This window comes from Dermacentor albipictus, chromosome 2, assembly GCF_038994185.2.
Source record: "Dermacentor albipictus isolate Rhodes 1998 colony chromosome 2, USDA_Dalb.pri_finalv2, whole genome shotgun sequence".
Classification (NCBI taxonomy): domain Eukaryota; kingdom Metazoa; phylum Arthropoda; class Arachnida; order Ixodida; family Ixodidae; genus Dermacentor; species Dermacentor albipictus.
The window spans coordinates 195,783,272-195,927,450 of NC_091822.1; the positions used below are offsets into that span (position 1 = coordinate 195,783,272).

The window sequence follows — 144,179 nt, forward strand, 5'->3', positions numbered from 1 at the left end:
AACACAGCAGAATTCACCTACTCATTGTGGTCTATTTAACTTCGAAGTATGGCCTTCTCTTTGCAAAAAGGGACTGACATGCCAGCCACACATACACACGCACACGCGCGTGCACACACACATGCTTGCCTCATAACTTCTACAACCTTTACCTTCATTGTAAACCATTAAAACTTGCCCAGATTTCGCATGTGCACACTGGAACATCCGACACTAGCACGCGGATTGAACTAACACTGAAACTGAGAATCTGTTCGCGCCGTTCGCTCTGTAAACTGTTTACGTGAAACGATTTCATACTGTAAGTTTTGTTAGTATATGGAAAGGGTATGGTCAGTGCTTATTCCCTTTTAACACTACACTTTCAGCTCAGGTCAGTGATTTACAGATTTATATTGCTTCAGGAAGAGTTTATGGCCGGTTCGTTTTGCAAAGCTGACACAGTTTCTCGGCCGAATTTGCTCACTGTGCGATGTGGGCCAGTATTATTAGAACGGACTTGTGTGACGAAATAAATTTAAGACGGGTATAATTCGAATGAGAGAGATAAATATATAAAAAAATGTAACAAACAATCAGACAAAGGGAGAAAAGAGATATACGCAGATAGATAGCGATATTTAGTCGGGAAATTTTCTATTGCAGTGCAAGTACGTATATTCCTGTGATTGTGACCAACCACAGAAAGGCTTTATTAAAACTCGAATGATATGCTCACACAGTTAGCATATCAATAAAGCAGAATTTGTAAATCCGTCGTCTTAGACAGAAAAGTTACTTATCGGTTCGGGTTCTTAGTAGGAGCACAAAGGGGACATCTTCAGATCAGATCTGTGCTCATAATAGTGGGAACACGACTACAAAGCATCATGAATGTGATTTCTACATGTTGTATCCCGCAGAATATGTTGCCTCAAGGGAATAATGCACGTTGGTAGTCGACCAAAGACGTTAGTTAAGATTTTGGCTACTCTTTCGCAACAGCAACACTTTGAAACCTCTGTCCAACCACTGATCTCATGCCTTCCTTCGAGGGAAGATTGTACGGCGAGAACACCTGCTCTTTTATCGTGATCGTTTTTGTTGTATCATCAATACATGGTCCTCTGTCGCTTCCTCTTTCTTCATTGGTACTGACACAGAGCTTCGTCCTGTGTCATGCACTGAGAGAGAGAGAGAGAGAGAAAGAGAAAGAGAGAGAGAGAGAGAGAGAGAGAAAGAGATATATTACTTTTCACTTGAAAACATACATTTGCTGGCGTAAAAGTATTCGTCTAAATGCTACTCTGCAAGGAAGGGGTAGATGGGACAGAGAGGCCTTAGATATAGGAGGGCAGAAGAAATGTAGAAAAAAGAAATAAAAGAAGAGAAAAGAACACTGCGAGTTTTACAGCCATCCGTAGCTAGTCTGAAAGCATTCAGGATCTGATGACCTCGCAGCGTCTGCGCTGTTCCACTACAATGCTCCTTTGGAGTGAGATCCACGAAGCGTGGTCCGGCGTTTGAGATCGCGCTCGAGATTGGGCTCGAGAGTGAGACAGAATTAGCTTTAATCAGGAAAACGGTTCGGTGGCCTAAGCAGGGGACGGTGATTGTGATGACGGCCATAAAATAAATCGACAAACAAACATACACCAAATTCTAACGTGGTAGACAGCACGAGCAAAACAAAAGGACCAAGAAAAAAAATACGACACGTGCCTCAGCCATTAAGATGTTAGGGCTGCAGACCGTGTTCGAAATAAATCTTACCCCGCCCAACCTCGCCATTTTGCGAGACATACACTCGAGCTGGCCTCGCCTGAGAACTCCATTAGAGTGTTCGCTGTTCGTAGGGCAAGAGGACGAGAGGTGGTGTACTCCATGCGTCACTGGAGGTAATGCCGCGTCCTTTCACCTTAAAGGGACATCAGCCTAGAACATTACGTTGAACTGAGTTAGTAAAGTGTGCTTCCCAAATAGCAAAACGGTCACATTTATGGCCACGGGAAGCTCGGTAAGACAGGAAATGCACACAAGAAGGCTACAGAAAATATGACAATTGTCAACTAATGCGTAAGCATTCTTTGGCTCGGATGTTGCTCTGCTTTCGCTTACCTATGTTTCCAGCTTATGCATGTCTGCCCATCGCTTTTTGGAGAGCCAAAGAATGCTGGCGCATGAGAAAACAATTCTGAGAATTTCTGTAGTATTTTTCTGTCTTTTTTTATCTATCGTCTGCTTTATCTATTTATCTATCTGCTTCACATATTAATTATTGCAGTTTGGTACGGTTGACTACAACACACAGAAATATTACAAATATTTATGTAATACAAAAGAAGGATATTCGCAACGTTGCAATTATTGATTATTTATATTCGACAGAACATTATTTCTAGTCACACAACATAATGAAAATGCAGTATATGTACGAATTTCGAGTCTTGCGCTCATTCTATGTATCTTCACCAAATTTGAAGCATTTCACTACTTCAATTGTACTGTTTCAATAGTATATCGATACTCGCAAAGTAGTACTGACTTATGGCTAGCATCACGTTTCCGTACTTTTTTATAAATTGTAGCCCTTGAAACATAACCTTCCGTTGATCCCTAATGGATGCAAATATATATATATCGACGCCCACACTAAATTTATTACGTCAACTATCTTTTTAATTAAATTGTTTTTGCGTGCGTTCAATTATGTTCTCATTCCGTTATGTTCTTGAAACATGGACAAACTTATGCTGCTATTATTTGTGCTTCACGTTGTAGCGTTTTATACAGTGAATAATTTCCCGTTGAATTGTTTAATGTTTATCGAATATATTTATGTTGATCTGTTATTTCGATGCTATTTGCCTACTGATACGTTTGCTGTAATCTCTCTGTTACCATTTTCCCTGGATACTTTAGTACTGTAAGACGTTCACTCTATTGTTTTGTTAACATATCAGGTTGTGGCACTGCAGATCACCGAGCTACTTTCACGCGCTCAAGAAAAACACCACCGCATAGTGTTCCAATGGATCCCAGGACACTGTGGGCTCAATGGTAATGAGATGGCCGATGCTGCAGCAAGGCGCGCCCTCAGCAATGGGCTGCGAACTGCAGTTCCATTCTCCAGACCGACCATCACATGCCTCTTGTCGGAATCAATGAGGAGTGCGACGGGAAGATACTGGGCCCAGCCAGACGCTCGTCACGTCCGCCTTAAAAGGCTGGATCCCGATATGAAATTTCCTGTTCTGCGTGGAATTCCACACCCCCACAGATGCCTGATACACAGACTGCGATTAGGCGTCGCCTTCACACGCAAATACTTGCACATCATTGGACGTACAGACTCCCCGGAATGTTGAGTGTGTGGCGTTGTAGACTATAGACCGTGTGCTAGTGGTGTGCCCTGAGTATGCGCGCGAAAGACTGACAATGGTAGCTACCTTTTATACAATAGACCAGGTGTGCCCTGAGTATGCGCGCGAAAGACTGACAATGGCAGCTACCATTTATACAATAGACCACTGTCGGAGGACCTCTTGCTAGGCGCGTGGCTACAGACTTGGCACACGATAGAGACAATGCGCGCTCTTTCACGTTTCTTAGGCGACACGGGCCTGGACTCGCGCTTGTGATAACATTTATGCCATGTGTCCTTCACTTTGTTCCTCCCATTATCATCCCCCATTGTGACCCTTCTTTTTCCCCTCTTCTCCTTCCCTTACGTAGAGTTGCAGGCCAGATGCTCCATTTTCCGGCCGACCTCTCTACATTTCCCAATCATTAAACCACTTCCGCTTCTTGTGGTATAATTTCGTACAACTCATTACGCTATTCGGTATTTGTAATGGCCCGTTACACACACACACACACACACACACACACACACACACACACACACACACACACACACACACACACACACACACACACACATATATATATATATATATATATATATATATATATATATATATATATATATATATATATATATATATATATATATATATATATATATATATATATATATATATATATACATATATACGTATACGTATATATATATATATATATATCCGTTCACGGTTTGGCGTGGAGATCAAGGTCGGGCATCACGTGCGCATGAAGTAAAGCCCTGCCTTGTAGCCGGTTTCTGGGCCTCTGTCAAGCTGCTCACCGCAGCTTCTAGTTCTGGAAACCATATTCCACGCACGTTTGGAAAAAATAAAGAATTTGAACGTCGTTTCCGATCCGCTTCCGAACGCCTCCTTCCCTCTCCTTGCTGTCGACTATCTCTCAGTTCCCATTGCTGTTCCTGCTGTTCCCCCTTCTGGCGACTGCGATTTCCCGCTGTCGTTCAGCGTTTCTGTGCCGCTTCTCCGTTGCACGTAGCTTACGTTTCTTTGGTGGCATCGCAAAAACTCGCCTCGGCACATGCGACCCTTTCAAGGCGGTCGTATAAACTGAGACTACCACAACGCGTTTCTTGCCTAACCACATATCTCCATATCAGTTATTCTTATCACTTTATACTTTTTTTATTGCATCAAAGGACTACGTCGAGGCATCGGTGACATGGCAGCTTTTTTAATCGGTTCTAAAGGTTCCAATCAGCTACAGTTACTCTATTATAATGATTGAATGTTTTGACCAATTAAGCACTTATTTCCCAGGTACGAGGCGTTACGAGACAGACACGGTTTCTGCGGGGCACTCGTCAAAGAACGCTTACGCAGTGACGTGGCCAGTTTTTCTTTATCGATTCTAAAGCTACCAATCATCAACAGTTACGCCATTATAACGATTAAATTTCTTAACTTGGCCAATTGCGCACTTACTCCCCTGTTAGAAGGCGTTACGAGACAGATACACTTTCTCCGGGGTAATTGCCAAAAAACGCTTACGCATTAATAGATGAGAAAACGAAAGACGGGTGGCGAGTGTCACGACGTTGCTCTGCAGTTCCCGCACTACGTCGCCATGACGTCGTCGATTTTGACAGCGTCTATTCGGCTTGAAGGAAAAAAAACAGTCAAAAAACACAAAGGACAAGAGGAGAAGTTCACACCACAACGACTGGACTATCAACTGAGCTTTATTAGAATCGGTGCATTCTCTGCAAGGCCAGCAGAGCATGCGCAACCGCATCATCGCTAATCACAGATCATGAAAAGACAAGATATCGCTTCTATCGTGACAGACCTAGAAATGCAAATTCTTTTTCAAGTAAGCGCACCAAGGTTGTACTAATGCAGTCGTCATCGAATAAACTGATGTAGTACGCTTCCAGGATTTCTCGTTCTTCTTTGCCCTTGCCCCTACCAAGAATCGTTACATTGCTGAACAATCGGTGTAGTGCCTTGGTGGGACTACACCGATTCTAATAAAGCTCAGTTGATAGTCCAGTCGTTGTGGTGTAAACCTCTCCTATTGTCCTTTGTGTTTTTTGACTAGTGTTTTCCTTCAAGTATGTACCAATTTGCCCGGATTTCAACCCTTCTTCTCTATTCGGCTCTCGTTATCGTTTGTCGGCTGAAAAGGACTACACAACATTTACCGGAACCAAAGAATAAATCTAGCAAGTTTCAATGGTTTTTATGGCATCAAAATTTATCTAAGTACGAGAGAATATTTTGCACGAAAGAGAAAACTGTCGTACACCCGAGATTAGCCCAACCCTACAAAGGAAACCCACGCGGGTTTCACATGTAGATTCGTGGTATATACTCTCTGGTGGATGACATTTTTGCATTTCGTCAAACTACGTCTACCCTTGCTAATTACCGCAGAATTGAGTCCGTGACCTAATATGGACTCGTGGTGCCGAGGTAGCTAGGCTACCAGACGATAAAAGCAACCAGATGGTCGGTTCTTTTTGATTCGCGATAGAGTTCGTCTTGTTTTCCTAGCTTGTCTTCTTGGTCTCTTCAGGATTTGTGACCAAAGTTCTCACTAAACTTAATACTTTATTTTCGTGATGTCTACCCGTATATGCTACATATCGCGGCCTACGAAATTTTAAGGAGACCCTTCTCTACTCTACTACTAGTTCACTGCAAGGAGATGATGCTCTTAATTTTCGGCGATTCGGATGGTGTCTCCCAAAGCGTTCTTATTTTTTCAGTATGTCTAAAAGCGCTTGCATATAGCCAACGAATAAATTAACGTTTGCTCTTCAGATTACTGCAGCAGAAAGCGAAAAAATAAACCCGCTGGAGTTTCAAAAAGTTAAAGTTCATACTTGAAGAATAATTAGCCCTGGTACGGAAGTCGAGCCCTATACCAGTCACAGCTATGTCGCAATACCAGCTGAGGCTAGCGGACGGCAGCGTGAGTTAGAATTAATGGCCAGTGCAGGCTGCTGGAATGCACTGAGGTGCACCGATCGGGAGCTCGATTGGATCGCAATCTCACTAAGGCGCATCTCGTAGCATGGGAGTCGCTCTGCGGCTGTCAGCAACATGAATGATTAGGAAGTGCCCTTATTATCCTTTTCTGCAGTGCGGAACAACCCGACGACAAACTTGCATTGAGTGCAGCAATTTAGCAAAAAGCGAACTCGTAGCTGGCGATGTTGCAGCAGACAGGGTTTGTCTGGCGTTCTTGACACGGCTCCGTCGCACGCGGCAGTGTGCACGCGCAAAACGCCAGTCACCTGCGCCATGGCAGCTTCACCACGAAACACCTCGTGTGATGTTTCGAGGGCAGACACGAAGCGCCATACACTCAGCGGACCGAAGACCCGAGCGCGAGGACTAGGTGCTTACGTGCACACCCGCCCCGTTTTCTCGTAGCTGACTCGCCGTTCCCGACATCCACAGCCATGCCAGCGCATGCTCGGCCGTATACATTGCGCCGGTCGGCTTTCACGGGAAAGCCCGCCTGCGGTGCCCTTCGCGTCGGCTCCTCGGGGCTCATCCGACGACGAGCGAACACGCCTCCGAGGCAAAGTTATCGCGCTGACCCCGACATTACCACACGATTACGAGCTTATTTCGTGCATGACGCTCCCGAGTCATCTGGCGCGAACGCTGAAGTAACTCTCTCTTTCTTCTTCTTTTTTTTTTGCCTTTGTGCCGATTTCTTCATCGACGTTTCCGCCACCGCGCACTTGCGCTTGCTGGCAACATCTTGCTTCAATCCCGCCTTTTTCGATCAAGGCGTACTCTTGGAATCGACTCTTTAACACTGCTGGTTTGATGCAATCCTTCGGAATATGCGTTGTTGCTAAACGAACTGCTCGTACGAGCCTATCTGCTTTCGCACGTGCTATCGTTCCTTATACCCTCGTTTGTTGCAGGTCTTAGTATGCCTCCTGCTCGGATGCTCAAAATTTTATTGAGAATGGTGGTGCGCCATTAGACGGACAGAGGGCCGTATAAATTTATCCGCTGTTGTAAGCGATGTGACCTTCAGTTTCATCCTAATTACACTTCTAAATTCCAATTAGCATAGCTCCAGTAGTAAGGAACTGAGAGCAATCCCTTAAGATTGCATGCAATTCTATTTGTGTCATTTTCTCTCTATATCGACAGAAAATTACTGCCAGCACAGCCTATTGAGTATCGTACCCCCCTGATAAACATTCAGACATATAAAATTGATACGATAGAAAAATGATGAAGTTCGCACCCACACTGGCGTTAAATTGCGGCAAAGAAAACGTTTGTGTGAGACAGGCTCTCCGCATAGAAACTGTCAAGCGGCCTTACGAGCCAAGCGGCTAACTCGTAATAGCCAGCATAAGCATATGAACTTTCACTTAACTGCAGTACTTGTCAATACAAGCCAGATAATTCGGAGATATACAAGAGCACACCTGTTCAGCTTCGGGTCAGACAAATTTGTGTTTAGAAGAGGCGGCATTAGAATTACGTTCTGCTTGGAACAAGGCTGATCACGTAATGCAGTAGCTTAGCACGATGCGCTGTTTAAAGAAGTAGATGATTTCATGATGCGGAATTTTTACCTCTTACCTCCCTGTTACTAATTCTTTCTTTATTTACACATCTTACCTAGTTAAGGTCTGCATGTACGGATTTATTGGTTATTACACATTGTTTGTGATGAGGAAGACACTTAGGAGAAAACGCTGTCTTATCAGTAATCCCGCAAGGTTCTAGCGTTTTTAGCAAGATCGCGTGATATACCGTCAATTATTTTATATATTTATTTCAGGCAAAAAAAGAATACAAATTTAATATATTTCAAAGCTCCTCTATTTAACTTGAACAAATGCTGCTGGAATTGACCTCCATGTAAAAAGTCGTGCAGTTAAGGACAATATATGCGAAAATTATGGAGATATTTGCTGATGATGGTCCTAATTATATTTTCTAAACACTTAATGTCGACACTGCGCAGTAAGTGCTTCAACTAAACCGACGACGTTGCTTGCCTAATTTGTGCGCGAGTAAAACTTCAACCATCTCCCCCATATCGGGGCAAGGCCCAAGGGCAAATGCATGAAATGTGATAGTCATCGGCAGGAAAGGTCGTGTTTTTTTTTACAACTTTGGTACGAATAACATTGTCGTGACCAACCGCATTATTAGATACGCGATCCCAATTATTTCTGACATACTATCACTTCTTTCAAGCATGTGAAAGGTGTTATTTCTGTCGATCTCGAGTTTTTACTTGATCTGACTGCTGAGTGTTTGTAAGCGATTCAGAATTGTTCGGGCTCAATTTCCAAGAGACGGCATCCGGATGTGGCGTCTTAGCCCGTAAGCGGAGTTTGTACGTGCGGTGTCGACGTTCCGTGCGCCGAAGGAAAGTGCGCGCGCGATCCCCGCCGCGCCGCGCCGACCTGTGGCGGGAGGCGCGGGAGGAGGATGCTCGCGCGTCCTCCTCCGGAGCGCGGCCGCGCCGCGGCGTCTCCGGCGTCGCGGTCGGCGGCGCGCAGGCGCTGCGCCCTGCGCCAGTCGGGGCAGCGCGCATGGCGCGGGTCGTGCTGCCGGTGCTGCTGCTGCTGCTGCTGCTGGTGCGGCCGCCGCCTCCCGCAGGCTGCGCGGTGGCGGCGGCTGCTTCGGCGGCTTCGGCGGCGGGCGTACCCGTGTGGCCCGTGAAGCGCGCCGTGGTCATCGAGGGCGACGTGATGCTCGGCGGCCTCATGATGGTGCACGAGCGCGAGGACCGGCTCACGTGCGGACCCATCATGCCGCAGGGCGGCATTCAGGCGCTCGAGTGCATGCTCTTCACCCTGGACTGGGTGAACCGGCAAGGGTACCCGTTCTCGCTGGGCGCCTACGTGCTCGACGACTGCGACAAGGACACCTACGGGCTCGAGCAGGCCGTCGACTTCATCAAGGGTGAGCCGCCGACGTCGGGCGAGTGGGCTTCGCCGGCCACCGCCTCCTCCTCTTCCTCGAGTGCTCAGCGGGCCGCGCTCTCGCTTGGGCTAGGTTTGCCTTCGTGGCATCTGCGCCGCGGCCGCACGAAGGCGCACCTCGTCCGGGCGAGCGCCGGCCGCCGCCATCGATCGATACGACGCCCGCCTCCTCGCTTCCCGCGTGCACGCCGGACCAAGCGCGCGTGCGAGCGACCGGCCGGCGGATCGCGGCTCGGGCCCGCCTCTGCGCAAAGCCCGCATTGCTGCCTTTCCCGCCGCCGCACCGCTCATCACGGCGATGGCGCTATCACGGCAATTAAATGTGCCCGACAAAAGAGACAAAAGACGGCTTGCCTCCCCCCCCCTCCTCCTCCTCCTCCTCGCCCCGCGAATGGCGCGCGAATCAGCGAATGTAGTACAGCAGCCTGTACCGTGTCATGAACGCTGTGCTTTCAGAGCGGACGCGCAGACCTACAGTCGAAACCATCGACTCAGCGAGACCCATACGCCGGCTCAGCAGAGCGCGTATGGGCGCGATTAAGTTGGCTGCCTCGCAACAGGTGTGCGTTCCGTGCGCTACGAGTCTGCGCGCACGTTAAATGGACACTCCGTATGTCAACAAGGCGTACCAAACGATAAAACAGAAATGAAAAAAAAAGCGAGTGAGGAAAGGGATGAACTGGAGAGTGCATGTGCTTCGCATGGCCAAAGTAACGCGGTTCGGAATGGTTAATAACGGCGAATATCGATGTACCAATCCCTTTGGAACATCGTCTTTCAAGGTATTGCCAACTGCGCAGAGAGGTATCGTGATAAATTTCGTGCGCAATTACGCCCCTGTTACCCGGTGAAAGGGAGCGCGGACAGGTCCTGGAGTAAAGAAGAACGGCAGATTGGGCGCGTTGTTGGTTTTACATAATGTTTAAAAACAGCGCTAAAAACGTACACCGGACAACAGAAAAGAGGATTGGGCACACACACAGCTGTAAGTCAGCGCCGTGTGTGTCCTATCTTCTTTCCTGTTGCCCGGTGTACGTTTTTAGCGCTGTTTTTAAACATTAAGGTACTGGAGACCCGGGAAAGAGATGCAGCATATAGGAACCCAATATCGTGGTTCATTTTCTCTTCTCTTTCCTGCGCCAAAGCTACAGAGCGGATCACAGTCAAATTGATAATAATGAGGCGGGAAAAAGCTCTGAGAATTGCTATATAGCAAAACTTCAGGCGCTGTAGCAGTATAGAGACAAGACATCAGCCCCTGCTGAAGTACACATAGGCTGGTTCACAGCGATTATGAGATGTCTGCAAGCACGATAAGTTATACCGAGCGTGCCGTATTTATAATTGTATGGCACCGTGAAACCTGTGCAAACCTGTGCAAACCGCAGCTCGCTTTGTGTATGAGGTCATAACTGATAATTAGAGTGCGCCTAGCTCGCAAAGGCGTGTGCTAGAATCAATTCAGCGGGCTCCAATGCGCCATTTCTTCTTTATTTTTCATTCGAGCCTTGCAATGAAATAAAGTCACTTCGTTCAGCGCGCAATCGAGTGGCATGGTCCCCCTGCGATGCTGGCGTAGCTGGAGTGCACGGACTGCGCGGCGCGCATTGCGTCACTGTGCCAGAGAGTGTTTGGGGCGAGCGTGTGCTGGTGTGCGGTGCAGGCTCGATAAGCAACATCGATGACGGCACCTACCGCTGCCCGGATGGCTCGAGCCCCGACCGCATCAAACAGACCGTCATCTCCGGCGTGCTCGGCGCCGCCTCCTCGGTCACGTCCATACAGGTGGCCAACCTGCTGCGCCTTTTCAAGATACCACAGGTGCGTGCATCGGACGCCGCTGCGGCGTTGCCGCGAATCTCGGGGGAAACGCACAATAAGACACCGTCGCCTTTTTGAAAGAAGTCCGAGGAACTCGAGTCTTTGCATCCCTTCTGTATTACACATCTCGCTTTGCCGCATTTACTGGAGAAAACGGGCACTTCGGCCTCTGCTGTCGTTGACAAGTGCCGTCGTTTTCAGCCGCGTAAACACGGGCAGAGTGGGCACTCCACAATGCATACTGCTGCATATTGCATCAAACGCGTGCGAATTCTCCCAAGGCGAGGCTACAGGTCGACGATCGCCCTTTACCCGATGATTGAGACTAGATGCACGCGATCCGCTTCTGAGGTTTTGTGTTCGACATTTTGACGTTTATTTCAAGAACCGCACAGCAAAAAAAAATTATATAAACAGTCGAAAGCTTATGCGCAATTTGTAATTATGAAATATTTAGCACAGTTTAGCACTATAGCACTGTTTCTCTGTAGGCAGGGAAGAGGCATAGCGAGGACGACAATGTGGGCTGGTTTTGGTGGAGGACTGCGCTCAAATCACAAGAAGACGTACCGCCAGTGATATTTGCCTCATGGCTTGATGAATACATGTCAAGCGCCGGATCTGATGAGAGTGTCGCTTTACACTCGAATAATTGCTCCAGTAAGGTTTCCTATAGAAAAATTTTTGTTCCGAGGATAGTATGGCGAATAACTGCTATAACAGTATGGCCATGTTGAGGACTAAGGGGCCTAAATAAACCCGTGCCCATCTGACGTCGAACCTCGGCCTTCGAAGATGGCCTTGGTTCTCTGCAACAGCTTTCAATCTGTTCTTGTCAGAAAGGATTTTGCGGATTTCGATGATGGGTTCCAGGTAGAATATCTTCGAGACACCGAAATAATGTTCCTCTCGGTTGAGAGTGACCCTATAGCGTAGCGGATGCGTTCAATAGCAGGGCGGAGTCACTCATATAGCGTTGCGTCTTTGTGAATTCCCGAATAGAAATGGTCAGCAGAGTTCTTCTCGTGGCGCGTGACGCACAGGTGGCGCTTCGCCGTGGGCCGAGAATGTGCCGCAATTCCAAGCTCGATTCCTCTTGCAGGTGTCAATGCCGCCTTCAAAGACTGTCTCTCTGATGCGTAGCGGCAGCAGTCGTACAAAGCACGGTGCAGGTCTTCAGGTTCATTACATTCAGCGTACATTGGCGAGTCCGCCAGTTGAATCTTGCACTTGAAGCAGTTCGTGTAGGTCGCGTTGAGTCTTATGAGGTGTGCGCATGTTTGGTGTTGTCTAACTAAACTCGCAAGCAACAAAACCAGCACGCTGACGGGGGAACACTTGCCAAGGAGCGTAATATGTAGGGGAGGAAATGTGTAGACGTATTCAACACTCTTTCGGCCGTTAAGCTTAAAGGTGAGTTTGGCTATTCTGGAGATGTGGGCCGCCTTCCTGACAGGCCCTCGGAGTGACCGATTAGTTGGTTTTCAACGGACTCACTCGAACAGCTGCTGCTACGGTCACTTTGGGATGATAGCCTCGCCAGCACCCACGTGACTCTGCATGTGGACAAACTTCCCATCCTTAGCAAGCCCATAAGTACGGTCAGTTTGCTGCGTGGTATGTAGCACTTACGTCGTCCGCTGGACGCTCGTTTATGCCTCTTTTTACACTTGTTGCATGCAGACTGGAAGCCCTGGAGTGACGCTCATTGCCACACTAATTGTGTAGAGGAGCTTCTTTTACAGCGAAGCTTCGCAGGCCTCGTGCTCGGTGTCAAATAACAAAGAACAGGCAGTAATAAAACCTGCGTCAGACTCCCCATTCTAGAGCGAAGCTTTCTTTTACCTTCCTGGGTTTCGCGTAGCTGCTGTGTGCTGTTGGGTCTGTCGTTACCTTGGTGTGTGTATATATATATATATATATATATATATATATATATATACCACCGATGTGCTAATAGAATGGGGAATTATATTCAACAGATTCGTTGATTTATTTTATTTTATTTAACCACTCAGCATGTGTCACTGTGTGGTTGCCCAATCCTCCAGAATACGCGGGTCCCAACATGATGCAAGAGATACAGAATCATTAAGTGTTGCTCGATACGTGTCGTACTTTTCCGTAGTACACTCCGGTCATCCACACTGCTCCCTCGACAAGCATCATCACGCATCGCCTTAGCCCTCGTGGCATCGCAGCGTATACGCGTCTCACACTGTGCATCCGCGTAAATTGGAGTTTACGTTTCGGCAGAGCTTGTGAACGAGGCAGTGCATAAAGATAAAATTGGATGACGATAAGTTCCTGACCTTTATGGTGGATAAATAAAAACATTCCATGAGATTACTCGTAGCATAGTATGAAGGTAAACTGAAGTGCGCACATCACCGTTAGTTTTCAAACTCGAGATTGCAAAGCACGCGTGATTGGCCTCTCGTCTCCAAACGGAGCTCTTCCTGCCGCTACGTTTATGAGTGTAAACTCAGAACTTTGTTGACTGGTGAGCGACGACGCCTGCTGGTTTCTGAGGCCAACGGCAATCCTGTCGCGCGGATTAGATCGCCGCGATTTACCGTTTGTCAGGAAGCGCGTGCAGGCCGGATGGTGGTGGTAAAAATGTTGACAGGTCCCGTCCGGATCCTCGTGTCAGATTTCGGCTTCTCGCAGTTTACGCTGCGCCGCAGAATGAAACACTCCTCACAACTCTATCTCAGTCATCTGCGTCGTCCACACCGCGATAGTACAACTTACAGTAGGGACACAGCATGTTTCCCATGTTCTATGCTCGCCCCTCTTGTAAGTGGTGCTCTCGCAGTGTGGATCGTTACCAGCTTTCCCATTTTGATATCTTGATAACATATTTCTCGTCGTCATCTTGATTGAAAGCGCTGGAAACATATTCTGCCTGCACGTGAATCGGTGATTCCCGTACGCCTGCAAAAGCACCAGGTCCGTCAATAGGCAGGCGTAAGTGTAAGTTCCAAACATCACTTACAGCGCATACAGGGACAAGGGACCAAAAGAACGACGAAGACAAGCGCTGTCTTCCAATTGATTTTTATTTTGAGTGACACGCATATATACTGAGACAAAAAGACAAAAAGCGCGCCCCCCACAAAGTGTCATGCCTTCGTCGTGCTTTTGGTCCCTTGTCTTTGTATGCGCTGTAAGTGATGTATGAAACTATGGAACACCAACTAGCCCGTAACCAAAACATTGTTTCAGTTTAAGAGTGAGTGATCGATTAGAGCGAAATTAGAAATCTTTGCAACCACTGCATCACTGGTTTCTTCACAAACAATAAATTGTTTAATGGTGAAATGATGATAACATCAGGTGATATTAAGAACGTTGTGGAAATAAATCACATTTTGGAAGCGTGCTCAAGCAGCCGATTATTTTTTTTCCCGGGGGGGGGGGAGGGGGGGAGGTATGCAACCAAACGGCACATTCTGCAGTTTCTGCTCCGCCTCCCCCAATATAATAATTGAACAAATAAATACACACAAGAACAAACTTAGAGCAGCCTATGTTCTACGTTCTCCACTGAATGGCCGCAAGCACAAGACATAGCTAAACGATGTATACTGTAAAAAGCTACCTGTGTACGCCACTTTGAACCTGCAGGTAGTGCTCTAAGCTTCTAAACTTCGCTAAGCGCGAGAAGACGTCCACTACCAACATTATGCACTTTATACGGTACACACTGCTAGAATAATGAAAAAGAATCACAAAACACTAGTACACAAATTCAATTTACATAAAGATAACTTAATGAAGAGAAGTGATGAATAAAATACACAAATAATGAACCACAATGCTGGGCGCATGTGCAGTGTACGAGTGCCCAACCAATGGTACAAGTCACACGGGTGCCCTATATGGTCTGTTCTCACTGGCGCGAACGCGAAGCTGATACCCAGTTTCGCCGACGCCACCGGAGAGCGACTAACGAGATCGGGCGAAACGGTGACAATCTTGTCGCATCTCTTTCTACTTACGTGCAGAGCCTTTTAGATAAATTGTTTCTTTAATTATACCGTAGTAGCGCTATCACTCCCTCATGCAAACCTTTTGGTTGGAAAATAGCATCATTTTATATATATATATATATATATATATATATATATATATATATATATATATTCTTTCCTGTTTAAACCAACGTTGAATACAAAGTTTGCGCGGAGTCCATATGAAAAAGATAAACCACGCTTATTACATTGACGCCCATGTATGTCACCATTCCGAATTACATGTATCGACAACTCAGGAGCTTGTAAACGCTAAACTGCTTCCATTATTTGGGACATCATGGTAATGACCGCAGTGAAACAAGCGTATATTACCAAGCGAATGTACAGTGTTGTGTTCACTATCCTACATCGTTTTAAAGAGATGCAAACGTGGTGATACTCGTCAAATAATTAATCAGCACAGATTCGTGTATACGCTAGCTAAGAGCGAGCCATTTTTATTGAATGATTGGAAATTACTAAGAAAAAATGATCTCTCCCATGCGTAAACTCCGAAACTGCTGCACCTTCACAAAGATCGCAGCTATCCAGCTGGAGAGCCATTCGGGACACTCCTCACGTCCACTTTTTTTTCTTCATTGGGACTTCATCAAGTGTTTTTATTCATTGTATATTCGAAAGGAACGAATATTTCATAACTTCGAATAGTGACTTGTCGAAACGAAAACGGATTGAATAGCAAGGACTATTCGCTTTGCATTTGAAATTTCAAATATTCGTACACCCATATTGTTGCGATATTTAAGGATATTTAAGTACTGTTTGTCGTTGGTACGTAGTACAGACGGGGCTACAAATGAGCCGATTCGTGATATGAGTGCTGTCCTGTGTGCGATCTATTCAGCCACACAGCAGCAGCCACGGTCAGGAAAGTCCGGGAAGGTTGGCCTCAAGAGCTTTGCTAAAAAGAGAAAAAGAAAGCGGCGACGCTGCGTTTCCAGCCCCACTCCGTGTTCGCGTCCGCAGTGAGAACTGGGCGACAACGCGGCACGTCTGAACGCGGCTCTGCGCAGGTGAGCTTCTTCTCGACGAGCCCTGAGCTGAGCAACAAGAAACGGTTCGAGTACTTTCTGCGCACGGTGCCTTCGGACGAGAGCCAGGTGAAAGCCATGGTCGGCATCGTCACGCTGCTCAAGTGGACGTACGTGTCCATCCTCTACGAGGAATCCACCTACGGAAATTCGGTGCGTGTTTCCGTCAAGCACGCCGGCGAGCCGCATTTTCAGCAGCGTCTACGCTCCGCAGGCCTTCGACGTGCTGGAGAAGGAGCTGACCGATCATAACGTCTGCATCGCCACCAAGGAGAAATTGACCAAGGACTCTGGCGTGGCTTCCGAACGCATGTACGACGGCATCATCGGGAGACTGCTCAGCAAACCTCGGGCCCGAGGTACGACGCCAGCCGCTGCAGCGCGAGGGCGGTGCTGATAAGTATTGAGCCTCACGCAGAACAAAATTGAGCAAGGAGGCTGTATCTCGACAAAGTATTTTTGCATATTCACCAAGCAAGTCATTTGTGACATTTGCCCTACAGCTTGTTAAGTACCTGCAAATACGTTTCTGCCGGATGCTGGTCTAACCACTCATTGCAGCGTTAGTTGCCTCCAGATTACTCCAGATTGAGATTGTGGAAAGGTGATTGTCTGAAGGAGCCATAAGGGCATCCCTTCGAAGCCTGAGGGGGTCAAGTGTTGCCTTGTTTCATCTGCAGTGTGTAATGAGGCATTGTCATGCAGCAGGATGAGAACTTCGGAGAGCTTTTATCGACTGCTGCCACTTGCTTCTGCAGTTACTTTTGCACGCGGTGCTTTCTTGCTCTGGAGTAACCACTGTGTTTCCATCCCTTAGACGGTTACTTTGTTTCGCGATTAAAACATTAGATACACGTCTCATAACCAGTTACCGGTTCCTTTAGGAGATCTAGCTCATTCTTTATTTTATTTTTATTTATTTATTATTTTTGCAGACTATTCCAAAACAGCCGCCAATGTCTCCGCACGTTTCTTCTTTTTTTCAGTTGTCAAATGTTTTGGAATCAACTTTGCTTTAAGATTGTTCATTTTGAAGTCATTGAGTACGACGCAATTAACTTTATGCAGTGATATTTTTGGATATGCAGCGATAGTTTTGGCTTATATTCAGCGGTCCTCCTTTATCATGTTGTGAAATAAATTTACGTGCCAAAACTACAGTATGGTTACGATGGAGAACTCCAGATTATTTTGACCACCTCGGGTTCATTAACGTGCATCCAATGCACGGTACACAACCGTTTCGGAATTCCCATTGAAAGGAAGCCACCAGGGCCAGTAATCGAACCCGCAACCTTGTGCTTTGCAGCGCAACACCATAGCCACCAAGCCACCGCGGCGGGTTATCATGCCATAGATGACTTGGATATTTTCAAGCATAGAGAGAAACATGCCTTCCACTGGGTTCCTCACTTTCAACACCGAAGTTGCCAGTTTTAAGATTGACAGCTTAACATTTACATGTAGTATCTGAAGTGTAACTGTCGCGCAAAGTTTGTGACATTTCATAGTGGATATAGTTCGCACGTTTCCCGTACAGATACAGGAATGTGTGGTCATACGCTCTTCCACACTGAATTTTTCTGGAGGTACTGCCACGTTCTCTATGAACCTGAAAAACATAATCAGCTTAAACCATAGGTAGCTGATTCTGCCCCAACTGAACGCAGACTAACACTTCCTGCAATTTACAGCTACCTAGCAGCTCAATTTTCTTCTGCGTAGCGCTCAATACTCATCAGCATATCTTCGTATATTTAACTGCACCAGTTGGATATTACATCTGCGAAAAGCCAGCTTTCGTAGGGCGCTAATAATAAATGTGTGAAACACTGTAAGGCGCGCTTTCCTGCTCGTCTAGTCTTGGCATACACAAGATGGCGAACGTCGCCGTAAATGTGAAAATAAAGCCCGATCTGGTTCCGCCATACTAGCCACCATCTCTTCCTTACTTCCGGTTAGCAAGCTTACGCTCTGCTCAATGGTGCCGTCAGCGATCGGTAGGCCATATTATGTAGGGCGAAGAAAAGTATTTGGCAAATCCACTATTTTACTGTTTAGCGGAGTTTGTACTGCTTATGAAGCCCCCCACCCCTTTATACTTTGCATAATAACAACATCACTCAGGAAAGCCAATGATGTCGTTCAACGCACTTAACTTTCTTTAGACCTACGTTATCACGAACGCTCAAAGCTTGGAAAGCCGGTTGGAGTACGAAGGACCGGAACTTTTATTCCTCCAAGAGAAGCCCGGAATACCGAAAAATCAAATGTGGAACTTTGCACTGTGGCAAAGCTTTGTGCATCTACGCGAAATATGTGGAACATAATTACACCGGACAGCACCCACTGTGTCCAGGAAGGACGTTGTTCGGCACACTTAGCAACGAGTCCAGTCGTTGGCGCTGAACTTCCGACAGCTTGCCATGATGCGCCTGCAGTAGTGTCTGAGGGGCCATGAGATTGTATAGTTGAACTGGAGGTTGCAGGTTCAATTGCCACTTACGATGGGTGCGTAACACAAGAAGCCACGATTCCACTGTGTGAAGGTGGATGACCAGCGAAGCTGTTTAGAACACGACACAGAGGTGACACAGAATTTTGAACAAAGGTACGAACACATTTATTGTCCAGATCGGTGGTCATCGTGACGATAGGTACGCACACAAATTCTCGTATCATGTGTTAGTAAATGCGTAAGCATTTCTATGCCTAGACAACGAGAAATTTGCACGTCACTTAAGACAATAAATGGCTCCTACTCCCTTAAGCAATGACTCATACCCCCGTAAGCAAGCAAGCCAAAAAAAATAAATAATGATGTCTACCTGAGAGTCTACTGATTTGAAAATGGCGCCTATTGATAACTCATCTACTGAACCAGCATATTCAGTTGATAATACGTATAAGTTCTTGCAGAGAATGAAGCGATTTTGTATCGAATTCGGGAGCTGAGCTTTTGCACATGCATATGTTGACGGACACGAAAAATCCACGGAACCCTATAGCCATCAACAGCTTCTCTGTAAAACGCCCGTGTATTTAGCCTCGTGAGGAATCCTACAGGGCAAGAATCTGGAGTCTCCTCGTAAATCAGGTGTAACCTCGGGGAGCAGAGAAACATTTTTTTTAGAGCAACAAGGTACGCTTAGAGTCCACTGGTGTCCCGGCGCAAACCACAGATATTAACGGCCGTAAGAGCAGCGGAAATGTGAAACGAACGACCTCGGTGGCCACGATCAGCGGTGTACGCGTTTCCGGAAGGGCGGCCGCGCCCCTCACAGTTGAACGACGCGTGCTGCAGGCGTCATCATCTTCGGCTCGGACCAGGAGGTGGCGGGCGTGATGCGCGCCGTGCGGAGGAACAACGCCACGTCCCACTTCGCCTGGATCGGCAGCGACGGCTGGAGCGCCAGGGAGCTCGTGTCCCACGGCAACGAGCTGCAGGTCGAAGGCACGCTATCCGTGCAGCCCACGGCCAATGCGGTCAGGGGCTTCGACGAGTACTTCCGCGCGCTCACGCCGTCCGCCAACTACCGGAACCCGTGGTTCATCGAGTTCTGGGAGCACTTCTTCCAGTACGTAAGGCCTGCATCCCTTGAACGCTCGCTTTGTTCTTTCTTTTTTGTTTTGTTTTCCTTTCCCTCAGTGCGCGCTGGAGTGGGAGTCCCGCAGCGGAGGCGCGTTCGGAGAACCTGTTTTTGATGGTGGCGTTGAGAATGCGGCACCATTTTAGCGTTTCTCGATGCTTCCTTCCAGGCTTTGTTTTTCTATGCGTTATTCTATTCTGTCATAAGACTCTCATTCCCATAAATTTACCAACATCGCGCTTTGTTTATTCTTTATTGGAGTTTAAAAAAATGTAATCATTTAGTTATTGCCTAGTCAAAAATTCTTGGCATAAAATAGTGCTAATCTGTGTACGTTCTTTCCCCTACTGGAGAGGGAAGAGGTAGGCAAGATATCTCAGGGCTTTTTTTTCTCTCTCTCCCCATCACTGCGTGGATGAAAGTAAAGGCTTCTTCTTCTTCTTCTTCTTCTTCTTCTTCTTCTTCTTCTTCTTCTTCTTATTATTATTATTATTATTATTATTATTATTATTATTATTATTATTATTATTATTATTATTATTATTATTATTATTATTATTATTATTATTATTATTATTATTATTATTATTATTCGTATAGTTTAGTTTGATGTCTAAATTCGAGCGTAAGACGTACGTCATATAGGCCTAAATCATGTGCACTGCCAAGCGCACCATTTACAATTGCAATATAAGTACGTTTCTCTTACGGAATTACGGAACTCTAGATATGCTGTTCTAAGATATGAGGATTTATTTATTTATTTATTTATTTATTTATTTATTTATTTATTTATTTATTTATTTGTTTGTTTGTTTATTTATTTATTACTACTGGCATATAATTTATATCAAATTTTCGTGCGCATGAATAAAATTTATACGACCATAAATAACAAGAACATGACACCTTTAAACACAGCCAACATTTTAATTTATTCACGCTAAGAACGTTGTCCGCGGTACGTGTAAAGCAGTGCGCGGGTTATGTCTCATTGTGCTTTATCTGAAAGCCTGTACTCGTTGGGAAAACTGCTTGGACCACGGATAGACATTGCGAACAACGTGAATAATGCGGATGTAATCAAGGGTTCTACGGAATACCGTCAGGTCAGGTAAAATCACTATTAGTAGAACAGGCGACTGGCCAGCGTCAATGTCGATGACCAACATCACTCACATTGAGCAAGGACCTGTTCTACCAACGAAACGTGTACTCTAGAGACCACAAATGCTTACCGAATAGAGGTAGAAAAACATTGCCTGCTTGTAAGCAATAGTAGCTAAAGTGCATAAGGCACCGCATGCTTAAAGTATAAACCCCATGCAAGCGATCTTGCACGCGACAGCGACAAGCAAGGCGATGGAGATGGCTGTCGCGTTCGCTCGTCGCCTACAAGTTGTACCCCATGCAAGCGATGACTTCCAGCGACGTCTCCCTAGTGTTGCCGGTATGAGAGCAGCAATATAGGCGCCGAAACTAGCGTGACGCGTGCTTTATTAACTTAAGTTGATGTGTTTTACTGTAAAAAGCAGCATAAGATATTTCTGAAAGTCTTGCAGTAAGTTCTTATCCTTTGGCGTAAAAAAATTCAATCGTTTGCTCGTTCCGTGCGACAATCGAAAGTACTTGAGTTATGTACATCCAGTTCCGGGTTCGCGCTATTGGCTAGTCGCTCATGGCACTTTCGGGCGACGAGCGACGATTTCTATATTTCCAGAACCGAGCGATCTGTTCACGCGACGGATCGATCCGTCGCTCGAAGCCGTCGCTCGTCGCTGTCGCGCACAAAATCGCGCTCATGGGGTTTAGCCTTAAGGCGATATGCCGTCCTAGCCTTACGAGGGTATGTGTGTGCACTTGTGCACAAACCCTAGCATTCCGGTGTTGTAGGCTGCATGCGCATCTTCGCGTGATTTTGGCTTGTCTTAACGCATCGCATCTATTCTATTTAGCTTCCCTGCCTCATGAAAAGAAAGAACGAAAGTATTAGACAAAAGCACTTATACACGGGTTATTTGCCGTGAAAGTTTCGAAATGTTTGCCGATGCAAAATGCACCAAAAGTTGCGAAACGTATTCACACGTTGCGCGAATTTGGTAGGGTAGCTAATCGAATAAATCGGCGCTTTGCGTATAGAGTGCCGGCGTTATCCGGACGTTTTCCCGAGTCCCTCAGGTGGCACTGGACTTTTCTAAATGTTATTCGAGTGAACTAGGGCTGGGGCGCCTAAAACGTAAACCTATTCCAAACTTTTCTATTCCAATTCTGCAATTCCAATTCTATTCCAATTCTGCAATAAGCCGTCCACGATTGGTCAAAACATTTTGGAGCCACTAACCATGCGCCTGTCCGTCACGCGATGTCATGAAAACTGTGAAAACACCCCATCTAATATTATATGCGCACGCTGATTATGCATGATTACACCAAACTAAAGAAAAATAGTAATTTCTGGTTCGATGCCTTTCTCGTCATTAGCGAAAAAGGCATTGTTTCATCGACTCCTACTGGCTAAAAATTTTCGGGTTGCACCCACCTCGCCTGTCTGCGAGGCGGCATGACAAGAACGTGAAAACTCACCGCGTCAAAGTGACGTGTACGCGTTAAAGATGCATTAACATGCCGATCAAAATTGACAGTTTTTCTGAATAGCGGGCCACTGCCCCGTTCCGGAAGGAATAGAAGATGGCTGCCCGCTGATGGCTGTGGCACTGGCTACTCGGAGCTGCCGGGGAGTATGTATTTATTTGCGTATATTAAAAGATTTTGCGTAGCCGTATAACGTGACTGAGACCTTTCAGCACGTATACGACATTGCTCTGTCAACTCTACTTTGCTGAGTGTCCGTTTCAGCGTCATTTTTAACCTTCCGTTGCACGCCGCCGCGATTTTCGACTAGCCACAGCAAGCTAAGTAAGGGGAAGCAGACCAATCGCAGACGCCGGAACCACCCTCCTCAACCGGTTATCTCTTTTCACTGTGCTGGTTCAGCCCCGTCGAACTCTCCACTTGAGCGGGCTCCTCGCCTCTTCTCAACCCATTAGATAAGAAAAGCTGCTCAATGTAGGCTATGCTATTCGCTTTGAAAGCAAAAGAAAGTGTCACCCTATAAACGAGGAGGGCATTTGATTAAGCGTTTGAAACAACGCTGCTGGTTACCGCCCGATGCTTGCATCAGTGGTTAGGTAAATTTGACGTCCGGAGATTGGAATAAAAACAGATTGGAATAGTTTTACTTTAAAGGGCCCTGTTCGCAATTTAATGTCGGAGTTTCTAAACGTTATCTAGAACTCGCGGGAGCTCACAAGGGCCGTTCGCAGAAATTAATTAAGTTAAGGTAATCAGAGAGTCACTGGTGTCCGGGGATATTTTGCCTCCTTTTAGTGCGTAAAACGTCAACGTCCTTAGAACTGTTCTTGAGCAAAACTTTGTAGCGCGCGTTCCGAAGAGCACGATTTAAATCGTTCTCCGAAGCAGAATAAAAGAAACTCGGAGATACAATTTGACATAGCGGAAGTCGAAAAACTTAAGAAAAAATATGTGAAATAACAACCTCACCAGGTAACTTCCTAAAGAAAGAAACAGTTATGCTACACATGGCGCCGTCAATAATCATTTCGCCGACTGTTTCTTTCGCGCTGTTTTTTGTGTACAATGTTGGCCTACAAACAACCCGGCTCGCTGTTTTGAAGGTCCTGGGATAATCAGCATGGGTAAAATTGATTGGTACGTATGAGCTAATTCAAAGCCACGTGAATCTCTCGTTCACCACTCAGCCTTCAGCACTGCATTTATTTTTGTGTTTCCCGATCACAAGGTCTTTGCAAATTTATATATCAGTCATCTAGGTGTCATTTTCGTGCCGTCGTCGTTGTTGCTTTGTCATGTCACGGCCATCACTGTCGTGTCAGCGTTGTCATCGGGCCACCGCTTTCGCCATCATCGTCGCATCGCCTTTGTCATAGTGGCGCCATCTTTTAAATATTTATGTTTTAACGGTCAATCTGATCACGGAGTGACCTGAAAAAAAAAAGACAAGCAGAAAAAAGACGGTTATTTTTTCAAAGTATGAAAAGCGTTTTATTAAATGTACTACATAGTGTACTTGTACCCTAAATCTCCTGCGACGTCTGGACTAAGCTTACGATTCATGACCACAAGCATTAGCTGGAAACTCTCTTTAATGCCATTCACTTGTGCAGTGAGTTTGCCAACCAAAAACATAATCTCGTGTTCTGATAAGTACACCCTCTCTTTTACAGGCTTTCTTTGCATTTTGCCTGCAAGGCACAATTTTAATTTTTCGCCCGATTTAGCGTTACCGCCAAGGAACGCAACCAGCTCGTGTCGATGTGTGGGGCCTGGAGTGTGCAAACAACTTCACTGAATTGTTTACCTTCCTCGTTGAGCCGGCATTTAGCGAACACGGCGCCCTTGTTTTCCCAAGGCTGTTCTTTTTCCCAGGCTTTAGCTATCCGCAGGCGCCGTCTTTGAAGTTTGATTTTTCATAGCTTAATTTTACAGCCTCAACCGCCGCAGCGCTGTTGAAATTATCCGCGGATATCGAGCTAGCAGACATGTTTGCCGTCTTGGTGGGGATTGTGTCAATTTTGTGGCAGGTTGCCGTTCTGCTACCACGTTATCGTGCAATATTTCTTTTGCTTTCCTCTGCTGCAGTACACGGTACTTTCCAGTCTATTCGGCGGCCATGTATAACGTCCAACGAGGATCAGATCATCCTTCTCCTCTTCTTTAATAGCCTCGCCAGAGTTCTTCCTTCTACGGAGAGTGGAGAGCGATCTGAAGATTCTTCTAGGATTTCCCGACAGATATTTAGCGCTAAATGTACGGAACAATATGTTTTTGGCGTCATCGTGATATAAAAACGCCATATGTTGGGCACCGCTACTGACAAAATGGTACGTGGGCCTCGGTAATAACTGCTTCCATTTGAGCCCATCCGCAACAGCACCCAGCGATAATAGGAAATTCTGAGACACACAATTTCACAAAATTCGGCGTGTTCACGTTTTTTTTTTGTAGGAAGTGGTGATAGAGAAAGTTTTGTCTGCTGTCCCATCAGCAAGCTATAGCAGAAATATGAAAATTAAACAGCTGCGGTATTTCAGAATCGCCCATACTGTTCTAACTGTGATGACAGTGTTTACGGAAGTAGATTTCACGCACCCTGCTGTACCATTCATTCAATGCTTTCGTGCACATTGTATTTCCATGTTATCGTTGTAATCTTCCACACCTGCTTGTTCGCCGCATTCAAAATCATTGCTGCGCTAAGGCGGTGCATAAGCGGGGAGGAAAAAAGTTTGCATGGTCAGAACATGCGTAAAAGCGTAGTCTCCGTTTTATTCTGGAAGACCCAAACGGTGAACAGGGAATATTTCTTTCTCATTAGATCTAGTCATATTGAAAAGCAATCAACCACCTGTGCGAATTATTCACGCGTATTTATAAAATAATTCTTCTTTCTGCGTAGAGCACATTCCTTTCCACTCAATAAACATAGCCAATTGTATGAGCCTCTCGTAAAATGCGTTCAGAGCTGGATGACTCGTCGAATTCTCCTAGTCAAGGGAAAAATGATCGGTCACTTTTAAAAGAAATGTCAGTGGACATCTACTTCGACTTCAAAATTTATTTTATTACGCAAGCTCCTGTAGGGGTTGGAGGACGGGACGTCGGGATGAAGACCCAAACTTGGGAGTATTTATTCTACATTATGTAAAGGGAGGTGAGTGACAAGTAACAGACGTACAGTCATTACGGGCCGGCAGCAACTCGGACGCTGCGGCCCGCGGCAAGAAGTTCGAGAGAGGTGAATCAGGGAATCAGGGCATGTCGCAGAATGCTCAGGTCTCTCTGGAAGGCTTCTTATAAACCCTTCGAGCACTGGAAGTCACGTCATGTTTGACCAATGGGAGAGTCCGCTGCGATGACGCCACTTTCAGCCAATGGTAGGCGCCCGTGTCGCGGTGTCACACCTGGCGGCTCTCTGCGGTCTTGCCTCGCAGACTGGCAATGCACTTCTTCTAACGAGGAGAAGGGGAGGGTTGCTCATGCTCCATTGTCCGAGGCCCACCTGCTAATCCCGGCGGCGTACGAACTTGTTGGCACGTGAACTTGTTGCCTTCAACTTGTTTGCTCGGCCGCTCCTCTGGAATGTGCTTTCCTGCTTCGGCATTCCTCAATTAGCTGTGCTGCGATTCGAAGTGGTTTGGGGAACTCGAAGTAATCGCAGGAAACAGCTCCATATCTAACAGCTCGTCCTCGCCCCGGTAGTTCTGAGTGGCCGGTGAACTCAATTCGCTGGCCATGAGGAACGCTGATAGAAGCTGCAGGGTACTGGGGTCGAGCCTCGTTTGACAACCCTCGGGATCCTGGGCCCCGGAGAACATACGTCAAACAAACCAAACAACACAGCGCTGCACCACGCGTAAGCGCAGGCTCTTCACCCCTGACTCGCCAGGCTATTACTGAGTCAAAATCAACCCTGATCTTTTAGTTCCCCAATTTTGACAACAGTTCCAACCACCCTTCCAAACAGCTATCCATTTCTCCTCGATTGCGGACAAGACCGGACCACTATTGTTGTTGCAAAACAAAAAGGTCGCCGACGATGCGAAAAACAAATGAAAACAGCCGAACATAACTTAAGTGGCCTAACTACACGAACAGCATGTTTCCAATCTATCGCAGTGGCGTACTTATCGCACGTAATGGTGCCACTGAACAATCTGGTCAACCTCACAAGTACGTAATCACAAGCGCACTAGCCTTGTGGTCACTAAACAAAACGCGTACTTGCGTTGTAGGCAACTTTTCACTTACGCTTACTCACGTTTCTTCCCTGAAAGTCCTACAGGACACGTGACATAAACGAACCATTAAACTTGCGGGACTTACACACTCCGCAGAACTCTTAAAATAATGCGTCTTTTAATAACTCGTTCCACGCACGCTCACTAAAGAAGTCAGAATACGGCTGCCCTCCACACACACTAGCAACCCAGTCATAAATCTGCTTCCTTCCGTCCACACAGGACACGCGCTAACGAAACTAAGAACGCTTCTCCGTGCAAATCATGCACTCACTGAAAGTCTACACGCTTAACCTTAGAAAATTCAACACTTAAAAAGAAAGAAGGTTAAATAACACTCGCGCTTTACCATAGGCCTTTCGACGATAACCTTGACCTTCAGGTTACTCTCACACACAAAAAAAGCCCATCTACTTATTAATGAACATCTCGCGAGACTACAGGTTTACCTAAAACGCATCTTTCAAATCTCGAGCTTCTCGAACGAAAACATAAACAAAGCTCAAACCTTACATATTGAAAGAAATCTCAGTCTCAAATCGCGAAAACTTTCTGATGCTCAAAAATAAAAAAACAACACACTTCATTTCTACGGAAGCTCTCTTGGCTTCCCGTTCCCGATTGCTTACGACTGACTCATACTTTCAGCCTGACCCGTCCTCGCGGTGGTCGCGGCTTGAAAGCTACTCTGGCTGCCGAGAGACAACAAAAGGGCTGACTAACTATCAGCTCCCCCAAGACGTTACGGTCTCCTGCCAATTTGCGTCCTGGCGCCCCGCTTTCAACACGAACTCGATTGACCGCGTCGCTACTCCCCACCTGGTCTCGTCCTGCCACCTTGCGTTTCTTCGAACTGCACGCTGAGCTATGAAAAGAACTGCGGAACGACGAGGAGTTTAACAGCCTCGTGCCCTCTGTCCGCGTCCGTGCAGAACATTCTTCGCGGTCCCCCTTTGACCGGTGGCTCGAACGTTCTGGATGCGTCAACATCGTCCTAGACGACCGCACCTTCTTCCTCGCGCCCTGCCCTTTTGGGTTTCTCGCCATTTTTGGCGGCGCTACATTAATTACCGACTTTCGGTCTTTACCGCGCTTCTTTTTACGGCGCTTTCTCTTTGCATTCGCCTTCATGTCGCCTTCTCGTGCCTCGTGCTGGCCGGTACACATTTCGTCGGCCCGGATCAGTCTCTTACCCGCACAGTCTGAGTGATTCTCACTTAAATCAACACTCTCTCTGCCTCGACTGGCGGACAGCTCAACCGACTCTGGCACAATGCAGCAGGCTTTACTCGAGTTAGACAACTCGCACTCTTGCGAACTGCCCTCTACTACATTGCCCAGCGCACGCTGTGCATCGACACACAGCCCGTCGGTATCCATCGCTGTCTCACGCGCACAGTCCGAATGATTAACAACGGAATCATCCCTATCTAGGCTATCTAGACTGGCGGAGAGCCGCACCGATCCCTGAACAATGCAGTTGTATTCTCTTGAGCTACGCAGCTCGCAATCCTGAGAATTACCCTCAACTACATCACTCAGCTCGCACTTCACTTCTGCACGCAGATCTGACCTGACATGGGTGTTCGCGTCTGTCGCGTCAGCAGTACCCTTTTCCTCGCTAGCAACCTCGCTAACCTTACCAGCGACGCACACGCTCGGTAACTGTGCCAATTTGTTCGCAGCTGGCCTAGCTGTCTCTACAGTCATCTGTTGGCACAGCACCTCGTCGCTCTCCTTGCGGCCTTTAACGGCCTCTGTTGCCACTAAGGCATCGTTAGCAGCTAGCCTTTTCCCTTCACTTATGAATCTGCAGCCAATCTCACAGGCACTACTCTTTTCGTCGGCTTCTGGCGAAAATCTGCTAGACGTTTCCTCATTCTTTCGCTCTGTACTACCTACAGAATTCTCAGACAGCCGTTGTCTCTGTGCCATCAACTGATCACAATGCTGTATCTCTTTGATCAGTGCTGCCTTCTCTCTCTCATACTTTTGCTCTCGCTCACGTTCGCGTTCATTCTCACGTCCGTGAAGCTCACACCTAAGAGTAAGTTCTTGAAGCTCATGCTTCCGTTCATTCTCGCCTTCTTCACGCTTATGCTTACTCCTAAGTTCACGACGCTCTCGCAAACGTACACGACGCACACGCTCCCGTGGCTCCTGTATCACCTCCCAAGCAAGCTCAATGCTTTTCTCATCATTGCCACTATCGTTAATCGCCTTTATGATAGCTGGCGTTTCCATCCGTTCGTCCGCCTCAACTCCCAAATCGTCGCACACCAACAACAAGTCTAACCTCGTCAACCTTCTAAGATCCATGGCAGCTGCCCCGACAGGTGGTTAAAACTGTTTTCCTTAATTAATTTGTGCAAACACACAATGCATCAAACTCCCGATTCCCAGAACTATCAAAATTGAACACACAACCTTTGAGTCTGGCGAATCATAAGGAAAAAAACCACGCGCTCACTTACGGTTGCAGCACCCTGCCATCCGGTTCATTCGTCCGCTGTTCCCGGTTCCTCCGGACTCCCTGGGTCGAAGGCTCGCTCCTTCTTCGCTACTCCCAGTTTCTTCGGACCTCTTTCGACGAAGGCTCTCTCTTCTTCGCTCTTCCCGGTTCCTTAGGATCTCTCTTGACGAAGGTTTATCCGTAGCGCTGCCACCAGCTGATGCATTCGGAGGCGATCCTACCGCTGCCAACCAGATGTAGGGGTTGGAGTACGGAACGTCGGGATGAAAACCCAAACTTGGGAGGTTTTATTCTACATTATGTACAGGGAGGTGAGCGACAAGTAACAGACGTACAGTCATTACGGGCCGGCAGCAACTCGGACGCTGCGGCCCGCGGCAAGAAGTTCGAGAGAGGTGAATCAGGGAATCAGGGCATGTCGCAGAATGCTCAGGTCTCTCTGGAAGGCTTCTTATAAACCTTTCGAGCACTGGAAGTCACGTCATGTTTGACCAATGGGAGAGTCCGCTGCGATGACGCCACTTTCAGCCAATGGTAGGCGCCCGTGTCGCGGTGTCACACCTGGCGGCTCTCTGCGGTCTTGCCTCGCAGACTGGCAATGCACTTCTTCTAACGAGGAGAAGGGGAGGGTTGCTCATGCTCCATTGTCCGAGGCCCACCTGCTAATCCCGGCGGCGTACGAACTTGTTGGCACGTGAACTTGTTGCCTTCAACTTGTTTGCTCGGCCGCTCCTCTGGAATGTGCTTTCCTGCTTCGGCATTCCTCAATTAGCTGTGCTGCGATTCGAAGTGGTTTGGGGAACTCGAAGTAATCGCAGGAAACAGCTCCATATCTAACACTCCTAAGCGAGCGTTTTGTACAGAGTCGCCCTTCACAGTTTTCGTTACAGACCGATTTCAGTACTCTTGTACGCTCTAACGTTTATGATTTTCACCAATCCGACGCTTGTGTCCTTTTACGAAAGTTGTTACCGCAAACGTTACTTTCTTTCTCGCCCTAGTCAGAACTGCTAACAGAACCGAAGCGTTCGCGCTTGCTCTTTCTTATGATTTTCTTCTTAGCTGCACCAAATGAACAATGGCGAGAACATTGCCGGTAATTTCTCGTTGCCAGATCCCGCGCACTCAGTTACTCCTGTAAAGGGTGCACCGCCGTAAATATAGGCATGCTGAGGCAAAGCCGCCGTACGCACACTTTTGCGAAACGGAGCGAGTTCGCTTGGGCTAAGCATGGCTGGCGCGCACGAGGCCACGGTGTCTGCAAGGAGGCTTCGCTGGTGCCCAAGGCAGGAGCGACGATGCCCTGCAGTGCAGCACAGGACTAACAAGCAGACGCAAACTCAAGCAATCGTTCCCCAGAAGCGGGCAGCCGCGTCTGGAAGGTCGAGCCATCGAGCAGCCGGGGGTCTTGCAAAATATGCTAATGCCACCTTCGGGGTAAATTGCGCCTGGTCGTCTGTATACCGCACAGGGGGTGAAAAGGGTTAGGTGCCGCTGTACTCGGACCGGAGCGGCGTCATACGATATCCCGGCTCAAGTTCTTCCCCTTTGCGTAGTTTCATGGTTGCGCCATTATCATTTAGTGGGCTAACATTTCGCGCTGTGCCTCGTCAACACCCAAGTACTGAGCTGCTGAGATTATTTTCTTTACATTTCACAGTTCATTCAGCTTCTAGATGAGATAACTGACGCGTAATAAATAGATGGAGCGCGAGTAGTAAGCGAATTAGCGCTGACTGAATATTTATTTATTTATTTATTTATTTATTTATTTATTTATTTATTTATTTATTTATTTATTTATTTATTTATTCTATACTGTCAATCCTGGCAGGGATCGTAACAGAAAGGGCATTCAGAAAAGTAGATTGACATACAAACATGACAATCATAAACGGTTCAGAAATGCACATTATTACATTGAATGAACTTATACATCAGCAGGAGTAAAAAATATACAATGAGGTTCGTGCTGCAAGATTTGGGTTGGACGGATAAATGTGCCACAAAATGCAAAACAAAGGTAGTAACAAAGTGATACTGACAATAAACAAAATAATTGCTTAGATGTGATTTATTCGTTTTCAACAAGCGTGATAAAGGCAGTTAGTGATGAACTATTAACAGAGCTCACGTTCAAAGTGTTCCAATCCCGTATACTCTGCGTAAAGAATGAATACCTGAAAATGTCAGTACGGAATAGAAACTCCCTTAGTGTGTGGGGGGGTTTATGACGTGTTTTCCTAGTTTGAGATTTCGTTATGTATCGTGAGGTATCCAGATGTAATTGATTGTTTATAAGTTGGTAAATGGTATTAAGGCGCGCTAGTTTTGCTCTGTTTTGAAGGGTTAGCATCCCGGATTGTTTGAGTATTTCTGTCGATGAGTCTTCTAGCCTATGTTTGTTAAAAACTTATCCGAGCGCCTTTCCCTGAACACCTTCAAGTTTTTATGCGAAGCATATTACGAGGGCTCAACCCAGCTCCTCAGGCGCGGCGGTGACCATGAAATCACGTGACACCGTGACGTCACGACAGAGGAGAAGTGGCTTTGGCTCAACTCTTGCAAGACGGGCTGGGTGGGAATCGAACCAGGGTCTCCGGAGTGTGGGACGGAGACGCTACCACTGAGCCACGAGTACAACGCTTCAAAGCGGTACAAAAGCGCCTCTAGTGAATGCGGTGTTGCCTTAGAAACGCGCTGTTTCTAAGGCGTGCGTCTCTTGCTCAGGCGCACATTTCGTTGCCGCGCCGAACGCTGCTTTGCTCGACGCTCACCGCGTCCAATGCGGGGCGCGTAGTCGCTGCCCTGTAGCCCATTGTCTTACACCCCTTGGCGGGTCGACGGGAACGCTGTCGCGTTCCACTCTTGAAGGCGAAGAAGTAATGCATGAGTTGTTTCTTCGTCTAGCCGAACCAAATATAGCCAAGCAACAGCAGTTCACCAGGCTAAACAGTGGTTCAACAACTAAAATAAAGGCTAGTATGCTTCGCATCCTGGGCTTAACCTTACCTAAGCCACAGCCATTTTTTTAATCAGCTTGTTAGTGAAAGCAAACCAAACGACATTTGCATACTCTAGTACCGGTTTGACAAATGTTTTATATGCTAGTAGCTTTATATCAGATGGTGCTAGTCTGAGGCATCTATTAATGAAAAATAACTGTTTTAGTGCGGTTTCCGTGACTTTGTTAACGTGAGCATACCATCTGAGGTCAGAGGTTAGTAATATTCCTAAGTATTTGTATTCACAGACCGAAGCAAGAGGGATGTTGTTTTAGTGTGTACTGAAAGATTGATCTCTGTTTCTTCCTGGTTACAGATAATAGAACAGATTTTATAAGGTTAATAGTCATCTGCCAATCTTCGCACCACTTGGTTACTGCTGCTATGGCGTTATTTAAAGCTATATCATCGATGAGAGAGTTAATTTTTTGATATAGTACGTAGTTCTGGGCAAACAGTCTAATGTTGTTTAAAATGCTAGCAGGAAGGTCGTTTATAAAACTTAGGAATAACACTGGGGCTAAGACGCTTACTTGTGGTGCACCTGATGTGACATCAGCTGTGAAGGATTTCTCGTTGTTAATTTCGACTAACTGAGTACGGTTAGTGAGGTAATCAATAATCCAGTCTAAAATTGGGCCAGTTCCTAAAGTTAGTTCAAGCTTCCTAATAAGTTTTGGGTGTGACACACAGTCGAAGGCTTTCGAAAAGTATAAGAAAATGAGGTCGACTTGTTCGTGGTGATCAATAGAGGTGGTTAAGTCATGCACGAGTTCTGTTAGTTGAGTAACAACAGAAAGTTTCTTACGAAAGCCATGCTGTAAAGGTGTTAGAATTTGGTTATCTTCTAGATAGGTTGTTATGTGCTTTAAGATGATGTGCTCAAGTAGCTTGCATATTGTGCTGGGTAGTGAGATTGGTCTGAAGTTTAAGGGATCTGATTTGCTTCCTGATTTATGTATTGGTGTTGTTTTAGCTATTTTCCATTATTTAGGAAAGGTGCAGGATGAGAGGGATTTGTTAAAAAGTATTACTAAGGACTTCGCAATCCACTCGGCATATCTGCGCAGGAATGTGTTAGAAATATTATCAGGCCTCGGTCCTTCTTTAGTGTCTAAATTTAGTAGAAGGTTTAAGACTCCAGATCGGTAACAGTAAGGGGCCCTAGTTCCTTGCCGGTGCAGGGGCTATTGCGAGGTGCATTTCCATCGTCTGTAGTGAAAATGGAACAAAAGTAGTTATTTAGTGTGGTTGCAGTATTTCGGTTTTCCTTCGAGAACGGATGGCTTTCATTATGTACTTTAGGATATAAGTAACACCAGAACCTTTGGGGAGAATCTTTTAGGAAATTTGTTAGCGTGTTTGAAAAATAGAAAGTTTTAGCTATTTTGATTTCAGATTTTAAATCGTTAATGACCAATGTTAATTTTTCGGCTGTTCCTTTTGATGGGTGGCGTCGTTGCGTTTTTTTCAGTCGTCGGGCCTGCCGCTTGGCATGAATTACCGTTCGAGTAATCCATGGATTATTCTTTCGCGTTATTTTAGTCTTGGTAGGAACGAAATTAGTAATGCAGTACGATAGAATATTTTTAAACGTACGCCATAGGGTTTCCATATAGGTATTAGTGTCATCTGAGAGTTAACGGAACAATGGTAGCTCTTCAGATAATGTGTCAAGTATGTTAGTGTCATCAGCTCGGCTGTAGTCAGGATATGTTATTGTTGATCGAGTAGAGCGTGTAGTGTAATGAAACGGGACAGAATACACTGTTAGTTTGTGGTCAGACAGGCCTTCTAGTACTTATACGTTCGCGTCATAAGGCAAATTATTGCTCAGGAACACTATATCTAAAATGTTAGAGCTAGTTCCTTGTACGCGGGTAGGTTCTGTTACGATGTGCGTGAGGTTGAAAGAAAGCATTATAACGAGAATAACTTCCGCGCAAGGTGAAGGATGTTGCAGTGTATTACAGTAAGTGTCAGGAACATTGGAGTTCCCTAGCAATATTAGTCAGGCGCCCTTAACATGACGTTGTATGTAAGTACACAATGATTGAAATATGTCTGAATCAGAACAAAGGCTGAAATAAACGCATCCAACAATGATAGCGCTACTAGAAATACAGAGTTTGCAAAAAATCGCTTCCACTCCCTCAACTTCAGGCATTGTTACGAAAGGGACTTCATCTTTTATTAACAAAGCCACGCTTTCACCACGTGTCGGTCGGTCCTTACGAACTATAGCGTAGTTCGGGGGAATTATTTCAAAATTGTTAATGTCTTTTGTTAGCCAGGTTTCCGTAATGGCAAGGAAGCAGGGCTCGAAAACCACTAGTAATGACTCAAGGTGACCGAACTTGTTGACAATGCTACGCGCATTTATGTTCATGAAAGTTATTTGGGACGTTGATGGCGGCACGGGCGTAGGGGTCGTGCTTCCGTGTCCTGGTTTTTTGTTTTGTTTGAAGCACGTGTAACAGGGCTCACGTCTTTTTTTACATCGTCCCAAATATATAGCTCCCGTTTATCTTTAGTTTTTCATAAACCAGAGAGACTTTATCGCCTTAATTTATTTACTTTTTTTGTTTGCCGTATTTCCGTAAGTTTCTTCTGATGTCGCGAACGTGGGGTAAAAAATTTTCACTGATGGTAAACGCAGTCCCCTTTAGTTTGTGACAATTTCGCAAGATTTTCGCTTTGTCCCTGAAATCTAGAAGCTTCAGTATTTTGGTCTTGTTTCGTTTTCTTCCGGTCTAGCTAATCTGTGGGTGCGCTCGATCGCGACTTTGTCCAATTTCAAGAAATCTTTGACAACCTTTTTATACACTGAGCGCTCCAGCGACTCGTTATTTTCGTCTTCTTCTTCTGGCATATCGTAGACTATGAGAGTCGACCTTCTGGAGCGATTCTCGATGTCGTCTAGCCTTAGTTCCAAGGACCTGTTCCGTACACGAGAAAAGCTTGTCTTAAAGAAAGCTAAGCGCTCTAATTTCTTGTCGATTGATGTTTACCGTTCTTCTTTTATTACTTTTCTGTCCTCTGCAATCTGTTGTAGCTGTCGTGAAATTTCCGCCGTATTGGGTCCGGAGTTAGTTCCAACATCGCCGGCAAGCAATAGCAACTTTGTTACGTACACTATGTCAGACACTGTATCGAGAAGTACCGCAGGGCACGACAGCACGACAAGACAACGCTCGCAAGAACGAGCGCATTTTCCAAAGCGTTTTCTTACCTGCACGAGGAAGACAAGCGGATTATTCATCTGTGCGGAAGCTCAGCTGCCGTGCCCTTTTCAGGCAAGTCTAAAGTCAAAGTCATTTTTCAAGATCTAAACGTGAGAGTTTGTGGAAATGAAGGCTTCTCATTCATTTACATTTATTTCTGGCCACGGATAACATACTTGTAAAGAAATAACGGAATGACATTTCAGGTATAGCTTAATTAGTATAGTCATTATTTCTTGGTAATTGTTTTGCTGAGCTATGAAGCACTGAAACCAGCGCATCAAAAACGTGGCTATATGCTATACGTTAAGGCTTAGAAATATTGACTGTTGGGTTTGTTGGTACTCGAGGAAGTATGGCGCAAACGAACAGGGACGACATGTTTGAGTATGGATTACGAAACACGACCAACAGTCAGTACTTCTAAATCACATCACTAGCTCCTTGGGCTCTTTTCCGCGTTCTCGTCCCTGTTCGTTTACGCCATTCTTCCTTGAGTACGTTAGGGTTCCCGAGCTTAAATTAGGATTCTGAAGCATCAAAGAGAGCCTAGCATATATAGTACGCTGAGAATTACAGGGTTAGTTAACCCTATATATACAGGGTGATTAAGGTTAACTGCCGGAAGTTATTCAGGTTCGATACTTACAGTAAGAGCATCACCAGATAAAAATTCTTCCCCATATTTTCGGTATACAATGTCATTATTATCAGATGACCATTCGTGATAATTATATTTAAGTGGTATTAGTGTGAGCGGATTGGGAATGAGTAGTGAGTGGCAGGCAAGAAGCTAAAAAAAGGCACTAATAACACTGAAAGGGCCGTTGTCCCAGCCTTTCATCTAATTAATTGATCTCTTCCTCCCTGCTGTAGCCTCTAACACTTATCGGCATAGACGCCGCCTATGAGGGAGGGGGGGGTTACATATCCCCCCCCTGGCGATACCGAAGCCTCCCCCCCCCCCCAACGTGTCATTGCCAGAGTTTTGTCAGCCATATCGTTTGAGGTTTGTTTCGACTTGCCTCGACCTTCTCAATTAAAATTTTATTGTGGCTAATGGCTTACCGCATCATTGTTGGCGCGGACGTGCACGGGTTTTAATTCATGCGTTCTCTTTATTTCTGCAAATCCTGACAATAGGAGAACAAGCGCATTAGAAGTACCAGCGGCGGCTGCATCAGTCGTGTTTGCTCACTTCAACATGGTTTTAAATTTCTACTGTAAACACCATGCACATATACAATATATTTAGATACATACTCAGGACAAAGTTTATTATATGTTTGAAACAGGAGCATGTAGCTAATTAACAATTATTTCTAAAGGTATAGATAGTATGCCTAGAAAATGAATATGTTGCTGTATGTTCACCTCGCTTCAAATTGATTTGCGTGCTTTTTTGACCTTGCAAAAAAAAAAAAAGAACTGCAGACTTTAGTCTGCAGTTCCATGACAAATGCTCTTCGGCAGAGCATTTTATGAATGGTGTGTGAAATGCACATGAATGATATTTGTTTTAGTATTGTTTCTCTTTCCACTAAGCAATGCTAACGACTCGTGAAAAAGAAAGCAGAAACTCTTCCATTTATTAGGGATGGAAACATCGTCACTTGCATGCAAAGGTGTCCCAATGAACTATGATACACTAAGATTTAAAAATGAAAGTGAAATTGTATTACTCGAAGAAAACCTAGTGCATATTGTTTCCAGTACAGTGCAGTAGCCGTCAGTAACTTTTTCGTTCCTGAGATTTATTTAGATAATTGGAAATAACTATCTAACTCGAGAGGTACTATCCTAATTATAGAAGTGTCAATGAGGCATTTTTAGGCACAGCCAAAGGATATATAACAGCAGTATATTCAGCGACGTAGTGATTGCGTATTAATTTTTTTCCGGCTGATAAATAAACTTGGTCCATGACAAAGACTTGGCAGTTTGGACACTCTGTACAATTCTCTCAATAACTGAAATGAGGCCACGCCAGATTCACTCGAAATCAGAAATAGCAGTCATGCGCAGCAGCACTTAGACTCGAACGAGAAAGTGAGAGAGAGAGAGAGAGAGAGAGAGAGAGGGGGGGGGGAGAGTGAGGAGAGAGAGGCTGCAGTTTCTCAGTTTCTACGGAAAGGCGAAGCAGTAATAGTGATAGCGAAGTATACGACAATTCCACGAAGGATGATTACACCACCGAGAGACGTCATATGCTTGGCGGAGCGAGAAGACTCACGCTGTGAAATTGAACTGTATCCTACTATGAGGTCTTGTAAACATTCATTTAAGGCCGTCATTTCAGTGAACAATTCTTCGAGGTTACACGAAGTTTCTTCAAGTGCAACTGGTGAGGAAGTCATATATATATATATATATATATATATATATATATATATATATATATATATATGGGGTTCGGGAAACTGCACCCCCTCCCCGAGAAAAATGGAAACTTCCCGCCTGTGCCTATCGGTGTATATATTCTACGTGTTTGTCTTTTGTTCCTCTTTGCTTTTACGTTTTCATGTCATCAATTTGCAAATGTGCGCATGATTCAAGTACAAATGGAACGATAACACTGTCTTTTGGAGTCCCTTTTGGCGTTCTTTGGTCAGCGTGAATTTTGGTTGCATGCAATGGATTTGGGGCATCGAGCTTTAGTTTAGCTCCGAGATTATAGAAACGGAGCAGCTAGCGCAAGTGAGAAAATCTCGTTCGCGGATGACTCGCGTACACGCATACATTACCGCGTTCTAAATAAAAGCTCCGGAAATTACAGCGCGCGATTCACCCCACGAGAGAATCGACTGCGACGGTGACGAGGGCGATCGCCGTAATGCCCCCCGCGTTTGAGTTGCGCGCTGGCACGGCAACTGGGAATAAGGAGCGGGCCTTGCGCCGCGCGTTCGCCGTACTATACGCGTAGCGATCACACATTGGCCGACGTCATCACCATCGTCGTCTTGCTGGATTTAGGCCTTTCGATGTTCCGCGAGAGGAGACTTGCGCAAGACGTGAAGTTTTAACACCAATTATGCACCGTGTTATATAATTTTGTTCGGAGCTACTTGCGTCATCGTAGTATTTAATTGCGTCGAGGAGATAGAGACAGACAGAGAGAGACAGACAGACATGCAGAAAGCAAAAAGGAAAGAAAAAAAGGAAAAGGTCCCCAAGAGCTTTCATGTCTTTCTTTTTTCGGTTTTGAGCGCAGCGTGAACTAAGGCATTGCTGGAGCTTCTGTAAAGATGCGTTTTTTCGCTGAATAGTCACGAGAATAGACAAACACGAAAACGCACGACTGCTAATTTCTAGCTTTGTAACCACTTCATCGCACTTTTTTTTTTACAATTATTGTGCGACCGCTTATTTTATCTTATTTTTTGTCTCGTGTTCCTGGCTGGGGCGCTCAGATGTAATCGCTATGAACCTTCACATCTTTCATCGTCGCTTGCTCCTTTAACAATGCATTAAAAATTCTTTACGCAGAGCTATACGACATATGACTGCGTTGCATGCATATACATCCAAGATTTTCTTATACAATTTTCCAAAGTCTTTCTTCGTTCTTCTTTCTTTTATTTTTATTTTGCTTCAACCCTTTATGTCACTCGTACGGCACGAAGATTTCTTTAGTGCATCTAGCTATATCGATTTAGTACATTAATACTTCTCGTCTCTTTTGTGTGCGACGTCTAAATGGCGCAGACATTCACTGCCGAAGAAATGGAAATCTATGCGCAGCATTAAATGGATGCGATGTGTTATTTCACATTGGTATTGTCGCCAGGCACTTTAAACTGCAGGAAGACAATGAAATCACTGAATCAGATTATTAAATTATTTAAAGACGTAACAGTCAGCCTCACCGCCAACCATGCAGATGAATGAATTAATCGTTTATTTCTACAATGCAACATGCACTGTTGTGGCGGAAAAGCAGAAACTCTGTTATTTCTTTTGTGTGTTCACGGAAAGGTTTCACCAGCGATGCTACCGTGATCGTTGTCGTCCTGCGCCAGAGAACACCATCTTATGACTGCGAGTTTTCCACATTCATCACCCCACCTATATACAGCACTCTGCCGTCCTCGACTGCGCTTCCCCTTCTTCCCTTGCCGCCCACACTGTAACCCTAACGGTCCCCCGGTTATCTGCACTACGCATTACTTGGCCTGCTCCGCTCAATTGCTTCCTCTTAACGCCAACTAGTATACCGGTTTACCATGTTTGCTTTCTAACCGACAGCGCTGTGCTCCTGTATCAACGTTACTACAATCAGTTTTTATTCCAACGCACCTTGGTCCGTCCTTAACTTCATCCCAAGCGTCTTTGTTAACTTCCAAGTTTCTGCTCCACATGTCATTATCGGTGGAATTCAACGGTTGTACACTTTGCAATGATTATGCCGTAAGTCCAGCTAATTCTGCTCGTTTTCCGTTAGCGATTCCTGTTAAACTCAGTAACATTTTTAATTCACTCTGATTTCGGATAAAAGCCTGAACTTCCGTGGCTATATCTGCGTTTTCCGGGTACCGCTCGCCATCGCGGCAACGCACTCATTGTGTCACGTGCACGCCAGTTCAAGACTCGCTATGTTCAACGCAGTTAGGCGAGGTGTATCACCGGATGGGCAACGTCCAAATTGCGCCTATACACACACTGCCGGTGAATTGGAAATCGATGACGCGTGAGTTTCGCTTCGCGGCAGGTGTTACTTCCGGAAAGCCCCAAACGAGACCCCAGCAGACAAACATGGCGCGCTCCTGTTGCCCCGACCTGAGATATGTATCAATAATAGAACACTCCGCAGCGTGCATTCGTTCATTACCTCACCCATTAGCATATCGAGCCCTTCTCTCGACGCTGCATGCTGGGACCTCCTAAAATGTGGTCTGGTATAAATTAGTGATCGGCAACGTTTTCCTTTTCCCGTATACTTATCCGCCTCGATTATAACACAGACGCAGCAGTGACCGGCTCCCAAATTATTGCGACTGACCAGAAGCGCGAGCAAAAAAAAAAACGAAAAGTTAATATGTCGCACGTTTCTGGTTATGTTATTTGAACTTTCTCATTGATCCAATTCCTAGTTCTGATATCAAGTATGCTTACCTTCATCTGGGGAAACGTATATTGATGGAGCCGTGCCGCTGCGTCCACAATAAGGATTTCAGATTTAAATTTGTTTCCACAGTCTCTGCTTTCGCACTGTGAGCAAAACAGTGCCGCAATGTCGAATGGAGCGTCGAAGGTTGCTAGTTATCTACGTTCTGTCTCATAATCAGTCAAAAAGAGAGCAAAGGCAGAGGAGGGGAGGGGAAGGGGTAGAATGAGCTCTGGACGAGTCCCGAGGCTCACTGCTAAGTGAAGTGCCTTATGCAGCGTCAGATTCGGCGCCCGACGATGGAAAAGTTTGCCGAATATGCTCTGCCTAAGTGCTCCTTTACAGCGAAGCTAGTAGTACGACTATAGAAGCGTTCTAAAACGTTATAGGTGAATTTTCACGGTATCCTGGGAGAACTAATTCTTTCACCTTGTTTATATCCAGAAAAAAAAAACACAAGAAAAATGAGAGGCATATTAGGGGTTATGTAGAGGCAAATTCTGAAGTACGTGGGTTATCTTGGGGGATAAGCGAATATTCCTAAACCATCGTTTTCGGCCTGTTTTGAGGCACTACATGATACGCTCATAGGTTTTTTTCACTTCTCTGAAAAAAAAGAAACCAACGGTGGCAGCAATTTCATATTTAGAGAGAGTGGAGGTCATGTTATAGGTGACGTGTACGCAGCGTTCGAAGTGTTTCGGTTAATTAGGTGATTTGAAAATAATTCCTGAATACTCGTTTTCTCCCATTTTGATGCGTTGCATATATGGCATGTTCTCAGTTTCCCTAGTCTCTTCAGTACACGAAACGGGGCACGTTGTTTATACATGGTTTGAAATAAAGCTATACGTATTCTGGGTGATGAATCATGAACATTTAAATTTTATATGTTAAGTACAGCATACAGTATATAGCAAATTACTTATACAAGAGCTCCACAACGTTAAAAAGCATATTTTACGAACCACGTAATAAGTTTGCTGTCCAGGAGAGAGGGGGAGATATGAAGAGAGAAGGGCAGGGAGGTTAATCAAGGTCGTGCCCGGTTGCCGACTCTGAACTTGGGGAGGGAGAAGGTGAGAATAATAGATAAGAAGAAAAAGTAAAAATAACAAAGATAATAAAGATGCTGTCAGTGCGAACACACCTGCACAGAAATGTTCGCTAATAGACGCAAGCGTTCGTACAGTTCAGTAGCCTTCAAGATCGCTGAAAGAAGAATTAAAATCATTAACTATAACAAAGTGAGTGCAGTTTGTTAGAAATAGCTTTATCCACGTGAGAAGGTTAGGATCTAGATTTAGTTTAATTAATTTGTACAAAAGAAGTCTGTGGCAAATTTTGTCAAACGCTTTAGATAAACCAAGAAAATACAGCCCGCAAAGGAGAACGATTCAAAATTTGACGTAGCTCGTGAGTGAATGAAGACAGTAGTGTTTCACATGAGAAAGTTTTGCGACAGCCGTGCTGAGCTGCGGTGAAAAATGAATTATACTCGAGGAATTTAACAAGGTCAGAGCGAGCGAGCGAGCGAAACAACTTTATTAGGTCCACAATAGACGCGACTAAGCTCAGAGACACCTGGCTAGGCCCACTCGGGGACCATCAGGTCAAACCTGACGGCCCTCTTGCGGGCCCTCTGGACTGCCAGGATTTGAGATGTCTGGTCCTGGGCCTTGATAAGCTTCATCATTTCCTCTTGTGTTAAAGGGGAACCGGCAGAGGCGCAGCCCTACAGGACATGCTCGAAGTTCGCATAACCAGCACACAGGGGGCAGTCCGGGCTTGGGAACCGTTCGGGGTACATTGCGTGCAGTGCCGCGGGGCTCACGTAAGTGCTTGTTTGCAGAAGGCTGAGAGTGATTGCCTGGGCCCTGCACAGCGATAGAGTGCGGCAAAGGCAGGAGTCTTCTCGAGATAATTATGCTTGCAGATCTCGTTGTACGGGTCGCCCAGGAGAGGACGCGTTACCCGGCGCACGGTCAGTCAAACCTCGTGTAGCCGAGTCCGCTTTCTCGTTGGGGTTGAACTAGGCACTTTCAATGGTTCCAAGGTGCGCAGGGAACCAGGCCAATGAGTTATGTTTGAGGTCTTTAGCATTTTGGATTATATGTAGGGCTAGGGGAGACACCATTTCCATCTGAAAGGCCCTGATAGCGGCCTTGGAGTCTGAACAAATCGTGTCATGTACACCGTCCGTCAACGCAAGAGCAATTGCAACCTGCTCTGCAACGCTGGAACTAGAAGTGTGGATGGTAGGGCAGCTGAGGACTTCAGAATCACACTCAATGACCACTGAGGAGAAGGCTTCTTCTTGAGCGTACGAAGCAGCGTCTACGAAGCATGCTCGATCTTTGTCCAAGCAGGAACTGGCGAGCAGAGTTTCACACCTGGCCCGTCTTCATCCTTCGTTGTAGGTCGGATACATATTGCGCGGCATCCGGTGCATAGAAATCTTGGGTCTTACGTCGTTTGGTAGCTTCACAGCGCCTTAGGGGCAATATAACTCCTACGAGAGTTATAAGGCCCCACCTTTATACCATACCAATGTACTTCTCTTCATTTAATTAACAAAAAAAAGGGAACACAGAACTTAGAACTTTTCAACACGTACCTCACATTCAGTCACACGAAACTAATCTTCGAAACAACGAGCTTTAGTGGTAAAAGCGCGCACATACTAGATCCTTTGTTTACGTAGCATCCTGATAATGACTAGTCACTAACGATTTTACCTTGTTGAGTGATCACGTAATAGTTCACGGTTCCATTCATTGCAAGCTATCACACCCTAAATAAGAACATGAATTATTAACCATGTACGATAAGAGGGGATTATGCAAGCATGAATGGAGACTTAGCTGAGTACTTCACTTTGTTCCTGGTTAATTTTTAGGGGTAGATCAGTTTAACCAAGCTGGCTATTATATATAAAAGAAATGTGTGCCCTAATTAACAAATACATAGCAACTATTTATGTTACAGAGCGCATATCATCAGCTTGGTTTACCAGTGCAGAGTAGCAGACTAGAGCGCGCCAGGCCAGGTCGACCTCTCTGCCTTTCCTGTCAATACATTCTCCTAAAACATCTGAACAACAAAAAGAAGACACACTTTCGAGCTGCCAAAAATTCAAACAACGCATGCGTTTGAAAAAAATACAAGGTGACGAAAAAAAACACATTTCAGCGCGTTGCAGCAGAAGCTAAGCAGAGATGCCTTTCTACGACGTTACCTAAAATGTTGCGGAATAATCCAAAGCAATTCGGGAAAACAATCAAACCACGCCGCCATAAAACTGTCTTTTTATACGACGATCCCAATAACGCTGTTCCTGAAGAAGAGGTTCCTAATGTACTCAATGGCACCTTCTTCGGTATTCATCCTTGAACCCAATGACGAACTGCCCCATCTTCCAGAATTTAATTACCCCACTATGCCCGAGATAATATTCAGTCCTCATGGCACCAGTAAACTTCTTAACAATCTTAAGTTGTCACTTTCTGCAGGTATCGATGAAATTGGTTCTAAGATCTTAAAGAATACCAAACACAGCACAAGCGTTATCCTGTCTCATATTTTCCAACAGTCTCTGTCATTAGGAGTGGTGCCACAGGACTGGAAGCTGGGCAAGATTATCCCAGTTCCAAATGAAGGTGCTACGTCATCACGTGACAGCTGTCGACCCATTCCATTAACGAGCGCGCCCTCAAAGTTCTGGGAATACGTCCTTTATTCCCACGTCAGCAAGCTTTTAATCTCTGTTGGCTTCTTTCACCCACAGCAACATGCCTTTCAAAATGGTTTATCCTGCGAGACCCAGCTTGCATTATTTATTCATGACACCAGCTCAAGCAGTGATCACAATATTCCCATAGAATCTCTGTTCCTGGAGTACAAAAAAGCCTTTCACAAGGTACCACGCAAACGGCTATTCCTTAAACTCTCGCACCTAAATCTTAACCCCTTTGTCTTCGACTGGCTCTGTGACTTTCTCACAAACAGGAAACAGTTTGTCTTTGCTAAAAGGCAGACGTCTTCGTTAGCACCTGTTATATCCGTAATTCCTCAAGGCACCATCCTCGGACTATCACATTTTCTAATCTTCATCAATGACCTGCCGACTAACATCTCCTCCTGTATTGGCCTTATCGCAGTCCTTTACCGTCATATCCATAGCTTCCATGATAATATTGCCCTTCAAAATTGTTTGCTGACAGTTGAAAACTAGTGTAGAGCTTGGTTAACGTCTTTAAACGTCAGGAAAACCTCGCGGATGGCCTTCCACCGCCGAGCTTATTACCAAACACATAGATACGTCGTTATTGGTTCCGAGTTATTTTTATTGGCATCATACAAATATCTGGTTATCAAAGTGACTCATGAACTCAACTGATCGCGTCATATAGCAAGTCTAACAAACGAAGCTAACCATGTCCTCGGCTATGTCCGGTGTAACCTTAAGTTTACCCTTTCTCTCGTAAAACTGCTAACGTGTCAAACGTTTGTCCGTCCCAAGCTGTAACGCGCATTGTTACGATCGGCCAGTGGAAGAAGCGACCTTCCAGTCTCTCCTGCCCTACAGCGACGAATCGCTTCGTGATCGAGGCTCACAATACGTCGCCTCGAGCAGACCAGCGGCGACACCAAGGCGACATGCGTGACTACGAGGCTGAAAGATGGCACTTGGTCGCCGACCCCGACGCTGGTACCGAGAAATTCTAGTGAAAGTGCGTTATACGGCGCATCGTTACGGTCACCGCTGGGCTATTCCAGGAGCCAAGACGCGCAAATTGAGTCAAGCGTGACAGCCCTGTCTACGCGCATCTCCTTCTTTCTCTGGTACAGTGAGCCGTGTGCGCCCGGGGTATTTCTCCCATGGCGCTCCGTGAACGAAGGTGCCGGAGTGATTGTGCGCACTCACGCCCTCAAGCGCTTCGATTGGAAGATGGTGTGACCACGTATTTCCCTGGCTTAGGGATAGGGAGGCCTGTGGGGAGGCTACCTCAGACACACACCTGCTCTTCCCGGTCCGCTACCACCTTCCAGCACTGGCAAGCTTGCTTGAATATGTGTATATAAACGGGCTCCTGATCGCCATTATCGGCCTCCCATGAACGTCTGCCTCGCTCGCCGGCCATCGCCCTGGATGATGCTGTCGTATGCTGTCTGACACACCCTCTCCCTTTCCCCCCCTATCCCTTCATCTTTCATCCCCCGCCCCCATCCCCAATACGCTGCACCGTACTCCCATATGGGCTGCAGAACAAGCGTACTTTCCCTCGCCCAAACCACGAAGAAGAAGATACAGGGTTTAAAATTAGATACCTTTGATGTAGCTAGTGTGTGCTCTGATGTGTGCTCGCCAGAAAGATGTAGGAGTATACTTCTCTGACCTGTAGTCCATGCTACGAGAACGATGTGCTGCGCTCCGCGCTCCGGCCAGTACGAGTAGACCTTGTTCTATGCAAATAAGTTTGTCTTTCCAATGTAACTAAACCCCCTGTTCTGTTCCTCATGCTCTCGACCTCGTAATTTTCACGAAAGAAGTAACCCTCGTCAAGAAAGCTCGGACGACGGCGTGGGCACGCTAAGCCTCCGTGTGACGCCCTGGTAGCGTACGCTAGATAGCGACCCTTTGTGTGACGCCAGGCAGCGAGGTCACGACCCCCGAACTCTACAGCACGCAGTTTGGGACCCGCATCAGATTAACCTACAAAAAGCTCCCGAGTCCATTAGATTTTATTTTATTTTATTTGATTAGATTTGATTTCTGAAATTATTCTGGCTATCCTAGCGTCTCTGAACTAAAACATAAAGCTAATCTTCACAGTTTTGAGTCTAGAAAAAAAGAAATGAAGAAATAGCGCGCCTGTCCCTCTACTACGAGTTTTATCACTCGTCTCTTGCTTGCTCGATTATCATACTTGTTCGTCGCCTTTCGCTCCGCAACACTCATTGCAAAGCTGTATACACACCACCTGCGCGCACTACTGCGCATATCAACTCGTTTGTCATTCGAACAGCGGACGAGTGCAATAATCTGCCCACCGATGCTGCGCACAGCTGCAATCTTAGCCTCTTCAAGTCATTCATCGAAGAGCACCCACAAATGTAACAACCCACCCCTCCTGTGTTACCCCATTCCACCTGGGGCATTACAGGTATAAATAAATAAATAAATAAATAAATAAATAAATAAATAAATAAATAAATAAATAAATAAATAAATAAATAAATAAATAAATAGAGTTCGCAGAAATACGGGGAACGTTATGGTTGATGTGGTGGGTAAGTTCAAAATGTGTGGTCTAATTGAGGTGTTTGCAGTGAATTATTTATGCAACAGCTCCAGAACATTACAAATGTTTTTATAATGGCGAATAATTGAGCTCGCTATTCTAGAAGAACGAGAACAGCCACCGAGATCAAATTTGGTGAAAATAGGGGCAGCATTGCTGCTCATGTGCATTATGCGAAGTTGAATGTGTGTGGATGAACTATACGGCCTTGTTAAACATTCCTTAAGAAAGCGCTCCAAAGCATTATGTGCACGCGGGAGACGCTCTAGGGAGGTTAGTCATATGCGGGCAACGTTTTGAAGTGTACAGTTTGGTTACGTGCAACTGAAATTCCTAAATGCAATTGCTCGAGAGAAACCGCTCCACTGGCAATTTGACTGTGGTTCTGCATGGTGGTATATATATACGCAGGACGGCCTCTCTATATTATGTGTGTTTTTCTTATCTGCACTAGCGATCGCCATTAAAGCTTCATGTTAACCACAAGGCACATGCGCGAGCACAATCGCTGAAGAGGTTTTGACGCTATGAAGAGTAGCAATGTAATTTAAGCTGCTGCGCAACTCCTTCGCCCTCCTGTACCCTGCGTATACGTGCGCGGGCGGCGTTTCGCCTGAACCGCGTTGCGCACCTCCGCAGGTGCAAATGGAACGGCAGCCTCGTGACGCCGTTCAACCAGCACCACCAGAGAAGCTGCACGGGCGAGGAGCGCATCAGCGACAACAAGGCCTACAAGCTCGAGGCACAGCTGCAGTTCGTCAGCAACGCCGTGCTCGCCTTCGCGTACGCGCTGCGCAGGATGCACGAGGAAATATGCGGCAACGTGACGGGCCTCTGCGACAGCATGCGGCCCGTCAACGGCACCGACCTGCTCTCCTACCTGAAGAACGTCACATTCCGAGGTGCGCTTGTCGGCCGTCGCTTATGAGCTTGATGACCCCATGTGCAGGGTAGCAGGTTAGAGTTGCGCCGGCTCGGGCCGGTCTCTCGTAGTGAAGTATTACGTGCGAAAGGCCACAGGAAAAGCAGTTGTGGGCACCTGCGATTTAATTTATGAAACCACTGGATACTTTCAGCACGTAATAGTTCAAATATCAGTGCTGCGGACGAGCCCTAATTCGTGCACTCCGCTACGCCACAAGCCACGGCACACTAACAGCGCTCCTGGTGTTTCCACTAAGTGCACCTGACAACACGCGCAGGGCGCCGTGGATAGCGAGGGAAGACAAAGCGATAATACAAGAATGGCGTTAAACGCGGAAGAATTGCTAGCAAGCTCTGTAAAATAAATTTACCACACGAATTCCCCAATGATATACTGCAAATGAAAACGGGTCTTCATTTTAACCCATCTGAAATAAAAGGAACACAGTCGGAAAGCCTTTAATTGACGTCGCGAGGGCTCTATCCACTATACTCAGTGTTGCAGCTGAGATTCAACAAATTTCCTATAAAAGAAAGGAAAAAAACACGGTATCCATTATGAGCACGTCCCGTACTATCGCGCTCAGTATCAGTTACAATGCCCGAACGCTTATCCACGCGCATTTGCGTTGACGTTCACATTGAGCTAGAAAGTAAATATTTTATACAACTACTTCGCGGGCATTCTTCAGAGAGTGAAAAACCCTCCGTACAAACATTAAATTTCTCGTCTTTTAACTAAGGCATCAGACTCTGATCGAAACCCGTGCGTGCGTTTGCCTAACGATAACTTATCTCCAGTTTTCACGCACGTTTGAGTAGGAGTGGCTCGACCTATAAAGTTGTCTATCTATTCACTATTGGGCATAGGTGTGTTGCGGGTGCGCCAGGAATTTACTATATATATATATATATATATATATATATATATATATATATATATATATATATATATATATATATATATATATATATATATATATATATATATATATATATATATATATATATATATATATATATTGCAAAGAGATCAACAAAACTTATTTCAAGCAAGATAGTACAAATCAAACGAAGAAGTGCGCCTATCCTTATGGATACACTTAATTCGCCATACCGAAGTTTCAGAGTAGAAGCAAAAAGTACATTGAGAAAGTAAGAAAGATCAGCTCACTGGGCGAGAAACGGGGACAAACACTGTAAAGCACATATGTGTAATCAGGTGAGTACGCACATATGCAGCCGACTCCAAATGTGTCCATGATATATGCAGTAGCCAATAAAAAAAAATGTCCCCCTCTATTTTTGGTCACGAACGCGTGTAACTGTATAAATATGGACTTGTAGAGAAAAAACAAACTCCAAGAATCTTTTCAGTGAGCGCCACATCTGTCAAACGCTGATCACGCCAGCAGTACGCTGACTAGCGTAGGGCCCATGAACGAGTGTCTGTAATCTTACGTGACCCATGGCGTGTCAAATATTCTGCAACCCTGATTCGCACGAATATCCTCGAAATTATTTAGGTTCGAGCTCTGAAGGTGACGAAGCCAGCTGCTATTAATCTCGAACACCAACGAAAACCAGTCCACTTGTTGTTGAATCGTTGACATTCCTCCCCTATTCGATCACTATTGATTAGATTTGAGCAAATTCTTTTTTTTTATTTTTACCTGCCGGACGTACGTCAATGCCCGAAAAGAACACTGTGCCTCCAAGAATGTGCAGAAGCGCTTTCCCTGAAAAGTTGCCCGCTGCGACTAGTGGGCTCTTCCGAGTCCCTGCATCATTTCACCAATTCCATTGATTAAATTATTGCATTTTGAATTCTATTGACTCCTTTCCTACTTCATTTTCAACTGCATTTCCACCTTTTGTGTTTCCCGTTTAGTGTTACTTGTTGAGTGTTCTATTTTCACCCTAACAGTGCTTTTCCTTGTTTTCATGTAATAATGTCGTGTCCAAGCGATCTGATTGTTTAAATAACCACTCAAAAGAATTTGTGAGGCACATTATTTTCCTGCCGTTGCTGTCATATACCAGGGGGCGGCCATCGTCGAGCTACCTAGTGCAGCAGCTTCTATGCGGCCGCTCCTTTCCTTTCTATAAAGGCGAAATATTTATTTATCTACCTTACTTATGTATTGACAAACGCCAAAAGGCCCTCCCTCACACGAACGGCGCTTGACTCCGGCGCGCAGGCCTGAGCGCCGACCACTTCCGCTTCTCGGACAGCGGGGACGGCCCGGCGCGCTACAACATCCTGCACTTCAAGCAGGTCCAGCCGGGCAGGTACCGCTGGGTGCCCGTGGGCCAGTACGTGGACGGCACGCTGCACCTGCAGCTAGCCGAGCTGCAGTTCCGGCTGGGCTCGAGCGAGCTGCCGCGTTCGGTGTGCAGCGACCCGTGCCCGCGCGGCTCCGCGCAGAAGATGGTGGACAACGAGCAGTGCTGCTGGCACTGCGTGCGCTGCTCGGGCTACACGTTCGCCGCCGAGAACGGCGTGTGCGCCGACTGCGCGCCGGGCACGCTGCCGGACGCGCACCACGAGCGCTGCGTGCCGGTGCCGGAGTCGCACATGAGCCCCTCGTCGCCGCTGGCCGTGGCCACGCTGGTGCTCGCCGCGCTCGGCACCGTCTTCACGGCGGCCACGCTGTTCATCTTCCTGCGGCACATCGACACGCCCGTGGTGCGCGCCTCGGGCCGCGAGCTGTGCTTCGTGCTCCTCGGCGGCGTCTGCATGTGCCAGGGCACGGCGCTGCTGCTCGTGCAGCGGCCCAGCACGGTGATGTGCGGCGCGCAGCGCGCCGCGCTGGGCCTCTGCTTCGCCGTCGTGTACTCTTCGGTGCTGGCCAAGGCGGTGCGCATCCACCGGATCTTCCACGCGGGTCGCCGGTCGGCCCAGCGGCCCGGCTGCATATCGCCGCGCTCGCAGCTGGCGCTGTGCGGAGCCCTGGTGTCGGTGCAGGGCCTGGTGGCGACCGTGTGGCTCGCGCTGAACCCGCCGCGCGCCGTCCACCACCACCCGACGCGCGAGGACAACCTGCTCGTGTGCCTGGCGTCGGTGAACCTGATCGGGTACACGTTGTCGCTCATCTACCCCTTCATGCTGGTCATCGTGTGCACCGTCTACGCGGTCCTGACGCGCAAGATCCCGGAGGCGTTCAACGAGTCCAAGTACATCGGCTTCTCCATGTACGCCACGTGCGTCATCTGGCTGGCTTTCTTGCCCATCTACCTGACCACCTGGCACCACGTACTCCTCAACCTCACCACCATGGCGATGGCCGTCTCTCTGAGCGGCACCGTCACCCTCATCTGCTTTTTCTTCCCCAAGCTGTACATCATCGTGCTCCACCCGGAGAAGAACGTGCGCCAGTCCATGATGGCCAAGTACGGCACGCTCAAGAACCGCGTCGAGTCGGCCACGCAGTCTGACGGTGAGCACGCTTCTGTATATCGCTGCTGTGCACGAGCCAACTCGGCAGCGTCAGTAAAGGGTCGCGTCACGTTACGGAACCGCCGTTTGCGTCGATAGTCCGGCGCGATGTTGTGACACGGCACTACGGGCTGAACCTGCCCCACGAAACACGATGGAAGGGGGTGAACCAGCAGTGGTCGCGATGCTATCTCTGATCGCTTTAAGCGCTTAATTGTGGAAGAGCTGAGTGAGTCCAGCACTTCTTGAGCGCTTGTTTAGTCGTTGTTAAGACATTGAGCCCAAAAGCAGCTCTACGTCTACGCTCTACGGCTGTGGCACTGCGTAATGAGCTGCTCTATATATCTACGTTGCGACTGACAGGTCGTCTGCCTGGCTAAGCGTCACTATAGCGACGCCGTTTCTTGAATATGTTGTAAACAGGCTAAAGATGCGCTAAACGGCGTTATAATCATCAACTTTATCTTGTGTCGATCAAAACGGTTAAAATCATTACCACTCCGCGCTTTTTACCCCCTTCAGATAAACGCAGCCATTCTACGCTTGGTCACACTCACGGTATTTTGCCACTAGCACCGGAACTGAAGCCTACGTTTAAATCGCTAGGCGAGAACACCGTTGCCACAAAAATTAGACCTGCCAATAACAATAAAAATTCGTTCTTACAGAATATATTTGCAGCGATGTGGCAAGCCGGCATACTTACAGAGGCAGAAGCTAGTCCGTACACCATAGCAGTGGTGTACGAAGGCGCTCTTTGCAGTTTGTGATGGCATTTGCGAACTAGAAGCACAAAACGAACAACATGAAATATGTCGCGTTGACATAATCATGTCGACACAAATGGTCGACACTATGCTTTTTTTAAGTCTCTCCTAGGTCTATTCGCTGTTTCTCCTTGTACTACAGAATTAACTGCAGACGAGTTACAACAAATAATTGAGGACCTTAACAGAGAGAGTGTAAGAGTAGGGTTGAAGATTAATGTGCAGAAGACAAAGATAATTGTGAATAGCCGGGCAAAGGAACAAGAGTTCAGGATCGCCAGTCAGCCTATAGAGTCTGTTAAGGAGTACGTTTACCTGTGTCAATTAATCACAGGCAACCCTGATCATGAGAAGGAAATTCATAGAAGAATAAAAATGGGTTGGATCACATACGGTAGACATTGTCAGCTCCTGACTGGTGGAAGCTTACCATTATCATTGAAAAGGAAGGTGCACAATATCAGTGTATTTTACCAGTGCTGACATATGGGGCAGAGACTTGGAGTCTGACAAAGAAGCTTGAGAGCAAGTTAAGGACCGCGCAAAGAGTGATGGAACGAATATTCCTAGGCATCACGTTAAGAGACAGAAAGAGAGCTGTTTGGATCAGAGAGCAAACGGGTATAGAATTGACATCAAGAGAAAAAAAATGGAGCTGGGCAGGTCATGTAATGCACCGGCTAGATAACCGTTGGACCATTAGGGTTACAGACTGGATACCAAGAGGAGGGAAGCACAGTAGAGCACGGCAGAAGACTAGGTGGGGCGATGAAATTAGGAAATTCACGGGTGCTAGTTGGAATCGGTTGGCGCAGGACAGGGGTAATTGGTGATCGCAGGGAGAGACCTTCGTCGATTATTATTATTATTATTATTATTATTATTATTATTATTATTATTATTATTATTATTATTATTATTATTATTATTATTATTATTATTATTATTATAGAATTAACAGCGTTGCTGCATAACGTAAGGCGGTTCATGTATAGCAGATGTAAAACTACCGATATTATTTCGACCCAGTTCGGCGCGTCCCCAACGTGCTGACCGATACACCATAAACGAATGCGGCGGCTCCTTTCAACCTTCATCTCATTGTCATCCCGTTAACCTGCTCCATTGTTTCGCTCGTAAGAGCTGAGAATTTGTGTCGTTAATGTTGCAGTGCCAAAGAAATAACTAGAACTAAACTGCAATAAGGCATGACATAGAGTGACACACCTGTTTTTCCATCGTGTTAAACAGCGCTAAACGAGACAAAGGAGGGCGAAAAAAGGCGGAACGAAGACAGCGCTTGTCCTTGTCCCCTATTTTGTCTCGTTTCGCGCTATTTAAGTAGGTGGAAAACCAAAGCAAAAAAAAACAGATGAGAAAGAATGTACGAAAGCAAGAACTGAAACAGCGACAAGGCATGAAAGGGAGTTCTAAGGCTTTCAACAAAAAAAGAAGTCGCTACAGGTATATTAATTTTACTTGCTTACTCCCGGATAAGTCAGGCAGACAGAAGCTGCATAGAATCTGGCAGAGTCACGAAGACAGGAAAGTCGCATGTTAGCGGATCCGCAAGCAAGCTTTAGCGCCTATCGATTTCCCTGGAACCAGATGATCACCCTACCTCCGTCAAAACTTACAGGAGCATGTTCGGAGAGCGAAGCAGGAAGGTTGGCATTAGTCGGCGTGATCACGCCGCCTTGGTTCGGTCCACCGACATCTCGACCTACCATCCGAGTCGGGTCAAACGAAAAGCGCAGAAAAACGCACTTGCAGAACTCCGCACATGGACATTTTGTTAACGAATTCTATGTTCGGCGGATGACGCCACGGACGTTGCGATGATGACGACCTATTTGCTATTCTGAATGGCGCACTAAAAACGCGTAGAGTTGGTCAGCTGCTTGCAGCTCTACCCACGCTCTTGCAAAACCAGTGCTGCGGAAGCCCGCATGGTCGAGACAAACCGCCCGACTGTGGATCAGAAGGAAACCCTAAAATTCATTTTCGGCATATTCAGCGCCCATGCGATTCGAGTTGTCGATTAATTCGATCGGCTAACCACCTGGTTAGATCGTATCTAGAGCGACCACCCCGAAAAGGTGTTGGTCGTTGGTCCCGGTTTCAATCCCCGTTTCAGGACGAATTTTTCTTCACTGCGAAGCCTTCTTTCTGAAAAACCCGTATTTAGTTTCCTTTGTATATCTAAAGTGCTACAGAAGGTTGTGTGACAATTATCCCTTTCAGCCCCGCTGGTTGAACAATGCACGGGCGGCGTTACTTCAGTTTGAAGAGCTAATCTGGCCTTTAACCTTACATATCAACCCAATCAGTGTACGTGTAAATAAACTGAAAATTAACAAAATATATGAGTCGTCTCGCTTGTCGACGCCATGTTCTCTTCCATCTCGTGCAGTTGACTACGAGATGAGCGACAAGCAGCGTTCTGCCTGTTCGTTGGTCTCGACAAGTAGCCGAGCCAGCATTGCCACGCAGACCGACGACAACAACTTCTACGATATGGACGTCCAGCTCTGACCCACCTACGACGGTGAGCTATGCAATGCGCGCGATTCTACTTCGGCAAGTTTTCACACAGCAAAAGCAATTTAGAAGGAAATCGGTGAGAATGAAGAGGGAAGGACCGCGTCTGCGCAAAATTATGCACAGAGCACAGTGACGACGCAGCCTCAATGGCTGCCCTTGCGTGAGTGCATGCTTACGTATATCACAGGGAGAAAAACGAAAAAAAAGGGAAAAAAAACGTTACTAAAGCTGACTTCTCCACAGTAAGCATCATTGCCGGGAGGAGCACCCTTTAACAATTATATGATAGCCTTCGAGGCGAAAACTTATGGCTTTTACCTATCAGGATCGTTAGCACGGGAACCGTGAGCGTTGTTACAAATAAACAAACGCACATAAGCTGAGAGAATGGCAGCACGTGCGCTTAGCACCTGCTTGAAAAAGTCCGTGAAGCGAGCATTTTAACACATCGGCGGCCGGAATTTTTTGAACGCCTTTCGACCGACACCTAAAGTGTCCGTCGCGTTCGGCATGGAGAGACGATTAAAACGTTGCTCATACACTGCTTCCAGCGCACGCCGGTTGAAGCAGTGGCGTAGCCAGGGGTTGACACACCATGCACGTGCCCCCGACCCCTTCCCGAGGTATTCCTGTTAGCATGTGGCCTCCTTCCCAGCCCCTATCCGCCCTTCCTCCCCGGTCAAGTTAGTGCCACCCCCCCCCCCTCGCCCTAATCCACTGAAAAGATTTATCAGGGGACCTGCACGCGTGTTATCGCCTCTAAAGCAAACCTCCCAGCGCGCTGGTCTACAGCGAAACACTTAGAGTGGTTACTTTTACAATGCACAACTTTCGACAGTTGTCGCTCTGTACAGCAGAGCAAACTTAAGCAGTTTGATCTTTCCCTAAATATGATCACTTATTACCAAAAGGATGTGCTTGAACTTCCTTACAAAGAAAAAAAAACATTTTTTTTTTCGGTTATGGGACGAGACTCTCCTTTGTAATAATCATACTCTGTGTGAGATGTGTTGTGGCGTGCTTTCCTCTTCTCATTCCTCCTTTCCTGCATCTTTACAAAGTGGGTGGACGGAGTTTAGCCATGTTGTTTGGGTCGTCACAAATCCCGAAACCTGCCGAGAGACCAAACGTTTCTTTCAGGCTGCGCACGTGTGCGCGCGCGCCACAGCTCTACTGCAACCCCCCCCCCCCCTTTCGCCCTTACAGCTTTTTTTTTCTTCTTTTCATAAGCATCCCTAACCATAATCAGTATATGTTTGGTGTATAGAATATTATACATCATTTGTAAAATTTTGTGCGACTACCTAGAAAGCTGCTCAAAGCGCTGTATAACGATATGTCCCGAGATGAACGTCCACATGTTAAAAAAAGCAAGAAAAAGAAAGTAAGGACACCTTTCTTGTCGTAGTATGCTTCTTTCCAAATTTGCAAGTGTGAGATTGAAGTAGAAGAGAGACTGCAATTAACAAGAGAAACGTAGATACAAAGTCACCTCTCAAATTAATGCGAAAACTTTTGTTTATACACATGTGTGCAGAGTGGCCATTTCCTTTTTAATTTTTTTCATGGCCCGATTGTCCATGGCAACTTTTTGCTTTCTCACCGTCTAGAAACAAACACCCTTGCGAAAGAAGGACACAAGACTGCATATCTTACAGCACTGCAGTGTCACCCAAATGCAAAATAAAAATCCACGCAGTATCTCCTCTGGGAGTTATCTAAATGATGCGAAAGAATTTACTTGTAATAGCCTGCTGTTCGGTCATCGTATGCTGCTGTGTTTGCGAGAAACACCGCGAAGTAATCGTGAAACGGAGAAGCGTGGTTGCAACACCGAAATGTTAACTAAGACTATCGTGAGGCGACGCAGAGGCGAGTATTAACAATGTTATAGATAACTCCCAGAAGATGTGTACGTGAGATGAAATGACTAGATAGATTTTGTAAATGAAGCGAATACGTGACGTAATTGAACAGTGTCACGTTCGGTAGACCTCGTACGTAGACGGGGTCGATGACGCTGCCTGCTGTGGAGGCGAGCCATACTTAACCGCGATCAACCGTAGCCTAGCGGCGGCTGCGTATGACGCGGCTGCGCGGGCCTTGAAAGCAATCTGCGGCGGAGACAGAGTGCGCCGAGTGCCGATAGCTTCGTGTGCGCTGTGTTCTCGCCGCGTAGTTCGCATTGAAGCCCGAGAGGCAGCACGAAGGTCAATTCGCTCTCCGCTGCGGGCCTACCTTGAAAGCGATCGTCTTACGTGTCGGGCGGACGGGTTTCCTCGTTGGGTAGACACGGAAATGCTTACGCATTCTGAAAAAAAAAAAAAAACATCGTTCTCATGTGTATCACGATCCAAGCAAGTCATACATTAAAAACAGCGAAGCCGTACGCGACAGTTTTCACACCTTTCGTAAGTCCTAAGAGATAGGGCCTGTCCTCTAGTGCTTGTGCCCGTGCACCGTTAGTGTATTCGCACATCGTGCATACGAACATAGGTCAGCTTTCCTTTGCATGGATGGATGGATGTTATGAGCGTCCCCCTTTGGAAGGGGACGGTGGGCAGCGCCACCAGGCTCTTGCTATTACATTGACTAATGTTCTACCTAGGTTAAAAAAGAAAAAGAAAGAAAAAAAAACCCTATGAACTCCCACAACCAAATTTTCTGATCCCCCTATTGCGAACTTTGCTTTTTGTACGTCTCCGTTTTTTTGTCGTTTCCCTACTTTTCCTTCACCAATCTTCCAATCGCCTCTATTGCGGACATGTTTACTTTTTTCCTGCTCTCGCTGAACTTAAGGGCTTCAAGGAGGCCAGTGGTGCCGAAAACGACCGCTGGGCCGATATTTTCACATTCTAATAAAACATGCTCCATCGATTCCCTAAGCTTTACCACAGCAAGCACATGCTTCTCCTTCCTTCTTATATCTCGCTTTATAGGCGCGTGTTCTAAGGCATCCCGATCTCGCTTCGAAAAATAATAATATTTGGGGTTTTACGTGCCAAAACCACTTTCTGATTATGAGGCACGCCGTAGTGGAGGACTCCGGAAATTTTGACCACCTGGGGTTCTTTAACGTGCACCTAAATCTAAGCACACGGGTGTTTTCGCATTTCGCCCCCCATCGAAATGTGGCCGCCGTGGCCGGAATTCGATCCCGCGACCTCGTAATCAGCAGCCCAACACCATAGCCACTGAGCAACCACGGCGGGTACACTCGCTTCGAAAAGTATTGAGCTTCCCTTTGAGTTATCATAAATTGTTTCTTCCCTGATTTCGTTTTTTTCCTCTTAAGTAGTTACTCGTGGCAGGTTTCTTTTTTTCATCGCCGCCACCCATGAGATTATTTCAGCATCTCTGACTTTCCGCTTGACGTTTTTTTGTTGCTGTTTTTTCCCACCCTACAGGCCGCATACTTGTTGGTAAGCTTCCTAGTTCTTTTCCTCCACTGTGAATCAATGTTTTTTCCTGTACAGATACCTCGATCCACTCTCCCAGCCCATTTACTTTTTTCCATATTCCTCAGTCGTTCTTCATAATCAACTTTACTGCGAGCTTTCCTCACTTCAAAACTAGCCCGGCCCATCGATATCACCCTGCACAGCTTCATTTGTAGTCTTCCCGTGAGCGAGGCGTCCCACTGACCTTTGGTTCCCATCGGGTCCTGATTGTAGCCCTGATTTAAAGCAAACAACCGCATTTCCAAAAGTAAGTCGTGGAACCATTACACCTTTCCACATACCCCGGAAACTTGTAGAAACTTGGTCGCAGCGTTCCCAAGAAGAGAGCGGCTTGCCAGACAAAGCTGTCAGTCACTCACGTGCCTTCGCCCCACGTGTCGGCAAAACCAAAACAGGGCAATTCCTCCAGCAGGCCGTCAACGCCCGCACGTTGAACGGCCGGCCCTTTTTGTTTGCACGGTGTTCGCGTCGTGAGAACAACACCGGCTGTCCGCGCGGGGTCACGCGATGTCCGTGGGAACCGATGGCCAGCGCCGGCGCGCACGCCATGCTGGAAGACGATATCGCGTGTCGCGCGAGCCCGGAGTGATGTTTGCACTGCCGGCCGGCGTTGTTCTGGCGTGGCTTACGCGTCGAGCGTTTGCCACGCCGTTTGCGTAGGGCGTAGCACTGAAAGTTACCCGGCTTGCTCGGGACTCTTCATGCAGCGAGTCATATTGAAAGCGAAACTTGATCGTTCAGTTGAGCTACGTTTGCGGAATACACGTCGGCTATTGCAAGTAAGCCAGTTTTATCGTCAGCGGAAGCTTGAGTACCCCGGAATAAGGACGGAAAAAGTGAATTAAGGAAGACTGGCGACGCCTCCTCCAATTTTTCGCAGCAGTTTCCCGCGACCGTAATTGTTTTCGCAGTGCCTGCCACGGAGAGGAAAGGGGAGGCGAAAGAGAAAAGCAGAAGGCAGGGAGGTTAACCAGAATAACGCCCAGTTGGCTACCCTACACCGGGGGAATGGGAAAAGGGAAAACAAAGATGACAGGGAGAGAGAGGAGGGAAGGAAAAAAGGAAATTAGCGGTGAGTTCGCTGACACGTGTGGTATTATAGAAATTAGGAAACTCAGGAGAGGCCCTGACGTCACTGTTTGTGAAGCGAAAGTGAAGCCGGAAGTTGGCGTTGCTCATGGCGTTGCTCTGCCTATCGGGCCAGCTCTCCTCTCTTGTTTACATTTCTCGCGAAACCACGCCGCACTGCGCGTAACCGTGCTGCTCTGCTGAGACCCGCGCGCTCCGCAGCAATACTAAACAATCGTTAGCATGTTAGCATGATTCCGCCAAAGAGGGCAAAATTTCCCGCAGATATTCCTTCATCCATTGCCATTGCCGTGGCGCGGTACATAGCGTACAGCGTTGCATGCGCGTTCACTTGACGAACTTTAGTTCCTCCTGTGCCACCTGGCCACAGCAACATCCGGTAGAGCACGGTCCAGATAACACCGCACAACAAAACATGGAGACCAACGCAAACCTGCCCGCACGGCGCCTTTGCCACGGTACGAAACCTACGGAGCAACACGTGTGAGCGCACAGAAGAATAACGAAGCCGCCATTGTGGCCCGAAAGGCGGGCCACAGAGGCGGGCCACAATGACGGCTTTGTTATTCGTCTGTGCAAAGAAATAAAAAAACAGCAAAACAAAGGAGAACCTACTACGTCATTTCCTCCACACTTTTCTCCTAGCGCGCGGAGGGGGTAGGGCCTCTCCTCAGTTTCCTTCTTCCATGCGGTATATAGTCACAGATGTTCGCACAAGCTCGTCGTCCTCAAGAAGCACAAAAGCACCTTCACCGCTTCATGGGCCGACGAGCGATGGGGGCGATGTTCCAGCGGCACCTGCACAGAAAGCGGCCGATTGTCCAATTTTTGGAGAGCGTTGGCAAGTTCTTGTCTCTCTGGGGCATATCGTGAACAGTGGCACATCAGCAGGTGGTCGATATTTTCTTCGGTGCCGCAGACCTCGCATGCTGCACTGTCGGTCACTCTAATTCACGACCTACTGTATCTTATAAAGTAGGTCGTGCTCTAATTAATGTAGAGTATGCTTTTGTAAAGGCAGCTCCTAACCAAAGGCGACAGAGAAGCGTAGCGTCGAAACGTCGAGGAAGTCCGAGTGGAGGTCGCAGTTGCAGTGAGGGGTTACATCGATGCAGTCGTGAAAGTCGTACGTTTGGCGAGTTCCACTCGGTCAGTGAGAGAGTACGTGCCAGGTGTCGAAGCTGCCTTGCGGCGTCTGTCCTCGAAAGCGGAATTGGAACGCTGTGCTCTTCTTGATGTGCTGTGCGAGCAGCGTTATCGGCGGAATCATTGGCACTGATTCCACAATGGCCAGGTACCTATTTAAAAACAACCTCGTGACCTTTTTGTTGGACGTGATGGTGAAGTTTACGAGTTCGTATGTCAATTGGTCATGACATCCGCGCCGGAGAACTGAGTGCGTGCACTGTAATGCCAGTTTTGAATTACAGAACACAACCCATTTTCTAGGTCTTTCAGAATCAATGAATTCCAGTGCACGACGCAGAGCCGTTAGTTCTGCCGCCGTTGAGGTCATGACATTCGATGTCTTGAACGGCAGTGTTATTCCTCGCGTTGGTATGACCACCGCGCCACCAGAACTGGACGACGTAGTCGATTCATCGGTATAGATGTGCACGTGGTTGCTGTACTTTTCATGCAAAAAAAGTAAGCTCAGCTGTTTTAGAGCAGGGGCCGGTAGATCTGTCTTCTTCTGTAGCCCTGGAATCATTATATGGTTTGGATAGATTGCTGATGTACAATCAGCGCCCAGCGTATTCACCCCATAGCGGCGTGCACCGCTCGTGTTGTCATTGCGGACGTGGAGGAGACATTGTCAACGTCTCAATACCTACTATGGCCCACTCATAGTGACAAGCTAGGTCGCCGGATGGCTCCCTTTTCGTTCCCGGGGGTAATTGAGAATGATTGGAACGATATAGTGGGTCGTCCTCTTCAGCGCTTTCTCTCGTGAATGCCGCTCGCGCTCGGAGTCCGTGATCTGCCGTAGTCCGATCAAATAAACGCCTACCTAGGCTATCTCTAGACAGAGATTAAATAGTTCCAGCATTTAATAAACCAACGATTTCATGCCGTGAGGCACGCCAGTCGTTGGGCGCGGCTGATTGTAATGATTTATCCAGACCTCCCCCTCGCCTGCAGGTTAAATGTACGAAGCTGATTGTGCTTTCGAATACGGAAACAGCGGTCCCAAAAACCTGGGCATGATGCAAGTTGCGCAAGCTGACATTTGTTAGGGCGCTAACTGCCCAGCGTCAGGCGTTCTCCGTAACGCGAGTGTGTTTATGGCCAACCCCGCGCGTCGCCCACTAAGAAGGCACAGAAGACAATCCTCGCTGTCTAAGCAGGAGATGCGCAGTAAAGCAAAGCATTACTGATGAGCTCACTCTATTCAGAAAGAAAATTTAGCTTCATCTGTAGTTTTGTTCGACTTTCCAGCGTGCAGCCAAAATTGCCCGCTTTCAAAAGTGTGTGTGTGGGGGAGGGGGGGATGACACACTGCCCCCCCCCCAGACTTTTGGCTAGGGAAACGATGGAGCATGTTTTATTAAAATGTGAAAATATCTGTCCAGTGGTCAGTTTAGGCACCACTGGCCTCCTTGAAGCCCTTGGGCTCAGCGAAAGCTGGGGGAAAGTAAACATGTCCGATATAGACATTAGTAAGAGGCGAATGGAAAATTGTTGGAAGTAGGCGAACGACAAACAACGGAGGTGTAAAAAAAAAGTTCACAATAGAGGTTCAGAAACTTTGGTGATGGGAATTCTTCGTACGAGTTTATTTTTTCATTTTGTTTTTCTTATATAGGTAGGACTTTAGGTAATATAATAACAAGAGCTTGGTTGCGCAACCCCCCGCCCCACTCCAAAGGGAACGCTCATAGCATCTATCCACCCATCCCTCCGAGTGTGAGTTATTCGGCGAGAACGCACGAGCAGCAGCAGCAGGTAGAAGCCACGCTCAGCAAGGGAAGCGGGGATGGGGGGGGGGGGGGTTGCAAAGGAAGCTTCCCTTTAAAAGCCCTTTAAAGTAGAGAGTTTAGCCTGTCTGGCATTCCGGTAACTGAAAACAGACTGGACGTTCTACAGGGTGTCTACCAAGTTAACATTTCCAAATTCTCTTAGTTTTCCAGGTTTTCCCTGAGCACCTTTGCAATATTCCCTGAATGAGCCAAAACTTTGTTTCATGTCAATACAGGCTGACACCATGTGGCCCGATCCTGTCACTCTAGTAAGCCTGTTGAAACAAAAGAAGATCGTAATCCAGTTTGAATCGTAAGGAGTAATATCTATTTTATTTAAAAAGAAAACAGAAAAAAGGTGTTAGCAAAATGCACAGCCAAAAATTGGTAAAACCGATTCCAAATTGAATCGAACATTATCAAATACGAATGAAAAGGAGCTGCATACATAAGTAACTATTTTTGAATATGAGCTATTTTTTTCAACTGATAGCAAGCTTATCCGTATGAGGCCTGAACTTTGTCACAACTAAGATTCTCTCTCAGCAGCTGAGAAGCCAACCTCAACTGTCCCGACAAACTCTCAGCCCGCACACATCTCAGTGCTGGGTTTCATTCCTTTAAGGAGTTTACTTTGGTTTGGATGAGGGATACCTGCATCTCGGCGTCAGCCAACACTTTGCTTGTTGAGCTCAAGCTCCTTCAAAGAGGCGGTGGCAGGCTTCCTTTCCCGTTAATTCCTCACCGCGTTGGTCCTTTCTGTTCTCATCCTCCTCATGCCACGCTTTCACCCCATGGATCATTTGAAGCATCCTCTTGGTCAGTTGTACAGTCAACGTTTGATTTTTCTGACTCCCTAGGAGCCGCAAATACATCCGAAAAATCGGGCAGTCCGAAAAATATGAATGCATGTCTTTAACTGCCCTTAAGGGCTAAAATTGCCACAGGCACGTCCGAAAAAGCTCTTAAGGCCTGCCAGTACACTTATTAGGCATATCGGCGCTCGTACTGTGACAGGAGACGGGGATGCACGCGTGTATAATTAAGGAATACATACTGTGTCCTGTGACAATTGCACTTTCCCACGCTTATTATGCTTCACCGCCTAACACTGCTGTACAGAGGCGAAGCTAACTTTCGGAGACTGGCATTACGCAAAGCGCTGTGCTCTGCGAGTTTCGAAGACAATCGCGAGGCTTACAAAGGCGGAGTCGGTGCCATTGCTGACAGCGGCGAATTCTTTCAATGAAAAACACGTCACCGCACGACAAGAACCTTAATAGCGAACGTAGAAGTAGCTAGGCCTAACGTTGCCGCGGTGGTGGCTACGGCTGCCAGCGGATCTGCGTGCGAGAGTGCCGGTTCGATGCAGCGAGATAATCAAAATGGCGGCGGTAGTGGCTTCAAACCTACGGTCAGGGCAAATATACATTTCCCTGACTGCAGTACGTGGTGGTGCCGCAAAGCCGTGCGAATTATCGGGCATGTCAGAAAAATCAGTCGTCTGGAAAATCGGTCGTTAACTACTCTGGCATTACATCGCGCCGATGACACGGCGTCAGTGACGATTATTTGCGATTCCCGTTACTGGAGCCAGCATTAACACGACTTTAGTTCCCTTTCAATAAAGTTACAGCTAATTTTCCCTGATAGAAGCACAAATTCCGCGAGTTTTCCCTGAGTATGTCCAGACTATTCAAATTCTATTAGAATTCCCGGTTTTCCCGGTTGCTAGACACCCTGTTTTAGCGGATAAACGGAGGCCATGGAGAAAAGAAACGAAATAGGAGAGACCTCGGCGCCACGTTTTTGAAGCCGAAAACGCAGCCATGTTGGTTTGTCATCTTCCGTTGAGACTCCAAACAGCTCGCCGGAGCAGATAGGCGGGAGCTTTGAACTTGCATTGGTACGAGCCGCCGATAGTGTACGTGTGCTGCCGACGCGCGTCAGAACAGAGCCTACGAAACTTCTTAACAGTTTCAGCGAAGCGGGCACACTCCTGTGCTTTTCCATGGCACGTTGAAGACGACGACGAAGACCCACGCCATGATTACTTGAGTGTGTCTATTGCTGACTGACAACTCACACACACAGAACCAAAACACAACTTACATGCTTACACACTACGCTCCAAAGTCAGGTTGTCTCGCGAACAAAATCTGCTGCGCGAAAAACACGGGCTGAAAAGCCTACCGGCCTCGCGACTGGCAATACGTCAAGCTGCGAATTCGTGCCCCTCTGCAAGGCAGCAGACGAGTGGACTGGCTGCAGCGCATATCGGACTGCCGCTATCCGATCGGCGCTAGGATTTGCGCGTTTGCGGCCGCCACTTTACACCGGAAGATTACTAACACAATAGCGTTTCGCGAGTCCGGCATTAGGGTAAACGCAAGCACAAGGGGACAGGGCCTAGCCGTGTCCCCTTGCGTATCGTTTCACGGGATGAGCAGAACGCAAATGTGGTCTGCACGGTACAGCCGCCTGGTGGCACAGAACTCAACCATACGCAGTAGCAGTAACAAAATGTATTCTTTGCTGCTAGTGTAAATTTTTCGCAGGAGTGTAATCGTTAACACGTTGTTTTTGTAAATGTTTTACACTTGGTTAGAGCAATATTAGCTCTTTGTTTGGCTGGTTAAGCTCTGCGCCAACGGGTGGCTGGAACGTGGAGACCGCTCAGGCAGCTCACGTATGTCTACGCTAAAGTTTTACTTAGTCAACTTGAGTTTATGCCTCCACCGTTCCGTCGAAACACCCAGGAAACACCCGGCTAGCCTGTGGTTACCGGAATACCAGACATGTTCGGCGCTGCGACAGCTCTCGCTTGGGGTCAACTGCTAAGCAGCAGGTGGAGAGTTTGGAGAGGCTTCGCGCGCTCGCTCCTAGAGACCCTTAAATCGACATGACGTGCCATCATGACGCAGAGCCAGTGAAGGCGAAGCTTAGCCCCGGTCACTTGGCGAACGAGTTGAGGAGAAAATGCATGACTATGGAGGAGGGTAACTTGTAATCGTCCACAGCTCTCTTAATACGAGACGTTTCACACAAATTGTGGTGCAAATGATTAACTTTAGCTTTAGATGCACAAAGGGGCATCTATGCACAAACTTCAACTGGTTTATTTTCAAGCAAAATAAAAGCATATACTATTAAAAAATGTGTGCACGTGCTCAGCATTCAAGCACCATCACAGCAACATTTCAAACAGAAATTTATCGATGAAAATATAGATGTATCACCAACACAATTGATATAAGCCATTTGAAGTTCATGTCTGCCCCGTTTGATGCACTAAGGGTATCGCATTCTCATTTGTTTTTGTGTCATGCTGAATGTCTTCATGATTGTAACTGTGCAATATTTTTTCTCCTCATATCTCTGTCCAACACTGCCTACAGTTCTGGCCATAGCCGTCCAGCAGTAGCAGCAGTTGGCGGCCGGCCACCAAAAGTGGGACACGTGCCAACCACAGTGCGCGCGGTGCAAACCCAGCACGCGCGGAATGCCTCGGCGCAGATGTTGCTGTTGCCGCCGTCAGGGAAGGCCGGGACCAGTGGACGGCACGCCGCGACAGCACACACCACACAAACAGACACATACAGGAAGCAGAACGCAAAGCCCAGTGCGGAACGCAATAACCCTGCTCCTGCTGGGACCACAAAAGAAAATAGGGGCACCCTTCAGCCACCTACACATTGACAACAAGCCGGTGACGATGCTCTGTGATCACACTGCCGCGCAGATATGTAGCGTGTCTCTATTTCTACACGATCAATCTCCTTTGCTCTCTCTCTCTCTGTCTTCTACATGCATAATATAAATATTCATATACCGCAAATTATATATATATATATATATATATACATATATATGTATATTATACATATACATTGACACAGGAATATACAAGTGGCACTCATCATATCGTCTCCTCAGTTGTTGGTGCATTTATACATGCGAAATAAAAGCCTACTGTTTATGTTTTCAGAAAGAGAGGCTTTGCACTCAGCATGCCAGACAGGTTATGCCAACACGTGTGACCTCCACTTGGCCTATGCATGTGTTGTCTCGGCCACTTCGCCATTACACTGCAGAACCACCATACACACCTGCTACCTGTGCTCCTCCTCTTTATCACTGTTACAAAAAGTTGTAAGGCAATTCAACCTTTTGCTGCCATCATTCAAAGACAATGTCTTCCTGATCGAGCTAGGGGTGCAAATGAGGCGGAGTCACTGTGCATTGCACTCTACTTCGTCACCCCTCGCAGGAGAGGTGCAGGAGGAGTGTCGGACTAATTCAAATTTTTTTACTGCGCAATCTTCTGAACCGACCCATATTTTTAGACTGCATTATCTGCAAGATAGGCCCACAAAAGAGGTCAGAAACCCACATACCCAATATGGAAAAGTGGGGGTACTCGATAAGACATTGTCTTTAAAAATTTAAACACAATAACTAATCCCATTCTGCACTACCAAATATTCTGTCTGATCATGAAAATCACTGATGTGGTCTTGGAACAACCCAGTCAGAAACGCCAAACTTTTTGTCCTCATAAAAGTAATTTGTTCTCCAAAAAAATAAAAACTACCATGCACTCCGTAATCTCTAAAGGCAGATATCTCAACAAATACCGTAGTTAAACAATCCTAATGTGCCCCGAAATCTAATGCATGCCCAACTTTCAAGGGTTAATGTAAAACAATAAAAATAAAAGTGCATCTGAACGTAACATGCATCATATATATAAAAGAAAAACATAGCATGCGCCCAACATTTGCAATCAGAAAGAAACAAGACATCTGGGCTTTACCTCCACAGAAGGGGAACTTTTTTTAGAAAGAGCTTTCATAATGCAGGCACATTGTCACTGTTGCCATTTGTGCTTCATTGGCCACAGACACCAAGCACACCAGGGTGGTACTCTTGAGTGATAACATAGAGATATTACTTTCCCATTATTTTACACAACTCTGCATCAGACTTTTAAAACAATACAGTGGAGAGCATTCCTGGCACTGTGTGCAGATAGTGAGTCAGGCACAGAGCCAGCAGCGCAGGCAATTATACGCCAGTACATCACGCACTAAGTTGCACGAAATCTTGTGAAAGTGATAGTACCTCCGAAAGTGACTAACCGGGAATACCACTAGAGATCGTAGTCGAGTTCAAAATTAAATCACAGCAACCTTCGTGGAAATATATTCTAGGCATTACAATGAAAATGTGTTCGCCGCCATCTTATGATGGCAATGACGCTGCGTCTAACGGCTGTGTCCCAATACTTGCCGCAGATTGGAAACTAGGTGGTTAAGTGCACAGTGGCCATCTTAAGTCTTGTTCTAATTCTGACGAATATCAAGAAAGACAGCTTCACAAAGATAGCATCGAAGTCTATAATTATGCAGGCTACTTTTCTGTTCAAACAAGCTGGTGGCAAAGCAGGACTCTTGAAAATACTACGGGAAGGTTGTCTGCACATGTCTGCACACAAGAAAATGTAGTCCCACTTTCTTATGTCCTTAATGTAAGTCACATCGTGTTTTTCATAGGACTGCACATGCAACGAGTTAAAATACAGAAATAATGTGTGCTTTTCTCAATTTTTTCTTGTCACTTCGAGGTGGCATCACATTGCAGAGGCGTGTTCCATGCTTCTTCCAGACGGTTTGAGACATTTCCCATTACTTGAGCTTGAAGCTGTCTCCGGCTGTCTCCTTAGCTGTCTACATAAACTGTCTCCTGTGCAAGCCAGAATTGGAACACAGCCTCTGACAGAAGAGTGTTGCCAATGCCGTGAACATAGTTTGGGTTTCATAGCTGATTGTAACACACTAGTGATTTTCGGAACCATTTTCTCTGAAAAAAGGTGCATGTTAAATTCGTGTAAGTATGGCAACACTTAAATAAGACTGCAACAGCCATGCCTCACACAAAAAGCATAATTTTGCATATATAACTGCATCAAAATTTAGAGAAATGCAAGTCAAAACAGGGAGCATGCGTTACATGCAAAGTTATTGGTTTTGAATGCGACCCTGTGGAAATGAAAAGCACACTGCTGTGAAGCCACATCTCAAGACAAAATTTACACATGAATGTGTGCATCACTGCCGTGAAGGTGCAGTGGAAACAGTAAAGGCAAAATTAACAAGGTTGTTCATGGAGCTTCACTTTGAGCTGAATGGCGCCAGGTTGTTAAAGTAAATGTCAATGCCCCACAAGCTACCTTGTGTGGGTTTATGAATGAAATTGCTTTTCATTTTTCCAGGGTTATAATTGAAGTACAGGTTATATGCTGACGTAAGCTATACAAGCAAAAATACAGCACTTGTTGCTAAAAGAATACAGTAAAATCTCCTTAATATGTACTTGTGTAAAATGCACAAATGCTTCAAACATAGGTAAAATTAATTACAAACTCTGACTCCATAGGGTGTAATACATTGGGTGACTGTTTAAGCTGTAGTGGCTCATTGTACGCATATCGGCTAGTGTATATCATGATCCCATTTTCGCCTGTAGAAGCTAACTGTGCTGCCGCGACTCCCTGTGCGGCTTACGCCATGCTGTGCTGCGACACTTTTTTTGGCCACTTTTTTTGAAAGTGTGCAGATTAGTCTTTCGCTGGTTGCAGCTTTGGTGTGGATGCAATGACACCTTTATAGATAAGCATCAAAAATGCACTGAAGGTGTGGTGGCAGCTTCAGCAAAGAACATGGTTACCAAGGGGCACGCCTGTGTAACCTACTGCCGCTAACCCTATTATGATAAGCATATTCACTTATCTGCTTGGCAGTGCGTGTTGCATTGTGTGAAGTTGTATTGGAAGCATACTGTGTGCTTCCGACTGCCCATATGTGCTGAAGAACTTTGTAGCCCGCAGAACGCAATCGCCATGTTCGCTCACCAAGTTATGCACCACAATCTGAGCACCAACAGAAGTTCGCACACATTAATGCGAGTGTCCGTCTCTACATGCATAGAGACAAAAGCTCGCACGAATGCACACAACATTAGCCTCGGCACAAGGACAGCATGCACTTAGACGGCAACGCACTGCACACAAATTGCATGGGATTATCTGCACCATGCAGCAGCTGGTACCGTATTTCAAAGTAGTGCCAAGTTATGGGGTTTTACATGCCAAAACCACCATCTGATTATGAGGAGGCCATAGTGGGAGACTCCGGAAATTTTGACCACGTGGGGTTCTTTAACGTGCGCCTAAACCTATGTACACATAGTAGTGTCACTGGTTCTCAATCATTGCACAGGCATGTAATACACACACACATCATACCTTGTCTGCTCTCCCACAGAGCTCCCCTACTCGTTCCTAAACTGCTGTTCTGTATTGCCTGTGTTCTTTCGGATGATCATGCAAAGGAGCCAGCATTGTTTTTCACCACGCTGAGAAAAAAAAAGGACATCCTCTAAGTGAGTATTTTAATTAACAATCATTGTAGCATCTCATTTCTTTATTGGTGGCAGCACACAAAAATACAATTTGTAGCTACTGGTAGGTGTGTACTGTACTGCCATGAAGTGCGTAGTTATGCCACATTTTTGTCAGGTATGAATTAATGATGTTACACTGCAATCCCCCCAGTGTGCCACTTCAATAATAGATGAACTTTCATGACAAAAATAATTTTCAGCCCTCACCATTATGTGGGAGCCCCCAAACTGCTGACTTCACACACTTTTACTTTTGTAGGAAATTGTACAAGAGCATTCCTAATGCCCCAGACAAAGCATCCATACTGCTTCACGTTGACCAACATACTGTTTATGCGATGACTTCATGCCTCCAGTATTACTAGTCATTCAAATGAAGCTTAGCTTGTGACAAACTTGAATTAAAATTCATTACTGAGTGATATACACAGAAAAATGCTCATCAAGACGTTACAATATTATAGCAATGTATTAACTACACTCTTATGAGCAGCTGCAGCAGATAGGCGAATCTCAAAAAGGAACTAAAAATTTGTAGAGTGGAAAGAAAACAGGTACTGCCTGAAGACATTTTTCTATTACATCAAAGAATTGCAGCGCATCTTTACACAAAGCAAACGAGTACTAACCTTCACAGGTGTACAATAGCACAAGTGTTTACGTTCACCTTCTATTACCATAATCACAATCGTTACAGTACAGTCACGTTACCAACTTTTTGCAGTGCAGTATAAAGAAGCAAGAAAGCCATAACAAAATCCTCTCACAATCATTACCATTTCACATCTGTTTAAGACTCCAACACATTGTAAATAGTAATAAAATTGATGAACAAAAATTCAGTTACCTACTGCAACTAAATACACTAGAATTGATGATTGTTCTGTTTCCTTAGGTAGGTAGCAACACCACAGTAATAATATTACGAAATACCATAAACAAAAAATCCAGCCTGTCTTATTTATTTTTTCTGCTATCTCCTGCAGAACTGCTTACAATTACAATAAAACCACGCAACACAGCAGTATAGCATTAGCAGCATGCAAAGGAAGTTGCCTTGGAGGGCATAACACTGCACAAATTTAATATTGTGGTAAGCAATGCCACCACAACCTGGAAGCGTCGGATGCTACAGCCCATGTATATCGCCAGACCCCAGCCACCTGTGCCTGCCTCGACATTGATGGTGTGTCTGCTCTCATTGCCACTAAATAACAAATTTAAAGCACTCATAGTCTGCTGCTTGCCTACAAGAAATTGTCACTAATTATGGGTACAACTATAACTGCACCTCCGGTGGTCAGCACTCTGCAGTAACAGCACATGCTGTTTCGATGCCAACTCAAGATTAAAACTGTGTACTACCAGAGAGTTTGTCCATTTTGGAGCTTCTCACTCTGCTGCACATGTTCTCGCAAGTCCTTGCACTTCTGGACATAGTGTTCTCTGCAGAAGCACAGCTTGATGTCAGCAGCATTGGCCATACAGTACTGTTCCTCTCTCCTCAGGGGTCACGCGCGAAACACGTGCACGACGCGTACAACATATTGGCGGCAGATAGGGCACTCACTGAGCTGCTTGCCACAGCCTGTGCAGGTGCACATGTGGCCACAGTCCAGGATCACACAGTCCACGCAGCCCTCCATGCAGATTTTACACACATCCTCTTCGCACAATGCATCCCCTGCATCAGAGCAAGGTAAAGGCTTTTCACTATAATTAAACAACTTAGCAGTGCCATGAATGTCGGGCTAGAACTGAAACCAATATGACACAGCCAAGTAAGCATTGCTCTGAAAGGAATCACGCAAGACAGTTCAAACACTGTGCTTTATTGTTGCTTACCATATTTACACGACTAAGTCGACCCATATTTTTAATTTGGAAATCTCAAGTGGGGGGGGGGGGGTCAACTTACAGTCGAAACCAAAACAAACAACCAAAACCAAAAAAGCGAGACAAACAAGATATCACGTAGTTACAATTTTATGTTTGCTCTATGGCCCTACCCGTAGTTTTCGCTATCCCATGCATTTGTTCCCTTTTTGGAAGGGTTTTTCAACATTTTTTACAGTTTTACAGTGCGCACAACACTTATGGGGGGGGGGGGGGTGTTGATAGTTGATGGAAGTGCCGCTGTTCCATTCGTGGCGGCACTTCCAGAACAACGGCGCTCGCAGGGAGTATCGATGGCTCATGGAAGAGCAGACACTGCTCATGTGTTTCTCTTTCCCTGTAGCTCTTAGTTAGCCGCATTCGACTCGACTGACGGCTAGGTGCTACTTCCGTGATTCCTCAGTCGTCATAACTGCTCCAGGCCCACTAAACATATGGCGCTCATTCATAGCAGCATTCAAGAGGGCTGCCGTCCTTTCCGCTGATGAAACAAATCACTGCGCAGCAGGCCGCAAGTTCGACGTTTTTGAACGGGTAGTGCGAGAGTGGCGACTGCAGCGAAGCAAAATTTTCACCTGTGACGGCAAGTGAAGAATTTCCCACGGGCCAAAGTGGGGACGCTTTCCAGAGCTATAGGTCAAGCTTGAGACATAAGTCACTGAAATGTGCGATCAGTCCCTGCCAGTGAAGTGCGACATGGTCATGAAACAAGCCCGGATCTTCACCTGTTAAGGACCTGCTCTGCTGTGAGTATGAGTGGCTGGCGGCAGAAGACTGCGAACTTACACCAACCGGACATGTCAAAAGAGCCTTCCTGACGGCTGCATGTAGTTGGATGCATTCGGCGTGGGCTGCTGTTCCACAAGATGTTGTGGTGCAATTGTTTGCCAAATGTGGAATTTCGCTGGACGACGACACACTGTGGGACCGCAGCGCAACACACAGTTAAGCTTTGAAACAAAAGTGCGCCCCTTTATGGTGCTCAAATGACTGCCGCTAAGTGGTGCACAACGAGAAGCACCATAATCTGCAACTGCTTCCGCCATGCTGGGTGCACTGTGCAGGCTGCCGAGACTTTGGACTCTAAAAACAAAGGTAGCGATGGAGACGGGCCGTCTGATGAAGTTGCAGTTACGTGGGCAGCCCTGCAGGGAAGTGGAGATGTGCCTGCCAATGTACATCCCAATGAGTACATCCAAGCCGACTTGTGCATGGTGGTGCACAAAGAATTCATAGACTAAGAAATCCTGAAGAGTGTTCGGGAATACTGTGTTTTGTCGGACGAAAATGAAACAGCCACACAATGTGAGCCCGGAACACCAACTACATCGCAGGTCATGGATACATTCAATACAATCAGGTGTTGCATCGGGTCCCAGGACGACGATGAGACAATGGCTCTGCTGGCAGCATGCAAGAGGCTCATTGTGCCATCACTTGGCAAGAAGCGCAAACAAACTAAGCTGACCGATTTTTGGAATTAAAGCTTGCTTCTTGCATAAGCAAGTCATGTGTTGCCTATGTATCTGATAATATCATGACAACTAAATATTTTGCGCGCCCCGTCAATTTTGTTGTAGTGGGATACAACTGTAGCGGGTTTCGACTGTGCGTTATTGCAAGTGATGTGCTTGAGATGACCTGTGATCCTTGCAAGCTCTCTAATGCACACAAATAGCAACTTCAACAATAACAATAATGTCACGTAGTAATGGTGAAGAACAAGATATTGGTACAACTGCGAGTCACGAAACTAAGTCTAAGTCATTTAACTATATTCAGAAAGGTAGGGGGTTACAATGGTACGCTGGTCAAAAGGGCACTTGAGTGGTGGCATACCTTGATGCTTGCGCTTCTGTTGCCACAGCCAGCTTAGCTTCTCGAACAGCTCAGCTTTCTCGCAGCAGCCACGGTAGTCGACGAAGTTGCGTGTCAGCATGAGCTTCATCTGCATCACTGTGAGCTGGCCCAGCTCATCTAAGCTTTCATAATGTTCAAGAGCCATTTCACACTGTGGAGCCGATGGTGGTGGTATGTCTGCACCATTTCCAGAGCCACTGCTGCTGCTCTCAGCGGGTTCTGGAACAGGCTCCTGTAAAGGCCAGTACCTTCGTAAGCAGTTCTTGCTCTCAGTCACTACACATCATGCGTTCAAATTCACAATTTGCTGCTCTCCAAGTGCTCTTGCTATTGCTAGTGTCATCTAATGGGCTGAATAGAAACCACTTCCAAAGTTTCACCTTCCCATTTTTTTTCTTCTGGCATGTAATTTTTAAACCACACCCAGAGTTGGGGCAAAGTAAGGGTGATGAGCACTCGTAGTTCCCAAGATGGCAGCGACTCAGCGCACTGCCCTGCCATGGAACCATCGCATTTATGACAATTCAGATGGATCTGAACACAAGTTTTTGAACGATGACCACAGCACTGACACAGAAGACAACTTCGATTTGTAAGATTTCAACATAGAGTTTCGCATTTTTAATCGAACTGCCTAGTACCATTGGTAAAAGAATTTCTTCCTCTAGAGTTTGGTACTATACTCTTTAATATGAAGGATATGAGCGTGAGGAAAAAGTATTTCATTGACCACCCTGTTGTGTCTGTGATTAGTTCGGGTTTCGGTCCTCGGATGCGGACGGGCACAGCCGCATAGTGGCAGTGTCCGGAACTACATGTGAACGTTCCCCACTGTGCTGATGGGTGGAGCCACATCCCTGCCAAGCTCTGGTGTGGAACAATCACGTGGACAGTGTATTCGCGCCAAGTGATGTAGTGTGGTCACCATTTCTCCAACAAGGCTACGTTCATTATGTGTACTATGTGCAGAATAAAGTAATTCCCAGTACATAACGCACCCAAAAACAACTAGCTTTCTCAGAAGAAGGAAACTGTTGAGGCAATTTCTTGCTAAGGCTACTGGCAGGTTCTGGCAGTGATTACTTCCCGAAAATAATGAGCTGAAGCAAACAGCAGTGACAGTGAATGTGTGGCTACATTTATTAGCTCTTTTGTTTCCCTGTTCATAAAGATGATGGAGCTTTGCTCACCTTTGCAGACTTATCAGATATAGGGCCCCCTTAAATGATATGAGCATGGCATACTATATCTCTTAATATAAATGCAGAAATCTCCTGGCCTCAAGCAAATTTCAAAAGCATTTTTGTTATGCTACAGGAATAAGTATGCGAATACTTCACTTATATATTTGAATTGTCCATTCTTAGTTCCTTTCTCAGAGCATATGTGATATGAGCGAATCTTCAATGTGATTTTTTCAAATAAGCTGTCCACAGTGCTTAAGTACAGCCATATTGTATAGGATGTATGATGCATGTATGGTGTAGGATGCATGGGTGTACTATTTGTAATGCCGCTTCTCTTTTTTGTACCAGCTCTTTGCTGTACTGCTGTAGACTGCTCCTTTTGTTATGGGGGCAGAGACCTTGTCAGGCAATCATGCCTTTAGTCTCTGCCACCGGCAGGATGATGCGATTTTCCTGCAAATAAAAAACTGACTGACTGACTGAAAGTGCACAAAAATCACACCCATTGAGAAAGTGGCAGTACTGTAGTAACTATCATCCAATTTTCCCCAGGAATGCATGTCCAAACCATTTCAGCATAAAACAGCATATAATAACGCCAACATGGCTTTGGAACTAGACTTTACACCGCTTACAGAAAATCAATAACCGCTCCAAAATTATAAACTAACACATTTTTTATCAGTGTGCAAATATCCAATTCAAATCGGTTAGTATTTGATTCTATTCGAAAGACACTTTACTATATTATGTGTGATGTGTGGTATATGTTGAATGTTTTCTTCCAATAAACTTCAGTTTTAGTCAGCGCCATATTGTGTCACCTTCTATTCCTTTTGTCTGCATTCGTAGCTACCATGAAGCTTCCCCAACACACCCAATTTTCCATCTTGTTACTATTCAAACCCCCCAACACTGCCACGGTCAGTTATTTAAGTCAGCTTCACCGCTTACACCTCTGTTATGTGGAAAAGCATATAAACTGTATATGGTGAAGCATATTGTCGTGCAGCAAGGCATATAATACATTGGAAGGTGGCACTGTCACAAGGCCCTTGCTGGTGCTTATGGCTACCCAACACTATCAGTCATGTACTTACATTATGCTGCTTCTTCATGCACATGAACAACACCAGCCACCAGGTAGAAACCTCTGTCTGCTACAAATCTGGCTAAGCGCCTAAAAAGACGGTTCACAAACTACAAGCATTTCACCTTCATTCTCTAATTCTTGAGTAGCTGAGTACCACTAGGATGCTTCAATGGCAAACTAGATTTAAAATCGGGTTTTATAAGAAGCACAGAAAATTTCAACACCAAAGAAGTCAGATATGACCTCAACAACGAAAGCTTCTAAAGAGATTCCTTCCACATCAGCACTATGGAAAGACTGATAAGCTCCTCAAACAACAATTTTTACTGCCACAAGCACAGGTTTAAAGATATCTGCATGATGAAATCGCAACATGCAGGCTTGCAAAGTGAGCGGCGCTTTTCGGTGTCAGAAAGAACTGCAACATGCAGGAGGGTGTCGCTGCTTCCCAAACATATTGAGCAGCTATTCTTTTTTCACAACATTAAATAGCTGCAGTTATGACACTGCCATGTAAAAGTGTTGTACTAGAGAACTGTGTTGACCATAAAGCATAATTTTCTTGTGTATTATTTGCTGTGCAATAAACTTACTTCTTTCCTCCATACCTCTGGTTGGTGAAAAAAATTATTTTTACAAAATCAAGAGTATTCATATACAGTGAAAGCTCGTTAATTCGAACTTCAATAATTCGAATTTATGGATAATTCGAACTGTACGATTTGGTCCGGCCAAGCTCCACAGAAGTCTATGTATAAAGAAGTCTGTTAATTCGAACACGAGAAGGTTCCCTCACGGATAATTCGAACTACGCTCGCCTGGCACACGGCCAGAGAAACGCACCTACTGCCTACAAACAAAGCTGTATTGCCTCCGAAACGAAGAGGACGGCGAGAGAAGGCAAAATCGGAAAAAAATCTAACCGACGCGGGGTCAGCCAGAAGGCAGCGGCGGCTGCCGCCTCTCCGTTCTACGTAACCTCCGAGACTTCTTGCCAGCTGCGAATCTCGGAGGCTTCGCAAATCTTGTACAGCTGCTAATGCTGTGCGGAGATGGCACGGCAAGCGCCAAAACACAGCGAATCAAGTACATCGCAGCTGCGCTTGCAATCAAGAACCAAGGAATTGGGGCCTTCGCCACCTTCACATGTTCAGCGTCTTTGTCTCGGCAGTCTTCATCGGTTGTGCACCTCTGTTTTCAGCTTGGGAGGGCTTGGGAGGGCACTCAGAGCTTCGACTCGAAGATGGCGTGTGTCTGCGGCACACGCCATCACTTTTTGACTCACCAAATTTCTGACATGCCCTACTGCTTCCAAATCGCAGTGTACTGTTGCTCTTCTTCACTTTCGTTAGTTCGAACTTTCGTTAATTCGAACTGAAGCGGCTTCCCCTTGCGGTTCGAATTAACGAGCTTTTACTGTACAAAAAATATTCAATTTGCACTTGCGTTTCATTATTCAACTTCACTTCAATATTGAAAATTTCTGCAACCCTAGTAGTTCTAGATTTTGCTAAGTTATTTCACAGTTTCTTACACAAAATTATTACTTAAAATTGATAATACTTTTAACCTCCATATTCAGAAATTGAAACTTGAAGACACTGCTGGACTTGGGTCTCGATGATGTGTGTCGTGAACACGCTGAAAGCTGCACAATGAGCATCTTGGAAATATTCACAGTAGGAGGAGTTATGTAGATCATGTCACGATTAGGCTTTAAAAATAAAATGCATTTTTGAATACAGTGGTAAGAATCCTAATCTATCAGCATTTTTTTCCCCTTATCTCAACTGCAGGGAACAATACGGTCAGACTGGAAACTGCAAATCAAAGCTGGCATTGCTTCTGATGTACCTCTGATGTCTTAAGTAACGCACCTTTCTTTTTCTTTTTCGATATTTATAAATGAACTAACAACATTTCTGTACCTATCAGGCTGTTTGCGGATGATTGCATCTTTATGGCAATATTTCAACCAGTGATGACCAACTATAACTGAATTATACTTGCAAAATTTGAAAAGTGTGACAAATGAATTTACAAATGGACTTTGATGGAATGAATGCACATATAAGAGATTATTTGTTATGTCAAACTCCAGCCGATATTTCTCAAGAATTATATGCATTTTAAAAGATTTATAGTTAACGTTTTTAATTGTGCAATGGATATAGCGAATTTTCCAGGGCAAGAGTACAGGTGCTTCAAAATAGTGCATTAGGCTTCTCTGCAGCACAGCAGCAGTTTGCAATGGCATGGTGAGCTCTTGCAACTGGCCACTGCCATTTTTTAATTTTTATGCGCCTGAAGCGTCACTAGAGCATAGTGGCGTGAGCAGTAGACAGCGTGGATGACTTGGCTCATCGCCATTTCTTGTTTACGCTGGTTGCCTTTTTGTGTTTGGTGGTCCGCAGCTTGTCAACGTTGTGTGCCGTGACAATGGTGGAAAATTCGAAATTAACTACACAGACATATGTGACAGAGCTTGAAATTATTCAGCAGGTTGAAAGAGGATAAGTCGGCCATTGATGAAGCATTTAAGATACCCAGCAGCACATTAAGCTCGCTTCTAAAGTCAATGAAGGAGATTGAGAAGGATGGGGGCAAGCGCTTCAATGCATGTAGAGTTCGGTCCACTGTCTTTGAAAATATGGAAATATGTAGGTCATTTGTTGACGTCATGGCTCGGAATATTTTTCAGTGTTGGGCCAATGCAACAGCAAAAAAGGAAAGCGACTTTACATTCATTCTTGACACAAAAGATTTCAATTCAAGTGTGGAGTGGCTACAGTGCTTCAAGAACCACTACGACACATTAGCAAAAGATGTCTTAGGAGAAAGTGAGTCTGCCAATACCAAAGCAATGGATAAGTGGCTGAAAAAAGAGTGGCCTCAGATTCTTGCCAAGTACCAACCGAGAAACATTTTCATTTTTAATGTGGACGAAACACGCTTCATCTGGAATATGTCATCTACGGGCATAGTCGTCATGGTGGCAAGAAGAAGAAATCCCTGATAGCGGTCCTGCTTAGTGCAAACATTAATGGCATAATGAAGCTTTGTCCATACATGACAAGAAAGTTCAAAACACCTAAGTACATAGAAAACTGCTGCTACCTTTCAGTCTCCTATGTTTTGAACAGAAAATCGTGGGTGACACGTGAACGGTTTGAGAAATGGTTGAGGGACTGGGATAGAGCATGGGGATCAGCATCAGAAAGTGTGCCTCTACTTGGCACACTATGGCACACTATGCAAGTGTGCCATAGCAACTATGCAACTACTTGGCACACTATGCAAGTGTGCCATTCAGCAACTTGGAGCTCAAGTTTGTGCTGCCAAATACCACATCTAAGCTACAGCTACTAGATCATGGCATCACTCCTGCATTCAAATTCTCCACAAGCGAAAGCTAATCTGGAGGCTACTTTGTTCGGCTTCGAATGAATGAATAGCTGAATAGTAACCTGTTTGGCACAATATAACATGCTTAAAGCTGCTTCAGAAAGCGTCAAGCAAGAAAGAGTCACTAAGTGCTTTCCGCACACTGCCCTCACTGTCTGTGCTGATGAATGTGAAGAAATCCGCAAGCTCAATGAAATGTGGAGCAATTTCTTCGCTGTCATCAGTGTACAGCGATGGCATGACCCCAGCCAAAGTTCAAGCAGATGTTCTCATGCACAAGCACAATGTCAAACAAAAGCGAATTGATCAGTTTTTCAAGCCACTATGCAGCGCCGGCTATATCTATTTATTTTGCTTAGTTACCCACAGGGTCAAAAAGACATTAGCGAGGAAAGTGGTCAAAGCTACAAGCACTAAATACGAAACTGTGGTTTGACGGCACTTTTTCGGCACTTTGATTGACGGTACTTGACTTGCTCTGGGAATGCTTCCCCCCCCCCCCCCCCCCTAAGCAATTTCTTAAATGAGCGGCTCCTTTCAGAGCCACCTCAATGATGCATTTCCAGTTTCAGGAGCCTGCTACTTTGTCATCGACCCTCTCCATCCTAGAGGTACCTATAAAGTGGCGTTTTCTGCGTGAATTTATTTTTGCGGGCTGCCCGAAGTTTTGCTACATTTTTGCAGTCCCTAGGGAGTCCCAAATATAAAACGCTGACTGATTTTCAACAGTTCAAGTTGGGAAAAGTTAAGCTACTTTACTGAACTATTCGTGGACATGTTTATACAAACAATTCCACCTATATTAATATTTGCACAAATGAACCCTCTGGACAATGACATTCTCTAGTTGAATCCTTTTCCTTGTGCCCAAAGTCATCGTGAAATAAAAAGTGAAATGCACTGGTGATGTTGCTGTATGTGCCATATCATATTCTTTAAATATGTTAGCAAAGTTGTGTACAGTGATTTTAAGCTCCTAAAACATTTTACATGGTAGGTGCAGTTTTATTCAGCTTGCATAGCATCATTTTCTGAGTTGTGTCAAAAGTTTTGTGAATAATTATTTTCATACAGGGAATTTCATTATATTAGGTTTGCTTGGTTATATTAGGTTTGCACAGGCTTTGGGTGCATAGAATTCATTACATTTTACATGTATCAATGCATTTTAATTTGCTGTAATTTTTCTACTTCTTAACAGCCTTACTAGACATTAGTGCTGCTAAATGAAAGAAAACAAAAGCTCAGCCACTAGTGAGTTTACGTATACAGAACTATGAATGGCATGCTCACCTCAGAGGACATGCCAGGGAATGGCCCACCCCATCGGGGTGGTGGAACATAAGCTGTGGGTGTTGGGTCTGCGTGTAATGGCACCTCAGCTCGCTCTCCTTGCCTTTCTGCTTGCTCTGGCACCTCTGAACATTGTCGCTGTTCCGGCCGTTCTGGACGTTGTGGCCTTTCTAGTTGCTCCGACCATGGCGGTCGCTCTGTCCAACCTGGCTGCTCTGGCCATTCTTGTTCCACCCTTGTTCCTGTGGAAGCCTCCTGCACATAGTACAGTAGAAGTCCAATAATCCAATTTTTACAGTTAATTTGATCTTGGCCAGAAGCCCCAACCAGCACCTATACATTCCAATGGGCTCAAACCACCATTATTTTGATCTCAAAATTGGCTGGATAACTCGAACTTGACTGGTCAGCTTAGCCGCAATACAGGCATCTTATGCAATTATGCATACATGTTACACGGTGAAGCATTTATTCTGGTGAAGCATACCAAGAATGGAAAGGGACCACTGTGATTCCCAAGACGTAGTATTCATTCCTTCATTACACACGTGTGCACACACTGCCTCCAGTTCCAGTATGAGCACCTAGATGCCCAATAAGTATACTGGCAGCCATTCAGAGCTGTTTCTAACATTGCTGTGGCAATTCCTGCTAACATTTCAACTGCCATGCATGTCTCGTATATCAGAGATTTAACAGGGCTTAGTACAAGTGTCTTAATTATAGGCGCGCATACACGCCATGCCCAGAGAATGCGGAGAAAAACCATCTGTGTTTTGGGAAAGCTATTGAGAAGGAAGACGTTAAGATGAAAAAACTCAGAAATTAGGACGTCTAAAGCCAACAAAAGAGTGGGGGTCTATGTAAAACTCTGAAGGCCTGTCGGTAACCTTATTATGCTTCTCAGTGCTCGTACTGTGACTGAAGAGGGTGCATGTGCATGTGTAAATTAAGGAACAGGTGCTATGTCCTGTAATAGTAGCACCTTTCGCCACTTGGTTTGCTTCACAGTATAACACAGCTGTATTGCAGTGAAGCTAACTTTAAAAGAAGATGTACTACTAAGTGAAACATGTTATGGCATCTTTTTTGCAATATGTTTTAATTCAACCCACCGATTAATTTCACCAATTTTGTCGGTCCTGTCAGGATCAATTTAACAGAAGTCAACTGTATCAGCTGCAGCTCAACTTGATGCACCTTTGTACAGCCACCAAAGAGTACATGAGTACATGGAGTACATGAAGGAAAATGAGACTCTGGACAACCTAAAATGAACACAGCCCTGTCATCTTGGCCTGTATCGGTCAAACATTGTGTAGCGACATTACCAAGCATGGGAGACAAAACCTGACAAGCCACTCAGAAATATGAAACATTGCACTTAGCATGGCCTACTACTAGCCAGCTGTAGAACTCCAGTTTGGCCTAGTTGGTGTTTACTGCATATCATATTGGCCACAAATAAAGACAGGGACAGCTGAAGAGAACACAAAAACGACACCGGCAGCAACTTTCACCTGGTTTATTCACGGCAACCCATGGCAATATATAGACAAATAGAACATGTGCAGAACGCAGCAACAAGAACACTCATCAGCCTAGAGGGGCCACCAATTAGTTAAAAAATTTTATCTCCTACTGAAACAACCTACTGGAAGTGTCACTAACACAGCCTTGGTCTTTCTTTTCTATGTGATATGCCTCAATCAGTTTGCGTGCAGTCTGGTCCTGGCTTCTCCCAAGAATCTTTATCTCCTTGAAAAGTGGTGCACAGGGGCAGGCATGGCAGTGCACAGGCAAGTGTGCCAATTCATCTTTCATTAACTTTTGTTCATGTTCCCTAGCTCGATCATTCCGGCACCGTCCCGTCTGCCCTATGTAGGACTTACTCCATGCCAGGGAGATTTTGTACCCAACTCTTACATTGAATTTTGCATACGGCTGGGTATGGTTGTTGCCACAGCCTTGCCTTCCTTTAGAATCACAGGACGTGCGAGGGCAGAACCGCACCAGCTTAAAAGGGGCTGAAAAGACAAGGGGGACTCTAAACCTGCCTGCCACCTTTCTTAGATTGTGAGTGACCACTTCAGGTCTTACAGCCATAGTAGTCATCCTCGCCCTTGCTTTGCTCCTAGATCCTTTTACCTTCTGCAGGAGGGTTTCCACCACTGGCGTTACTATTGAGTCAGTTAAAACCGGAGATCTGATGGCCAAAAGCAAGCTGCATCCTGTGCACACACAACTTGTGGAGAACCGATTCTAAACAAAGCATCGCTGCCCCTCGTTTTGCAATCTTTGACTGGGAGAAGTCCTATGGCACCAAACCCTTCTGTGCCCGAGGAAATACTACCAGCATGCGTGGCCTTTTGCAAAGGAAATGCTTAGGTCTAAAAAACGCAGGGAATAGTCAAGTGGAAGTTTGTGAGTAAAAGAAAGCCCTTCACCAAGTGGTCTAAAAATGGCCAGATTGCTGTCACAGGTAGTTAAACTGCCTTGCCTGTTAAAAAGAATGAAAAAGTCATCCATATATCTAGAAACATTTAAAATGTTTAAAAACGCACCTGCAAACGCCTCATCAAGTGCCTTGTCTATAGTAGCTAAAGAAATGTTGTACAAAAGCGGTGCAATGCACGAGCCGATGCAGATTCCACGTTTCTGCAGAATGAAGTGTTGATCAAAACCGATAAAAGTGCTATTAATACAGGTTTCTAAAAGCATTAAAATATCTTCCACCGAGATACCAACTGCGTTCTGGAAGGGAATAGTGCCATTTTGCTAAATAAACCTAAAGCTAAATACGTAAACCCTTTTTCCTTCATTTTCTACAACCTGACGTAGCAGCCGATGGGCTTGGTGAATTCTGTGCCCGGAACGCCACTCTAGCCGCAACAAGCCGCGTCCTGCTCTGTAAGAAGTCCAAGTGCAATAAGATCTTATCATGGCCCGCGCACGTTATGCTTTAGGTACAAATGAAAGTGTGCCAGGAGTGGTGGCTTCACGAGTGCTGCCTTCCCATGCGAGCAAAGGGAAAGAGAGAGAGGCGAGCTTGCTTTTTGTAACGCGATCAAGCACACGCGAGGGGCAGAGGAGGCACTTCGAGACTTTTGGTACATGGTGTTTAGCACTGGAAGTTATGTAATCTTGAGTTTTGGTGACTCATTGGAGCGAGAGGCAGCCAAAGTATTCGCTCCCCGCTGCCAGCGCTTTCCATGATATCATTGTCCCAGTGCGGGCGACACTATTAGCTGCAGGGGAGGAGTGTTCGCAAAAGCATGGCTGGCTTCACTTAATTCGTACCACTGGCATGAAAATATTGTCGACGTGGCGTGAAACCGTATCATTCATCGCCAACACCGAAATATACCAAAAACTGCTTTCTTCGATTGCCTGGAAAGCTCTGTGGCCCCCTGCAAGAAAAATCGATCGGCGACTGTACTTATTTGCATAAAAGGTCGAATTTCAATATAACGAAGCAAATTGCCAGTGTTACCTACTTCGTTATATCAAGGTTTAACTGTATAAAGAGCTCTTCCGATTCATGGCGAGTGCCTGAATGTTGTGTCATTTGAACCCAGCGTGTAATTTCATCAAGGCATTACACTTTACACAGGCTTTCAATCGGAGCAGTGTCAAACATGAAATATATGCAGTCTCATTGGCATAGTTCACAACACTCAGGAGAGGTGCATGGATCTTTATCAACGCATCAGCACTGACATCAATGCAATCCTGAATATGCTGACCTGCTTCGATTATAAGAGTCCCCTACACTCTGAACTAATTTTGAGCACATGGTGTTCCGTACACCTCATGTATGTATGCGAAAAAACTAAACAAGGACTGGAGAGATAACCATATGACATGAGCACTATCAACTGAACATTTTATTTGAAGAAAATGTTAAGTAAATAATCAAAAACAAGGATGCACACTTCTACTGCATGCAAGTTGTTGCTGTGGAAGGGCATTACACAGGAAAATTACGATAAGCAGTACTGATGGTAAAAAAATATAAATAAATAAAGCATACACAGATTGTTATCCATTGCTATCCAAAAGAAAACCTCTTTTTCATGCAACAATGAGGACTGACCCACACAACAAGTCCCGTTCTTGCTTATACAATATGCCTTAACGATTTTTTCGGTGAGTTGGTCATTGTGGTTTAATAGAAGTGAAGTGCGATCTTAATCCAGCGTGCAGCCACTGACAGAGCCCAATATATAATAACATACGTTTCTTTGATAGTCAGCATTCGTGTCGTGTGGTTCTCTCTTTAGTCCTTGCATAGTATTTTCATGCTGAAAAGTTAAAGGGCAACTCCGGTGTTTTTTTCTTTTAACCATATTAGAATATTATTTTCAAATGGCATTGGCAGGCCTGTCACTGGTATGGTTGTTCAATTTGCTTAGAACTTTATGAACAATTTTATGTAACCAATAAATGAGATACCAAAAACGAAACAGGTAGCTGCTTCGTGTGATGTCACGATGAGTCAATGACGTCACATCCTACACTACTATGATGTAAACACGCGGAACATATATGCTAAACACGCAGTGCACATAGTGCTAACACCAAAGAAGTAAAGCCAGTAGAAAGTCATGAGAAGGGAATGCAACCAATTTTTAAAGTTCATTTTCAGGAAGACTAAATAACTTGCAGCTATATAGTTTGGCACAGATAATCAGAATGCAAAAGAGAACATATATTCGAAATTGCATTAACGTTATTAGACATTGAAATATCGCCGGAGCTGCCCTTTAACAATAAACACCTACCAACTGGCTCAGTTCCCCCTGTATTCTAAACTAAGTAGCCGAGCGTTTTTACATTTAGCTCCCATCAAAATGCAGCCACCACAGCCAGGATCAAACCCGCAACCTCAAACTCAGCAGTACAATGCCATAGCTTCTGGGTCACTGTGGCGGGTGACCTACTTCTGCATGTGTTTTTGTAATAGACTAGTGATGCTGTCGTAAAGCACTGTGGCTAGATGCGTTACATTGTAGCGTAGCAGAAGAAGGGTTTGTTTGCTGTTGAGTTTTTAAGCCACATGCTCTAACTGAAAATAAAATAGCTGTGAATTCGCATGTTACCGTTTGTACCACCTTATTGCTAATATGTCCTCTGTTGTGTTATGAAGCAATACATCTGGCCACAATATTATAATATATGCACAGGCTATCTTGTGATCAACACTGAATATAAAATGGGGCACTGTTAAAGGAGCTACAGTAATTGGCTTGCACTTTCGAGGCACGGCGACAGCCGTTGTTGATGAAAATAATGCCGATGTACCACGCAACCACAGGAAACGGTTGTCTGCTAGAGATGCAGAGACTATTCACGGGGAACAATTATTTCACGACAAACGCGCTAGCTCGTTGGCTTTAAGGGAGGACCTGGCTGTACGTCTCAGCTGCAACACGCTCGTTGGCTCTGATGACATAGGCACTATACCGGGCTGGCGGTAGACTCGAGCAGCAGCAGGTCGACGAGCTCGGCCTTCTCGCGAGCCCCCAGCGGTGGTGCTAGGCCCCGGGCGTGCAGCATCGCGCGCAGGTCCCGAGGACGCAGCGCAAGCAGTGCGGGCCGGCCGGCTGCCAGCGCCCGGCAGCGCGGGCAGCGCCGGCCACGCACGCACGCCGCGCAGAAGTCCGTGCCGCACTGGTCGCATGCGTGGCGCCGCTTGAGCAGCCCGAACTTGGTCAGGCAGCTATCACAACTGCCGAGCCGGGCCTGGGCACTGCCTCCGAACAGGCTTCCGTCACTGTGCAGGTTCATGAACTCGCGGAATTCCTTCATGAAGGCTGGCGCGCCCATAGCCTGTGACAAATGAAGGCGCATAATTTGCACTGCGTTGAGCGCGGTTACGCAGGACACGGCATGAGACACAAACAACGGTCATAGTCAACCAAATGCGAAACGGTAAAACGCAAACGAGTATGCACTACAAAATGCCTGCGCTCCCGTGCTGCGACGATGACAACCCGCTTAATTAAATATTACATTTAACCAGGCAGCAAAATGTGGTGCCATGATATACGATATGCGCGAACCCTGCGGTGCACAGAAAGATTTTTAAATATTTGTCCTATGTGGCACTTGCCTAGATAGCTGTCAGAGCGAGGGGCGCTTGCTTGGCGAAAAACAAAGCCTAGGGCACCTCCTTAGTATGACACGACAGTATATGCGCTGCTTTAGGAAGTCAAGCTGAGATGAAATAAAAGTACTCGAGAAGAAGAAAAAAATAATAAACTGCTGATGCTTCGACGATACGCCCCGTTGTCTTAACGAGAAGGTGTGCATTTCGAAACTACGAGCACAGCTTCCAAAAAAAAAGGAAGCTTAGGAAACGGACTACTCACTTTTTTTTTTTTAGATCCGTTGACACGAAAGGTTGCGTTTCTGTACTCAGTGCATGTGGTTAATCAGTACGTCTCTTCACGCTTATATTCCGAAGCAACAGCTGATGAAATGCACAGACGGCACCCGCAACAACGCCATTATCGGCCGCTGGATGCGGCTGACTCATGGCTGACTGAAAAACGGCTAAACATAACTCAACTTCATGATTGTGATGATGATGATGCTCATTTATGTTTAGGACAGCAGTGTCGTTTGGCGGCGAAAACATGGCTCTTTTTGCGATGACGACCTGGAGTGCGGAAGCACACACGAATACTGCAGCGCCATCTGTCGTTGAAACCTGGAGTCATTGCTGGCAAGCGGCGAGTGCAACTGGAGCTCCGGGATATATTGTTACAACAGTCGCGGAGGTCATGCATGTTTCTGCGGAGCTCAATGAAAAGTGGTACCATGGAGTGGTGCCCAAAATCCGACTTCATTACGTATGTTCGACTTCCAAATTGTTTCCGCCGTATTCGACCAGCAAGAACATAGCCTTTGAAATTTGAACAAAAGGTGAATAAGTGGATAAATGCTATGAGTACTTTCTTTGAAACAAAGCGATGGGCTGCGGTATCACGCTCTTGTTATTTTGGTTAAGAGGAAGCTTTAGCTCGAGTGCTCCTATCTAAATACATGTAAAAGGAGAATTCGTTTTTCTCGGCAACCACTGCACCAAATTTGACGAGGTTTGTTGCATTTAAAAGAAAAACTTAAAATCTAGTGACTGTTGGTTTCGAATTTTTGAGTTAAGTCGTAAATTTTTTATTAAAAATTGGCAAAAATCGAAAATTTTCAAAAAACGAAACTATGAAGTTTACAACTCTGTAACTCAACCACTAAAATAGATAATACAATTCTGTGAATTGCATCTAGTAGTACATCCAAAGCGGACAAAATTGGTATGTTACACATGAATATAAAAAAAAATTTAATTATAGGGAAATAAAACTTTTGCAAAACCGTTGTAACCAACGTAACAAATTCAGGTAAGATGTAAAATGACACATTGAATTTGTCCGCTTTGAATGATCTAATGGATGCCGTTTACAGAACCACGATATCACTTCTTGATGCAGAGCTATGAATTTGTAAACTTTGTGCTTCTATTTTTTTCGAACGGTCAAATATTTGAAAATCGATTTAAGAAAATTCAAGCCCCAAATCGAAATTCCGCTTCCAACAGTCACTAGAATTTAACTTTCTCTTTCAAATGCAACAAATTTCATCAATATCGGTGCAGGGGTTATCTCATAAAAACGTTTTTGCGTTTTACATGTATTTGAATAGGCCGCGTCGGAGTTGGGCCCGAGCTAAAGCTTCCTCTTAAGTGGGATGAGCGGCTGGCACGACGCATGCTTTGCAGCACGGGGTAAAAATGTTATCAGAGGTCTGCGAACGGCGGCGCCTCGCCGTGCTTAGGGCGCGTCAACAACTTGCGTGCGCTTCTGCCATCCTCCAAGTGACGGCGCTTTATGTTATGGCCTCGTTCTAAAGGATGAAGCCTCATCGATATCACATCATCGTTCGCGTTCGTCGCACGCAACACGCAATGGGGAACCAGCGCTGGACAGGCGGCGCGTCGAAAAGAGTGCGTTGCACGCCGCCTGGCGACGAAACGTGGCATATCCCAGCCGCTCGACCAGACGACACACATGTGCGCGGCCGTATTATAGTTCGTATGTTTCCGTTTTCGCGCCGCTTCAAGTGGACAGTTTTCGTAAAGAAGCTAGCGCCATCAAGTGAAGAAATTACGAAAGAAGCTTTTTAAGCTTTATATATTTTTCACAGTGTGTCGCGGCGAGCACGTGTTTTCTTTAATGGTTGCGCTGTGTGCCGTTGCCATGCGTGCAGGGCAGCCTTCCTCACAAATCTAGCTGCTATGGCTCCGGTCGTGCTGCGCTATGGTTTCGGAAGTATTAGTTGGCCTGAAGACTTTCCATATTTCTCTGGCTAGACATAAAAAATTCTGATGTTACTCCGCCACAGCAGTCAATGTAGAAGAAAGCTTTATCGCATCAGCTGACTCTCGCAGGCAAGGGTTTCAGTGCTCCGCTGCGGGATCCCTAACAACGCTGGCTACATTTAGCATTAATTACATAAATTTACCGGATGCATCTCAGCGCCGAGTCCTCATCCGCATGCGCATTTTAAATAACACATAGGCGGCTTAGTCGCGCGTGCGCCGGCAGTATGCGCACACAACTCGTATTACAAGGCTGCTTCCCTGCCACATAATTCTTGGCAATGAATGGATAATATTTACTTTTCGTATCGTTCGCTTCGTGCGGTGGCATTGGAAGGGGCTTGGCCGTGGTATTGCGAAGGAAAAATGGTTGGTACATATGCCGGATGGTGCATGCTATTGCTAATTTTGTTTCTGACGAAATGCCGACTGCACATTCTGCTGTTTCGTACTGGCTGCCAGGGCTGACCGTCTTCACTAACGAATAAACCAAGCACACACGCGAAATTTGATTTAGAAACCAGCCCGACACCGCTTAACAGGGCGACAAGACGGGAACTTGCTCCGCTCGCCTGACTGCTTGGATCCAACGCCGCCTCCGTTCTTGTTCGTAGGGTTTAGATGGAGAGACGCAGAAGGATACATCCTCCCTCATCCCGACGTAGTTGCGGCACTTGTATACGCAACAGTACCGCCGGCGTCCTCTTGTTTTCCTTCGACTTTCAGCGGATGCAACGCCACTACCAGTAGCAATTTTCGTCCGCGGGAGCGGCTGAGTTGTGAACGTTCTGACCGCCAGGGCGGCGCTGTAGGTGTCGTGAAAACTCCAGCGCTGGTTCCCCATAGCGACCAATGTATGCTTTGAACCAGCGCTCGATAGGCAGCGCGTCGAAAAGAGTAAAGCCCCTCAATCTCCCAAAGTAGCGCCATTCACTTCCCTCCTCCTCCGCTCGGCGCGGCCTCGACGGTGGCGCCGCTGGTGGTGGGCCTGCCGTAGCAGACGACGGCTAACACGCTACGGGAGGAAATCCGCGGAAAAGTTCGTTCGAGTCCTGCGGAGCAGTTTTTTCAATCTAGATCTTGCTTTGTCAGTCGGTAACTGGCCTTAAGAATGTCGTGTCGGATTTGCGGAAGAAATAGAGAAAAGCACCATTATTCAAGGCGTATTTAAGGCGTAAAGCGCACGCACGTTGAAAGTTCGTGTTGCTGAAACACGACACAAGCACGCGGTGTGCTCAGACACGCGAGTAATTACCAGAGTTTCAGGTTTTGACAGCGCGAAAGTATGTGCACGTGGTTTCGTAGGTTAATTTACGTACCTGCAGGATGCTTTTGTTCGGCCGGCGCGTGAGAGATTCCGACTGTCTGCGGTCAGCAATGCCTGGCAGCAGGGCCGTTTCTGTTCCGCGCCTCTTACAGATGTACGTAGCTCATGCACAGGTTGTGGTGGCCATGAGCAACGTTTTCACACATAGGCGGTATAGATAAATTTAACAACGTACCAGCATATGAAATCGTTATTTATTTATTACAGTGCAAATGGTTAGAATTTGATAGAAAAGAAAGAAGGAACTTGATGGGACAACTGGAAAGAGGTTCAGAAAATAATTATCCCCCTCCCTCATTGGCACCAGCAACACTTTTGTTGAAGTGCTAATTTTATCTCTGTATACTACGTGCGTCTGTATTCTTTTGCGTTGTAAGTTTTCACAAGGAAGCAGTGTTGCGTTAACTGGAACAGTCAAGGCACACAAGACAGAAGAAAAGTTGATTCTTGGGTTTTACATCCCAACACCACGATCTCATAAGGCACGCCATAATGGGGGCTCTGGATTAATTTTTTTTTGCAGCTGGGGTTCTTTAACGCACCCCCAATGCACTGGACACGGGCCCGTTTTGACACGGGCGTCAAAAGAAGAGGTTGGAGGAGCCCTGTCACTTCACAAAGCCGCGCGTTCTTTGCCACTTGCTCGAAGTCAGCCCGCCCGATCTTGTGAATCCACACTTTTCTTCGTTTTGCGTTGCGCCCGGCGGATGGTAAAACAAAAAGCTTTTTGCCGTCACTGGGTCTGTTGTGGCAACCGTAGGCGCAGCAGCACGGCATCGCAATTAAGCACTCGGCCCTAACACATTGTATAAAACTACCGCGCTCCTTCAAACCGCCTGCCGTACATCGTCGCGCAGGCCCAAGAATGGGGGTCGCAGGCCCAAGATTGGTGGTCGCAGCGCGCTGGAAAGAAAAGATATACAAAAGCGCGGCGCCTGCTCTGCGCCGGAAAGAAAAAAATATACAAAAGCGCGGGGCCCGCTTTCACATGACACAGATTGGCCAATGGGGGAGCGGAGGAGGCTGGGGCGACAGGAGGAGTGGAGGAGGAAGCGCCTGGGTGAGCGGGGTGGCGGAAAGTTCTAAGAATGGCGCTACTTTTGGAAAATTGAGGGGTTTTAGAAAAGAGTGCGTTGCACGCCGCCCTGGCGACGAAACGCGGCATATCCCAGCCGCTCGACCAGACGACACACACGTGCGCGGCCGTATTATAGTTCGTATGTTTCCGTTTTCACACCGCTTCAAGTGGACAGTTTTCGTAAAGAAGCTAGCGCCATCAAGTGAAGAAATGACGAAATAATCTTTTTGAGCTTTATATATTTTTCACAGTGTGTCGTGGCGAGCACGTGTGTTTCTTTAATGGTTGCGCGTGTGCAAGGAGGTTATAGTTGTTCTACTAACTCTATGGAGGTTATATAAAAACTGCTGGAGTGGAGGTCTCCTATACCGGCCAATGGGCTCAGGTTACTCAGGTGAAGCCGGCGGCGGCCATCTTGCGGGGGGCAAGAAGCGGCTTGCCAAGCGCTTCGCAGCGTTGTTCTCCGCCTTTTCCAGCGGTTTTTATTTGTTTAACGGATTTTAAAATTCCAGTGAAACACTGTGGGCTATGAGGCGAGCTGTATTGGAGGTCTGGGGATCGATTTCGACCTCCTGAATTTTTTTAACGCTCACTAATATCCGAGTATAAGGGCGTTTTTCCATTTCATCAGCACCAATATGCGGCTGCTGCAACCGGGTTAGAGCCCATGACCTGGGGATCAGGATATGTCTTAGCCAAGACCCACTGCAGCATGTTTTACAGGCCGTAAAGTAAAATGAATTCGTACAGTAATTACCGTTTATTTATCTTCTTTATGCACTCTCTTGAAATGTAGAAATTGAACAATCTTGAAAGTTTTCATAAAGAAATGCAATTCAAAGCACAAGAAATAGCAACGCATGCAACAAATCTAAGTCACTAATAAGTGCAGCATTTTGAGAAGGAAAAATGAGAAACAGAACTTCCAGTGCTATTGAACATAAAAACATATACTGCATTAAATAAGAAACCTGACTATCACACTGATACAGGGAACTTATATTCATCAAAGCAACAGACACCATTAAGTTCGTAGTGTTTGTGTCCAGCTAACACATAAAGAGCAAAGGATCGAAGGACCAACATTAATTCTGGTGAGTTACACAATGAGGTTACACAACATCACCAGCAACATGAAATTCGATGATCAAACCGTTTGTATTTTGGTAAACATATAGTGTTTTTTGGCTGAAAAAAGGCAAGACATGATTTAATAGCAAATTAATACAACACACGCGCAAATAGCAAAACAAAAGAAAGTAGTAGAATTCGTGAAGTGCTATACTGAGCTGGAGACTAAACAGCACATCATTACCCCTTCAGAATGCACAGTTATGCATGGCTTGCATGAAGCCACATATCCAAATGACACAACCTCGTTACAAACATTTGTTTGGCAAATACAAACAGTGGTACTATTCGCTGTTAATGCCATGACTGATGCTACATACTGAATTTTCATTGATTCTTAAATATGATTAGCCTTGAAAGTACAGATCTCACTTTGTCCTTTGTAATATACCTATTCCTCTCTTTTGTTATGTGATGAATCCTGATCTTAATGTACAGCTCCAGTACATCTTTGCACAGGCTGTAGACATGATTGTCCAATGGATCGTAGTCCATGAGATGCTGATTCAACTGAGAAAACCAATTTTTCTCTGGCGACAAGCTCAACACTTCCAGTACTAGGTGCTTTGTTTTCAAATGAATTGTCTGAATGCTTTCAGATTCTGCTTGCAACCGACGGAGCCCCTTCTCTGCCATTTCACAAAGTGAGATCACATCCTTTGAAGGTGACGCAAGCCCACCTCGGTTCTTTTGTTTCACCAGCGCTGGTTGTTCTTCAGCATAAACAGCTGTAATACACTGATCACAGGTACTTTTTGCAGCAACTTTTCGAGCGACAAACCCTGCAATGTAGGGTACCACTGAACTCACAAATGGAGAGAGGCTTTCAGGGTAGTCAACTCGATGCGTGTAGTCATGGTCCTCAGCTTGTAGTATGGAATGCCTTTGAATCCCAGTGACAGCTGTAGTTGCACTGTCCTGATATGCAATAACAGACGCGCCCAAGACAGACACAACGTCTTGTGAACAGTTTCCAGATTCGGAGGACTTCACTTCCGTCTGCACAAGAAGACGCTTGTAGGAAGCCATAAACTGGGCTGCTGTCGGATTATTATTGAAGCCGCCTCGCCCTCTGATACAGCCAAAAAAGGTCTCTGCATGATCTTGGCTCATCTTGTGAGTCAGCAAGTACTTCAGAGGGCCTCTATGAATAAGCTCATCAAAAATGTTCTCGGTGCTTTGCATGCATATTAGAAAGCCCAGAAATCCTGTTTTCTTAACACCTTCTAGAACAGGCCGTCCTGCTGGGTCCTTGAGAGCGCCAATATACGCTCGAGCATCAGAAAAAAATGCCTTCCAACAGGATTCATTTTGAGTTCTCAAAGGCACCTTGTAGGACTTCGCCAAGGGATTCCTGGAATTCAGAATGTCAAACAAATGGTCGAACAACCTCACAAATCTAGCTGTAGCAGCGGCACCTCTGAACTGCGGGAGCTTCAGTACCTGCTCACAAAAGTCTAGAGCGTCGGCGACCGAAGCACTCAGCGCTTGGACGGCCAGACGGACCAGCATCCTTGGAACCCAGCATCCCTTGGATCTGCATCCTTTGGAAACCTAGCAGTAAAGACATTAACGGTTAAGGGCGCGCCGCAATGCAAGGAGCACGGCAGCACGACAGGTCAGAATCAGCTTTCACGTGCGCAACTTACTTGTGAAATGTGACTCCTGGCGTTATCTTCACACGGTTTGTGCAACCGTAAGCCACGCATGAGCCAACCATGCTTGTTCCGGTGGTGTTACGTGCTGTGCATGTGAATAAGCAGCACTCCTTCGTGTACACATGTACCAACGCATCCACACACTGGGCGCGCGCTGCCGAGAATGGCTCGCTTTCTGCCCCCCGCAAGATGGCGTCGCGGCGGCTTCACTTGACGGGCGCCCCCTCCACTCCAGCAATTTTCTTTAACCTCCTTGCGCGTGTGCCATTGCCATGCGTGCGGGGCAGCCTGCCTCGCAAATCTAGCAGCTATGGCTCCGGTCATGCTGCGCTATGGTTTCGGAAGTATTAGTTGGCCTGTAGACTTTCCATATTTCTCTGGCTAGACATAAAAAATTCTGATGTTACTTCGCCACAGCAATCAATGGAGAAGAAAGCTTTATCGCATCAGCTGACTCTCGCAAGCGAGGGTTTGAGTGCTCCGCTGCTGGATCCGTAACAACGCTTTCTACATTTAGCACTAATTACATAAATTTACCGGATGCACCTCAGCGCCGAGCCCTCATCCGCATGCGCATTTTAAAAAACACATAGGCGGCTTAGCCGCGCGTGCGCCGGCAGTATATGCGCACACAACTCGTATTACAAGCCAGCTTCCCTCTCACATAATTCTTAGCAATGAATGGATAATATTTACTTTTCGTATCGTTCCCTTCGTGCGGTGGCGTTGAAGGGGGCTTGGCGGTGGTATTGCGAAGGAAAAATGGTTGGTACATATGCCGGATGGTGCATGCTATTGCTCATTTTGTTTCCGACGGAATGCCTTCTGCACATTCTGCTGTTTGGTACTGGCTGCTACGGCTGACCGTCTTCACTATCGAATAAACCAAGCACACACGCGAAATTTGATTTAGAAACCAGCCCGACACCGCTTGACAGGGCGACAAGACAGGAACTTACTCCACTCGCCTGACTGCTTGGATCCAACGCCGCCTACATTCTTGTTCGTAGGGTTTAGATGGAAAGACGCAGAAGGATACATCCTCACTCATCCCGACGTAGTTGCAGCACTTGTATACGCAACAGTATCGTCGGCGTCCTTTTGTTTTCCTTCGACTTTCAGCGCACGCAACGCCACTACCAGTAGCAATTTTCGTCCGCGGGAGCGGCTGAGTTGTGAACGTTCTGACCGCCAGGGCGGCGCTGTAGGTGTCGTGAAAACTCCAGCGCTGGTGTTGGCTATACGTGTGTTGCTTTTGCACGGTTTCTTGCGGTGTGAATTGTTTTGTAAATCTGTTCACCCATTTATTCCTCACCGTGACAATAGAAACAAGCACGAACGAGACCAAACTGAGCAAACAAGCGTGAACGGCGCAAGCAGACGATTAGTATGAAACGAGTGGTCGGGTGAGTCTACAGTGTACTAGAATAGCACACTGTAGGTGAGTCCGCATCATAGAGTTTGGTCCGCATAAACCGTTTTCCCGAGAGCACGTCACTGAAGGCACCGTTTATATAGTCGGATACAACTTTAGAAAAAAGGGGGCGTTTACTCCTCCGAGGCGGGTGCACCAATGAGCGCGCACTCTGGACCGACGTCATGCGCCGGACGGCCGGTGACTTCGCTGCTTCGGTCATCTGGGTGGGGCCTCCCCTTTTTTCTAAAGTTGTATCCGACTATAGATACTTTTCAGTTCCGCATTCCTCGCCGCGCCCGCAGCGAGTATGCGGCCCGCCTCTGTACCCACCACCGCGGCGCTGCTGTCGAAGTTTGCGCGAAGGAAGCGCGTCGTCTGCTACAGGTGCTTAGCGTTCCGTTGTGCTTTCGCACGGCGCTTAACTTCACGCTTCACGGCATCATTATCTGCGCTGTACCAGTTCTAGCAGTTAGCCCACGTATGCGTACAAACGATCAGTGATTTAGAAAAAGGTGGGCATTGGTGATTACATTTCGTTCTCGGCAGAATAGTCGCTTTTGTGCGTGTGCATTTCGCGCTTTTGGTTTTTATTGCGTTTAAACGCTCTAAACCTGTTGTAGAAAACTGCGCTGTCGCATATATGGCGTGTGAATCAACGTTTATTGACCAAAACATCTATAAGCAATGGTATAAATCGTGTCAATCTCATTGATCATCTGTGCATCTCAGGCTGTCGTTTTAAACCTTCGGCATCTGTATGGTGAAATGAGTTTACTTCGCACTTGCGCTTGAAAGGTGATGTTACCTCACCGTATCACACTGATGGCGAGTAATTTTTATTCCTGTTTTCCGAACGCGAAATCGCGCAAGTCAGAATTTACAAAAATTGAAACAAAGCTTGAACATTTTCCCCGATTTTATTAAGGACGATATACACCCGCCAGGGTCACCTACAGAGAGGTTCCATGTACGACTCCTTAGATTTTAAGGCACATATAGAGGCTACCTGATAAATGGATATCATGTTGGCAATGCTCTGCTACTTCTGGTAAATAGTTATAAAATAAAAACATTACAGAGACGTTCTTATATAGTGGACTTGTATTAGCGTATTAGAGTTTATTAAAACTTTTCACACACTTACAGAGACCTTCCTTTTCACTTCATTTACCATTCACACGAGCTTTGCTTTTTTGCATTCCCTCCGAGCTCTATTGGCACTGTCGTTCTCCTGGCTCTTCTCACAGGAAAACAGTGCATCCGTGCGACCGATTGCAAATATAAGTGTACAATCTGTGCTGTAATATCACAGCTATGCTCTGGGCAGCCGATACAGTTTGTCCTTGTCTTGACAAGGGCATCTAAAACCCTCCAGAAAAGGTCCCCAAAGGCTTCTTTTTTTAATGCTTGCACAACGGTCTCCTCTATGCTTTTAACTCAGATTTTTCTTGAAGGACAAACCAGGCTGCCAGTCACAACCTCGCGTTAAATCACAAGCAAATTGATTCGGGAGGTAGAGAGTCTTGTGAAGCCATTGCATCCCTTTTGCACTTCATGAAGGAGGTCACTTTCATCATTTTATGTGATTTTAAGTGATTGCCACATCCATGGGCAACGTCGGCACCAGTTTTACGCAGGCAGATACTACCTATACATAGCTCATATCTTTACGAACTACGACACTCTTCAATATTGTGTTACCTGGATATGGTGGTGTACCCCGTCGATCGAAACTCTAATCGGCGCAATGCACCGCGCGCGCGCGCACGCACACGCACGCACACGCACACACACACGCGCACACACACACACACACGCACGCACACACACACACACGCACACACACAAACATACACACACACGCACACACACACACGCACACACAGTCTATTTACAAACCCAGCGCTTGCTGTGCCCACAACAATGCGCGAACGCGCCAGAAAAGCAATCGGCGAGTTCCGCACGTACATGCATGACCTCCGCGATAACCATAACTGCCAATCCCGGATACCCCGTGCTGCACCATTATTTTTCTTCTTGCCTGCAATGACTCCTGGCTGCAGCGACAGATGGCGCTGCAGCAGCCCTTTATATTGTGTTACCTGGATATGGTGGTCTACCCCGTCGATCGAAACTCTAACGGTGCATTGCGCCATCGGCGCAATGCACCGCGCGCGCGCGCACGCACACACGCACACACGCACGCACGCACACACACACACACACACACACACACACACACACACGCACACGCAAACACACGCACACACACGCGCGCGCACACACGCACACACACACACACACACACACACACACACACACACACACAAGGGCATTTATGCGATTTTAAGTGATTGCCACATCCATGGGCAACGTCGGCACCAGTTTTACGCAGGCAGATACTACCTATACATAGCTCATATCTTTACGAACTACGACACTCTTCAATATTGTGTTACCTGGATATGGTGGTGTACCCCGTCGATCGAAACTCTAATCGGCGCAATGCACCGCGCGCGCGCGCACGCACACGCACACACACACACACACACACACACACACACACACACACACACACACACACACACACACACACACACACACACACATTTTATTAGAATTTGAAGACGTCTATCCAGCGGTCGATTTAGGCACCACTGGCCTCCTTGAAGCCCTTGGGTTCAGCGGGAGCAGTGGTAAAGCAAACAGGTCCGCAATAGACATCAGTAAGAGGCGATTGGAGGATTGGTGGAACAAAAGTAGGGAAACGACAAAGGACGGAGACGTACAAAAACACAGTTCGCAATAGGGTATCAGAAAATTTGGACGTGGTAGTTCATAGTGTTTTTTTTTTTATTGGTTAACCTAGGTAGGATATCAGACAGCATAGTAGCAAGAGCTTGGTGGCGCAAGCCACCGCCCCGTTCCAAAGGGGACGCTCATAACATCCATCCATCCATCCATTCCCGCTGCTGTTTATGTTGTACACGGTGAGGATGGAGAGGGCGCTAGAAGGAAGTAACATCGGGTTTAATCTCTCATACAAACAGGCGGGTACAGTAGTACAGCAACAAATCCCAGGTTTATTTTATGCGGTCGACATTGTGTTGCTAGCTAACAAGCAAAATGATTTGCAACGTCTGGCTAATATCTCTGGACAGGAAGGCAAATATTTATGTTTGAAATTTAGTATTAAAAATCAGGTGTTTTGGTATTCAATGAAAATAGTGAACAGACAGTGGAGATACAGGGTCAAGAAATACCTCGGGTAACAGAATATAAATACCTTGGTATATGAATAAACGAAGGCAATAGATATATGGAAACACAGGAAAAAAACCATAACAGTAAAGGGGAAGAGAAATGCAGCCATAATGAAGCACAGAGCGCTATGGGGATACAATTGGTACGAGGTCCTCCGAGGTATGTGGAAAAGTCCTCCGAGGTATGTGGAAAGGTGTAATGGTTCCAGGACTTACTTTTGGAAATGCAGTTGTTTGCTTTAAATCAGGGGTACCATCAGGACTCGACGGGAACCAAAGGTCAGTGGGTCGCCTCGCATTGGGCGCTCACGGGAAGACTACAAATGAAGCTGTGCAGGGTGATATGGGCTGGACTAATTTTGAAATGAGGGAAGCTTGCAGTAAAATTGAGTATGAAGAACGGCTGAGTAATATGGAAGAAAGTAAATGGGCTGGGAGAGTGTTCAGGTATCTGTACAGGAAAAACATTGATTCACAGTGGAGGAAAAGAACTAGGAAGCTTACCAGCAAGTATGCGGCCTGTATGGTGGGCAACACAGCAACAAAGAAGGTCAGGCAGAAAGTTGGAGAGGCTAAAATAATCTCATGGGTAGCGGCAATGAAAAATACTTGAGTAACTACTTAAGAGGAAAAAACGAAATCAGGAAAGAAACCATTTATGATAACTCAATGGGAAGCTCATTACTTTTCGAAGCGAGATCGGGATGCCTTAGAACACGCACCTATAAAGCGAGATATAAGAAGGAAGAAGAAGCATGTGCTTGCTGCGGTAAAGCTAGGGAAACGACGGAGCATGTTTTATTATAATGTGAAGACGTCTACCCAGCGGTTGATTTAGGCACCACTGGCCTCCTTGAAGCCCTTGGGTTCAGCGGGAGCTGTGGTAAAGCAATCATGTCCGCAAAAAGCATTAGTAAGAGGCGATTGGAGGATTGGTGGAAGAAAAGTAGGGAAAAGACAAAAGACGAAGACGTACAAAAGCACAGATCCCAATAGGGGATCGGAAAATTTGGGCGTGGTAGTTCATAGGTTTTTTTTTTCTTTTTTCATTGTTTAACCTAGGTAGGACATTAGGCAGTATAATAACGAGAGCTTGGTGGCGCAACCCACCACCCCGTTCCAAAGGGGCCACTCATAACATCCATCCATCCATACATCTATCGATCCATCCATCCATCCATCCATCCATCCGTGTCCAGTCCAAATTTGATGGCTGAAGAAATAGCAAATATAGTCACTAGAGCCGAGGAAGAAATTAGCAAATGGCCAAGTAAAGAGTGGGAATATGGTGAGCTTCTAAGTGTAATAACGACAGAAATACGGAAAGAGAAACAACACGTTCCTTGGAAAGGAACAAAGAAACCGAAAAGCTGGTGGAACAGGGAGATACGAGAAGCGATCGCAGAACGACAGAAAGCATCTCGAGAGCACAGGCAGGCAAAGAAGGCGCAGTTGCCGCAGGATGAAGTAACCAGTAAATGGGAAATATACCGGGAGAAAAAGTATATGGTTCAAATACTCGTGCAAGCAAAATTAAAAGGTGAAAGTGAACGTTGGTTGGTCAGAAATACGTGAGAAAAAGAAGGCCGCACCTAGACTATTCCGGAACCACATAAAATTATTAGGCAGGAAGTCAACAACAATACAACAACATATCCTAGACGAAGATAAAAACAGACTGGAAGGAGAAGCTATCTTTTCGTCTATCTTTTAAAGTTTGTTCCACTGCTTTCACCAGAGCTTCCTTACATTTTGGTCCTAGTTCATTAACCAGCCTAACGGGAACCTCGTCTAGCCCTGTGGCTGTGCGCTTAGGAATTTTCTCTTCGGCTTTCTTACAGTGGAAATTTGCCAGCACCAGCTCTTTTTCCACCTGGTTTTCTTTCATGTTCCTTTTTTCTTCAAATATCTTGGCTTGGTACCGCCGTCTGTCGGGCGTCGTTTTACTCACCAACAGCAGCAAAGGGTAGTGATGACGACGTATGCAACGTCACTTTTAACCCCCCCCCCCCCCCCTCGACTGGGTGGCGGGAGATTTGAATTACGAAAGGGGTTTTTGGGCCCTTCAGATGCAATTTTCTCGTAAACTAAGTCTTTTCTTGGCGCGATACATGCAGTGCGAGATTTCTGGATGGTATTTAAACCATCCACGTCGATTCAGTATTTGTCTTTAGTGTCCCTTTAAAATGAGCTCCCATGAGTACAGCGTCTACGTGTGTAGGTTCGCCGGGGGCTCATAGCTTCCTGTGCGCTGTGTTCTGGCCGCTTAGTTTTGCGTTCAAGCGAGACGCAGTACGAAGGTCGATTCGCTCGCTGGTGTTGCCGCTATTCCCCACGCCAGCGTTTTGAGAGCGAGTGTCCGCGCTAATTACGTGATGTGTTTATGTTTGCTTGCGAGCGCGTGAGAGCGTGTGCTTGTTAATTTAGTTAGTGAGCAAGTGTTCGCCAGTTTATACGGCCGATAAAGCCACAATCCTTATTTCGTATGGCTATTCACTAATTTTCTATCACAATCGATGCTTCGCCTTTTGGGCAAGACTGCAACTTTTTTCTTTGTTTAATTTCAAAAGTTTGCAAAACGGCATAAACGACTATATATACAATGGTTGGACCCACGGAGCCAGATATCATAGTGCAGTGTTCTCGTCGACATTGAATTTATGGCTTGTCTGGGCCCGGGCTGCGTGCTTAACCGTCAGTATACTATAGAGGAAGAAGAAACGCTATGTTAGTGCAGTGTTCGTTATCACCATCATGATTCACGAATGGCGCAATCTACACAATCGATAAACCTGTCCGCGGAGTACGCTGACGAAGCGTGGCTGGAGAAGTCAAGGGCTGGTGGTGCACAACAAGCAGCTCGGGTTGGAAATCTTCGTCACCACCCTTCGCGGCACGCTGTCAGCGACAGTGGCCTGCAGCCGGACGCGGGGACCACGGACAACGTGGACCCCTTGGATTCGGCAACTGCAGTGGCGACGAGCGTCGCGATGGACTGCGCCAGAGGCTTGCCACATTCAACAACAATGACACGAGGAGAGGGGACAGCAGGCGATGGTATATACCGGCAGCTATATCGTTGGTTCAGTCGGCATCAGTTATGTTCACAGCTGATGATGATACTCGGGATTTATTGGTGCAAGGGCCAGGAATACGTTAACAGATGACGCTGGTACCTGTAGATCATATCGGTGTTTTCATCCGTTTGAAGAAAAAAAGGCATCCCGTCTCGTTATTGCAGGGGTATGCGGAAAGTAATTTTTGATACCGAATGGAATCAAATATCGAATACTTTTCGAATAGTTTTCAAATAAAGATCAGTCGTTCTCACCTTTATTATGTTCCTTAACTTGGTGTTTACAGTATTATCAAGTTCCGTAATAAAATTGCACGCTATGAAGCGTTCTTTATTCGAGGTACAGATAGTATTCGGACCAAACAGGCAGTTTGTTTTAATACCCAGAATTCTTCGGAGAGGGACCTAAGCAGTAGAACGCGCTTGCTTAAAATAAAAGTTTATTCTCTCTGCCTTTTACATTCCGTGAACCTAAAAGGTCTTTCCCTGATTGACCAGCATCGTGATAACGGCACGGTCGGCATGATAAAAAGAAGATCGCCATGGTGACATCACTCACGTAATAGAAGCTTTGTGAACAATGGTACGGCAGCCTTCTTGGCACAGGGAAAAAGGATATACGTTGATGGGTTTCCGACACGTGCGTGTGTTTGATCCCTGTGCGAGCTGCTGTCCGGGGGGGGGGGGGGGGGGGCTGCCCGGCCCTTGCAACGAGGACGACCGTCGGCCGTCTGGTCCCCCTTGCAGTTTTTCCGTGCCCCAGCTCCCGGGAATCATGACCTTCAGCGCGGAGAACGCACTTTCGTCACCGAACAACGCCTTGGCATTCGCCCCGCACACCAAGGTGAGTAGCGTATGGGAATTCCGGCTGAGTTGTCGATATAGGACGCCTTGTGGCACGATGCGGTACAATGGTTTGCATATCGATTGCGCTTTGTGAAGTATATTGTCGATCACTTTTACGGCGAGTGAAGAGCTAGTATGCGAGAAAGGAAGCAACCACCATGCGAGATGCCTTTCCGGCGTCGTGTCACCCGGCGTGGATCACGACGCGCGATAAATATAACCTGCACCGACATGCGCACTACACAGGAATTCTTCAGTCGATAACTCTGGTACCTCGTGGGCATACATATGGCAGGTACGCTCAGTCATGACCGGAAGCTTACTGATAAAAAAAGGACGTATACAATCATTGCATTCTACTAGAGCTAACCTTCGGAACTGAAACTTGGAGGATTACAACGAAGCCTCAGGAGGGGCTAAGAACTGCTGAGTCAGTGATGTGAAAAACGATAGATGTAACGTTGAGAGGCAGGAGGATGGCGGTGTTGTGGATTAGACAGAAACAGCTGTAACTGATATTAATACCTCAGCATTGGAACGATCATGCGAGAGAAAACCCGTCTGTGCGCTTGTGTATGAGAAAAGAGGAGTGGAGAGGTGGTGACGCCAGTGGAAGGGAACGAGGTACCTGACGGAGGCGCTGCGCGCAGCAAACTGGAATGCGGCCCCGTCGAGTTGGCGCACGGCCGTCAGCGTTCTGTATGCTGTATATAGTTAAAGTAACGATGGTGGCCGCGTCTTCTACGCAGGAAAGACTGACCCTAACGCAGTACTGTTGCATCAATACCATTGATGACCTTCATTTCTTATGCGAAGCATATTACTAGAGCTCAACCCAGCTCCTCAGGCGCGGCGGTGTCGCCTTCAATACCACGTGGCACCGTGACGTCACGACAGAGGAGAAACGGGGCTCCAACTCACGCCGTCGCGGCGGTATATAAGCAGCTGCGCTTGCCTCTGCTAGACACTCACGATCGAGGTGAGATGCCTCCTGGAGACAGAGCTGCTCGTTGGAATGAGAAGCGAAGGTTGCGGCGTGCTACAGAGACTGTTTCTAGGTGGCTTTGCTACGGCGCAGCGACTACGCGCCCCGCATCGGACGCGGTGAGCGTCGAGCAACGCAGCGTTCGGCGCGACAACGAAATGTGCGCCTGAGCAAGCGCCGCACGCCTGAGCCGACGCCGACGACACCGGCTTTTCTGCGACACGAGCTCCTTAACGCTGTCGCGTTAAAATAAAGGCTAGTATGCTTCGCATCCTGGGCTTAACCTTAGCTAAGCCACAGCCAGTTTTTTTTTAGTTGAGATCGTAAAAAGAGGAATGGAATGGGGCAGGTCACGTAATGCGTATGGCAGGTAACCAGTAATACATTGTAGTAATGAAGCGGCTGCCAAAGTATAGAAAACGCAGGTAAGAATGGCTAAGAACAAGGGGTGTGTGATGAAATCAGGAATATGTGGGCGCAAGATCGTGTCAACTATGCAAGGCAGAAATAGTTAGAGATCGCTAGGAGAAACGTTCGTATTGCGCAATGGATATAAAATAATAGGATAGAGTCGTCATTTTACACAGCAAAGAAATTCTAGTTTTGTACAACGTTTGTTATACTATAGAGCGAATAGCCATCTTACTGTCTTCATCGCCAAGGTTTCCAATGCTTCGATTGCTGCAGATCATCGTCTCATCACTATTAACGCGACAGCGTTAAGGAGCTCGTGTCGTAGAAAAGCCGGTGTCGTCGGCGTCGGTGTCGGCGGCGTTTGCCGTGAGCAATAAATCCCAGCAGGCACTTCATGAATAAAAAACAACTTGCAAGATGGGCTGGGTGGGAATTGAACCAGGGTCTCCGGAGTGTGAGACAGAGATGCTACCACTGAGCCACGAGTTTTTTTTTTATTTGCACCACAGTTTAATGCGAAAACAAAGGATATGTTGGCAATATAATGATGCTTCTGTGGAGTCAGTTGGCTAAATATAAAAATAAACCTGTTTCATACAACACTTCCTTGCAGATTATGCATAAATCCGTGCAGCCACTTTCTGCTGCATGGCTACAAATGGTAATAAATCTGTTTCATACAGCACTTTCTGCAGATTATACATAAAGTTCCCTTTCGAAATAGAACTGAAATGGGTCCACACCTTGGATGTTGTTTTCCTTAACGTACTTTTGCACTTCAAGGCCAATGTTGTAAAGTTGCTCGGACAAAGCGTTCATTCTCTGCACATCCTTTTCCAATTCGAAGAGCTCATTGGTGTACAGCTGGACATCATCAATAATTGCAGTGGCATCCTTGGCAACTTCTTCATAAAACCACTTCATAACTGTTTTTTCTTTGTCTGACTGACACTTCTTTCTGTTCTCTTCAATTATTTCAAGTGCAACTGTAAGATAGATGTCGTACATGTTCACATCAGCTTTTGAGCGCGTTCCATTAGGCTGGTCATATAGTTGAACCCAAACCTTGGCTTTCTTGCGCTTCTTCCTTTGAGCACGTCCTTGAATCTTGGCTATGGCTGAAGACTTTGGTAGGTCATGCGTGTCCATTCTGGGCATCTTTGCTTGAGCACTTTCCTGAAGCTTGAGTACGGTTGGCGACTCTGTTCCACACTGTGCATCCCTACTGCTCTTTGTCTGACCATTTTTCAGAAGCTTTAATTCAAGTACTTGATGCTCTCTTTCACTACACGCTTCCATTTTGCCTTTTCTTGTACGACCACTTTCCTGAAGCTTAGGTATGACTGGAGACCCTGCTTCACTCTGCATGTACGCTTGCCTTCGTCAATGGCATCCAGGCGCAGCGAGACGTGGTCGTTGCTGGCATGGTCGACAACGTAGACATTTCAGAGTTTGCTGCCTACGCCGCCAAGCAACCGCCACCAAGATCATCCGAGGTCCGGTTAACTTGTTCAATTCCATCGAGGTTCGTCACTTTGAAAACAGGACTCTTGCTGCTATCCTGGAGGACATTGTCTTCGTTGACGGCCACTTCGTAAGTTCTCCCGCTGATCTCTGGACGTGGAGGCCACGACCGTGGACACTGCGCCTGGCGTGGGATTCCTGCGCCTGGTGGACAACCACGGGGGCGACGCCGTGGCGCAGGCGTTCCACTTCGCCTGGAGCCAGCGCGAAGCTCAGTGGCGCATGCAGGGCGTCGTCTCCGCAGACGAACTGAGTCACGAGTTCGATGCTTCAAAGCGGTACAAAAGCGCCTCTAGTGAATGCGGTGTTGCCTTAGAAACGAGCTGTTTCTACGGCTCAGGCGTGCGTCGCTTGCTCAGGCGCACATTTCGTTGCCGCGCCGAACGCGGCGTTGCTCGACGCTCACCGCGTCCGATGCGGGGCGCGTAGTCGCTGCGCCGTAGCCCATTGTCTTACACCTCTTGGCGGGTCGACGGGAACGCTGTCGCGTTCCACTCTTGAAGGCGAAGCTTAAGCGTCCTCCAATTTTTTCTCATGTACTTGACAAAATATACTGTTGAAAAATATATACTTTAGGCGTCTGTTGGCGGACGCGCCGAGAATGTTCTGCTCTTGGCGACAATGATAGATGAAGCTCGTCGTTCCGACGTCTTACTAGCGATGGCCTTGCTGAATACTGCAAAATTATTTGACAAAGGGGTTCACCCGGTGATCTTTCGAGGTCATAGGTGAAAGGTTGTATGTGAAGAATTTATATCACACATCAAGGACTTTTACGCTACCTCCTCGGCAATCGTCACGTGCACTGGCAAAACGCTTCTGACTCGCCCGGTTTCTGGAGCCCGTTATAGGGAGATCCTCTGTCTCCACTGCTATTCAGTTTAGTAAACAGACAAGTTCATTTAACGCCTAGATCGATATTTAGCGTTTCAAAGTGAGGAGCTGCATGTGTACTGCACGGCATTCGCGTGCGACCTTATTCTCACCGCTGGTTCAGTTCCCGGATTGAAGGCTCCCTTAAATTGTCTAGTGGGTTTTCTAGCAAGAGTTCTGATGGAAAACGCTTCAAAGTTCTCCTTGCTGGTTATCCTTCCTTCTGGGTGGGAACATAAGTCGGAGATCTGCGATGTCATTGTAGTCAAGGTTCATGGTGAGGAAATCAGACCAACCACGTTATCATCAAACTGGCGTTACGTTGGTGCAACCTTCTCTGCAATTAAGAGAGTTCAGTGTTCCTCTTACCTCGAACAGTCTGTACTTCTGGAAAGGTTGTCAAGGGCACAGCTGAAGCCACAGTAGCGACTCGTGGTGTTTCACTTCAACATCCTTCCGCTTCTGACGTACCTGTTAACATTGAGGCCCATTTCTGCGAAGGCTCTACTGGCATTTTACAGGTCCATTAGAACAGCAGTAAGAAGGTGACTTACTCTCCTGCAGGATCTACCTCTCGGCTTGTTTTATGCTGGAGTAGAAGAGCGCGGCTTAAGTATACAATTCCTCAGAACATCTATCCCTGCCTTGAAAATCTAAACATATAACTGACTCATTCACTCAGATTTCACAGTCTGTGCCTATGCAAATACAAGGAAAACAGTCTCCGATGCAAGCTCCCAGGCAGAACGTCTCTGCCACTTCAAGAACGCAGACATCAAATTGTCAAATTATTCTTGTCATTCTTGGTGGCAAAGCTTCGTGACTCTTTCGATGGAATACCTCTAGCTGCTTGCAAACCGCCAAAGAATCTATGTCGTTAATACGAAAGGGAAGACATTCTTGAGGGCAGGGAATCCATATAGACGCGAAGAAGTTCCACATAGCAGCAGTACCGAACCTCACTCGACTCAAGTGGGGAAGAGATGTGACAAAGGTATGCTGCGACTCCCACGAGTCCCTGGGACATGTAATCGTACTCCATCGATGTCACCGGACTCACCATTGCCGTTTGGCATTGACAGGATAATATCCTAGGGCACCTGGCCAAACGGATAACTGAGGTTGGATGGTCAGTGAGGAGAGAGCCAGACTTCCGTACTGAACCGTGCACACCAATCCCGGGCCTGGTCATCACAAGGAATAATCAGGCAATGATTATTGATGTCCATATTGTGGGAACGCGTGTGTCCGTTCATGATGCTCGTATGGCAAAACGCAGGAAGTACTTCATGCCAGACCTTATCATGTCCATGCAGCCAATAACCATAGTCATTTCGGTTAGCCGTGAAAGGCCATGAAAATGGCACAGTATATTTATTTATGCATTTGTCATACTCTCAGGGCCAGAGGCATTATGGAGGGGAGTGGTACAAGATATGGTACATAGTAAACGGTAAATACAGTGACGAAGGACAAAGGAAAAAAAAGCAATATGAAATACAAAATATTAGATATAATAAAAAACAAACAGAAAGAAATGCAAAATGTTCCTAGTTATACAATGTTGGCAAAAGTTTCACAGAGAAGGGTGAGTATTCCTCTATCATCTTACGGAGCATTTTTTCACAGTTGTACCTATCATCATCCTTGCCTCATGACTGAAAAACAGCAATGATTATTCCGATCCACAAATCTGGCGGAACTCAAGATCGTTTAAACTACAGGCCCATATCGATTACCTCAGTACCATGCAAAATTATGGAGCACATTATATTTTCTAACCTTGTCAACGTTCTTGAAGAAAATAATTTTTTCTCTAACAGTCAACACGGCTTTCGCAAATTCTTTTCTTGAGAGACTCAGCCGGTAACTTTCACTAAATACTTATATGTTGTTGTGCCATTACCACCAGCCCGGATTCCGAATCTACAAGATGCAGAATTTATCCTGCAACGCCCTTTGGACAAACCCGGGGCTGCGCCGAAAGGGACAGCGCCCTAATTCTCCCTTGACAAGTCAAGATGCTGAGCCGTCAGGCAGCGGTGTCCTGCGGAGAAGCATCGGCAAGTAACATGCCCAAACGTGCAACCAAGTGCTAGACGGCCCGGCGCCGTACCTCCTTTTGCCTGAAGGTCACCGCGCGCGGCAACATTAAACCGGGTGGCCAGCGCGGTCCCTGATTGGACCTCTCGGACGACCGTCGAGTGCTGGCTTTGTATTGGGCCGTTTGAGTGACAATGGTTTCTCGGGGCATTATAAGCCGCGACGCCGCCGCCTGGAAAACCGGATCCGCCGACCCACCGGGAGCTGAGTGCCGCTCTCGAGTGGAGTGAGATGTGTCACGCGTTGCAGTCTCGCCGGACGTCGCCGTGCGGGAACAGTTGCGTTTGCTGTGAGCTCTCGGCCCCCGTGCCGATCCGATCTTGTCCTGTATAATGACCTGTATATAATGTATAAAGTCCCTTTCGTTATTCTCACCGACGCCTGACTCGGAGTCTTCGCTACCAACGCTTTGTCACGAAACGGGTGACGAGCGCTACGGGACCACCTCAAAGTCGTAATAGGGGTGGCAGCGGTGCAAAGTCGTAACAATGTATATCTTGATAGCGGTTTTTTGACTGATTGCATATTTTTTGATTTTTCGAAAGCTTTACACAAGGTCAAACATGCATCGCTACTACACAAACCAAGCGCACTCAACATTGACCCGGGAGTGCTTAGCTGGATCCCATCGGTCCTTTCGTCTCGTTTCCAATCTAACGCGGCTCCAGTTGAATCCGGTGTTCCACAATGGTCTGTTCTTAGTCCTTTTTTATTTTTAATATAGATTACCGATTTACCTGATAACATTTCCTCACAAATTTGTTTATTCGCTGACGACTGTGTTACATATCGAAAAATAACTAATGCCTCTGATATAGCTATAGCCTTCAATCTGATTTAAATAACATATTTAATTGGTACCTAACTTGGTGCATGGAACTCAACATTATTGATTGCAAATCTATGCGGATTTCTCGTCCTAACACAACTTGCCCTACCTACGCCCTTAATGACTGCCCCCTTCAATCCGTTACATGCTACCGTTATCTTGGCATTCATATAACCAGCGATCTTTCTTGGAAGCAGCATGTACAATATGTAATATCTAAAGCTAACCGCTCCTTAGGATATTTGAAGAGAAATTTTTTGCTTGCGCCAGTTTCATTAAAACGGCTGTTGTACACGACATACATCCGCCCCCAATTAGAATATGCCTCATCCGTTTGGGATCCTCATCGGATCACATTAATCAACGAAATTGAATCGGTGCAAAATCGCTCTGTTTGTTTCATCTTAGCTAACTACCATCGTACTGCTAGTGTTACATTAATGAAGAGTACCCTTCAAATCCCATTATTATCTCCTCGCAGAAAAGAATCACGCATTTCCCTTTTTCATAAAATCTACTACCACAACGCGTCTCTTCGCCCTCTTTGGATCCAACCTGCGCCTTATTATTCGGCTCGTCGTGATCACGTACATAGAGATAACGTACCCCGTCATAACATTCCTTCCCAGGACTTCAATCGACTGGAATAATCTACCTGCATCATTAGTAAGCATCAGTGACCCCACGCTTTTTAAGAATGCACTAGTAAACATAAAATAATGTATGATGGCAAATAGCATAATTACGTACTTACTCGGGAACATTGTTTTCTTGTGAAAGTGTACTCTTTCTGTATTTTCATGTTATCTAAGTCTCTGTTTTGGTTGTTATGAATGCATTACTGTATTTTTCATATCGCTTTTGTTCCCTGCACTGTGAATTCCTTGAACTAATCCTGTATTTTTTATTCTTGGAATGTATTCTCGCCCCTCCCTTCTGCAATGTACAATTATGTACCTTGAGGGTATCACAAATAATAAATTATATAAATTACTAATAGCCACAAAATGAGCGGGAAGGTGGTTCCAATCTATAGACTTGTGAGGCAAAGAAGACTGAGAAAAGGGCTTTTTGTGACATAGATAAGTCCTAACTTTATGACAGTGGTCAGTATGATGGGATACATAATGTGGTCTTGTAAAGAACTGTATATATGTAGGATGATGATGAAGCCTGTGACAAAGTGCTAAACGTACAATCTTACTGCGAAAAGACAACAAAGAAAGGCAAAGCTTAGATTTAATTGATGTAATACTCGTAGTTCTGTGATAGTTAGAAACGATAAGACGAACAGCGTTATTTTGGACAAGTTCTAATCTCACATGGATGTAACATATTAGAATGAAGGCCGCATTAAAGTTTTGTGCAATACGTATTTTGCATCAGATGGAGCTCTAGAAAAGCTGCGGCGCAGATACCCTAACATGCTTTTAGCTTTATTAATAAAATACCCGGTGTGAATTGTCTACGACAGGTTTGTGGTTATATGGACACCGAGATATTTGCACGAGTTGATTGCTTGTAGAGGAACGTTACTTAGAGAGTACGTTGCCGTGGCGAGCCACTCGGAACGCATTTAGTAGTTTACACTCGTTAATATTTAGTGCCATTAACCAAGAGTTGCACAATTTAGCTACTGAGTTAGGATGAAGTTGTAGTTGGTTAACATTGGCTTAATTGGTTATTTCACGATATATATTAATGTATATTAAACGATAAGAGGCGCGCGCCTGTATAAACATTTGCTTTAGCCTAGCCCGTCCAGCCAAGGTCTGCCCGTGGCCATGCGCATTTCGAGGAACGCATGCGCTCCTACGTTCTAGCGCGCCGGCGTCCAGTCAGGTCGGACGCTGGCCACATGTGCCCCAATATGTGCGGCTGCATGTGCTGCTGAAACGCTCGCTGTATGTTACGGCGCTGCTGTTGCCAGCCGAATTTTCAGGGCTGGTTGCCGATAATTGACACACGCTGTCTCCGCGATCGGCCGACCTTTCTATCTAACCCGCTTCCGAAAGTCATCCATGATGACCATGACGACGAGGCTGGGACGATGATTGAATGACGACGAAGATATGACGTTGATGGAAGGACGATGGTGATATGACAATAGCGCGACGATAACGGTATGACGAGAATCGGATGAAAAAACTGGAATGGAGACAATGGAAAAAAAATCATATCCTGGGGTTTTACGTGCCAAACCCACGACATGGTTATCAGGCACTCCGTAGTGGGGGAATACGGATTAATTTTGGCCATCTGGGGTTCTTTAACGTGCACCTAGTGCGCGGTACACGGGCGCGTTTTCGCATTTCGCCCCCATCGGAACGCGTCCGCTGTGGCCACGAGTCGATCCTGTGCCTTCGGGCGTAGCGGTGCAAGACAAAGCCACTACTCCACCACGGCGGGCGAAAACAATGGAAGGACCACGACGGCATCGGTATGGCGGTATAACAGCGATTGCATGACGACGACGCAGAGATGACGATGGTGTCATAATGACTGCATAAGCACGATTAAGTGGCTGCAAATGTTTACCATGAAATGGTCAACATTTGGTGAACATGAATGGTGAACATGATATCGGTGGAACGACGAAGTTGGTACGGCGACGACGACATGACCAGAGTGGATTGACGACGATGGCGTGACGACGACGGCACGACAAGAGCCCGAGATGACAAAGCTGGAATGAGGACTGTATGGAACCTATAGTGGCCCAAGCTAGTATACACCTTCGGTCACTGGGACGGCGTAAGAGGCTTGACGCATAGACTCAAGATGTCTGAAGTAGACAAAGAATGCTAATGGCATTAATGCATAGCACATTTTTTTCTACCGTCGGCTTTCCTGCCCATCCAACAGGAGTGTCGTTTTCGGGGTTAGCGTTCCGTGTGTGAGTGTGTGTATATATATATATATATATATATATATATATATATATATATATATATATATATATATATATATATATATATATATATATATATATATATATATATATATATATGTATATGTATATATATATGAGTGTGTGCGCGTGAAGGTGTATGTCTGTTGTTTGACAATTGAATGAGGAACACGATGATTGGCGAAGCGGACGACGAAGAAGAGCGCATGCTTTCAAATCAAAGTATGACGTCTCAGCCACGGTACGTCTCTTGCTTCTGACGTTGGTCGATAGGATCCACCCATCACCCTGCCATGGCTGCCCAGAAACCTCCGCTCACCATTCTGAAGTGCAAAGGAACGCCAGAAGACGTTCCCGTCGGCAAGTGGCTCTGTCTTTTCCGAGACGAAGGTGACTGAAGCATCGTGGACGCAGCGCGATCGGGTCGCTCGCTTCAACGAGCACATCGAAGCGGAAGCGTTCAAGGGGGCACCTGACAGAGATATTGGGCAGCGGCGAATCATGGGTCTACATTAAGCGCGGCAAGCAGGACCGCGTTGCGACGACCAGTGGAGGTGCCTTCCGGCTTTTCATTCGCTATACCGGCTGAAACGAGAGCAGACCATCAAGGAATACTACGACGACAAAAGACGACTCGGTGCCTTGGCTGATGTTAAAGAGCGTTACATCATCCCTGGATTGACTGATGGCGTTCCTCCTGACGTCTAACTAGCGCTAGCCGGATAATATTTCACCTCACCATCAGGATGGCTCGCCGCTGCCCAAAAGGTCCAGACTTTCATGAAACGAGTGAGATGACTTTCCTTTACTTGAACTCTCAGCACAATGCCAAGACATCCCACTTCGCATACGCAGACCGCAGCACTCAACTTTAACATGTGTGCCGCGTGCTACACGAAACAATTCCGCTCAGCCGCTCAGATTCCTCTTGATTCCGCTAGATTCCGCTCAGCCGCTGGTTTGCCCCGACAGTTTCATTGGCACGATAAATGTCCGCGCCGCGGCAACGTGTCTGCTCTTGAGGCTGCATCGGAAAACGGGGAGAGTTAACCAGACTTTCACTAATGCGCGTTAAAGCTCTCACCAACGGTAAACAAATCACTGCAGCTTTCCATGAAATTACGTCAAGCGAAATTCACTAAATGCTGCACCGTCAGACTAGTAAGGCCTGTTTCTGAAAAATTTGCATCCTTGAGGGGTTAGCAACGCGCTACTGGCAGCAGCCATTTTTAGCATCTCTGCTGGACGAACGGAGTCCGAAGGCGCATTATAGGCGCCGAAGAGGGAACTCGCCAGAATGTCAAAAGGGATTGGCCAAGCCCGGTTCGTCACCGGATATTAGATATAGCGCCCGAAAAGGAGAACAAGAGCATCGCACTAATAGCCCTTCTTGCCAAAAAAAAAAATTGTAAACCAGTAAGACTCGTCCGCGGCACTGAAAAGGTTAATTCTTTTTTTGTCCGAAAAAATGAACGAGTGGAATCATTTGCGCACCACTTCAATTATAGCCATTTGAAGACATTTGTTGAAAACCTTATGCCAATTATGTAGCAAAACCAAGCCCTCATGTAAAAACCCGCATCGGGGACGCTTGATGTAGCAGCAAATAAAACAACATTACAATTCGAGATCCACCTTATATATGCCAATCAATTCAGGCTTTACTTCAGTTTTTGCAAAAAATGTTGGGGTTGACGAGATAAACGCAAGTCTTGACGACTGCTTGGCAAGTCTCGCCAACTTACAGAGACAGCAGTGACAAAGTGTCGCTTATTGAAACAAAACAATATCAGCGGTGGCAGAGAAAAGTGTGGGATAACATGAAAGCAGCGTCATGAATACGTTGAACTTAACAAATGCATGCAATATCATGCACCACAATACTAACATATAAAGCAGACGAAAGCACACATGCGCATAAAGAAGAAAATATAATCTGACAAAAAGATCCCGAAGCACGGAAAAGGACAAAGTGGGCGAGCGTTGTAGAATTCTCTATTTAAACACTTCGGCAAAGTGTATTTTGCGCAATATTTATATAGCAAAGTTTATTTTGCGCTTTGTATTTGCGCTATACCGTGGCAAGGCAAAAGTGTTAGCTTTCAGTGTATCATACGGAGTGTGGTGAACAAGTAGTCGCCTGTTTGCCAGCTCCTTAGCCAAGGCGACGACAGACACCCCAGATGGAGGTGTTGGCGATATGTGCAGATCCGGGTTGGATATGGCGCTGACGATATGCCGCCATGTTTTGTGCTGTCTTTCGAACCCCTTTCAATGGGCATGGGCGTTGATATTTTGCATTTCGCATTACTCATTCAGCAATAAAACTTTATCCTGCTGAACGGGATCGATCATCAAAAGAAAACACTATAGACTCCTATCGCGTCGCGTTTGCACTTATTAACAAGTCACTGTCACGGAGTGCTTGCGAGGTGTAGGTCTGTGTCCTGGTGTAACGCAGACCCTGCCGAAGTTCTGAGAGAAAAGAGAGAGAGAGAGAGAGAGAGAGAGAGAGAGAAACGGGACCTCTGTGCACATCGTTACTGACTTTTTAACGCATCGTAGAGTTGAAAATGAAAGGTTATGGCAGTGCTCGGTGCTCATCTGTGGTGGAATGGTAGACCTCACTGTACCATTTGGGAACGAGGTAGCTAATCAACATTAAATTTAATATACAAAGGGCTAGTCAACAGCGGTGGGCATAGAAGAAAGACAGCGTGTTTTTGGGTGCATTTGTTTACCGTGTGGTTTGTTAGACTGCATTACCTTCGGTATAGGTGGAAATATTTAGACTGCCCTATATCCAGATCGGCCCATTATATCTGTTGCGGAAAAGTGGGGTGGTTATACGTGCGCGCAGTTTGAACAAGCTCATCTGGGTTTAATTTCTGCATTTTTGGCGCTAATTGTGCATTATTTCTGCTCCGTAAAGAGCTTTACGCCAGCTTGGTGCGTAAAGCCATTTTTCGTTCTAAGCTTAATTTTGACGCCTTTTTCGTTGCCCAACGAGCACTAGAAGACCTCAAATCGTCGGAGTTCACGAGACGGAAATGACCACATTCCTAGATCCCACGAACTCCAGGTCGATCTGAAGTCTTGAAAGACTTCATCTAAAAAACAAATACCGCTTTGTCACTAACGCTCCAACACGTCTTGCCTGATAAAGATGAGCGCTGCTGAGATCGCTTCGCAGCCTAGGCGTATAGTCATTTGTTTTGTGTATCCAGGTGGACCATCTGCTATCGTCATCATCCAACGTGCCACAGTCCCACCTGTCACCCACCCGAAAAGGAATTGTTCGATGTAAGTGCTCTCGCTGATGACGTCACCAATTCTACATGCTTAACTTGCACTCGCACATTTAGATTCAAGGTGCTCGCTCAGTCGGTTAATTTCGTCATCGGGAAAACGAAAAAAAAAAAGAAAAGACAGTATCCAGATCCAGCGCACATGGAGGAAAGGGGGAGGGAGGCGTGTGTTGGAATCTACGTGAAGCAGAGCGGCTATTTAAATGCTATGCACAACTAATTAAAGGGATTTGAAGCGCAGTCCTGGACTGCAGAAAATTAGGTGGGGTAATGAAATAAGGAAGTTTGTAGGCGCTAGTTAGAATTAGCTAGCGCAAGGCAGGGGTCATTGTAGAATGCTGCCAGAGACTTCTATCCCTCCTGCAGGGGACACGATGATGATGATGATGATGATGATGCTGATGATGATGATGATGATGATGATGATGATGATGATCAACTAATACCTGAGTGTATTGTGTTTACCTTAACCCAATGCATCATGTAATCGCATGCAATGTTCATGTTCATCCACTACAATAGTTGCAACCTTATTCTCCTGCAATTTTTATGTTTATGGCCTCTGACAAGGTACATGCCGAAATGTATAAACGCCAAATGAGGCGCATGCGCACAGTGCGAGACGACTACGCAGTGATGTCGCGATGACGAAGGCGATGTGTGATGCTTGACGAGGGATCACTGGCCGTGACAGGTGTGAGCACAGAGAAGTACGACACGCATCTAGCTACATTTATGGACTGCGTAGCTGTAGTGTCACAATGACACGTCCCCGTTCTGGAGGATTGGCCAAGAATAGGCGTGCACCCAGTGGCACATACTGAGCGGCTAAATTAAGAGAAGTCAAGTAAATCAAAGTAAGTTAATCGGCTATTGGTGTGTGTGTCCTATGTTCAGGATTTATGTAGGAAGTAATTTAGTGTGACGAACGAAGGTGCACATGAGCTTGCGGCTTTACTTTTTCGGTCAGCGGGCAATGGTTGTACTGGGCGCGCACGTATATCCTTCGTATGTATATATCCACAAATATATCCGCCGAGCTGTCGACCAGACCAAGCAGCAGGCAGCTATAGTCACGCAAAACTCGGGGGTATAAGCAAAGAATGCTTCGCTTAAAAAAAAAAATAGTCTCTCCGTAGACGTCGCCGCCGCTGGGAGGCGGCTATCAAAAGTTCAAAGCTGGCAGACCAGCTCTGAACCATCCGGCAAGCCGAGGATGCCACTCGAGTCCAAGGACTACGAGCCGTCACCTGAGGCCACCACAGCAAGAACTGCCGGACTATTGTTTAATAAAGTTTCTTCTTCTTCTGCTATTGCAAGCGACCAGTACGACAGCAACTGCGACAGTCGACTCTTCACCTCCACTCAAGCACTGAGCATATCAGGCTCAGCACTTTGGTGATGGTTCATAGATTAGCGTGTGTGATTTCATGCCAAGGACGAAACCAGCCAGGCTTCTTTTCACTACCCTGTGGTAAAGTACACAGTCGTGTTCGCACTGGTTTACACTCTACAGCCGTTGATGGCTTCAAAAGCACTCTCCTAGCAATTGAATTTAGCTGTATAATATTTGGCGTCCCGCCGCGGAAATGCGCTGAAGTACTGCCTCTTACATGACGCCCCGACAAATGCTGCTGTTTATGCGTGCAACGTTTCCTATACTCGTTAAAAAAATTCTGCTGTTTTACGTGCGATAATCGCGATACGAGTGTGAGGCAAGCAGTGCAGGGGACTCCGGAATAATTTTGATCCTCCGGGGTTTTTTAACATGCGCCTAAATCTAAGCAAACGAGCGTTTTTGTATTTCGCCCCCATTTAAATGTGGGCCCTGCGGCCGCGATCGTGCCCGCGACCTCGATCTCAGCGGCGCAGTGCCATAGCCACTAAATTCCCTAAATTCTTAAATCACTCCTTCGTAACACGCAGTTCTATGGATTTGCATACTATAGCTCAGACTCGTCACTGTTTTCTTTCTTCCTCTCACTTGGCCGCACCAGAACAACACCTCTGCCGTAATGAGCATGGAAATAAAACCTGTAGGCGGCCCATGGCGGTGCATGCTTGGCAGGCCGTCATAGGCAGTGAATGGACTATTGCCTCTCCTGTCTCCAGTGCTCGCGTGGCTAAGTCGGTACACGCTTAGTTATGTAGCATGTACTCTGGTGTGTGTTCAGTTAAGTGCTAAGCGCGTTGTCATACCAGTGCACATATGTGTTATACTTTGTATGTTTTGTGGCACAGCCGTTTTGGAGAAAGCTCATGAGTGGCGTTAAGGCTGCCCAGGCGATACGGCCTCTTCGGAAGCCCCACGCGATTCCTTGTCTTACCACGTTTAACAGTGAAATCGGCATGGACGTTCAGCGCGCGGCGCACACACGGTGCTATGGATTTAAATAATTTGCAATCTCTTAGCGTACAGCCTATGAATGGTCGATCATCTGTAACGCGACTGCCTGTGATAGCTGCATAAGCGGGCTTCCCCTCACAATGTCAGTTACTGCGGTGAGGCCCACACACGTTGACTCTCCCGCGCGCTTTCTAGGATACCGCCATTAACCGATTTGATGGAAATTCATTACATTTAAAAGAAAAACTGATTCTACTAAATTGAAATGCACAATTATTTTATGTAATGGCTCAACGTTTTTGTATGATGGTTGACGCAACTCAACAAACAAAACAACATCGCAGTTCCGCCCGAAAGGCGAAGCACCGATTGAGATAGCAAATTAGTGGATAGCTGTACCAAGTAAGGATAGTAGTTTTATCGGCCGTATGAACTTGTAAACATTCGCTTACTGACTAAATTAACAATGACAGAATGTGTAAGTGTTACTGAACGAGGACGTAGGAAGAAACAGGCACACAGAGACAGCGCTGTCTGTGCGTCTGCTTCTTTCTACATCCTTATTCGCTCGCGCTTGTCCATTCTATCATGAATTCAAATAAACGAGCCCGTCAACGTGTTTTAACTAAATTAACCAGCACAGCATCACGCGCGCACAGGTAAACATGAACACCTCTCGCTCAATGACAGCGAAAACTGTCTGTGAAAACGTTGGTTTTAGGAATCGCAGCAGCAGCCGCGAGCCAACTGACCTCCGTGCATCTGTCGCTTCAACGCGAACGAAACAGGATTTCACGGGAGATCAACACGGGTAAAAAAATTCATATTCTAGATTCCATTGAATATTTTATATTTTATGCGCATATCACTCGATAGTACGAAAGGGAACATGGCTTCTTTGCCAAAGGAATATTTCAGGAGGAAAAAATTGCAAATTTCATCAATGTGGAGGCGCCTCTTTCATGCACAAGGCATTCTCACAAATTCACAACAATGTGGAATACAATATATTACAGCTACAAAGAATACATTTTTGTCTACAAAACGTAGACGTAATGGAGTGTCAGCTAGCGCTGTTTGACGTTTCCATACAAAACGGAAGTGCTTTAGAATAACTGCATCCATGTAGCCTTCTTAAATTTGGTCGACTGTGAGGCTTTACCCTATTCATCAATTGTGCTGAATATTGTTGCTGCATCACAAATTACCATTTTTACAATTCACCTCAAATGTGAAGTTTTGACCAAAATGAACGCTATTTAAAAATCAAAATAAAAAAAGAACATCATACATTTTTCTCAAAATCTCGTAAACCAATGCAGCAAGGTGCTAAGAAAAAGGGACATCGGGTAAAAAGAACGTGCATAAGGCTCTGATTTACCTAAACTTGACCATTATTGCGACAGAAAGGCAGTTTTGGCCTTATGGTTAATACTTATGCATAATAGTGTGTTTAGTACATTGTATCTCATTCGCGTTACATTCATTCATTCAGTAACTCATTCAGTAACTCATTCGCGTTAAGGGGAATAAAGAAGCGTCAAAATAACCTATACATGGCTCATTTTAATTAACAGCACGTGTGCACAGTTTGCAGCGTAGATAATTTGTTCCTTCTGTTAATGAAGGTTTGTATTTCTTTGTGTGCCACAGAATTAAGGGTTAACTCTCTGTGAATGCACACAGGTAACCGAATGTACGACATGTAAATGCCTCTAAAAATGTCATAATGATCATTATATAAATGTAATTGTATAACCGAAGATGCGGTGGTGGGAGTGGCGAAGCTGTTGGTTAGGGCAGGGTCAGCTGGCACATAGTTCCAGCTGCCAGCTGCTTAAAACTACCAAAACTGTCTTTCTGTCACAATCATGGTCAAGTTTAGGCCAGTCAGAGCCTTATGCACGTTCTTTTTACCGCGATGCCCCTTTTTCTTAGCACCTTGCTGCATTCTGGCGAAGCTCTGATTTCTGCCACCTATATTGTCATTACAAACAAAATAATGACATGCTTTTTAATATTCTTGTTCAAGTGCTTATGAACACCTGTTTACAAGGTCTTCAGAAAAATTTACGATGGGGTTTCTTTATTTTGATTTCTAAATAGCGTTCATTATCGTAAAGACTTCACATTTTAGGCGAATTGTAAAAATTGTAATTTGTGATACTGCAACAATATTCAGCATAATGATTGAATAGGTTTGGGTCTCACAGTCCACCTAATTTCTAAAGGCTACATGGATTGGTTTAGTTGATAAAAAAATCGTAAATATAGAAACTTTTGAAAATTGTAGCAAATTAGGCAGTTATTCTAAGACACTTCCGTTATGCACGGAAGCCTCAAACGTTGCTAGCTGACCCTTCTTTACGTCTACGTTTTACAAACAAAAGTATATTCTTTGTAGCTGTAATATATTGTATTTCCCATTGTTGTGAATTTGCGAGAATGCCTTGTGCATGAAACAGGCGCCTCCATACTGAAGAATTTCGCTATTTTATTCCTCCTAATATATTCCTTTGGCAAAGAAGCCACGTTCACTTTCGTGCTACTGAGTGATGTGCGCATGAAATATAAAATATTCAATGGAATCTAAAATATTATTTCTTGACCCGTGTTTATCTCTCGTGGAATCGCCAAACGTCGACACGCGCATACGAAGCTACCGGCACTACGTGCACTCTGCAAACATCGCAGATCGCTTTGAATATGAGGCTCGCGCGGGCGCGCACTTTGGCTACGTCGCAGATTGCTTTCAAGACACACGAGCGCCGGCATCGCGTCCCTACGGCGTCCGCCAAAGGCGCCTACTACGGCGTCCGCGATTCGCGTGACCAACGCCGTAGTAGACGCCGCAATGTCTCCACTCTGTCAAAGCCACCTAGAAAAAAATGTAAGGCCTCCGCACGCCGGTGTGACGTCACGCTAGTCGGATGGATCGGACAGTCGACGCCGTCGGCGTCTCCGCGCCTAGGTTCGTTGCGCTTGCAGGGTGTCTCTTTGCGCGTCGCGGATACTATGGCATGAGAAAATTAGTGCTGTCCTTAAAGTGACAGCAACCTATAAATTCAGATGCTTCGTTTCCAAAGCAAGACACGTATAGCTGACGCAAAAAATAAGGGGGAGCCGCTGGTTCACCGCAGTCAACACCACCATAGAAAGCAGCATTCTTTCATACCTTCCTTAGATTACTTGATTGGCAACATTTTTGTTTTTTGCGTGTATCGCAACACGACCTGCCTTATTGTGCTTGTGATGTTTGGTCGGGACTAAGACAAGCAAACTGCATGCTGCTTAGTCACTCAACTTTAGACGGAACGAAAGAAAGAGGAAAACTGCATATTGAAGACACAGAATATACTTTATTCACAAATGATAAGAACTGCATTCAGAAACAAACATTTTAAATCTTCCATATACAATTATCATTCTCACTCTTCCATTGCGTAAAACAGTCCTCGCTAGACACACGAATATCGAGGTTAATTTTATTGTAAAAATTTTATCATTATAGGGTCGCGCACAACTAATTCTCAAATAGAATAAGCTTCCGTTTTTGTTGTACCATTTCTTGTGGTTATTTTATTTCCACCCGCCTCGTTTGCAGGCCTTATTGGTCTTCATAAAATACTGAGATAATGGTGAAAAGTAAGTAAAAAACGAGAGGCCTACTCTCAGTCCTAAAGGAAAACATGCTGGTAAACAATGCTGACAATTGCCGGCTTAGCGAAGTAGGACATGGCTTTTCTGTTTATGGAGGTATTGTCCGAGATCACTGCGATTATTCTAAAACCAGATGCATCTAGATCAAGAACAATCTTCCGAAGGCAGTCGTGCCGCACCTTAGCATCGATTTGTGCCACAGGAAGGATGTGTACAACATCCTTGTTTGAAGAAAGCAGGCTCTGTATCATAAATACGTGGGCAGTTTTTGCTGCAGTCGATGAATTTACCGCAGCACCAGTAACCAACCCAGCCTTGTAATAAAAAAATGATTGAAGGCGAATCTCATCAATCATTAACGTTAGAGTCTTTTCATGCTCTTTATATGTGCTTACAATACGCTTTGCATAGGAAAGAAAGCTACATTCTTGCTGCTCCGTTTCAGGGCGTACATCGTGCGATGAACACAGTCTTCTGATCGTATCAGGATGCGGCATCTTAAGCTTCATCGAACTTCTCAGGAATCTATATGCATGAGGTTAAATTGTGAACAAAAGGCTAGCAAAAACCAATAAGTCGGGGGGATATCGGCCAGCATCATACAAAACAAGATCAACTTGACTCTTCAAGAATTTAAGCACTTCCAAATGCCATTCTTGCAACTCGCATGCGAAATGTTTTCCACTTAACCTCTAACAATGTCGAAACCAATGTCAGTAGATGACGGGCCTTTTCAGAACGCTCAGTGCTGATATCCTTACGTGTCTGTTCGATCATGTGTAACACACTTTTCAAATCTCTCAAGTCGCACAGCTTTTCAGGAACTAAAACATCACCACACTTCCTCACACCCGCTTCACCAAACAATACTTCGACGCGCAGGTCTGTGGACACGATCACCGAAGTACGGACTGCAGGAGCAGATTGAAGTGACAAGTCCAAAAAGCAAACCTTGGAGCCCTTGTTCAAAACTGTCCAGAAGTCCGAACACTGAAAGCTTGGCAAGGCCTTCAGCAAGTCCGCAAGGCTACCAACCAGATTTTTGGCATCCTCTTCTGCTTGGGTTTGCTGAGAAAGCATTATTGCTTTTTGCAAATATGTGGCTTCCAAGCGCGCTCTTTTGGCAGCCGGCGGTTCTCGAACGCACACTTGTGGACGCCATAAATAGGCAGGGCAATTGGGAAACAAGCTCGGAACTGCAGTTTTCTTCAGACGGATGTTTTTCATGGCAACTTCGACCACTTTTCCTGTCTTGACGCCCATGTAAGATGTCTTCAAGTGATCCGATGGCAAGAAATGCTTTTCACAGAGCTGAAATAAAAAAAAAACAAGCCGTTACAGGTATGAAGCTCGACGAAAATGTTGAATTTACAAGCGCGTCGACAGGTGCAGAGACGCATCTATTGTGCACGCGTGCACGAATGCATTGCGCACTATGCTGACGAAACCTATTCGTCTGGAAACCCAAAATAACAATAGAGAGAAGAAATACTTACCACTGTGTACTTCGTTGGCGAGAAGTCCTTCCGAGGAACTGCTCTCGGACACTTTGTCCTCCGTCATATTTGGACTTGCAGTTTGGTGCGCAACAACAGCCAGGCATCGTTGCGCTTCCGTGTACGACGAACCACGCACAATCGAAGAAAAGCAATCGCGTTTACGGTGCAGCATGCCCCACCAAAGCCACCAAGCAAATGCTCCTCTCGTTGCCGCTCTGGCGTTGCAGCCACGGAGAAAATTTGTTTTCAGAACGCGTGCCGCGTTCTAGAAACGCAGCGCTCCCCCATCCACCGCTACCATCCGACTCTCGTGACGTATTGACAGGGGAGAGGAGGTGATGCGGAGGCCTTGCATTTTTTTCTAGGTGGCTTTGTACACCCTGGCATTCGCGGAGAAGAACGCCTCTGCTCCCTCGCCTGAACCCCCTTGCCTCGCGAGCCACAGGAGAGGGCACGCATCCGGGCCCTCGGTCGCGCACGCGAACCGCGTTCGCCGGCTCACCCTCACACGCTTTCCCTCATACGGAACCTCACGGCGACGCCGACGCCAACGGTAAAAATGCGCCTGCAGTGTCCATACAGTTGCTATCGCAATAAAAGATCATTCTTGAAGAATGGATACACGCAGTTTACAAGAGGCATAAAAATTTGCGAAACAACACGTCAGGCACACTTAAAAAAAGAGAACAATATCTGTGTTACACGCGCCTCAATAAACTATCACTATTTCATGAAAAAGGCTACTGAAAACCGCATAGTACGAGTTTACGTAAATGTAAGTGTACGTGGTGAAGTTTAAAGGTGCCGTGGTCGTTGTTTTAGATTTGATCAGCGACTATGGTCTTTCAAAATGGGCGGATAGTATGGTTGGTTGCTGAGGTAGCCTATAGCAGTAGTCATCCTCGGGGTCTCCTGAAAGCTCCCAACGCGCAAATTTACTGCTTTAAATTAAACAAGACACGCCGCTTAAGCTATTTATGAATAACTATAGCCATAATAATCGTACATATCTGTGATTCCGCGAACTCAGCTTCGATGAGCCGTAGCTTCGTGGTTATCAGTGCTAACATATGAATTTTAAAGTGGTAATCGGTGTGTAAAAGCTTTTTTCTCCGCAATAAGGACCAGTAGCAGCCTGTGTCATCATTCCATACCGCGCAGCGAACGCTACTGCTCACCGGCTGTTTTGTTAGGATATCACCTTTCTTTTTTGCGGTATTGGTCACTAATGACACACACGTAAGCTTACCAGTACAAAAAAATAACTGTGAAAAAAATTACGCGAGGAAAGCACGGGATGCCGCAAGGAGCACACTTAAGAAATAGACCTATATTTTTATATATATCGTGTACATGTAACAGGAAAGTTAATACTCATATTTCTACCAGTCATAATTTCTTTCTGCCTGGCACGCCTGTGCAACCACATACAGCTAATGGGGTAAATTTTGCAACTCAAGTGAACCTGACGTTTCCACGACGTAATGGATGACACGACATTATATTGCTTGAAGTACAACAAAGTGAGCAATAAAACGAGTCTTTCGGGGCATTTCGCTGCAGTGTCGTAACAGTCTCGTGTTCTGCGCGACGCAGTCGGTGTCACGACCCTGCGCGAGTTCATTCCGCTCACCACGCTCAGAGAGAAGCTAACGCCCTCGACCGCCCTCTACGGCAGCCTCGGATTCGTGGCGGTGCTGGGTTGCGTCACTCTCGCGCTCGTGCTCCTGTCCTCGAACCCCAAGCAGCGCCGTTGGGGCCAATGCGACAGCGAGGAGTGTCACGACGCGCACGACTTCCTGCACTCGTTGCTCGGCGCCACCGTGAACCCCTGCGAGGACTTCTACCGGCACGTGTGCCGCCGCTGGCACATCGACAATATCGACGGGCTCACCCTGGCCGACAGAGCGGCGCGGGACCTCGCCGGCGCGCTCCACTCGTCGCTTCTTCGAATGGCGGCGGTGCCAGGCGACGCCGGGGCGACTTCGCGCACCGAGGCGCTCCTGGTGCGTTTCTATTCCGCCTGCAGCAGCTTTGTGACGACGTCCACGCATAGCGACGTCGCAAAACGACTCGTGAGGGCGTACCGAGGCGACGCTGACGTTCTGCAGCTCACCGACACGGCGGCAGCCGTGAGGCGGGTCGTCCGGTTGTCGTTGCAGAGAGGAATATCCACGCTGTTCAAAGTCAGGGTGGTTTGGCACGGTGGAATCGCCTTGTACGTCTCGAGAGGGAGGACGTTGGCTGAGAAGCTGGCCGATCACGTTCGAAGCTCGACACTCATCGAGTTCTTCAGGGAAGCACTCGAAGAGGTAAGCGCGGTTCGAGAAGCCGGCATACAGAAGTCGGACGTTAATGCCACTGTGTTCGAACTGTTAAAGTACGATGAAAGAAATGCCCAAAGCGAAGCCAACCTGACGGCAGCAGACACGATCACAGCGTCGCAGTTTGGCATGCTCGTACATCAGAGGAATCCTCGACTTTGGCTGGAGTATGTCAACTAGAATGCTTCCCCGGAATTCCGGAATTAGCGAAGCATCACCAGTCATGTGCCAGAAATTAACCCTCGTTAAGGCAGCCGTCGAGTCTCTTGCAACGAATCACAGAATCGGGCTCATTTACATTTTCTTTCACATCTTAACCGAGGTTGGCCGCCTTTATTACAGGAGCAAATTTCTCCACGGAAAGCCCGGAGAAACCGATGTCGTGTGCTTCGCTGCGAGCCTCGATGCAATGGGGTCCAGCTGGCTCGACATTTATGCCAACCTGACGCGCTTGCTGCTGTCGGCACCGTCGCGCGCCGGGAGCATTTTCTCTTGGGTCCGGAACGTGTCGTCGTCGAAGCTGCTTGAAAACGGCATGGACGAGGCGGACAAGAGGGGCGCCAGAGCAGCACTGGAGCACGTCACGCTGCTTGTGCACTCCTCGCGTCCACTTTCAGCGTTCAACGGCTCGGCCCTGAGTCACGACGATAATTACACGGCCGGCTTTGCCGCGTCCTACGCTTCCCTCGAAGCTCTGGAAGCGACGAGGCGCCTTCAAGACCGACCTCCTCTCGGAGACGTTCTCGTCGAGGAAACACTTTTCACGGGAGTGACAACTTACACGCACCTGCTTAACGGCGTTGTGCTTCCACTGGCCATGCGACGGCCACCTCTGATGTATTCGACAAAGGTGCCGCTGGAGTTCGACATGGGCACCACCGGCGTTGTTTTGGCCAAAGCGCTCTTCGAAGCCGGCCTCCCTTCTGCGAGAAACAGAGAGATCTGGTACGAGCTTAACGTGAAGCCGTTTGTTGAGTGCGTTCAACGTTCGAGTAGCTTCGCCGCCGTTGTAGGAGCGGTCAACCTGACCTTCCTGCAAGGTGTGGAGTTGTTCGCTTGGGCTCGCGCCGTCACGATCGCCCACATCGCCATGAAGAACGGCTATTACCTCGAGAACGGCGCCGGGGAGCGATCCGAAGAGGTTTGGGCCGTGGCTGAGCAGACGTTCTTCCGGCGGTTCTGCCTGCTCACCTGCAGCGCCGTCAACGCTGGACAGCAGGCCCGGCTGCGCTGCCTTGTTCCGCTGTTGAACGTGGTCGAGTTTGCCAGCGCTTTTCAGTGCCGCGGAACCAAGGTGATGCGCGTGCGACCGTGCTCTCTGTTTATGCACTAGCACTGTCGTGCAGCATTTCTCAGTGCCTCGTTACACTGCCCCTGGCGACGGCAGCTTTTCTCGTGCTCGACATGTCGCGCAGGAAAACGTAATGGTTATTCCTATATGACTATACTTTCGAAATAATAATTTTACCCTTGCTATACTTGCTTCAGAGCAGAATTATGGGAAATCGCTCGCTAAGCAGTCATAAGGGAGAACTTCGAACGTAACAAAACGTTTAAACCTATTGGTGCGGATCTTGGCCACAAAACGATAATCATCATCTGTCTTGCTTGCGTTTCCTTTCCAGAAAACTCTACGCTCGTGACTTCAGGAACCTCACGTAGATAACGCGCTTGCCGTTCGTGACATGGAGGTACAGGTGGCACAGCGTTGAAGAAAGGAAAACAAGCAAGATGACGGTTATCGTTTGGGGGCAGAATAAGCCCCAAATGATTCGTGGCTGGTTTTTGTTTGTGTTTTTTGTTTTAGAGTACTCGTGCTTTCGTACAATCGCGCTGCCTCGTGGGCACTGCATTGATGCTACCTGTCATATCAGCTAAATACACTTTATTTTGTTGGATGACCATCAGTTATGATGACGTATTGTCTTCTAGTGCTGTTTAGATCCTAGTATTGCTTTTCATAATGCACTGCACGACAGTCAGTGCTTTTTCGGGTTACGAATTGTGTTTGCGAATGTGTACGCTTCAAAAAATTCAAATTTTGTTCATAATGGTGTTCATCCCCATTTTCTTGAAAGGCATTAAATTCCTAAGCAAACAAACAATTACCTGCATAGTTAGTGCGATCTCTTACAGTCGTATGGTTCGTGCATCTCAGGGAAGCACGGACCACACGGACCATGAAATAATAAAATGTTTGCCTATATTTGACCATAGCGAGCCTGACTTGTGGCGGGAGCTTACCCCCACCAGTATTCCCATGTGCTTTGGCGAAGTTTAACGCGCAGAGATTAGCTGGAAAGCAACACATAATAAAACGGCCTTGTGTTGTCTCCCATTCTCTAACAAAATATTCATGACATAAACATCTCCAGTTACAAGATACATCTTGCAAGTTTACTTCAACCTGAAGATGACGACAATCCCGACGGCATTACCTTTCTGGATCCTAAATTTATGGAACTCAAATCAGATTTCTAATGCATTGTGTGCTTTGAATGTGCAATCAATAAATAATGCGTGTAACAACAAAATTTATGGGTTAAAAAGTGGGAACACAAAATATCCGGTCTCACTGCCGATTCTTATGTACATAAGGTATTACTGGAGGATTCTTTGAAAGAATGACACAAAATTTGTCTCGGTTTTATTTCTTTATTGAATAGCTGTGGACCCAGTAATTACGCCATGAAGCTTCAATCTCTGGAGAGGGCCAAAAGTTATTAATTCATTACCGTTCAGTGCGACCGATTAAAAACGCCCGCCAAGTGCAGCCTGACTTTGACGTAAAGCACTACACCAATCATGACACCGACGCGTGGTGGCCACTCGATGGCAGACACCGCCGACGCGGGCGCACTACATGACCGTGCTGACGAAACTCAAGTCCATTTTGCACTCGACCGAGAATGGAAAAAAGGGGAGAACGGATTCTTACCGCGAAGAAGAGGCTTCGTAGGCCAGGAGAGAACGCAAGAACTAAAGGCGAGCGACGTCGCCATGCACCCTGTGAAGTTTCCGCTCAGCTCGCCTTGATGCCATAAACTTTGACGGCGCCTTCTAGGACCACGTTGGTTTTTGTCGAATGAGACGGGACAACATTGTATTCTAAAAGAGCCAGAGCCTGAACTTAGCAGCAAGCTGCAAGAACTTGTTCGGAGTTACGGTGGTCTGTATAAGATAATATAGTTTGAGATCCGCGAGATCACACTGACTTACCGGCGCTCGGGTTTTGGCGCGAAAATACAAACATGCAAAACTGCACAGCGGTGGCACAGGTTAATGACCTTAGCGCTTATCGAAAGCTGCCTGCATCGGCACACTGCGCGCTGACGCATATCTACGCTCATGGAACATACATGGTTCCTCCGAGCAAGTCGGAAATTGAGAGACTATACTTGAAGGAGCAGTAATAGAGTTCGTGGTCTCGGCCAATGCCGAGGCGCGCAGATCCGCGCTGCCTTGCAAGGTCATTGACGGCCAGCGACAATTCCCCCCCCCCCCCGCTCTTTTTTCCCCCTTAATGCTTTGGGCATACTATACACCTGTCTCCGACTCGCAGCCCGGAGCGCGTCGCGGTGTGTACGCGCAATAATAATCGATGCGGGCACTCGGTGCACGTATCGCTGCAAGCTACGCTGTGGCCGAGAAATCGCTACGGTCGGAAAACCATGTTGCTCGAAGGCACGCACGGAACCACGGAAGGAAGAAAAAATAAAAAAAACGACTGAAACAAAGAAAGGAAGTGAACAACTATAGAAAGCAAAAACGAAGGGAAGAAGGAGCGGAACAAGGAACAGAACGAAAAAAGAAACTAAAAAAAAGGTAGGAGCTAGAGGAAGAAAGAACCTCTGAAAACTCAATTTTCGGTAATTTATCAGTAATAGCTCGATTATTACAAGACAAACTAAAGACAAAAGCTACACGCGCGGACAGAAGCACTCCCTTCTTCTTGCGCTTTGCACATTCATACAACTCATTCATTCATTCATTCATTCATTCATTCATTCATTCATTCATTCATTCATTCATTCATTCATTCATTCATTCATTCATTCATTCATTCATTCATTAAGTACCCTATCCGTTACGACGCGCTGCGCTGCTCTACGATATCTGGTAAAACATCTACACAGCTCTTATATAGTTCGTAAGAACTGGGGCCAAATTCACAAGGCTTTTCGTTCGTACGTGCTCTTTCCTATTGGGTCAGCCTCCGTTTCCGAGCCCTCACAATTGTTTATACGCCTGTCATCACAGTTGACTGACACCGGCTCTTACAAGCAGTTATAGTAGCCTAAGTACTCTTTCTTATTATTTTTTCTTATTAATACAGGCCGTGTTTCTCCCTGGCCAAGCCGCATTTCGACGCCCTCTCCATTGACCGACGTCTCTGCATGCTCACGAACTGCATGTTTAAACTGCTTCTAAAGCCGCGTCCCATAGCTCTATCGTGGAGGCACTCCTAATTTCCTTGTTGTTGTTGTTGTTGTTGACGACTATCATGCACAAACGATAAAAATAAATGCTACGAAAACAACAACCTACAGAGCGAATCCGCCAGGTTGGATAAACAGGAAATGGGGAAGAGAGCGAATGAGAGAGAAATAATTGCGGAGGCAGGCCGGAAGAGAGTTCCTGGCGTAGCGATTGATGCAAACTCCTAAATATCGATGGACCTATGATAGAGCAACGGGAAGCAAGTGGACGTTTGTGCGGAGCATCTTACGCGGGGCCAAGCTAAGCGTAAGTAATAAAGAGAGGGAAGGGGCCACTGACACTTCGCAAACGCCCCACACAACACCGTCGCGAGTATTTTTGTCGCCCTCGGCTGCCGGTGGGCGCACTAGCAGTAAGGGACTGTGCAATCAGTGAGTGATGGTGGTTGCTTCCTGCTCATTTTTTACATGCGGTAACGTTACCTTCCGTTAAAGTCGTGGCTTGGGGCTCGTTCTTCCAAGCCGTGACTGCACAGCAACGCGGCCGCGTTACCGTCGCGCACAGAGTGTACATACTCTCTTGCGTTCGTTTAGGCATATGTCTGTTCAATAGCATATATGCTATTGAACAGACATATGCCTAAACGAACGCAAGAGAGTATGTACGGTGAGCCCAGAAAAGCCGTAGAGTTTGCTTTATGACAGAAGCTCAGAGGGTGTACTTATTACCTCTGCAAGATATAAAACAAAAAAGAGTACAATGATGTCGCCCGCGCAGACATATCTTGGTTGCTGTAAGGACGCCGCGCTGCCACTGTTGGGTCCATACCCGAACGTTTCGTCGATGCTGGTAGACTAGATCAGCGAGAAGCAGGTACAAAGGAAAGGAAGAGGCTAAGGGAAAGAAAAGCTCACAAGCCGATAACGATTTCACCGCCTGCATAGGACAGGTGATCAATGCGGGAAATCGGGCTGTAAGAACAACGCTCTTTACGCGCGCGCTGTGACAATTATGCTTTAACAGTCTAAACCAATTAAATCTCTTTAAAGCCGAACTCTAAATAGGCGGAATAAGGTTGACCACTTGTAGAGAAAATAAGGCCACCATTTTTTTTCTCGAATTTATTGCCCAATTCGCACCGCCGGTACGTCAATCCGGCTTCACAGATTTCATCTTCGCACGTTAGCACCGTTTTCGTGCGGCAAGGGCTTTTTTTTTTTTGGATACGTGCCAAATACAGCGTTTAGTTCCTTTAGTATGCGACGCAATGCTTGCACCACGAACGATTGACTGATGCCTCGATCAACATCCACGACGTCACGGAGGGCCGGTGCGGGAGGTCGCGAGCTTTTTTCGCTGCCATCCAATACCGAGCCCGTGTTCTCCCCTCCCCCCGAAAAATTGCAGCTAGAACTGCGCGAATAATCTCTATTCATAAGCGCCGTTCGGCTCGTTTTGCGAACCAGCGGTGCGACCGAGCGACCGACATATTTGCATAGCCAACTTGGCAATGGGATGTACTATATGGAGACCGTGAATCTCCAGCCTGATTGTGAAACACCAGCACGTGTGAAGCAGGCGCGTAAATTGAAGCGGTATGAAGTTGACATTGACTGGAATGCATCTGTGCGGCCGCAGATACCCTTGCGCTTGTGACACTGCCATAATTTTACGTTCGGCGAATAGCTTTAGGAAACTGAATCCCACGGCACGGCAGTGATCGTTGGATATTAATGTTTTTAACAGGAACTGGCAGAGCAGGCGTTCTCGCCTCGAATTTGAAGTATTTGTGCGTAATGTCCGTTCATGTTTCTTCCACTGTTTACGTTTCGCTTCATGCGGATCGTAAGCATGATGTGTGCTGAACGTTGCCTTTTGGCGCAAAAGAAGACATTGTGACGGAGGCGAGATGTAGGCGAAGGATATATTCAAAAATATTGTGACACGCTGACGAAGAAGATGTTGTCAGCTTCGTTGGAAGAAGACGACGCTCTGGACTTCGCGCGCTGTCTACCATCTTGTCAGCCACTACGATTATTGTAAATATCTTGTAAATATACGTCTGACTGTTTTTAACCCCGTAACAATATTTACACAGAAAGCTAAGGCAAGAGAAGAAGTCCGATCCGGCCACGTGCAAGCGACCTCATCGTCGTCTTCGTCGCTCTGCCAAACCTTGCGTTCATCCACGTATCAATCGCTTCCTAACAATATATACACGAGGACGACACACACACATACACAAAAAGCACCACTATGCGCGCTGCTTCAGATACATCAAGGAGCGAAATTGTCCGTGCAGGCGCAAGAACACGAGTTACATCTGTCGTGAAAGTGCTCGTTTCTTCTACCTTGCTATAACAAGTTACCCTCAAGCGCGAGAAATAGCGGCCTCTAGTGTATGCATCCCTACTGTAATTGAACCAAACGGTATGGTTGCGCTTTTTATGTACGTGTTCTTTTGCGTCAAGAATATTTATGTTCAGTATAGACCTTTAGTAGACATGACCTTTCACATTGAATTGAATTCTGGGGTTTTACACGCCAAAACCATGATTTCATTATGAGGCGCGTCGTATTGGTGGACTCAGGAATAATTTTGCCCGCCAGGGAATCTATAACGTGCCCCCAATGCACGGGATACAGGCGTTTATGCATTTCGCCTCCATCGAAATGCGGCCGCCGTGGCCACTTCATGCTGAGCAGCACAACACCAGAGCCGCTGAGCCACCGCGACGGGTAGACGTGGCAAAATATCGCGAAAGATCATCATCATCATCATCATCATCATCATCATCATCATCATCGTCGTCGTCGTCGTCGTCATCGTCGTCGTCGTCGTCATCATCATCTTTGAATTGAGTTGGGGACACACCTAGCCTGTTTGAGCTACTGAGGTGTTCCATATCGCAATATAGTATTCTGCACATCTCGACTTCATATCGCAAAGAATATGCATGTGACGATGCCGGCACCATCTGCTCCTTGCTTTATTATTTTTTTTTCAACAATTCATATTGTAATTGTCTATTACTTATCTCGGCGCTGGCCAGCTAACGCGCCCACTATACCTTTGAATCCCAGTTTTCCTAAGAGGTGGACATACCCGGCTGTTCTGACTGGGTAAAATATGTCCCGAATGTGCTGAGTCATCTTGGAATTTTTTATGCAGTAGACACATGCCTCGTCCTGTTGCGAATTTTCGCCCCCGTATCTTTTTGTTCCCGGGCAGCCAGTTGGATCGGACCTCAAGAAGAAAGTTCGTCGCTGTTCTTTGTGACACGGCAGAAGTTTCCTTTCCTGATTTCTTTCTTCGCCATCTTTGTCGGCAAGCGCCAATGCCGACTAGCAGACATCTCGAAGGAGTCGATGAATGGGCTTCTTTAATGAGATCCGGAAGCATCTTGGCAAACCCGACTCGGTTATTTCAACTAAGTTTGAGACCGTGCTAGTTGTCGGCTAGTCGGTTATTTCAGAAGTTGGCGTCGGCTTGCGTCATTGCTGAGGCGAGCAGGGAAGCTGCATGAGACAGTTGATAAAGATTATGCAGAAAATGCACTGGAGTTGTCTAAGTATGTGTAAGCACCGTGTCGCTAGCTCATCTCTACGCAACCCGGCGTTGTTATCAATCTTAGCAAACTTAATACGACCAGTATAAACCCTCATGAGCCCTTACCGGTTGTATTCAACCTTATCTGACTCAATCCGACCCTTACCAACCCTTATCGGTCGTTATCAAGCTTGTAGGAATTGATCCGATCCTTCTGAACCCTTATCTTTCCTTATCAACCTTATCGGACATAATCCGAACCTAATCAATTGTTATCGGACTTGATGCCATCTTTATTAACTATTATCGGTCCTTAATTATCAATTTTATCGAAATTGATCCGACCATTATAAGCCCTTATCATTATTTAGCACCTTATCCATGCGCGTCGAGCCATTATCAACCATGATGGGATCCATATAACCCCTCATCAGTCCTTATAATTATTATCAACCCTTTGACTTCTTATCTGTCTGTGTTACGCGAAGCAAAGCGCATGAGCCCTCAGAGACCGGCGACATTTCTGTCGGTGAAGGAACGCCGCAAGTGCATCCCGCGACCACCGAGACGCATTGAGGATGTGGCGTGTTTGGCATAAATTTTGGCAAAACCATAATTTTCCTGAAGTCTACAAGGCTTTACGTCGGCTCTACATGTGGTCATAGAGATTATTTTTATTCTACCACCACAAAATCTTTCAGCAAAGCCTTCATAGAAGCTGTTCTCCTTTTATATTTGTTTTGTACCGCCGGCACAGCACATTCGTGTGGTTGAGATACGTTCATCTTCTCCAAGCTAGGGTGTCAAGCTTAATGGGCAAGATACTCCGCTTCTGAGCGTGAGGTCGTAGGTTCGATTCTTACCACTGCCAACGTTCTTCCTTTGGAATTTTTCCGTTAAATTTTATTCGGTTTTCCTTTATGAAGCACATGGTGTTACGCGTTACGAGCGGACATACAGACCGCGATGGACAGATGCTCTGGTTGAGTCACCTAAGAATGCTTACGCATTGAAAAATGAAACGGGACGTAGGAAGACTGGTGACACCTTCTCTCTCTCGTGAACGATCATCACACCGAAATTCACTACGCAATACGAAAACTGCGCCAGGCTGCGGGTGTCCAAGGCTGCTGCTGTGGCAGCAACATTGCAAACGATGATGGTAGAGGTTGAGCAGGAAAAGCGCCATCCCAGACAAACGTTGCCCTCAAGGAAGGAGGGAAGTTGATTTACTTCCTCCACGAATATCATGAACGCGACAAGCAGTGCTGTGTTCTATATCTCCGAGGCCGGCATTGCGCACAGCGCGTTTCCATCGCGTCCCAGTGCATGGCGCCACCGCTCTGCAGCGCGGCCTTTCCTACCTGCTACGCTCGACTATTCAACGGGCAAAGTTGCGAGGCGAAACACTGCTCCTTACATAAAGTGTTCGAATCGTGATTCCATTCTTACCATTTGATGTGTGAAATGATGGCAAAGTTGCATTTGTTGCCGCTCCATTCGCTGTAAATGACAATTGTGAAACTGAGATTCAGTGAAGGAAAATCGAAGCATCAGGAGGAAGAAACCCACATGCTCGTAACTCCAGTATTCAATTATAGCGCGTGATAATACGACATCCTGTATAAAAACCCACATACCACTATCATGTCGTATGTGCCACATAAATTAGTCCTATAAATAGGTAAATTCATTCGCCGTGTGTTGAAGTCGTACATATTTTTCGTACGACGGATGCCCGTACAATGTGGACAGCTTTAGAACACCTATACGAAAACTCACGTGTCTGAGCATGTTGCACGCTGCTCTTTTTAGAGAGGTTTTAATACTCAGGGATATGTCGCAGTCCACAATGGCGCGTCATTACTACATGGATGCGAAAATGTGAAGCGTACGAATTTGGCTCACACGCGGCTGAAGAAAACAGTGAAACGACGTAAGGAGAGAGCAGCGGACACAAGCGCTGACTTCCAACTAAGAGTTTATGGCAAGTGGTATTTATTTATTTATTTATTTATTTATTTATACATCAAATACCCCTTTCGGGGTATTACACGAGGGGTGGGCATATCTAGTAGGTAATATTTTCGATGAATACCTTGAAACATGAATGGCGGGAGTCGTGCACCGCTTCAGTAGGAAGAGGATTCCAGTCTTTCGCTGTCTGAACGAAGAGTTGAGATGAGCGGCGGTGCGAGCTGGAGGGGGATAAACACTGCAGCCTTTGAATGGCTATGGCGGGTTCAAGTGCGATGTGAAGGCGTGATGTCTATCTGGTGAAGCAGCGTGTGAACCACGTGTTTGAGTATATGCATACTCGAACACGTGATCACAATCGAACTGACACTTTGTCAACTTGCCGAAAGAGCTAGAACTAGAAAGGACCAATAAACTAAAAGTGAACAAGGAATTGCTCGTCAAAGATTTGTGAGAAACCAATAAAGATTAACCCGTTAATTACGAAACACTTAAATATACCCCTCCCCAAAATGTTAATTTTCCATCTTAATGTGCGCGCCCGTGCAAAGTGCATCTGGAATAAGCATCATGATCAACAACTAAATACTTTGTGGGGACTTTTTACAGTACTATATAGGGGTGCAACTGCAGGCAGAAAACTAAAAAATGGACTTCACCCCAAGACACCTATTGCTTTATTTGGAAGTTTTGCAGATCGCTCTCGTTATATGCCAACCATACGTGTAGCTAGTTGCCTCTTCTTCGTCCTCTCCTCCCTTTGTGACGCACTCCTTCCTTTTCTCTCATATTTGACGTCAACCCTCCTGGGTTGATATGATACCACGCTGTTCACAGAAGTCTTCTCAATAACATATTGCAATCCACTGTAGCACAGAGGCATTAATGTGTCTTGCTGGTGGGTGGTCTTCGCAACCTTGTAGCGTCCTGTTACATAAGTCTTTGATCCTTGCAGACCCCTCCGAACAAGCACGTAATCTCCCACTTATGTGCCCGGTGATTTGACGGAATGTCGGCGGTCATAATTTGTTTTCATGGCGGACCTGTGTGGGCGTAGTCTTTTATAAAAGCCCTAAAATGTCCAACGAGATCTAGAAGCACTCGAAGAGAATGCACATCATGCGCTTTGGTCAGCTGAGAGGTGCACTTGACGGACACTTCTTTCGTGCTTTTTGTTTGTACCTCAAACATACTCAAATAATGCGTCCGTCTCTATAGGGAGCGCAAGCGCCGGAGATTGAGACAAGCGCTGGAACCCCACCCATCTGTGAACGGCGCATGCCAGCCTCGGGTGCCGCCAGTTGGGCGGCTCATTTCGCTACCGTATACGGACAAAACGCGCTGTGCAAAACAAAAGGGGTCCACTACGAATAGGGAGTGAGCACGATGACAAAATTAGATCGCAGGGCCTTCACTAGCTGTAACGTAAGTGAAGCAGATAAGCTTCGTAATGCGTGAATAAATGTAAGTTGGGCATGTGGCAGGCTGTCGAACCAAAAAAAAAAAACACCAGTTCATTTTCGGTTCGGTTTCAACACGCCCCGATTTTGTTCCGGTTCAGTTCCGGTACGGAGAAATGAAAATTCATAATTGTTCGAGAACCGGTTCGCATCGCATCTGACAGTGTCGTCGCGCGGCACGTGGTGCGGTGCCTCGACGCCTCCCCCCTCTTTCACGCTGTACCTTCTGTCTTGATCCATACTGTGTGCGGGGAAAGCGTACTGAGTACGGAGGAGGCATTCATATTGGCGTTCGAATAGCGAGATTTCCTAATCGAATCGAATACGAGTATTTGACAAAAGCGGACGTCCAATGTAAAGTAGTAAATCGAATATTTACAATTTCTTGAAGGAAGGTTAATAGTGCGCAAAAGAAAAAAAAAAACGAGGCAAGTGGAAGGAACACAAAACACACCGCGAGCACAGACTGCCAACTGCTTACCCTTGAAAATCAAAGCATAGGCTATTTCAAGCAATGTCCCAGGCACGTCACCACATCGTCACTCACGCTCATGCAGATAACATAAGAGAAATCTGCATACTGCAATGCAGCGCTTCCTTTCGCATGGATACCCGGAGAATTTAATCACCGGTGCGTGTGAAAGTCTCTTGCAGAAACTAAAAGGTTGCAAAAAAAAAAAACAGAAAGAGACTTTCAAGAAAGATAAACTGTAGGTTATGCCCTACATTCACCGCGTTTCGCACAACATAAAAAAGTGGCGAGCCGTTACGGGCCAAGGTCGTCTTCTCAGCTCCATGTACACTCAACAGAGTGTGCCCTTTGGTGACGCATGAAAATCAGAGTGGACCTCCGTGCACAACGAAGCACGATAAGCAGTTCACTGAGTGTATTTGTGGGGTTTATCTCATTCCACTCCCCTGTGATAGGTTCTACATCGGACAAACGGGTAGGTGTTTCAATGAAAGGGCACGTCAACACAACTGGTAAGCAAAGAATAATGGAGGAGGCACTTTATCCCAACATTGCAAATGATGCAAATGAGCAGGGGAGGGTAAGCAAAAGACTCCTTGCAAACCGATCTTGGAAAATACGACCGATCAAGGTACCAGACCGAAAGGGAGATTGTGGAAGCATTTCACAATCGTAAAATCTAGCGACAAGTGTGTCAGCACGCCGTCTGTTTCGCTTTTGCACGAAGAAATTGCTTTTCTGGGAAGCCACTTATAAAAAAATATTGTTATGTTTGCGAGCGGTTTGTTTGTTTTTTCCATGCGTGTAATCGCTCGCGAGTTCACACTGAGCTTCACCATATATTACCGTGTTTTAATACTCTTCCCTCGTGCCATTTTCACAAGTTTTCATATTTTTAATAGTGTCAACTTCGCCTTTACTACGGTTGATTTTTTTTTTCATTCTGTCATCTTCCTTGTCTATCGTCCCTTGTTACGTCAGTAGTGTTGACCTTGTTTTAACCACGTTTTATAGGTACAATCGTGCTTTTTCATTCCCTCATTTTTCGCCTACACTTTGTTTGTTATTAAGACATGTGCCGTCTTTGTTTCTTTTGACCGCTCCAGGTTTGTGCGTAGCATAGATTGCTTCAGGTTTTTTTTCCTCATGTTTATGCGGTACAAGCAGTGTTACACAGTTAGTCTGAAGAATTGTCTTGGGTTATCTGCACAAGCAGGAGTGACGATGTGGTCACGTGCCTGTGATCTTGCTTGAAATAGTCTATGCTTTGATATTTTCAAGGATAAGCAGTTGGCAGTCTGCGCTCGTAGTGTGTTGTGTGTTCCTTCCGCTTGTCCTCTTTTTTTTTTTCGCACAGTGTTAACCTTCCTTCAAGTAGGAACCAACTAGCCATCAAGAATGTCCAATTTCTAGAAAAGTGAAAGAAAAAAATTCGAGGAGGCCCTACTGGTCTTTGTACACTGGTTCGAAGCCGCTCCGATAAACGTTTCGCGTTGCAACTGCAGGTGGCGCAAAGGCGTTGACTAAGCGCAGACAGAAACGTCCAAATCACGCGTATTGTGTCCCGAGAATGATTTGCAAAAATCGAAAAGCGTTGCACTCTGCTTGGAGATGCAAAGCGTGCGTTCAACTATGGTACGTAATAGAAGCATCATTTCCTGTGCTATCTACAGCCGTTGTTACTACGCACTAAAGAGGTGACGGCGTTCATCAGCGACTGCAGTGTTAGTCTTACAAGAAGTTGAGCTGATGAACCAGTTGATTTTCCCATTTTTTCTTCTCGAAAGACACCGTCTTTCTTGCGCTTCGTCTATTCTGGCGTGTGCGTTTTACGGTTTATCAAGCAACAGCAGCGAGCTCGGGGCTTCACGGCCAAAGTGGGCGCTTCAACAGGAACGGCGATTCGGCTGTGGAGCAGCACTGAGATGGCGCGGCCGAGCCCGGAAGTGCGAGTACCTCGGCCTGGGCGGCTGTATACTGTGACCAGTGCGTACCGATCCTCGAGCCCCGATCTCGCAATTAACCCAACTCGTGGGGTGGCCGGCTGAAAACAGTTTTAGGCCAACCAACACTTCGTTCAAGTCGAAAACTTTCCCGCATACTTCTATTTCATAAGATCTATCATAATGCGCAACAAAAACATAATATACTTTCAGAACCATCCTATATATCAAACAGAACCACCACCAACATAAGGTGCGCGTACCATTCTCCCGCAAAAAACAATTTCATGACTACTTTGTTTCCAATACATCCAGCGAATGGAAAGACTGAGCCCAACTCTGACCGCGGAGCTCTCGTCAAAATGGAGTACGTTGTAACACAAGCAGACGACACTTGCTGTGTGCCGGAAGTGCTTAAGTGTACTGAAAAATTGTTCTTGTGCATTCTCTTTATGCTACTTTCTTTTTATAAAAACAAATTAACTAACATTCCAACTATTACGAAGATCATTTGTTTATCATAAAGTTGGAAAAATTATCGATCACGCGCCCTGGTCAGCCAATCGGATAGCTCGCCCCACTGACGTCATATGGGTGATTTCGGTCATATGGGTAGGGGCGGCTTAAAATTCCGCCGAGCAGTGCGCTGCGATCGGCAGCGATGTGCATTTTTAAAACCTTATAATAAATTACACGCTTTACGCAGAGCACTTAGATGTGTCAATTAATGATCAGAAGGACCTACTCTAACGACTCAGTACGTTTGTAGAAAATCGTCAAAAGCGTTTCAGGGTCCCTTTAAGAGGAAGCTTTAGCTCGGGCCCAACTCCAATGTGACCTATTCAAATACATGTAAAACGAAAAACGCTTTTCTGAGATAGCCCCTGGACCGATTTTGTTGCATTTGAGAGAGAAAGTTAAATTCTAGTGACTACTGGCAGCGGAATTTCGATTTAGGGCCGGAATTTTGTTAAAAGAATTTTGAAGGTATCGCACGTTCGAAAAAAAAATAGACGTACGAAGTTTATAAATTAATAGCTCTGCTTCAAGAACAGATACCGCTGTTCTGTAAACGGCATCCATTAGATCATTTAAAGCGGACAAGTTCGATATGTCAATTTGTCTCTTACGTGAATTTGTTACGTTGTCCACAAGGGTTCTGCAAGAGCTCTATTTCCATAATACTGAATTTTTCCAGATTAATGTGTAACATATCAGTTTTGTTCGCTTTAGATGTACTATCAGATGCGATTTGCAGAATTGTTCTATCACTTGTTTTTGAGTTACAGAGTTGTAAACTTGATACTTTCGTTTTCTGAAAATTCTGGATTTTTGCCATTTCTTAACGAAAAATTGACGACCTAAGGCAAAATTTCAGTACCAACAGACCCTAGATTTTAAGTTTCTCTTTCAAATGCAACAAAGGTCGTCACATTTGGTGCAGTGGTTGTCGAGAAAAACTAATTCTCCTTTTATGTGTATTTAGATAGGAGCACCCGAGCTAAAGCTTCCACTTAAGGCTGCTGTTGAAGATTAGTTGCATTGTTAGAAGACCCATTATTGTTTTTCGCATGTAGTGCCCTCGCGCCTTAAAGGTATTTGAATGAATGAATGAATGAATGAATGAATGAATGAATGAGCATCTGTTTGCACCCTATATGCTTGAACCGTTTCGTGCCGATCGGTAACCGTTATTAAATGTATTGGTTCGGGTTCAGTTAGCCAGCCTGATAGTCGGTTACGTCATTTCTCTATCCTAGTGCCCATACACCCTTTTCAACACGCACGAGGCATTTCACCTACCCATGCACAACGACTGCGTTCATGATACAGCCTACCCGATTTCTTAGCTTTTTTAAACATAGTGGAACCACAATGTACCTTTACCTCAAGATTGACGGTGCGTATCTCGAAACCGGTGTCATACTAACAATTATTTCCAAGTGGATATGCCTCACTAACTCACCGGCTAGAGTATCTATTGTACAATATTTGCCCTAAGGTAATTATTTGAGTTAATTAGCGATATTTGGTTCATTGTCCAATTATGCTTCTAGATTAACTGGACACGTGACGTCCATTTCATCGAAAAATCCAGTGCAGGAATTAAAATTGCCCACGGATTATTTTTTGAAGATTTTGTTGAGTCAAATGAAGAACAAAGAAACGGGGTCTATTTGTTTACAAATTATGGGCTACGTGGGTTGAATAGGTAGTTGTTTGCCATAACTACAAAACTAGCGATGTGAACAGCCAGCTCGTCTAACGGCCGCGTGCTGGGCAAATGCGTTGAAATACCGCTTTTCGATAGTTTTTCATCACAAAGGCAACGAGCTGGAAGCGGATCAAAGTAAGGATTCTATACGCCCTAGCAACTGGTGACGGATGATGCGCTAGTATTTTTCGCGGCTTGAGCTTGATTGAAACGTTTTGCTCGTCGCAGTGACAACTATGAGAGACTACTCGGATGGTAAACTTTCGCACATAAGAGGACTGTGGAGGCTCTGAACAACGCTACGGCGCCGGAATAAAGTGCACAGGGTGGGGCACTGAACGGCTGCCTGATTCGTTCTTCTAACGCTTTTGTCATTTGCTACCGTACCAGTGTCTCATCTTTCACCAATACTTTGGCAGCAACACCGCCCCTCTTCAATTCTTTTGTTATACATGTACGCAACTTTGCCCCGAATAAAAGGCCGCTGATAGCCAACAGTGTGGCTCGTCTTATCGTGCTGTCTTCTGTTTCAAGACTCAGCTGAAGGTCTGCTCTGTCTACGTCAGGAACTGGCTCAGATTTACATACTGTCGCGACTGCGGAAAAGAATGAGCGGAGTAGAAAGAACGAAGTGAAATTTGGAACTGTCTACTCTTAGTTTAGGTCCTTTGATTTTATTTCTCCTGAACACCGCGTCACTAAACTGTATAATTGCGGTTCTGTGACCGCGTCTCTCAAGGCATGGTCACAGAATCTATCCTAAGTGCGAATTTAAGCAGATCCACGCCAAGATTTGCCCGTGAAAGCGGTTTTGACTCTAAATATTTTTTCCGCTGCCAGCGTTATATATATATATATATATATATATATATATATATATATATATATATATATATATTATTATTATTATTATTGATCACTGCTACGCTCGCCAATATGTCGCTTTCGGTGATCCGCATTGCCTCTTCTACTACCGTAGGAATTTTCAACGTTGGAGCCTGTGCTTCTACTACTATTCACGGCTGTGAAAAGCGCAGGCACTTGTTTTCTGCATTTCATATGTAGTGCTCCCACTCCAGCTTTCACACCACCACCACCGTCATCGTCCTATTGTTATGTCGACTGCAGGACGAACGCCTCTGCCAGCTATCTGCAATTATACGTCTTGCTTCCAAGTCATGTCTGCAAATTTCCTCATTTCCTAACAGCATCTAGTTCTCTACATCCTCGATTGCGCTTACCCTCCCGTGTCCGACATTCTGCAACTATAATAGACCACCGGTTGGTTATCTGTCCTACGCATTACATGGCCTGCGCAGTTTCATTTCTTCCTGTTAATTTCAACTAGAATTTCGGATAACCCCGTTTGCTCTCTAGTCCACAGCACTGTCTTCCTATCTCTTAATGTTCCGCCTAACATTTTTTGTTCCATTACTCGTTGCGCATTCCTTAATTTCTACTCAAGATCCTTTGTTAACCTCCATGTTTGAGCCCCATGTACCAGCACCGATAGAATGCAATAACTGTGTACACTTCTTTTCTAGAATAGCGGTAAGTTGTCAGTCATGATTTGGTAATGGCTGCTGTATGCACTCCAACTCATTTTTATTATTCTGTAATTTTTCTTCTCTTGATCAATGTTTCCTGTGAGTAACTGACCTAGGTAAACGTACTCTTTCACGGACTCTAGAGGCTGAATGACGATCCTGAACTCTTGTTTCCTTGCCCGACTATTCATCATTATCTTTGTAGACTGCATATTAATCTTCGACCCTATACTTTCGCACTTTTTTTGGTTAGGGTCCTCAATCATTTGTTGCGATTCATCCCCATAGTTGTTTAACAGGACACTGTTATCTGCAAACCGTGGGTTGCTGAGATAGCTTTCCTGTATAGTGGCGTCGAAAGGCTGACGTGTTGTTACTTAAGTGTCAACGCGCCATCTAAGCAATCGTCTCGGCAGAATTACGAACAATAATTATTCTTATAGACACGAATTGCGGAGCAAGAGCGTAAAACGGAGCTATTTCATTAGGAGCAATGCGACTTGAATAACATCATGTAAGAGTTGATACACGATGCGGGACTAGTAACGCTGTTGAAGTACGCCCTTTCGGAGTGATTTGTGTAGGCGCAGGCACTTCCTGTGCTAACAGTGTCAGTGAGACCTGAGCCGATGCAAGTACGGAGCTGGACAGAAACAAGATAAAGACGTTTGCCGTCACTTGGAGCAAGTCGGACTATTTCTTGCATTTTGCCTAATTACACGAATAGTTAGTAATAACTTTTCAGCTTGTCACTCACTCACTCACTCACTCACTCACTCACTCACTCACTCACTCACTCACTCACTCACTCACTCACTCACTCACTCACTCACTCACTCACTCACTCACTCACTCACTCACTCACTCACTCACTCACTCACTCACTCACTCACTCACTCACTCACTCACTCACTCACTCACTCACTCACTCACTCACTCACTCACTCACTCACTCCATTATCTGAGCAAGACTGAACTCTAGAACTTGTTCACACAAAGCAGTCCCACTAAAGGACCGGGCCATGAGCAGCCGTGAAGGGAGCCGCTACATTTTCTCTAGTTCCGTCCCGAGTCCCTTCGCGCTATCCTACGGGGTGAGTCTGGAGGGACGTTCTCGTTCCTTGAGAACTAAATTTTTCCACATATTAATCGCGACACATAATGCCAGCTCGTGCGGGGTGGCACAGCACGTATACTTACCGCCACCACCAGCTGAGCCGGTGAGGCACCGAGTGCTGCAGCGCGAGCACGCACACAACGCATCTCTCTCTCGGGTGGAGCTGGCGAAATGAGCCGAGCAGGAAGAATGCTCTGGTCAGCGCCAGCAGGGCGTGCCTTCTCGGACAGGCGCCGCTTCTGCTGCTGCTCCATTTCGCGCTGCGGCTGCTGCTGACCGGTAGCCGCCGGCGCGCAAATGAGGCACTGCCGGTCACTGCAGCACGTGCACGCCGTACTGCTTAGACAACGCCTGCGGCGACGCCGAGCA

At 46.2% G+C, this 144,179-nt stretch overlaps 3 protein-coding genes and 1 long non-coding RNA gene across 5 annotated transcripts; 2 read left to right on the forward strand and 2 right to left on the reverse strand.

The window, feature by feature from the left end:
• Positions 1–8,951: 8,951 nt before the first annotated feature.
• Positions 8,952–69,524, forward strand: mtt (mangetout). Its single transcript, XM_065427571.1, has 9 exons — positions 8,952–9,302; positions 10,986–11,143; positions 16,197–16,367; positions 16,429–16,573; positions 19,519–19,792; positions 47,394–47,656; positions 49,880–51,118; positions 54,298–54,432; positions 65,337–69,524. The coding sequence occupies exons 1-8, from the start codon at positions 9,089–9,091 to the stop codon at positions 54,417–54,419; spliced, it is 2,586 nt and encodes an 861-aa protein (XP_065283643.1). The 5' UTR covers positions 8,952–9,088; the 3' UTR covers positions 54,420–54,432; positions 65,337–69,524.
• On the reverse strand, positions 23,609–49,980 carry LOC135898557 (uncharacterized). The gene is made up of 3 exons (XR_010563363.1): positions 49,852–49,980; positions 47,635–47,793; positions 23,609–23,827 (listed from the first exon to the last, which is right to left on the reverse strand). It is a non-coding gene; the product is annotated as an uncharacterized lncRNA (long non-coding RNA).
• Positions 69,405–86,690, reverse strand: LOC135898556 (E3 ubiquitin-protein ligase rififylin-like). 2 transcript variants are annotated; one of them, XM_065427572.1, is made up of 5 exons: positions 86,511–86,690; positions 85,603–85,968; positions 80,137–80,391; positions 73,138–73,390; positions 69,405–71,086 (listed from the first exon to the last, which is right to left on the reverse strand). In XM_065427572.1, exons 2-5 carry the CDS (start codon positions 85,963–85,965, stop codon positions 70,914–70,916), a joined length of 1,044 nt encoding a protein of 347 aa, XP_065283644.1. In that variant the 5' UTR covers positions 85,966–85,968; positions 86,511–86,690; the 3' UTR covers positions 69,405–70,913. The 2 variants fall into 2 exon arrangements, with proteins under 2 accessions (XP_065283644.1, XP_065283645.1); XM_065427573.1 differs by lacking the exon at positions 86,511–86,690 and adding an exon at positions 86,252–86,405.
• A 15,508-nt stretch (positions 86,691–102,198) lies between these two features.
• Positions 102,199–125,269, forward strand: LOC139055830 (uncharacterized). Its single transcript, XM_070533379.1, has 3 exons — positions 102,199–102,310; positions 115,179–115,254; positions 124,362–125,269. The coding sequence occupies exons 1-3, from the start codon at positions 102,242–102,244 to the stop codon at positions 125,267–125,269; spliced, it is 1,053 nt and encodes a 350-aa protein (XP_070389480.1). The 5' UTR covers positions 102,199–102,241.
• The last annotated feature ends 18,910 nt before the right edge of the window (positions 125,270–144,179 follow it).

Bases quoted from the DNA above. Each gene is read 5' to 3' on its own strand.
- mtt (XM_065427571.1), top strand. From the start codon at position 9,089: ATGCTCGGCGGCCTCATGATGGTGCACGAGCGCGAGGACCGGCTCACG. The intron at 16,574-19,518 runs GTACGACGCCAG...CGCGTGCTGCAG, and splicing joins CAGCAAACCTCGGGCCCGAG to GCGTCATCATCTTCGGCTCG. The intron at 51,119-54,297 runs GTGAGCACGCTT...CATCTCGTGCAG, and splicing joins GTCGGCCACGCAGTCTGACG to TTGACTACGAGATGAGCGAC.
- LOC135898556 (XM_065427572.1), bottom strand. From the start codon at position 85,965: ATGGGCGCGCCAGCCTTCATGAAGGAATTCCGCGAGTTCATGAACCTG. The intron at 73,391-80,136 runs GTGAGCATGCCA...TGGCCTTTACAG, and splicing joins TCCCTGGCATGTCCTCTGAG to GAGCCTGTTCCAGAACCCGC. The intron at 71,087-73,137 runs GTATGCCACCAC...GCTCTGATGCAG, and splicing joins ACAGAAGCGCAAGCATCAAG to GGGATGCATTGTGCGAAGAG.
- LOC139055830 (XM_070533379.1), top strand. From the start codon at position 102,242: ATGACCTTCAGCGCGGAGAACGCACTTTCGTCACCGAACAACGCCTTG. The intron at 102,311-115,178 runs GTGAGTAGCGTA...TTGTGTATCCAG, and splicing joins CATTCGCCCCGCACACCAAG to GTGGACCATCTGCTATCGTC. The intron at 115,255-124,361 runs GTAAGTGCTCTC...TGCGCGACGCAG, and splicing joins CCGAAAAGGAATTGTTCGAT to TCGGTGTCACGACCCTGCGC.